At 33.2% G+C, this 129,539-nt stretch overlaps 10 protein-coding genes and 1 long non-coding RNA gene across 21 annotated transcripts; 2 read left to right on the plus strand and 9 right to left on the minus strand.

Annotated features, from left to right (window-relative positions):
• Nucleotides 1-8,899: 8,899 nt before the first annotated feature.
• LOC141716658 (uncharacterized) lies at nt 8,900-17,416 on the minus strand. 2 transcript variants are annotated; one of them, XM_074518854.1, is made up of 4 exons: nt 17,318-17,416; nt 10,586-10,706; nt 9,790-9,955; nt 8,900-9,611 (listed from the first exon to the last, which is right to left on the minus strand). In XM_074518854.1, the coding sequence occupies exons 2-4, from the start codon at nt 10,687-10,689 to the stop codon at nt 9,081-9,083; spliced, it is 801 nt and encodes a 266-aa protein (XP_074374955.1). In that variant the 5' UTR covers nt 10,690-10,706; nt 17,318-17,416; the 3' UTR covers nt 8,900-9,080. The 2 variants fall into 2 exon arrangements, with proteins under 2 accessions (XP_074374955.1, XP_074374956.1); XM_074518855.1 differs by lacking the exon at nt 17,318-17,416 and adding an exon at nt 12,345-12,577.
• A 1,788-nt stretch (nt 17,417-19,204) lies between these two features.
• On the plus strand, nt 19,205-19,669 carry LOC141718320 (secreted RxLR effector protein 161-like). The gene has a single exon (XM_074520704.1). The coding sequence runs from the start codon at nt 19,205-19,207 to the stop codon at nt 19,667-19,669; it is 465 nt and encodes a 154-aa protein (XP_074376805.1).
• A 2,655-nt stretch (nt 19,670-22,324) lies between these two features.
• On the minus strand, nt 22,325-31,886 carry LOC141716659 (uncharacterized). Of its 4 annotated transcripts, XM_074518858.1 has the most exons (5): nt 31,682-31,886; nt 25,317-25,438; nt 23,147-23,312; nt 22,896-22,977; nt 22,325-22,735 (listed from the first exon to the last, which is right to left on the minus strand). In XM_074518858.1, the coding sequence occupies exons 1-5, from the start codon at nt 31,727-31,729 to the stop codon at nt 22,599-22,601; spliced, it is 555 nt and encodes a 184-aa protein (XP_074374959.1). In that variant the 5' UTR covers nt 31,730-31,886; the 3' UTR covers nt 22,325-22,598. The 4 variants fall into 4 exon arrangements, 3 of the variants coding, with proteins under 3 accessions (XP_074374959.1, XP_074374957.1, XP_074374958.1); XM_074518856.1 differs by having other exon boundaries at nt 22,325-22,977; XM_074518857.1 differs by lacking the exon at nt 31,682-31,886 and adding an exon at nt 27,314-27,407 and having other exon boundaries at nt 22,325-22,977.
• A 371-nt stretch (nt 31,887-32,257) lies between these two features.
• Nucleotides 32,258-40,180, minus strand: LOC141716660 (uncharacterized). Of its 3 annotated transcripts, XM_074518859.1 has the most exons (5): nt 40,007-40,180; nt 39,636-39,728; nt 34,226-34,332; nt 33,610-33,775; nt 32,259-33,442 (listed from the first exon to the last, which is right to left on the minus strand). In XM_074518859.1, exons 2-5 carry the CDS (start codon nt 39,696-39,698, stop codon nt 32,732-32,734), a joined length of 1,047 nt encoding a protein of 348 aa, XP_074374960.1. In that variant the 5' UTR covers nt 39,699-39,728; nt 40,007-40,180; the 3' UTR covers nt 32,259-32,731. The 3 variants fall into 3 exon arrangements, with proteins under 3 accessions (XP_074374961.1, XP_074374962.1, XP_074374960.1); XM_074518860.1 differs by lacking the exons at nt 39,636-39,728; nt 40,007-40,180 and adding an exon at nt 36,222-36,392 and having other exon boundaries at nt 32,258-33,442; XM_074518861.1 differs by lacking the exons at nt 39,636-39,728; nt 40,007-40,180 and adding an exon at nt 34,565-35,682 and having other exon boundaries at nt 32,258-33,442.
• A 262-nt stretch (nt 40,181-40,442) lies between these two features.
• Nucleotides 40,443-47,571, minus strand: LOC141717749 (uncharacterized). 2 transcript variants are annotated; one of them, XR_012573747.1, is made up of 5 exons: nt 47,281-47,571; nt 42,631-42,757; nt 41,954-42,106; nt 41,532-41,698; nt 40,443-41,365 (listed from the first exon to the last, which is right to left on the minus strand). XR_012573747.1 is itself a non-coding variant. In XM_074519938.1 (4 exons), the coding sequence occupies exons 1-4, from the start codon at nt 47,358-47,360 to the stop codon at nt 41,362-41,364; spliced, it is 378 nt and encodes a 125-aa protein (XP_074376039.1). In that variant the 5' UTR covers nt 47,361-47,512; the 3' UTR covers nt 40,443-41,361. The 2 variants fall into 2 exon arrangements, 1 of the variants encoding a protein (XP_074376039.1); XM_074519938.1 differs by lacking the exon at nt 41,954-42,106 and having other exon boundaries at nt 47,281-47,512.
• A 3,059-nt stretch (nt 47,572-50,630) lies between these two features.
• Nucleotides 50,631-51,440, plus strand: LOC141718321 (uncharacterized). Its single transcript, XM_074520705.1, has one exon. The coding sequence runs from the start codon at nt 50,631-50,633 to the stop codon at nt 51,438-51,440; it is 810 nt and encodes a 269-aa protein (XP_074376806.1).
• Nucleotides 51,441-56,134: 4,694 nt separating this feature from the next.
• Nucleotides 56,135-67,826, minus strand: LOC141716661 (uncharacterized). The gene is made up of 4 exons (XM_074518862.1): nt 67,714-67,826; nt 57,824-57,930; nt 57,086-57,251; nt 56,135-56,964 (listed from the first exon to the last, which is right to left on the minus strand). The coding sequence occupies exons 2-4, from the start codon at nt 57,925-57,927 to the stop codon at nt 56,242-56,244; spliced, it is 993 nt and encodes a 330-aa protein (XP_074374963.1). The 5' UTR covers nt 57,928-57,930; nt 67,714-67,826; the 3' UTR covers nt 56,135-56,241.
• A 3,456-nt stretch (nt 67,827-71,282) lies between these two features.
• LOC141717748 (uncharacterized) lies at nt 71,283-82,179 on the minus strand. The gene is made up of 4 exons (XM_074519937.1): nt 82,071-82,179; nt 73,206-73,312; nt 72,258-72,423; nt 71,283-72,096 (listed from the first exon to the last, which is right to left on the minus strand). The coding sequence occupies exons 2-4, from the start codon at nt 73,307-73,309 to the stop codon at nt 71,389-71,391; spliced, it is 978 nt and encodes a 325-aa protein (XP_074376038.1). The 5' UTR covers nt 73,310-73,312; nt 82,071-82,179; the 3' UTR covers nt 71,283-71,388.
• Nucleotides 82,180-83,525: 1,346 nt separating this feature from the next.
• Nucleotides 83,526-93,760, minus strand: LOC141717750 (uncharacterized). 4 transcript variants are annotated; one of them, XM_074519941.1, is made up of 4 exons: nt 93,641-93,760; nt 86,175-86,281; nt 84,630-84,795; nt 83,526-84,465 (listed from the first exon to the last, which is right to left on the minus strand). In XM_074519941.1, the coding sequence occupies exons 2-4, from the start codon at nt 86,276-86,278 to the stop codon at nt 83,758-83,760; spliced, it is 978 nt and encodes a 325-aa protein (XP_074376042.1). In that variant the 5' UTR covers nt 86,279-86,281; nt 93,641-93,760; the 3' UTR covers nt 83,526-83,757. The 4 variants fall into 4 exon arrangements, with proteins under 4 accessions (XP_074376042.1, XP_074376043.1, XP_074376040.1 ...); XM_074519942.1 differs by lacking the exon at nt 93,641-93,760 and adding an exon at nt 92,332-92,812; XM_074519939.1 differs by lacking the exon at nt 93,641-93,760 and adding an exon at nt 91,517-92,003.
• A 2,131-nt stretch (nt 93,761-95,891) lies between these two features.
• On the minus strand, nt 95,892-97,847 carry LOC141716715 (uncharacterized). Its single transcript, XR_012573308.1, has 3 exons — nt 97,745-97,847; nt 96,202-96,367; nt 95,892-96,036 (listed from the first exon to the last, which is right to left on the minus strand). It is a non-coding gene; the product is annotated as an uncharacterized LOC141716715 (long non-coding RNA).
• A 9,075-nt stretch (nt 97,848-106,922) lies between these two features.
• LOC141718323 (uncharacterized) lies at nt 106,923-115,416 on the minus strand. The gene is made up of 5 exons (XM_074520706.1): nt 114,688-115,416; nt 109,336-109,442; nt 107,796-107,961; nt 107,283-107,632; nt 106,923-107,193 (listed from the first exon to the last, which is right to left on the minus strand). The coding sequence occupies exons 1-5, from the start codon at nt 114,817-114,819 to the stop codon at nt 106,923-106,925; spliced, it is 1,026 nt and encodes a 341-aa protein (XP_074376807.1). The 5' UTR covers nt 114,820-115,416.
• Between the last annotated feature and the right edge of the window lie 14,123 nt (nt 115,417-129,539).

A 129,539-nucleotide genomic window follows, 5' to 3' on the forward strand; every position in this document is an offset into this window, starting at 1 on the left:
GATCTTCTGGTAGGGTTCCATGCCTCAAATAGGCTATGTAGGGCGTCATCCAGTTATCCGGGCTACTGATACACATGACTTCTGCTCTATCGATGCTAGGCGCCCTGAGTTCTTCAAAGTAGACCAAACTACTTAAGTCTGAAGAGTTCTGCACGAGCATGGATAGCTCGTCTTCCTTAGAGTTATCTTCTCTCTTTATCTGCAGGACGGTGGTATCCAGGATGGTTTCCGGGATACTGTGCACCATGGCCTGATATTGTGCTAGTTTGTGGTCTTTCGTAATGTACTCCCCATGGGTTTATTTGACCACAATCTGGGAATCACTATCGATGACCAACTTTGTTAAACCGAGTGACTTTGCCAGTATGAGCCCGGAGATAAGTGCTTCGTATTCAGCTTGATTGTTCGTTACTTTGAAGGCAAAGGTTATAGCCTGTTGAATTGTAAAACCATCCGGGATAGAGAGGATTAGGCCTGCTCCAGACCTTTCGACTGTCGCCAAGCCATCAACATACAATGTCCATGCATTATCGTTATTGTTCTCATTTTCATCTTCGGGTTGGCTAACTGGTGCCTCGGGGGCTTCGGGGAAAGTACATTCCATAACGAATTTGGCCAAGGCTTGGGCTTTTATGGTCGTTCTTGGAACAAACTTTATATTGAATTGGCTTAGTTCAATTGCCCAATTTACCAGTCTTCCGGATGCATCTGGCTTGTGAATGATTTTTCGGAGTGGCTAATCGGTAATTACCTTGATCTCCCGACCTTGGAAATATTGCCTCAGCTTTCTACTTGATTGTACAAGAGCTAATGCAAATTTTTCTAAGTTTGGGTACCGGGTTTCAGCATCTTTGAGGACTTGACTTACATAGTAGACCGGGCTATGTATCCCACTTTCTTCGCGTATGAGGGCCGAAGAGACCGCTCTTGCCCCAGCTGCAATGTAGAGATAAAGAGGCTCTCCGGGCTTGGCTTTCGAAAGTATAGGCGGATTAGTCAAGTGTTGTTTGACTTCTTCGAAGGCCGTGTGGCATTCCAGAGTCCAGTTGATTAGCTTTTTGTTCCGGGCTCCTTTCAATAGCTCGAAGAAAGGCAGACATCTTTCTGCTAGTTTTGGGATAAACCTATGAAGGGTTGCCAAGCATCCTGCTAATTTCTGAATGTCTGTTTTGAGTCCGGGGTATTGTTATTTCCACTATAGCTTTGATTTTCTCAGGGTTGGCTTCGATTCCCCGTTCACTAACCAAAAAACTGAAAAATTTTCCTGATGGTACTCCGAAGGCACATTTTTCCGGGTTCAATTTCATGTTGTACTTCCTTAAATTGTCGAACAATTCTTTGAGGTCTTGGATATGATCCGGGATTGTAATTGACTTGGAAATCATGTCATCGATATAGGACTCTATATTCCTCCCCAATTGGTTTTTGAAAATGGTGTTCATCATTTTCTGATATGTTGTTCCGGCGTTGATTAGTTTGAATTGCATCATGACGAAGGCGTACACAGCCCGATGTGTGATGAATGCAGTCTTCGTGATGTCTTCCGGATTCATTGACTTGGTTGTACCCAGAAAAAGCATCCATGAAGCTTAGTATAACATGGCCCGAAGTTTTATTTATCAGCTGGTCGATGTTGGGTAGGGGGTAGGGATTCTTTAGGCATGCTGAATTGAGACTTGTATAATCAACACACATTCTCCACTTCCCGTTTGGCTTCTTGACTAGTACAACATTTGCTAGCCAATCCGGGTACTTAATCTCATAAATGATATATGCCTTCAATAATTTCTCTACTTCTAGATCGATTGCTTGCTGTCTCTCTGGGGCAAAGTTTATTCGCTTCTGCTTGATGGGTCTTTGTTTTGGATCTACGTCTAGGCTATTTTCGATCTACGTCTAGGCTGTGTATTGCAACAGATTCATCAATCCCTGGCATGTCCTCCGGGGACCAGGCGAATACATCAGCATATTCTTTCAATAAATCAATAAGCTCCTTCTGAAAAGTGGCTTCCAGGACCTTGCCGATTTTGATTTTCCGGGTGGGGTTCCCGGGTTCCAGCTCAACTTCCATTGTTTGCTGGGCAGGTTCGACTTTTATCTTCTCTTTATTTTCCACAAACTTCTGGATCCGGGCGTCAGCATTGGTTATGCCGTACCCCGAATCTTCGATCATATTCACATCTAATCTGGCCCTCATACTGAGGTGTTCACGATGCTTTTTTCTGCTTTGTCCCTTGGGTAGGGACATTATCTTCTTTCTATTTTCTGGTTCTATTTCTGCCATGATCAAGGCTTGGCCATAACACCTTCATCCCATCTCTCTGTCTCCTTTCAATTCCCCAATACCTCCCGGGGTGGGGAATTTGAGCTTTAAGTGGATTGTTGAGGGGATTTCCCTGAGTTTGGTGATCGTGGGCCTTCCAAGGATCATATTATATGATGAAATTGCGCTTATCACGTAGAACTTCATTATGTGATAGACCTATTGGGGTGCAGTTCCAAAGATAATGGGAAGATAAATGACACCCCGGATTGGAATCATTGTATTCCTGAATCCGTACAAGGGTCTCTGAGGCATGGGTCCATGCGGAGGTATCCGAGCTCCATCCTATTAAGTGTGTGGTCGAATACTATGTTAGCAGAGGAACCATTATCAACTAAAATTCTTTTTACCTCGTTATTTTCCACATCAAGGGTTACCACCAAGGCCTGGTTGTGGTCCAAATTGAGCCCTTCAAATTCAGAGTAGGAGAAGTATATTGGTTCATCCTCAAAAGGCTGGATCATCATCACATCATAATCCTGGTCCGGGCTCGGGGGTGGAGAAGCCGTGCCTCCGAAGATAACTTCTACCACATTTTTACCGCTTTCTGGGGCCCTGTCCTTATCATTCATCCTCCTTTGAAGATACAAGTTCATGTTTCCTTTTTTGATCTGATCTTCAATGAACACCTTGAGAGAGAAACATTTTTCTGTTGTATGTCCATGATCTTCATGATACCCATAATGTTTGTCTCGGGCCCTGTTATCAGGAGGCGCTAGTAAAGGTTTTGGTGGATAATAGAATGGTTTACCTTTAAATTCGCGCAAGATGTCAGCCCGGGGCCGGTTGAGAGGTGTCCACTCTGGTTCTGGTTTGGGCTCTCTCTTAGCCTTGGGTTTCCTTTCATTTTTTCTGGGTTTTGAGTATGTGTCCCATGGTGGGGTCCCCCGAGATTATTGGATGTAATTCGCTTGTCTGTCTAACTTGTATTTTTTATCTTTCCGGGAGGATGAGCGATGCTCTGGGGACTCATCGTCATCATCGATTCTCCTGTTCATCTTCATTGATTTGAGAAAATCATTTTCTTTTATGAACTTTGATGCCAAGGCATAGGCAGATGCTAAGCTCTGGGGTTCTCTGTGAATCAAATCTTTGACATATCCTCCGTAGGATATTGGATGCAGGTTCCTTCAAAAGATGTTTACAGCTTCCTTTTCTTCTAAGTTGGAGAGCTGGTTGACTGCTTCCTGGAATCTTTTGATGAATTCAGAAAGGACTCCTTATTTCTCTGCTAGATTATCTCCAAGTGGCACATTTGCAACTCATTTATTCGGTTAGCCCTGAACCTTTTTAAGATTATTTCGCGGAAATATTTCAAGGAATCTACACTCCGGGATGGAATTCGGCTGAACCATTTTTGAGCCCCCCTTGAGTGTTAATGCAAATAAACGGCATCTTCTGAGGTCACTGTAATCGTAAATATTGGAGATTTGTTCAAAGTAATTTAGATGCTCTTCGGGGTCAGCTAACCCGTTAAAGGAGTCGAAATTTAAATGTTTGAGTCGTGCTTCTCTGGGAGTTGATTCTAACTTCCTGGTAAAGGGGGTCGCCGCCACACCGACTTCCATGTCGCCATCTACCTTTCTCTTGAGATCACGAAGAGCCCGGGCCATCTGCTCTTGTTTGGACTCTTTTTCGGGCTCTGAATCCGAGGAGACATGAATTCAGTGGGATTTCTTTTTCAATTTTGCTTCTTCATCCCGGATTCTCTTCTCGATGATTTCTTTATCCTTGGCTTCATCTTTTTTCGAATCTTTTCTCGGAGGGCAGCCCTTCTGATTTCATCCCAGGCGTCTTCTGGAGGTCTCTTCAGGTTTTTTGCGATTCGATCTAGGACTGGTCCCCGGATTTCCCCTGAACGCTCCTCCTGATCCTCTGGGCGGGTCTCAGGTTTGGCATTATGCTTTTCCTTCCACAGGTTCATTACAACTTGTATCTGGTCCGGAGTCATGTCCCCCCGGAGGTTGGCCGAAGTTTCGGCATGTTTATGGGCAGCTTTCTCAATGGTTAGTCTTTGATCCCTGGTTGGATATTTTTGAGAGGGAGCCTGGGTTATGGGGGGGCCTTCATCCACATCCTCCATTTTTCCGTCCCTGGGTGGGGCGGAGGCGGTAGGAAAGCGGCGGAAACAGCTGTCTTGCTCTTTCTTGATGTCATGGTTGTTTAACAATATCGCAAATTTATAGTAATATAACCCGCAACTTCAAATACTAACACTGATATTTTTAGATCTAAACACGTTGTAATCAACTACTAAGAGCTCCAGAACTATTATAACGCAACGACTAGAGTGGCTAAACAAGATCCAGTAATGGTACTTAAAGCAAGCAAGTTCAGGGTAAAAAGTAGATCTGAGAGGTTAAGAGCTAAGTCCTTACTGGAGTGTAGTGTTCTGTTTTCCTGGGTGGAGTAACATCGACAAATATGGACACCACTGGACGGAGGTTCGACCATTCCTTCTAGCGCCAATGATAATCCCAAATCACCCCGGGGTCCTGTCCTTGTTGAGCCCGGACACAATCTCCATTTGTGCAGAAATGATGGCGGCGTGCGGTGTAGCTGTAAGGTAAGAACCTACAAAACATAACCGGAGGGGGGTGGCGTCCCCGCGGCACCTCCGGTATGAGAATGAGGAAGGATTTTGAAGGAGAAAGGGGTAAAACGGGAATTATACGTATATATGGTAGTGTGTGTATATGTGTGTATATGAGAGATGAAGTAACCCCTTATACCCCTTTTGTTCAGCCTTTTATAGGCTTCCCATTAGGGTTTAGGGGTTTGTACTTTTTGATCTGGACCGTAGGTGTATTTTTTGGACTGTAGGACGTGTGGACGCCCATGATGAGCCAGTGTACTATCGACTCCGGACCGTAGGAACATTCTGGATCCGGGGTATCTGGACGGTGGCGATATTGCCATGTGTCCTGGGGTCTTACAGGGTTATTGTTGAAAGCTCCCTGGGCCCTTCTTATTGGGCCTTGGGTTCTTACTGTTGGGCCTATGATATTATGGGCTATTAGGTAGTACATGTAATCTACTTTAATATATATTTTTTAGTTTTTTAAAATAATGAAAGATTGATGTTTAATTTACGGTCAAAGTTGGGTCAATTTGACCACAAAAAGTCAAACATGACAGATAAATTGGGACGAAGGGAGTATTTGCTATCCATTTCTATTATCGATTATTAGGTTCGATGACAATTCATAAAATTTAACTTTTCACAAATTTTCATAGAATTGAATTCTTTCGTGTTAATAATTTTTCATTAGGTTTGAGTCTACGAATCAACTGTTTATCTGATCGCGATTCGATATATTTGAATTTTGTGATCGTTCAATTGCTAGTTTGTATTCATCGAATTTCATATTTTTTGTTGGTGTTCATCAAAAAATCGGTCCGGAATAATTGTCAATATACTGTATTACTCTGTTATTAACTTTGTTATTAGATGTTCATGATGAATTTTGTTGAGTTATAATTTAACTTGATATTTTCGGGAAATTTATATCGAATTTCTGTTTGGTTCTTCGTCTGAGATGACGAATCGATGTACGTTTGTTCTTGTTGATTATAACATCGAATTACTGGAGTTTTATTGTGAGTTTTTGAATTCTCGTTAAGTTTTCTTGAACATTCTTGTCACGTTATTCAACATTCGTTTTTTGATTTGTTTAAAGCCAAGTTAATTTTCAAAATATGTTTTTGACTGTTTTACCCTCACTTAGCCAGACTTAACGACAATACAATTTATAATTAAATTTGAACCGTAGTTAGGGTTGAGCAAAAAAAAAGTCAAACTGACTGAACTGGATCAAACCGACCAAACCTCTTTTTTCGATTTTTTCGACATTTGACTCTGTTAGGTTTGGTTGAATAAAAACTGTTATATTACGGTTCAACCCGATTTTCATCTCCAAACCGACATTTAAGGCCAAACCGGAATATTTCAATATAGTAATATACTTATAATAATTATATACCACTTTCATGAAAATATGTGTATAATAATTATTAACTTTATATAGTTTAACATTAAATAAGTTTATCTTATACTTTATGGTTAATTACACTTTGTACCCTCTTATTTTGTTGCAAAAATAAATATGGATCGAGACTTTGCGTAATTCAGGTTGCAGCACTCAACTTCAACCCATCATTTCAGTGTGCACCCCTTTCGTCAAATTCATCGGTTAACGTTAAATTCTACGGGGATATAATGGGAATAAAGTTACAATGGATTCGACAGCTTTCTCAATGAATTTTCGAAGTCTTGCCAAGTTAGACCCGAGAGGGGACTTATTGATTTCAACAGGGGTTCAACTTACCTTTGATGAGAAAACACCAACCCATGATTCTATTCCCATTAATCAAGGAAGTACTATGGTGCTTACTGTAGCTAAAAGGCCAAACCTGCAATATTCTTCTCCGCCTCCTGCAAAATCAAGAAGTAACATCGATTCAAATGATATGAGTGGAGAAATTTTTCGTCGATACAATTATGGGGAACTCTCACCTGGGTTGGATGAGCTCTTGACACAGACCATCAAGGATTTGCATGCTTCTGGTGATAGTAGCCATATAGAGTCACCAAGAAACATCAAAAGTGAGCTTCCTCCAACTAGCAATCAAGGGTTTGCTCAAAATAATGTAGATGGTAAAGAATACACAAGTGGGAAATATTATTCATGATAGAAATAGTCCCACTGTTACAGTTTCCGTCGAGCAAAATATCTCCGCCATTGGCCATGGCACCCGATCTAATGTGTATACCAAACATCATGAACTGGATGGGAGTTCTCTTCCCCTGTGCAAATTCAAAAGTCATTGATAGGGAATTCTCTATTGATCCGTTTTATGAATTCTTTGTCCCCTAAGCGAAGGCAGGTAGGTGACAATAGTATTAATCTTTCCGGATCTTCCTGGCACGTGACTCCTACCCAAAAACAAGCTAATTATTTCTGGGGTAGCAATGACAGAATATATAAAGTTAATTTCTTTTACATCTGGAAAAAACTAAATTACCCATTAAAGTTAACGACAACAGAAGGACTAACGGGAGTTTGAGAAAAGGGGTGCTTGATGAAATGGATTGTTGAAGTTTAGAAATGGATTGTTGAAGTTGAGGGGTGCAACTTTAATAAGAGGGTGCTTACTGAAATGGAACAAAACAAGAGTGTACAAAGTGCAATTATCTCTATACTTTATATATTAATTTTATACTTAAATATCTTCACATTAGTATTTTATATGTAATAGTTGTATCTAAATTTTAAATTATAATAATTTTTTAAAATTTATGTGTTTATCTAGGTTTCAAATCGTTACGACAAGACAGAACCGTGTAATTGCGGTCTTAACTGGTTCAATCACAATTTTCAAACGATCTGGTCTGTTTTGGTATACTCAATAAAATTGTTATATATGGTCCAGTAGGTTTATTTGTTAAAAATCAACCAAACCATTTGTTTCACACTCATGACCGTAATATTGTAAATGTTAATTTTTAAAATATTATCATTGAAGTGGTAGATTGACCAAAATTCAGGTACACAAATACATCTTTGTCTAAAAATAAAAAGTATAAAAATAATTAGTCAAATATGAAGCACGTGTTTCACCAATATGAAAAGTATTATTTAAATTGTTATTTCTCTATTTTTGAAAATATCATTTAAATTACTTAAATATGTCTAAATATTAAAATAACTTTTATACGCAGAGGAAACAAAATGAATTATATTGATAAAAAGCCATGTGAATATTTACTATACTATCAATAAAGAAAGAGAGATATATATTAGAAATTCAAATAAATCAAGAAAAGATTATTAAAAAGATCTTATTATCGAGTAAATGTTTATGATGATGATAGTCGTTAGTTAAAAAGTAAAAACTTTGATTTTGGGAGAGTTGTTAATTGACTAAATTTGACTAAATTTTTATAAAACGTAATAAATCAATTTTATGTTTTTCTAAAATTATAAGATATATTTTAATATAGGTTAAAGATACTTTCTAATAATTCATTTTTTTAATTATTTATTAAATAATATATATAAATTTTAATTATATTTAACTAATTTGCTCAAAAAAAGTTAAACAAAACCATCAATTTGGGAGGAAAAGAAATATATTAAATAATTCCAAGAGAATAATGTAAATTCAATTCCAAACATACAAAATATTATTGATTACATGGTAAACAAATTTTATAAAAATCCGAACTTATCAATTTTTTAGTTGTTTGCAAGTAGTCAAATTTTTTATTAAAATTTTTTCACATAAATAACATTAGACGGAAGTAAATTAAAAAGGTCAAAGTTTTTACCAAAATATGATAGCTATAGATTATCAAACAGGAATATTGAGGAACATTTTCTATATAAATTTTGTAAAATTTTAGTGCTCGATCTCCGGTATAATAAGTCTGTCTTCCATTTCGATACAACATTACATTCACTAGTTTTTGTTTTTCAATTCACGAAGCAAACATAGTGCTAAATAAGAAACGAATTGGCAATAGAAATGTTATACTATTAAGAACCGTCTTTTAGAAGAAACATGATGCTTGTAAGTAAAATTTAAAAGCACTAAATAATGTATCAAATAGTCATTCAATCCAAGTAAAACTAGTTCAAACAACCTAGAACTGACTTAAATTTCTTAGGAAAATACACAATGAAAAAAACAACCGTCTAATTAATCCGGAGCCTTTTGTGACCCATAATATGTTTACAAGTTTTGCATAACATGCCTATCCCAAATTTTGTTCAAAGATGCGAACTGTCTGGGCTCTGGATACTTCGAAAAATCTTTTCATAATACCAATATTCCTATTAAGAGCATTCGATATGCATTCACAACCTGAAATACGGCGGCTGAATAACATGTACCGCTTCTCAACACGTCTGAAATTATCAGCTTCAGAAACAAGAGCTTTGATGCTTTGGAGGAGGGGGCCGTCTTCGTCGGTAACACTGGTGAAGAACTGTATATAACTCTTTAAGAAAACAGACATTTCAGCCAAGTCATGATAGCTGCCATGAATCAAGAACACCTTAACAAGCTGGTAGTGAACCAATCTTGTCTCTGAGACTTCACTATCAGATTCTTGTTCAGGTAAAAAGTACTCCATAAAAGAGCCAACTTCATGGTCCTGAGTGGGAACATTTGTGGCAAGAATACAACGAAGCTCACTTAGTGTTGCGGAATCACAAGGATGGAAATCATGTTCTACTTTCTGCCAGTCAACAAGTAATAGCTGAGAAGAGCTCACCAGTATTACCTGTGTAGGAGTAACAAAAGTCATGCTCCTAACTCCCAAGTAGGTTAGTATAAAATTTGTTTATAAGTTTCTGAGTGAAGGAACATCAAATAAAAAAGGTGTTTTAGAAATCATATTATTCCTGTTGCAGAATGATTCCCACCTAGAGAACAAAAACAAGATTAAATAAATAAGTTACCTTCCCTAGCAAAAACTGAGCAGCTACATTTCGAGCTTCAGAACATTTCACTAGAAGACTGTCTATGTGCTGATACCGTTTAAAATTCTTAAGTTCCATCTTTATATCAAAGTTGATAGCCTTAAGGATACGTTCATCTTGCGTGAACAAAATAAAGTTTCTGCAACTGCAATAAAGATTTACCAAGACGATTTAGAGACCTTGTCAAAGTTGACTGGTAGACTGTAAATGTACATGATGTTTCCATTCTAACTAGAAATATCGATAAATAACTTCTTAGAAATGTCTGCATTCAACCATTAACAAATTCACAATTACAAAAAAACCCCGTTAACCAGAGAGTACCTACCGGGAAGAAAACCCAGTAAGATACACAACAGAAGGGGCAAAAGTGAAAAGAGTCTATTTGCTTAGCTGAGCTAATATGATCCAGCAGTAAAGGGTGGTTTAATTCCCTAATCTGTATGAATTCTTATATACATATTAATCAATAAATAAGGTAAACTCTTAAATTTTTTGTTATAGCATTTCTCAAAAATTTACCAACACACAACTATTCTAATAATGTGTTTAGCATACAAATACCGAACTTTTATACCAGCTGAAAAGTACCAAACTTAAAAAACTAGATTCTTAGGCATTTTACTGAAATCTGGAAACCAATCAGAAAGGAGGAAAAAAACCCATAAAAATAATGGCATAATAAGTAGAATAAGACAATGGTGGAGCCATATAACATATTCACATCAATATACATATACTTTATATTTAGAAGGCTTAGAATTCAACGTCTTACACAGAAACGATCCTTGCAAAATCAGCCGCTCCGCCTGGCGACTGCACCAACAAAATGATAATGTAACAGAGGAGCTCATAGGGCAGCTCTGTCATTGTTGCCATTTTTGACACAGTTCAATCTGCAAGTACAATTGATCTATAAAACTACACGTCACATTAACTGATACAGGGTAGTTGTATTCAGAAACTAATCAAATATAATGGCACTTCTTCGAATATGATACAATTATCACTTCAATAAAATTAATAGCTTCTGAGAAGAATCATATATTAAGGTGTACACTTGCTAACAAAAAAATGCAAACACAGATATTGGACACCTCAAGAGAATAGGTTCAATAATACTATCAGTCTAATTGGTTTCTTTCTTCAAACCCTAGCATTACAACAACGATCACAACATAGCAAACAAAGGAATGTCTTTTTTTTTAGACTGAACCAGTGAAAATTTCATCACCTACTAAGTGATGAATAAGTATCAAGATAAAACATACTGTCACTTATAGGCGCTATATAAGCTAAGCCCAAACACTCTATATTAAAGTAAATCTACACGACTGAACTATGTAAATTTGAAACTTTTCGAAGTCATAAAATAAGATGAACCTAGAACAAGAACAGTCTTTAAAAGAATTGCTTTTCAGTTAGGTTTCCATCACAGCACACTTGCCAAAACCATGAAAGAGGCATTACGACCAAATAATCATATACTGCATGATTTAGTTTTACTTCCGCAGATTGATATACTGGGACACTAACTTGAGAAAACTTAATTCGTCAAGAGTACTGCATTTTGCAAGCACTAATTGCCTGTAAGATTGGTGGAGATCTAGATGCTAGCTTACAACAATTGATAAATGATAACATCCAAGAAATTTATCTATGTCCTAAACCACAGCAGAATCCAGATCAACATTTAAAAAGAAGAAAAATAATTAAAAGATAAATACATGACGAACTGTTGAATCTAGTTTTTCACACTCCAAATGTTCATTCAGTGATCATTCTACATGATGAATAAAGATAATTGAAACGTTCCTTTTGATTTCGACAAATCCTGCTTAGCAGGAGTCCAACGAAAATCACAAGGTAACACACTTATTCCTCTCTGCAGACCCATAAATCCTTTCATACTTGAATACCCTACATCTACAAGATACTATTTATTTTCGAATGTAGAAAATTTAGATCAGGGTTATATAAAGGGTAAAGCCTCAACGAAAATTTGGAAATTATGGGTTGTGCCTTCCTGTCCAACCCAAAAAAACCTGAAACACATGTTAATATCACAAAATGCAAAAGTATTTTTGATAGGAATATTTTTTCGACCGATGTATGGAATGCGTTCGTCGAACACCACATTCCCCTTTGAGGCACATCGATGTATTCATCACTCATAAATAACCAACAAAATCTATTGAACGACCAAAGTTGAGAGATCAAATTTAAAGACAATTTTACAATCATGATTCTAAACTTCACCCTACATAACAAACAATATAAGGAAGCAAATCTACGGATAATTACAATTAAGTTAAAAGGAAACACAAATAGCAACGGAAACTAAAGATTTTAACATTCAATTATGAAAAAGTACAAGCAAATGTTGTTAATGTATCTGTATATGGAAAAGGAGACACGGTGAGATGATTTACGGACAAACCGAAGACAATAAAGAATGGATTTATATATGAGAGACGTCTAACTAATTGAAAACTGATTGTATAAGAAAGTAATTTCAAATTTTAGCGTGTTACCAAGAGAGGACAGTGAGATTCAGCTGTCGCGAGCTTCAAATGTTGAAAGTGGAGTCGAAGAAGCTGAAAAGTTGAAAGAGTCGGAAGATAAAACAGAAAAAGGGAATGAGAGATTAGGTTGGTAGCAGCCACCTATAACTTTTGGCTTGTTTCCTAGGAAAAAATTTATTTTAAATGGAACACCCGAACGAATAAATATTACTATGAGCCCAAACATGTCCCAATTTTGCGTTGGACTATGGTAGAAAAGAGGAAAAACAAGGGATAAAACCTATATTCACACAGAATCGTTAGGGACGTATAAGTTCTTAAATTAAAATATATTCTCTAATTGAAAATAATGTGAATTGAATGATGAATCTTACAAGAGTTAATTGAAAGTGAACTACTCGTAAGCCAAGTAATGGCAATATGAAAAAGTAAAAAAAATCGATTTTCATATATAATTCTAATACCAGTCTACTATATTTAAATGAAAGAAACAACTTTCTCTTTAGTTTTACGCACTTGTGATTGTTCCAGATAATATTTTTATCAAATGTACATGAACTTCATTATATATCTTCACTAAATTTATTTTTAAAAACATAACACACGACATATACAAGCTAACATTTTAATTCCTTGCTTCACACCACGCCCATAATCGTCACAATCAAGGCTGTTGCATAGGCAAAAAGTGATAAGTTGTAGACACTGACCAACTTCAGTTTGAACGGGATACCCCTTCACCTTAGGGTGTGTAAGAAAGCCTAAAATTGGAATCGAACAAAACATAATCGAAGGTAAAATGAATCACAACCTACAATATTTAATTTCTTTTATTTTTATATAAATTAATTTATACACTAAATATAAGAACAAGTTAGTGATTTGCTGAATTTGTGTCTGCTTCGTTAATGTATATATTTCAAGGTTATGTTGTAGACACTATTTTCAAACATGTACAATACTTAAGTGTACAAAAATTATTATGCAAAGTCTATATAGCAAGAGTGTCAACTACGTTTACAATAGGTCTTCCGGTTAATGCTTTTCTTTTAGGTATTGTTTAAAAAAGAAAAAAAACAATACACAAGTGACAAACAGAATACTGAATAAAAGATACTACACTTATTGTTCGAAAACCCGCAGATGCAGCTAAGAATAGAATGAGGAATAATATTAGTTTCAGAAAAATGTTCTTAATTAGTTCCAATTTTTCTTTTGGAAGATCTGTAGAGACAATCAGTGATGTAGGCCAAAATTAAGAAACAGTTAAGAATTAAGAATATAAACCTACCTACAGAGAGAATCGGCCGAGGCACAAATAAATCTTAAGATTTATCTATCAATTACTCATCAATTCAAAAAATTCATCATCTCTCTAATCATGTGATTAAGAATAAAATTATCTAAAACTTGTTGACATTAGCACTCCTTAATTTATCCAATACTATAATTAACTTAAGGAAAAAAATCAGATATTCCTGTTAATATATATATATATCTAATATAATTAATTAATTATAAAAATTACAAATAACTTTATACCTAAATAATACTTTATCAATCCCATTTTACTAGCCTCTTTTGAAAAATAACCTACAAACTAATCTTCTAATTCTTTTATATATACTCATTAATAAGGAAAACTCTTGTTCCTCTTATTCTTCAATTCCGGTCATCTTGGTCGTCATGTCAAACACTCGAACATGAACGTGTTGGGTACTGAAACTAAAATGTAGATACTTTGACCCACTAAAATACCGCAAATGAAAAGAATTTATATGCCAAAAGAATGAAGATGAGACAAACGAAGGAAAAATAAGATGGAACGAGTAGCATAAGAAAAGAGTCTATATCTAATTTGAATTATATATTATAATTGTTCATTATCGATAAAACCTTTCCCGTGCTTATGTCTGGAAATTAAATTCTAATTTTTTAGATTTTTTGAGATCGAATCTCTTTAAAATTCAAAGTGGATGTTCCTGCGCGAATCTCAGCAATCACTTGTTCCACTCGGCATATAAGCTTGTTCTTTTGAGATACACGATTAAAATGTCTACATTAAAACTTGAAATTCAATAAATCTAGGGACCCTATAAATTAGTTAAAAATAAATAAGAAGATATGAAGCATGGAAAATGAGCATTGCAATTTTGTTTATATGATAGTCTACACATGCATATCTTGAACTAATATTTACTTTTCTGAACACAATTAAAATTGGTATATCTCGGATTTCTGAAAAGAGAAGATTTTTGCCCAACTCATAATAAGTGAACAATCATAATTTAATAATTCATCAAAGTTTGGGATGGGGTTTTTATCGAGCCACAGGTTTCGAGCTTTGGTATTTAGGGTTAGTATTTTTACGAATTAACTTGTATTGTTCTATTCACACTTTAAATATATAACTTTTTCTTGGGAACAATATTGAAACATTATTGAAACATTATTGAAACATTATTCTTAAGATACCATATAATCTATGCGCTTTAAATTTGCTATAATCTATTGCCAATCATCAAATGTTATAAAAATTTAACAAATTACAATTAACTATAAACACGCTACAATTTTTTCCCAAAATCAAAGTGGAGAGCTACTAGGAATTGACTTTTGTCTCCATATTTATCTCATTAGCATGTTATCTTTTAGTAACTCCCAAAACAATTTTACATGTTTAGGCAACAAGCTTTAAGCAAATACTTTGTATATATGTACACAAGTGATGTTAATAACTAAGGTAAATCCTACCCCGTTAATAAAAAGATAAATGTTGCTTTAATCAATGATTTTTTATTTGAGCTACTACCAAACCTATAATAATTATTAATAATCTATTCATTATATAATTAAATTTTATAATAAGGTAAAATTCACCTTATTAATATATAAAAAACATAAACATAAAATTCATAACTATTTTTATTCTTTGTTCTGCATCAGCTTTTGATTAATTTTTACTCATACCTAAACCAGAAGGATTTAATTGTTATAACTAAAATATTATGAGGTACAACTAGTGATGATTACATATGACCTAATAATAATAAAGTTAATTGGGTGCTTCAATTTCAATGGGTGCTTGTATTTCTTGAAATTTCCGCTTTCGATCAAGCCCCCAAGAATTTGTGTTCGGACATTTGCAAGATGGTCTAATAACAAGGGAGCTATTAGATGCTTACTTCTGAGAAAGTTTTTCCGGACTTCTCGATGTTGAACTTAGAATAACACCCCCATCAATCCAACCACAAATCTAGGTCATGCAACTTGTAACTCAATGTGATAATTCATCTCAAACCACAAATCTCGGTGTTCTTGTAATTCAAGAGATGTTTCGTATGATCTTTCCAATCATCTAATAAAACCACGGTCCACAAAACACAACTACATTCTACTACCCTATATTCTACTCTATACCACGTATCGGGCCGTAAGTGTGCCTAAACTCCACTAATAACATTTTTTGCTCAACATCGAACCTACGTTTTGAGCATCTCCAAATATGCTAAAAGCTTATACTAATGAAATTACTAACACATTTAATGGTTAATTATACTAAGAATAAATATTGGCGTACATACATATTCACTACAAACTCACTACCCCTATTTTAGGAGTATAATGACCCATTACTTTTTATTTTATTTTACTCGTTTATCTCCTGTGAACTTAGCATGCTGTTACAACCAATTTTAGTTTCATTTTTTCTTTTGCTTTTCTATGAGCAGTTTTTTAAAGTAAAAAGATAAAGTTAACCATGTTTATAATTTTATAATTTTTAACTATGAACTATATATAAAATATAAGAATAGATAGTGAGTATAATCAAAATTTATATATTATTGTGTGTCTATATGTAGGTTATATGATGCGTCATAAGAATAGGAACTGATGTGATGTGAAGAAAGAATTTAAATAACATTCTTAAAACTATGAAATTATAAGATATGGTTAACTTTTTTCTTTTTAATTTAATAAACTGCTCACAGAAAAGCAAGAAGAAAAAGTGAAAAAAAATTGGTTTTTACCGCATGCTGCTTAGTTCAGAGGAGATAATAAAACATAAAACAAACTGAGGAGTGGTGGCCCCCATAGGTCCTAAAATTGGGGTAGTGAGTTTGTAGTGAATATGTATGTATGCCAAGATTTATTGATTATATAAAGGTACATGACAGGGAAAAGAAGTAACCATTTTATGGTTGCAGGGCAAGATAAAAGAGAAAAAAGTTGTGGGGGTTGTGGAGTGGTTTTTCAGAACACATGACATGACTGATATCACAGTTGGTAGAAAAGGTTGTGCATTAGTTAACTATGAAGATGAGAACAAGAGGTTTACTATAGGATATATATATCAATAAAATCCACATACATATATCAGTAAAATTGTAATTATATGGTACTCCTTCCGTCTCACTCCCACCCATTTGTTTACATTTGTGTTGGGCACGGAAGTTAAGAAAATATGAAAAATAGTGGGGAAAAGTAAGAAAAGCAGTAAGAACAATCAAAATAAATATTGTATAAAGTACAGTGGAGAAAATTAGTTGATGTAGTCAATTTTATATTGTTAACTTTGCTGTTTTCGAAAAATTTAGAAATGTAAAGAAATGGTTAAGACGGAGGGAGTAATAGACTACAACGTACAAGGGTAATAAAATCCTCGTGAAGGTCAGGGTATGCCTAGAAAGGATGCTCATCTACCATTTTAATCATTCTTATGCCACTCGGGCCTTCATCTGGCTAATAATGCTAAACAAAAAATTGATTTAGTGCATAGATCATAAAAATACTACATAACTTCACCTTCATTTTCATTAATATACATAACAACAGAATTTGACAATTTCAAACACAGGGATATATGTACGAATTTGAAGCATGTGTGATGAAATAAAGATAAAAGAAGGAAGCAGTCTCAAGACTAATAAAACATGTAATTAAAGAAAAAGAACAAGAAGAATTGGAACAGAACATGGTACCTCATAATAGGTTTACTGCTTAGAACGTGAAGATTTGATGTCCATGACAAACCCATCTCTCTCTCTCTCCCTCCCTCTCTCCCTCCCTCCCTCCCTCCCCCTCTCTCCCTCTCTCCCTCTCTCTCTCTCTCGTATACTCAGACTTAGCTCCATAAATTGCAATAACAAATAAAGATATATAAAGATTAGGGTTTTGTAGAGCATGGAAGTTTCATGCGTGTGAGTGTGATGTCTGTTCGTCCGCCGTTCATCGGATTGTGAAACAATACCATTTTCTCTCTGCATCAAATTTAATTAAAAAAATTATATATTAATTTAAGAAAAATATTTAATAAATGTTATAATAATTGTCAAATCTTAGTAAGGAGATTCGCAATACTTATTAAGAAACACGATACTTATTAGGAAAGACTTAATTTAATATTGGAAACTTGTCACGAAAATCAAGATTTTGTTAACGTGAACTCTACTATAAATAGAAGTGTTGCCTAGTCATTTGTACTTAACAATCACAAAAGAAGTAATAATATTTTTGGGATCTTTCTTTCCTTCTCCATTTCTTACTTTATAGTTTATAATTTATTTAAAACACGTTATCAGCACGAGTCTCTGCCAACTGAAGTTTAATTCTCAAAAGAGCGCAAATATGGGAGACATATGTATTGCTGATTGTGCGACTACTCACACAATTCTACAAAACCAGAAGTATTTTTCTCAGTTAACTAAAACCAACTCACAAGTATGGACAATTTCGGGTACGTCTAATATAATCAAAGGTTATGAAAAGGCTAATTTTTTTCTACCGAATGAGACACACGTTCATATACCAAATGCCCTATACTTTAGCAAGTCAACTAGGAGAGAGAGAGGTTAAACCCCTGAAGTGGCAGTGACAAAACCACAAGAAGTGGTATTGTCTCTAGAAGAGGATATTGCCCCTAAAGTGGCACATGCTTTCGTAAAAGCAAAGGTGCCAGGAAAGTTATTGGATCGTGGGAGTATTGAAATTGATAATGTATATGCTTTTTCCGTGGCATGTGATATTATTATGAACTCTGATCCAGAATCACGAAATGTGAAAGAATGTCGACAAAGAGATGATTGACCAAAATGGAAAATTGCAATCGAGGAAGAATTGCAATCCTTGCGCAAGAGACATGTATTTGGACCTGCCGTCCGAACACCAGCTGGTGTGGTCCCTGTTGGGAACATATGGGTGTTTGTACGAAAACGAAATGAGAGAAATGAAATTGTAAGATATAAAGCTCGGCTCGTAGCCCAGGGATTCTCTCAAAGGCATGGATTTGATTACCAGGAAACTTACTCTACAGTGATGGATGGAGTTACTTTTCGTTTTCTTATGGTATGGCTTGTATAGAAAAATTGGAAAAACGTCTGATTGATGTTGTGACAGCCTATATATATGGATCACTTGTTAGTGATATCTATATGAAAATCCCTGAAGGATTAAAATTGGATGAGATTAAGACTCGTCATTTATACTCAGTTAAATTACAACGATCAATATATAGACTGAAACAATCTGGTTGTATGTGGTACAACAGGCTTAGTGAATACCTATTGAATGATGGGTATATTAATGATAAAGTATGTGCATGTGTGTTTATTAAAAGATCTCAAATTGGTTTCATTATTATTGTTGTATATGTGGGTGATTTGAATATTGTAGGTACTTCTGAAGATATTACTAATACTGCTAATTATTTGAAAAATGAGTTTGAGATGAAAGATCTTGGAAAGACAAAGTTATGTTTAGGTTTACAGGTGTAACACTTATCTTCAGGAATATTTGTTCATCAATCAACCTACACTGAAAAAGTTATTGATCAATTTTACATGAAAAAATCTCATCTTCTGACTACACCAATGGTGATTCAGTCAATTGAAGTTGAAAAGGATCTATTTCATCCAAGAAAAGAAGATGAAGATCCACTTGGACCAGAAGTTTCATATATCAGTGCAATTGGCGAACTTATGTACCCCGCAAACAATACACGACCTGATATTGCTTTTGCTATGAATCTGTTAGCAAGATTCAGTTCAGATCCAACTAAAAGACATTGGGATGGAATCAAGCATATATTGAGATATCTTCGCGGGACAATTGATGTTGGATTATTCTTTCCAAATAATTCGAAATCACAGCTGGTTGGATATGCAAATGCTAAATACTTGTCAGATCCTCATGTTGAACGATCACATACATGTTACTTATTCACATATTGCGGTACTGTTATCTCTTGGAAATCTACAAAACAGACCATCGTTGTAACTTCATCAAATCACGCAGAATTACTTGCAATCCATGAAGCAAGTAGGGAATGTGTCTGACTACGATCCATAATCCAACATATTCAGCTTTCATGTGGATTATCAAATGTCACAGACGGCCCTACTATTTTGTTTGAAGATAATTCAGCTTGCATTAAACAGTTAAAGGAAAGATATATCATGGGAGATTGAACAAAACACATCTTACCAAAATTCTTCTACACTCACGAATTATAAGAGAATGGAGATATTGAGGTACAACAAGTTCGATCATGTGATAATATGACGGATATACTTACAAAGTCACTACCGACATCAATATTTGAAAAGTTACGAAATAACATCGGCATGCGAAGATTAAAGAACATATTACATCAAGATGTCAATATGTGAGATATTTTATTCAGGGGGAGACTGTACTCTTTTTCCTTCATCAAGGTTTTTATCCCACCGGGTTTTTCCTTACAAGGTTTTAACGAGGCAATCAATCTTTGAGGTACTCACATTTGACAATCAAGAGGGAGTGTTATAATAATGATTGTCAAATCTTACTAATGAAGACTCGCAATACTTACTAAGGAAGACTCGCGATACTTATTAAAAAGACTTAATTTAATATTGGAATCTTGTCACGAAAATCAAGATTTTGTTAATCTGACTAAGAAAACTTACCTATTAAGTTTTCTGAGTATAGTTGATAAAACTCTACTATAAATAAAAGTTTTGCCTAGTCATTTGTACTTAAACAATCACAAAAGAAGTAATAATACTTTTGAGATCTCTCTTTCCTTTTCCATTTCTTACTCTATAGTTTATTTATAACAATAAACAACATTTTGAGTTTTTTTTAAATTTTAATATGTTCCGAAAATATTTTACAAAAATACTGTTTCGATAAAAAAACAGACAAACTACTTTCTTTTCCTCAGATTTAAAAAAAATATATAATAGAAGTCGCTTTAGACTTCTTCAAAGTTCAAAGTTACAAATGTTTTCATACAGGGATTCAATTGAATTTTGGTCATAAAACTAATTAAAAATTTTAAAAGACATATTTCGGTTTAAACATATAATATCATCTCCTGATTCTCCAAACCAGCCGCCTACCTCATTTCCTGTCCATTTTAAGTAGACCCTTTCATTTTTCATTCTCTTTTGTTTTTATAAATTTTCTTTCAATAAAATTCAATTTTTTGGTTGTTTGTATGTCTCTCCTTTTTGAATGTGTATTTTATCTCTTCTTTTAAAATGTTTTGTTATGTTTTTGTTTAGTTATGGTTGGGTTTATTTGATTTTGAATTTGTTGAGAACGAGTTTATTGATATTTATATGATCTGTAAAGTCTGCATCGAATTTGGGTCGATGGTGATTATTGTAAGAACTCACCTTTCACAATCAAATATTTTTCATCATTCACGGTTTATACTTTCGACAAGTCTATAGCTGATATCCGACATGTAGATAACTGGGATACCTTCGGCATGTTTATATTTGGTGTCCGACATGTAAATAGTTGTGATGCCACATTTTTTAATCTCAGTTTATATGATTGGTGTTTCTGTATTTGTCTAACAATGATTTTTATGTGATATGATCAACTGCGATATCTCTATTTTTGGAGATGTTGATATAATTTGAATCGCTTGTTATGTTTTTGATTTCGTTTTTAGCTTCAAAAATTTTTAATTACTATGTGTTCAACGATCATGAAACAAATTAGTTAATTATTTTTAATACGTTATTTATTTTATCACTTGGTTGTATCAACAATTGGGGTTTTGTTCAGATTGTACTATATTCAAATTAATGAACAAATTTCATATTTGTCAAAAAAATATAATATCATATCCGATGCATCACACTATTATTTTAATGTGAAATTTAATGTAAAAATTACACTAATTTTTATGTTAAACCCCAATCCACATACATCAAATCTCACACTATCAAATATCAATGCTAAGGTACAAAATAAAGTATTAAAATAATAAAGTTAACAGAATTTAAATGAAATAATATTATTTTATTTAAGGAGTATAAGGGTAATTAATGTTAGAATTAACAAAAATTTTAAAAATTTAGCATGACATCAAATTTGATTTAATTTTTAATGCAATATCAAAATTGGGTAAGACTTAAAATCGGCTTGCAAAATTTTTTTACATTAAAATGATATATATATGTACAAATTTGAAATTGGGTTAGATTTTGTTATTAAAACACATTACCTTTTTTAATTTTCTTAAACAAAACTCTTTCCTTTTTTTCTTTTTCAAAAGTAAGACCAGTTACCATGTGAACAGATTGTTGTGAATTGTGAAAACACATTGGAAATTTTTTATAAAGTTGGTGCACAATGCACTACATTGCCAATGTACAAAATGTTGTCTCATAGGCTGCTATGCACTCCTGTATGTTACTACTCTGGTGGTGTGCCATTAACAGATCATCTGGGATCCTGAAAATGTTGGATACTCTATCAAACAGTTGAAGGATCACAAGTAATAGGCAGTTCAATTTTATAAATGTTTTACTATCAAGGGAACTCCTTAACCATGTTTTCAAAGACACAATGCTAGTCAATACCACAATTTAATTTTAAAGCACAAAAGAATGTTTCAGAAAAAAAATTAAAAAACAAAAAAGAATGCATCATAAGACATTCAGTCGTCCAAGTGAAATTAACCAAGACAACCTAGAACAGACCTAATTTTTTTAGTAAGAATTTGCACAAGGATTAGTCTTTGATATGACTATGAGGCACAATAAGGGAAAAAAACACCAGTCTCAATACTAATCCAGAGCCTTTTGTGACCCTTTAAATGTTTACAATTCTTGCATAACATGTAATCCTATTCCAAATAACGTTCAAAGAAACGAACTGTCAGGGCTCGTAATAATGCGAGAGAACTGTTTCTTCGAGCAATATAGTTCTTAACAGAAATCGAACAGAGTACACAAAGGCAACTGGGTTCCATGAACAGTTTCTCTAAATTTCTGACGGTTTCAGCAGGAGGAACAAGAGTACTGATGGCTTGGAGGAGTAGATCATCTTCTTCGGTAACACTGGTGAAGAACTTGATGTAACACTTAAGGAATACCGACATTTCAGCAAAGTCCAGCAGGCTGCAGTTGAGCAAGAACAACTTAACAAGTTGGTAATGAACCAATCTTGTCCGTGAAAATTCACTAGTTGATTCTTGTTGAGGTATAAAGTAGGAAATAAAAGAGCCAACTTCATGGTTCTGAGTGGAAACATTTGTGGCCATAATACAAAAAAGCTCACCAAGTGTGAAAAAATCACAAGGATGGAAATCCGCTTTCTGCCATTCACCTAGAAATAGCTGAGACGAGCTCACTAGTATTACCTGTGTATAGGTAACAAAAGTCACTCCCCTTAGTAGGTTGGTAAAATATTTGTATTTAAGTTTCTGAGTGAAGGAACATCAAATAACAGTTGGTTTAGAAAACAAATACTACTGTTAATGAATGATCCCCATCTAGAGAACAATAACAAAGGTTAAATAAGTAAGTTACCTTCCCGAGCAAAAACTGAGCAGCTTCATTTCCAGCTTCAGAACATTTCACTAGTAGATTGTTAATGTGCTGATACTGTATAAAATTTTTAAATTCCATTTTCATGTCAAAGTTGACAAGATTGAGGATGTGCTTATCTTGTGTGAACAAACGAAATCTTCGGCAACTGCAACAAAGATTTACCAAGACAGTTTAGAGACCTTGTCTGTGTATATATGCACCTGACCACATGATGTCTCCATTTTAACTAAAAAAATCTGTAGGTAACTTCTTAGATATGCTAGAATTCAACAAATAACAGATTCACACTAAAAAAGTGCAAACAGAACATCAAAAACATTATTTTGAAGATAAATCCAAGAACTTGGCAAAAAAAAAAATCCAAGAACAAACAAAAGATCAAAAGCCTATGCAGGTACAACAGAAAGATGGAAAGTTTTACCAAGAGGGGCAGGAGCCGAGATGCTACAAGTGTGCCTTGTTGCATATTGCTAAAAAGTGTTTGAAAAATTGTAAACCCAACTTACACTCTTTAGTATGACCTGATTTACCCCTTTCACCAAGAGGGAAAGAGAGCCTCAACTGGTGATTACCCATCTCCTTTTAAAACATAATACATCTCAAAAATGCAGTACCCAACTGACCAGAGAGTACCTACTGGGAAGAACAGGCCAATATGATACAGTAGTAAAGGGTGGTTGAACTATGATGCACCAAGATGTTATGAGGCCGGTGCGGTGATAACTTATTCGAGAAAAAAATCAAAGGGCAAAAGAGTAATAGCTCCCAAAGTCAATTAAAGCCAAGTCAAAGGGAAACACAAGGCAAAAAGGGACATGCAGAGAAAGTGCAAGGGGGTACCAATAATATCGGCATGAGGGATTTAGAGTTTCTTCATCGTGGAGTAAAATAATAGTTATCTCTTTTGACTTGGAGAGTGCTGGCCTCTCAAAAACCCAGCTTTGTTTATTTCGGTTTAATCAAAGTTCATTATCATATTATTAAATCGTCAAATCTCTTGTTATCTGTGTTAATTGAGTAAAGGTGTAGTAAATCCATTACACGAACCCAATATTGTGTAATGAATTCTTATATATATATAAAACAAATAAAATAAAGTAAACCCTTTAGTTCTTTGTAAAAGAATTTCTCAAAAAAATTTCTAACACACAACTAATCCTATAATAAATAGTTAGTTATTAAGTATACAAATACCAAACTTAGTATACCACAAAAATGCAAACCTATTCCTACCAGGCATTGTTATGAAATCTGGCAACCAATCAGAAAGGAGGAAAAAAACGCTACAGAAAGAGAAAACTCAGGACATTTCCTAGGATAGCAAGGTTTTACAGAAGAACTCACATTATTTTGTAGTATAAATACAACTGAGATAGTAGTGTTCTGCAGCAGAACATTTTAACAATCTGTTAATACACTCTAACCCCCTATTTTACCTTTGATAAACATGACATACATTTTTTGTAACAGTCTAACAGATACATTCTTGCAGAACAGCACAACTGAAAATGTTCTCAAATATTACAAAACATTATGCCGGTATTTTGCATGTGCAAAATGCTATGTTCTACTGCACAACATGACACTTTTTAAAATTGTATATATGATTGCAAATTTTTCGTTAGTATCTTCAGAGCATCTCTATGAATTTAATTGATTGAAATGTCTTCTAAAGTTTCAATGCAAAAATATAATGTTCTGCTGTAGAACCCTAATATATCATCTCTATTTCTACTATAGATCAATGTGATTTAATCTGCAGAACACGTAAGAGTTTTGTTGTAGACTATGTTACTCGAACTCAGCTAGAAGTGTCCGACATGGGTATGTGTCCAAGTATCGGACTCGACAATATTTTGAAATATACATGTTTTTACCCTAAAATAAGTGTCCAAGTCCGAGTGTCCATGTCGGGCGTCAAGTATCCGACACGGATACTTGATCGTAAAATGAAGAGTCCGAGTAACATAGGTTGTAAAATCCTATTATCTCCGGTATTGAACTTGAAATTAGTCTCAGGTTCTTTATTCAGTTATTCTCTTATAAAAAATGGCATATTAACTAAAATAAGACAACAGTGGAGCCATATAACATGTTCAAAACTAAACAAATACTTCAGACTTGGAAAAACTGAAATGTAATGTCTTACACAGATACGATCCTCGCAAAATCAGCCGCTCCGCCTGGTGACTGCACCAACATTAGTATAATATAAGAAAGAAGCTCAGAGGGCAGTTCTCCCATTGTTGCCATTTCTCGAAACAGTTCAAGCTGCAAGTACAACTGATTTACAAAACTACATAACGTAAAATTAACTGGTACAGGGTAATTGTATTCAGAAACTAATGAAACATCATGCCACTTTTCGGATATGACTCATACAATCAACACTTCAATTAAACTAAAAACGGATGAAGAGAATAAACTATTAAGGTGTACACTTGCTAACCAAAAAAAAAGTAATAACATATTTTGGACAAATCAAGAGAATAAATTGAATATTTATAATTCTATCTGATTCCTTTGTTCAAATCCCGGTATTACAACAACAATCACAACATAGCAAATGGAAACATCTTTTTTTTTTTTAATGCAAAGGAACATCTTTATATTTACTATACTGAATCAATGAAAATTGTTAAGTAACCCATCGCTCTAAAACCTTAAGTGTCAGAGGAAGACCCGAACATGATCTTATATTCTTTAACACCACCCTCCCCCCCCCCCCCCCGCTTCGATTGTATGATAAATTTCGTTACGATTGACAACACCAAATAATAAATATAATCAATACCAATACACATACCAATAACAAATATTTAAATTAAATGAATGGGGGTGGGAGGACTCAAACGTGAGTCCCTCCCTAAACCGTATATCGATACCATTTTAAGTAACCAGTCGCTCTAAAACCTTAAGTTTTCAGAGGAAGACCCGAACATAGTCTTATATTCTTTAACAAAAAATCTAAAGGTTCCTTTTGATTTCGACAAATCCTGCTTACTAGGAGTTTAACGAAAATCACAAGGTGATACACTTGGTCATCTCTATCATAAATCCTTTGGATACCCTACATCTACAAGATAATATTTATTTTCAGATGGGGAAATTTAGATCATAGTAATATAAAGGGTTAAGCCTCAACTAAAATTTGGAAATTGTGGGTTGCACCTTCATGTCCAACCCAAACAAATGTGAAACACGTCAATATCACAAAATGCAACAATATATTTTGTAGGAATATTTTTTGACCAATGTATGACATGCGCACATCGAACACCATATCCACCTTTGTGGCACATCAATGTATTCATCACTCATAAATAACCATCAAAATCTATTAAAAGAACGAAGTTGAGAGATCTTATTTAAAGACAATTATACAATCATGAATCCAAACTTCACCCCGATAATAAAGGAAGCAAATGTGTGGATAAATTACATTTAATTTTAAAGGAAACAAAAAATTACATCATAAAACTAAGGATTTTGACATTCAATTGTGTTAAAAATACATCCAAACATTGTTATTGTATCTATATATATGGAAAAGGGGACACAATGAGATGATTTACGAGCAAATCCAAGATGATAAAGATAGATGTATATATGAGAGACGTCTCACGAATTGAAATCTTATTATCTAAGGATGTAATTTTAGGTTTTAGTGTGTTACCAGAGTTGAAAAGGAGATTTAGTGGTTGTGAGCTTAAAAAGTTGAAAGTAGACAAGATTATCGATTCCAAAAGACTTATTTGTTAAGGTACTGCATTTTTCGAGCAACAAATCTTTATGAATTTAGTGGAGATGTAAATGTTGGCTACCAATCTTTAATCATATCAATTTACCTAACTCGACACACAATCAAGATAAACCTAAATCAGACAATTTTTTACAAATTGTAAATCAACTAACACTAGATCATATCATGAGAATACCAAATCAAATAATTAATGATTGAATTACATATCTACAAAATATATTGGGTAATATATCAACAAATTTATATTAACAATTAACAAGTCATCAATAATTTAGAACTACCAACTAAAACGATTAGAAAACACAAAATCGAAAAGAAATGCCAATAATTAGATAGATTAGTTAATGATTAGATAGATATATAGTAAGAGACAGAGATTTCACCAATAAAAATTTTCACTCAGTGGGTGAACTAGCACCGACTGTGAGGTTTCTGGCGGCTTCAAAAAAGATATGTTGAAGTGAGGCAGATAATTAGGTTTAACTAATCTTGGGTCAAAATTTGTAAGTCAGGTCGTTTTTCAAGTTTCCCCCAAACAATGTGACCTAATTTGATTTTAAAAAATCACTATGCCTCTTAGTTTAAGAAAAATATCAAGTAAATAATAATTTACTATGTAAATCCACCTATTTATAAAAATAATAATAATATATTATTAATACTATTATTATTTTTTTCATTCTCGTTCTGATTTTGTTATTATTCTCATTATGTTAACTAACCTATGTATTAACATTCAGATGAAGTGTGGAAAATGAGAGATGCGAATAATTTTTTGATGAAAATAAAACAAAAAAGAGCTATAGGCTCCTTTAAAATAAGAATTTAAAATAAGAAATGGGAAGAGGCTCCTAATTTTAATTTTAAGGGAGACACTAATAGACTATTAAAGAACCACTTCATACCAAATTCAATGAAATAATTCAATCTTTATTTAGATAAATTAAGCCTAAAACATATGAACAAAATAAGTCAAATGTCGTATAGATGATATTTAGGCCACACCCTATGGGAGCCCATAAATCAGATTGCGCCTATTCAATTTAAATCAAGGCGGGCCCGACCCACCCATGAGTAAGCGTCTTAAGCAACCTCTTGACAACTTTGGTGCAATGTGACAAAGTATAATTGTCGGGTGCAAGTCTTTATGGATTTGCATAGCATTTTGTTATTTTCCATAATCTAGTTAGCTTGGGCTGATCTTTAGAATTTATTGGGTCGCAATATTATTTGTGAAGAAAATAAAAAGTGACTCAAGTGTTGAAAAATTTGATCCTGAATAATTTAAAATTGATTAAAACCTAATATTTAAAATCTCCTTTCACGTCAGCACATTTCTTCCAAAGACGTGACGACAACCTTATACAACTCGGTTCACTCTTTTAACTACTTTCCTAATTGCTGAGTTCTTTGGAGCGTCCGCTCCATGTATCTACTTGATCATCCACTGATTTATCTATATAAAGGAAGTTTGTATAAATTTTGTTGAAGCAATCATTATCATTGGTTGGAGTACATTATATTCATAGGTCGAGGCCGAGTCAGAGAGTTGGGAGAGTCAGACTCGCATACGACGGCCAAAATGAAGAGTCTGTGCTTCCTAGTGTGCCAATAACTCGAAGAACTATAATATTTACAACAATTCACATAATACCAATAAATATAATGTACTCCAACCAATGATAATGACTGCTTCAAAAAATCTATACAAACTTCCTTTATATAAATAAATCACAAGATGGTCAAGCAAATACATGGAGCAAACATAGAAAGGGCGAACCGAGTTGTATAAGGTTGTCACCACGTCTTTTGGAGAGATGTGCTGAAGGGAAAGGAGATTTCAAGAATTAGGTTTTAATCGTGTTTTAATTACCCAGGGTCAAATTTAATCAAAGTTGGGCCATTTCGTTTTTCCTTGCAAACAATATTGCGACCAGGAGATTCTAAAAATCTGGTCAAGCCTCTTAGATTATGGAAAATATCAAAAATTACAAACTACTATGCAAATCTTTAGAGTTTTGTAACCCAACAATTATACTTCGTCACCTTGCACCAAAGTTGTCAAGAGATTGCTTAAAACGCTAACTCATGGGCCCCACCTTGAATTATTAGAACATGCACATTCTGAATTATAGGCTCCCATAGGATGCATCAACATCAGGATGTGGCCTAAATATTACATGTAAAAGGTTGACACGGCAATTTACTTATTTTGTTCATATGTTTTAGACTTGATTCATCTAAATAAATATTAAATTATATCAGGAAATATGAGTTCAGATTAGATAGTTTGATTTCAACCTCCCCAAATAAAGTCGATAAAGCTCAAGAAATAGACAATACAAAGTCAATGAAGCTCAAGAAATAGACAATACAAAGACAACCGGAACTCCATATTCTAGTTGTCAAAGCATTAATTACTACAATATAAGAGCTTGATACATTTCATTGAATAGTAGTTAATTAACTATGAGCAAGAAAGCCTAAGGATTGATGTTGAAGATATATATGTATGCCCATCATTAAAGCTAAAACATCAATACCATCTGGAAGATTGCTATTTTTGGTGGCATTTTTCTGCACAAACTCTGCTTTTTCCTTTTGATTTGTTTTATGTTAAGAGTTCATAATTAGTGTACATAACATGCATCCCTCTACAAATAACCGAGGGGGGGGGCATTAAATTATAAAACACACACAGACACATCAATAAGACTAACCTAGGCTGTAACCCTGACAGAAACTTAGAATTGAGTAATTAGAGTATGTTTTTTAAATCCCGGATTTTAGTTAAACATCAGTACAAAAGATATTTTAAGCCCCCAAAAATTAGAGATTATTCATTTTATCCCCTGGCTATAAAAATCCTGATCCTGCCACCAATGTTAATGCACATTTGGTATTTTAGTCTTGTCTGAATAATTGCAAACAATGCAGATGCATCATTGTGTTGAGTGTTAAGATAGGTGCAAGGGTGAAAACAGAAATGAAAACATTACAGTAAATGTGTGGTCATACCATGTTACACAAAGTACCGAATAATAATGTAGTTAAGGGTCACACCTATTTAGGAGAAAGTAAAAGAGGGTAAATTATTATGATTAGAGCAACCGACTTTCGTTGGGAGAGGAAATACTTCGGTAGGAAGTTTTGTTGTTCTGCGATTAGTGATCTACGGGTTTCAGGTGTAGCCTTCAAAATTTTTATTACTCATGTCTGATTTGTTGTATGGATGTATTTCAGTTATTACTTAGTCATGATATTGCAGAATTGATATTTTCAGCTAGTCGCTTCATATATTGCTACTTGCAGGCCTAGTATCCCTCGTCCATTTTATAGCCTATTATCTTTAGTCTTGTTTTAAAATGCAATTAACTTTGTTTCTTCACACCTTCAAGTAGGGGGTTTTCACCGAAAGAACCTCACTTTTAAAGTTTAGCAAAATCTGCGTACATCTAACTGAATCGAACCATGATGTTTGAGTGTTCAAATTTATAAACTTGTACTCTTGAACCACACTCCTAACAAAAGCCATATTAAACAAACAAAGGTTAATATATCCATTTGTTTCAATCAAATAAACTAATCTTTATATTGATGTGAGTATTACTAAAACCAATCAAAATATATTTACATAATCTAATATATATGCCTATAGCAGAACCCTAAATATCCTAATCGACACCTAGGAGGGCGCCTCACAGCCTAGGCGTCCAGACAGTTCACTACTAGCTTGGTTCGTCTTTACACCTGGACAAGTATGTCTCAGATATCGGTAAACATAAATTTACTATTAGCATTCATGTACATAAACTGTTTTTATATTCCTAATTAATTAAGAGACACCCAAGCAAGACGCCTAATTTGCAAAATTCTTTATATGATTATGCCTAATTTGCGTTATACAATATACTTGTTCATTTCAGAATATATCATGTCCCGTACTTGTTTCTACAAACTAGAAAAAGGTCTCCGTGTTCTACTTTTTGGATCTTCTAAGATCAACACTCAAATATATGTCATGTCCGACACTCCATACCACAATCCAAATAATATAGGTAATATAGGGCATATATGCACATGTAACATGTTCGACACTCAAGTGAAGATCGACTATGTCAATGGATTGGTCTTAGTTTAGATTCAACTATATCTATATAAATTTAGGTCCTACCCCGCAAGGCAAACAACGTCGATAAAGGTATGCAAGCGCACTCTATTTGAAGTTGAAATATTTGGCTCAAGTAAGAATGGCATTTTAAATATATTCAATATTTAATTTCATATTTAATAACTTAAAAAGTGATTATGCATTAAAAGAATAATCAATATTAATGAAATCCGCCCCATAATGTGCATCTATAATATGCATTTTCTACCCAATAATATAAATATAATTGTCCAACTATGAAGTTCAATAGCATAAACTTAAATCTTTTGAACGGTCATGGTATGCTTGGAATGGCATGCTCATCTACTGTGTCAATAATTCGTGTGCCACTTGGACCTTCTAGCTAATAATACCGAACAAAAATAGATTCAGCACATGAATCAAAAAAGTAAAAGCACATAAGTTCCCCTTCATTTTCATTAATATACATAACAACTGAATTTGACAATTTCAAACACAAGAATATATGTACGAATTTGAAGCAACTGTAATGAAATAAAGTTAAAAGAAGGAAGCAGTTTCAAGAATCATAAAACATGTAAAAAAGAAAGACAAGTTAAAGAATTGGAACAGAATATACCTCATAATATCTGTGTACAAATATATTTGAAAAGATGGCATTGAACATCAAAATTTGATTTCCCTGACAAACCCATTGCTTCGTCCGTGGTCACTAAAAACTGCACGCGCCACACACACATCTCTCTCTCTCTCTCTCCTCTCCTTCACTCTTCCCCCTCTCTGCCTGTCTCTCTCCCTCCCCTCTGTGTCTCTCTCTCCCTCACTCTCCCTTCATTTCTCTGTCTCTCTCCCCCAACCTGTCCCCCCCTCTCTCTCTCTCTCTCCCCCTCCCTCCCCATCTCTTTCTCTCTCTCCCCCCTCCCTCTTTCCATTACCTCAAAGTCAAAACGTGTACCCTCGGACTCACTCCATAAATCGCAATAGCAAAATCAATTTTAAAATTTAAAATTCTAATAATGTATCTAAAGATATATGAAGATTAGGGTTTTGTAGCCCATGAAAGTTTCATCTCTAAAAAAAGTTATTTTTACTTTACGAATTAGATTAAAAATAAATATAAAATTAAAAAAAAAAAACAATTCAACAAATTATTTCATATTCAGACCACATTTTTAAAAATACTCATTTAACAACACAGAAGCATCATTGTAATTATCTCTAATTTAACATCTTGTTTTAGTTAATTAGTGATTTTCACCAAAAAAATCAGAAATACAAGTGCAAGCCTACAAGTACAATTTACAAAGAGTATGATGTTGGAGGCTTGGCAAGTGGCATAATGTAAATGCAAAACTTTACATCAACTCCAATATGTTTTTTCTGACTAAGAACACAAGCACAACTTAAAGGGAACTAACCAGTAGACATGGTAGCAATGTTTTCCTTCCACGCACGCCTTCTTTAACACGCAGCTAGCATTTAAATTCTTTGGTAATTTATTTAACTTACTAAGCTGGAGATTATAAAGCAATTTTTAAAGCACAAAGAGTTTGCACATGTATATCTCTATTATCTGGATACTAAACAAAGAACACCTGTCTCTCAATAACAATCCGGAGCCTTTTACGCCCCTTAAAAGTTTACAATTTAGTGCATAACATGTAAAAACCTATCCAAACAAGCGTTCAAATAGACCAAGTGTCTCAGCTCGGCGAATATTAAAATTAGGGTACGTTAAAACATCAAGTCGGTTGCTTATATCTTCTCTTACTGCCTCAACAAAATCGATGTCATTCAGGCCCACTCGCCAATTCACACCATCTGAACCACACTTCCACATGTAATGGTCTAAAACGTTACGAGTCTCTACACCCATTTCACTAGAATTTCCACTTTGAGCACTAGAAGGGTCTTGAAAACTACTATCAAGGTTTGTCATTATCACTTCCAAGTATTCCCTGACACCCCTGAAGTAGTCATTAAACGATTCTATCGTCATTTCCAGTGATCTAACACAACGAGAACGCATATAAAGTAACTTGACGGAGGCAATGAGGCAGCTGTTTTCTCTAGTAACTCCCATGAAGTACATAATACAATACTTCAAAAATACATCCATTTCAATGAAGTCATGATGGCTTCCATTAAGCAAAAACAATTTCACAAGTTGGTAGTGAACAAATCTTGTTGTTGAAAATTCACTAGTGTATACTTGCATAGGTGAAAAGTAGGTCATAAAAGACCTGACTTTATTGTTCTGAGCGGGAACATTTGTCTTAGGAATCCAACGCTTAATCATTGAACGATCACGAGAAACTAGACTAGATCTTACTTGCTGCCGTTCACTAAGGAACAAATGAGTAGAGCTCAGCATTATTACCTGTGTAGGAGTAACAAACATCACACCCCTTAGCAGGTTAGTACACAATTTTTTTCTAAGATTTTTATACTTAAAAAACATTAAATACCAGTCTGGTAATCAGATTGTTCTTGTTCATGAATGATCCCACCCATATAACAAAAAACTAGATTAAGTGATTAATTTACCTTCCCAAGCACATGCTGAGCAGCTTCATTACCCGCTTCAGAACATTTGACAAGAAGGCCTTTTACATTTTGGAACAGGTAAAATTTCACAGGTTCCATCTTAATATCAAATTTGATAACCCGTAAGATTGATTTATCTTCTACATACAAAACAAAATCTCTGCAACTGCAACAAAAAAATTGATAAAGAAATGTTATATACCCTGTGCATGTAAATATGTTTAATATCTTTCCTTTCACTGAGAAAATACAATAAACTATATTGTGCAAACGGCTATATTCATTTATCAATAAGTTTATACTTGAAATAGTTGCTAAACAAAATTTTAAAAAAAAATTGTACTAAAGACCAAAGCTTTATAACAAGTACAACGAAAGGCTGAAAAAAGAGTTTCACCAAGAGGGCGGGAGAGACCACAACTGTGGAAAAAAGCCCAGAAAGCTACACAAAATAGGGGAAAATAGTGGATACAGTCTATTTGTTTAGCTGCACTTCGATAATAGTATAATACAGCAGAAAAGGGGTGGTGCAACTCCCTAATTTTACATACACATTATAATCTATATATATACTTAACGTTTTCTTATAAGTTAACAAGTGGATGTAATGTCTTACACAGCTATTATTCGGGCAAATTCCTCAGCTCCACCTACTGACTGCACCAACATAATGATTATATGATAAAGAAGCTCACGCGGCAGGTCTTTGATTGTCGCCATTTCCTACACAGTTCAAGTTGCAAGTTCAACTGATTAATATAACTACAAACATCACATTTACTGATGTAGGGCACTTGTAGTTGCAAAGTAATAAACTATCTTGGCACTTTTTTAATATCATTCATACAATCTTTAATCAATAAATCAATAAATAATATTAAAAGCATAAAAGATGAATCATGTATTAATGTGTATATTTTTGAACAATAAAACTGCCACTAAATATTTTAGACACCTCAAAACAATCCGTTCGATAACATCACACCTCAAAACAATCGGTTCGATGACAACATCACTCCGCCCATAGTCTTTCTTTGAAACCTGGAATTACAACAATCACAGCCAGGGACGGAACTAGAAATTCAAATAAGGGGGGCTTGACAAGTCACTAGTCAAGTTTCACCAGTAAAATATCAGCAACACAAGCAGTAACAAGAAGTAGTATGGTATAGTATGGTATTTAGCCATTTGATTATAATTACTTAATCCCTAGATATCAAACAGAAGTTGGGCTTATACATGGCTGGGCTATGAAATATGTAAACAGAAGTTGATTTTTTCTTAAAATCAACCTGGGCTTAAGGCCAGTAGAGCCCTTCTATAGCTCCGTCTCTGATCACAGCATAGCAAACACTTGAACTATTGTTTTTATTATACCCCCACACGACAGAATTTGGTCATCTACAAAGTGATAAATATGTACCAAGATAAATACTTATGCCACTTAAAGTTACTTCCAAAGCTATCCCAAACACTCTAAATTTGATTATATCTACACAACCTTTCAAGTGCTCTAAAAGTTAATCAAACACTCTAAATTAGATTAAATCTAAACAACCAACCTAAGGTGCCATCAGGAAACATGGTTTCATTTCAAATCCAGGATTTCATTTCCAAATTCATTGTTTGGTAAACATGAGAATTATAGAATCTGGATCCCAGAATTTAAATTTCTAATACATTGTTTGAGAATTCATGTAACGTCAAACAATATATATTGGTAAGTATACATAGAAAATAAAAATACACAAACTATATATATTGGTAAGTATATAGATGTTAACAATTTTGAGAGATAAACATGAAAATATAGAGAGATTTTTACCTTATTTATCAATCTGATATTAAAGTAAGAGCAAGGAGATACTTATTAATAAATATATGCATACGTGCATATATATGAGGTGAGAGAGAGGTGACTGGTACTACAATGATACTACCTAAAATTATCGATAGTTTATTCTATTGTTTTTGGCATTTAAAATGAGATGGGCTACAAATAAAATTTGAAATTCTAACATTTCGGTTATCACTTAGGGAATTGGGCCAATTTCAAATCCAAATTCTATCAACTCCCTGGGGAGCTAATTTTTCCAAATTCATCATTTTTCCTCAAATGCTCCCAAATAGGCCATAGTGAAATCACGAAATTTTTTAGTGTCATAAACTTTGATGAAACCTAGAACAAGAACACTCTTTTCAAAACATGTTAATTATTAAATAATATCAACGCAAACTTACCTAAACCATAAAAGAAGCATTAAGACCAATGTGCTGCAAGATTAGGTTGTACTTTAGAGATTAAAGTGGACAAGATTATGGACTCCAAAAGACTTATTTTCTAAGGCTACTGCATTTTTCGAGCAACAAATCTTTATAAATTTAGTGGAGATGTAAATGTTGGATACCAACATCACATCAATGAAACAATATATCTACAAATATACTCGGCAATAAATCAACAAATTTATATTAATAGTTAACAAGTCATCAATAATATACAACTACAACTATAACGATTACTTAAAAAACACAAAATCGAAAGAAATGCCAATATATAGATAGATTAGTTCATGAATAAACATATATATAGTAAGAGACAGAGATCTCACCAATAAAAATTGTCACTCGGTGGGTGAACCGACTATTACGTTGTTTCGGCGGCTTTAGAAAAGATGTGTTGAATTGAAGCAAATAATTAGGTTTAACTTAAATGGGTCAAATTTTTTAAGTTGGGCCGTTTTTCAAGTTTTCCCCGAACAATGTGACCCAATTTGATTTCAAAAAATCAGCCCGGGCCTCTTAGTTTAAGAAAAATATCAAGTAAATATTAATATACTATGTAAATTTTCTTATTTATAATAACAATAATACTAATATTATTATTATTTTTATTATTATTATTATTATTAGTAGTAGTAGGAGTATTAGTATTAAAATTAGTATTATTAGTATTACTATTATTATTCTTGTCCGTTCTCATTATGTTTTTGTTCTCGTTATGTTATTGTTTGTTGGGTTTGTTAAACAGACCTTAAGTCCACATTAGTATAATATTGTCAGGTCTAGGCCGAGCCCGCACGGATTTGTTTTTGGACACATACCAAAAGACCTCATACTAATGGGGTTATCTGGCTGCTTATATATACTAGCAATATGCCCCTCCCACAAACGATATGGGACAACTCCCAACAATATCCCTTTCACACATCGGGCTCAACACATGTCAGATCTGCTTCCTAATTGTGTGATCCAGTTCTCCCTGTACCTGTACTGGAAGTCCCCTGGCCCTAGCTCCCCTTAGGCCCATACTAGAAAGCCCACCTGTCTTTTCCTTGAGTCCATCTCGGGTAGCTCGCATGCCACTTCCTAGTCCATTCCAGGAGACCATAGAGAATGTAATGGAAGTTACAACCTAAAGACCACTTGTTAGGATGGCTAAGTAGGCCTTACCTCCATATTAGTATGATATTGTCCACTCCGGGCCAATCCCGCACGAGTTTGTTTTTGGGCACATACGGAGTTTTATGGTTGCTTATATTATAAAAATCTGCGCCTACTACAAATGATGCGGAAGAACTCCCAACAATCCCCCTTCGTACATCGGGCTCAACACATGTCGGAATTGCCTCCAGATTTTGTGATCCGCACCCCTTAACCTAAACTGGAATCTATATGGCTATCATCCTTCCCCTAGGCCCATAATGGAAGGCATGTATGCCTCCCCCTTAAGCCCATAGTGGCATAGTCCAGCTTCCGCTTACTAGGCCCATTCTGGGAGCCCATTTGAGATTGTTATGAACCGCTATAACCATAACTCTAATACCACTTGTTGGGCTTGTTAAGCAGGTCTTAACTCCATATTTGTATGATATTGTCCGTTTTGGGCAGAACCCGCACGGATTTGTTTTTGGGCACATCCGAAAAGGCTTCATCATACCAATGGAGTTACCTGACTGCTTATATACTAGCTTTTTGCCCCTCCCACAAACAATGTTGGACAACTCCTAACAATCTCCTCCTACACACATCAGGCTCGACACATGTCAGATATGCCTCCCGATTGTGTGATCCGGCTCTCCCTTGGCCATATAGGAAGTCCACCTGGCCTTAGCTCCCCTAGGGCCATACTAGAAGGCCCATCTCATTATGGGATCCCATCTGGTTTCTATGGACCGCTGCAACCTGAAACTTTAATACCAATTGTTGGTCTTACTACGCAGGCCTTAACTCCACATTAGTGTGATGTTGTCCGCTCTGGACGAGCCCCCACGGGTATATTTTTGAGCACATCCCAAAAGGCCTCATCATACTAATGGAGTTATAAGAATTCTTAAATACTAGCAATCTACCCCTCCCACGCTCCCACAAACGATGTGCCCAACTCCCAACAATCTCCCATACACACATTTCCCATACACACATTGTGCTTGACACCTGGCGGATCTGCGTCCCGATTGTGTGATCCGACTTTCACTTAACCCATACAGAGGAAGTCCACCTGGCCCTGGCTACCCCTAGGCCCATAATGGAAGGCCCACTTCATTATGGGAGCCCATTTGGTTGCTATGGACCGTTGCAACCTGAAACTCTAATACCACTTGTTGGTCTTCCTACGCATGCCTTAACTCCACATTAGTTTGATATTGTCCGCTCTACGCCGAGCCCCCACGTGTTTGTTTTTGGGCACATCCCAAAAGGCCTCATACTAATAGAGTTATTCGGCTGCTTATATACTCGCAATCTGCCCCTCCACGTGTTTCTTTATCAAATTTCTTAGTTGTTGGGAGATCTTGGAATTTATAATTAAAAAAAGTTTTCAATATTCATTGCCTAAAACATTGTTCATCGCCAAAAAACATTATTTACGGACGGAGTATTCTCCACATGTCTGCGGTGCATCATGTGTATAGGAAATCAAATTCGAGAAGAATTTTGAAGGAGAAGAAAAGGCAAGGCTGAAGGCAGAAAGAAAAAGAGAAAGAAGAGATATGGGAAGAAAAAAGAAGCAGCTAGTGGCCGTTGTTGTGGTAGAAAGAGATGAGGGAATCCTACTTTCTTTCTGAAAATTAACTTTTTTATGAAAGCAGTATTTGGTGTTCGAGAATTTTCAATCTAATCCCTCCTAGTTCTTGAAATCACAATCTAGTCGTTCAGATTCTAGGAAATAAAAAAACAGACCCGGGAATTCTCGACTTTATTTTTATCGATCCTTGGACTTTAGGAATTTTGACAATTCAACCCCTACTTTTTCTTTTTTTTTTCACATTCCAGCCCTTGCAAGTTCTGCATTTTAGAAAACATTCCTTATTAGCGTCATTTAAATATTGTCTAAACAGATAAAGTTGCAATTGAGGGAGTAAAATATAATATTTTCTCTAAACGCATAAGGTGTTTTAATAACCACGATTCCCACAAATATTCAACAACAAGAATTTACTTGGATCTTAACTCATAAAAATAGAATAAACTTAATTCATCAATTTATTAAAGTCTAAAATTAATAAAAGCTTACAGGTCCCTATACAAGGATTCTACAACTTAAAGAAAATAAATTCTTTTATTAATCTAGTACACAACCTAAGATATTTGAAATATATTAATCTAACAAAATAAATAAATAAATAAATAATTTTATTCCTATATAAAAAACATTTTTTTCTTGCTTTATATCAATTATATTTGAATTTAACTCATAAGGACGTAATTGTAATGGCTCAAATAGAAGAAGGTAGATATTGAACACGTTTAAGATGCCCAAATGAAATTCTGAAATTCACTAAATATAGAGGGAACAGTAGATCATTTACAATATATTTATAAAGATACAGAGTATGAATTATAATGAAAATTTTGCACTTCAGCTTCATGTGAATAGTATTAGTAAGCATAGGCATATGTTCACATATTACTTTTCTGTCACAATTAGTGGCACCAACTACAAGAAATGAGGGGGGAAATTAATATTACAACCTAAGATGTATATATCCTTCTGAAAAACTATAAGCATATGGTAATAGCATTACCAGGGTCAAAAGAATCCCGTCTCGTCCAGGTTTCCAGAAAGGGGCCAAGTGCTCATCTAGCATTTCAATTTTTCCAGCCTCCTAGATACTCGTCTCTAGGCAACAATGCCAAACAAAAAGTTGAAAAATAAAGATAAAATTGTAATAGAGAAGTATTTTAATCCGACAATATTCGACAACAGAGTAAATCATATAAATAATTAGATAAGGTTAGCATCATGCTTATTGATATACTACAAGAACTCAGTTTTACTAGTTGAAGAATTATGAAGTTAGAGCATGTGTTTATAATATGCAAGTACTAAAAAAAGCAGTCTCAGGGAATTGTAATCAAACATGTAAAGAACAAGAACAAGAACAGAACATAATACCTGATTATAAAACATGTGTTTATGTATGTATATTTTTAAGTTTTGTAATTGCATAACCTTCAACCTGTTCCTCTATCGCAGGTCATCGGAAATCTTTAGTTACAAAATACGGCCGTCATCCTCTACCGTATCTTTTCCCTTGTAATGATGAGCTCGCAATGTAAACAACATCTAGATAGTTATTGTTAAATATCGTCATATTGAATTATAATCATCTTTTTATTTTGTTTAAAAATTAGGATATTAATAATACACATAAAATTAGTAACTATTTATTGAGGTTGTATCTCATAATCCTTATTCTCATACAAAAATATTAAAATTATATTTCAATAATAATTCTATTTATAAGCTCAAATTCAAAATTAGTCCATCCTGAATTTTGAAATAGCTGAATTTCAGTCAAGTTAGGTACATACTGGACTCGACTCTCAAATAAAACTAAATGAGTTGGAACTTTTATTCGGGTAAAAAGCTGGAACGGACTTCATATCACAAACCCTCTCAATGCACTACAAAATCTATACTAATACAAGCACAAAAGAGTTTGCACGTGCATATCATGTCTAAGGTCTGAATACATTGAGCAAAGAACAAGAGTCTCTCAATAATAATCCAGACTTTTGGGATCCCTTCAAAGTTTACATTTTCAGTATAACATGCTGTATGAACAAATCAAATATATAAAGGATCTCAGCTCGAATTTTGTTATAATTACAGTATGCTTCATCAAGTCGGTTGTTCACATCGTCCCCACCGTTCCTCTAGATAATCCAAGTCAGTCGATGCCTTTCGCCAACTCACACCAACGTTATCACACTCCTGTTTGTGCAGATTCAAAAGCAAAATAACCTCATCGGCAATGTCTTCAAAATACTTTCCACTTGTAGCATTAGAAGAGTTACAGTAGTTTGAAGGGGTTTTCAGAAATTCACTTCAAACCCCTATTGGAGTCGATAAACGACTCTTTTTTCTTGGCAAGTTTTTCCACTGCTCTAATACGACGAGCACGTGAAACAACTAATCCGATAAAGTTCATAAGGATGGTATTATTTCCGCTAAATCTACCATGGTACTTGATATAACTCCTTAGGAATACAACCATTTCAACGAAGTCATAAGGGCTGCCGTTAAGCAAGAACCACTTCACAAGTTGGTGGTGAACCAGTCTTCTCTGTGAAAATTCACTAGTAAACTGTTTTGGTGTGAAGTAGTCCATAAAAGGACCAACTTTATGCTCCTGAGTGGAAACATTTGTGGCAAGAATACAACTAATGTCACCGAGTTTTGAAAAATCACAAGGATGGGAATCACATTTCCACCGTTCACCAACAGCTGAGAAGAGATCACGAGTATTACCTGTGTAGGAGTAATAACATGCTTCTTAGTAGGTTGGTATACACAGTTGTTATCAAGTTTCTAAGTGAAGAAACATCAAATAAAAGATGGTTTGGAAAGCAGATTACAACAGCTGATGAATGATCCCCATCTAGAGAACAAAAACAATATTAAATGATGAAGTTACCTTCCCAAGAAAAACTGAGCAGCAACATTTCCAGCTTCAGAACATTTCACTAGTAGACTGTTGACGTTTTGATACCGGTAAAAATTCTTAAATTCCATCCTAATGTCAAAGTTGACAAGTTTGAGAATGAATTTCAATTTCCCGCGAACAAAAGAAAAATTTTGGAACTGCAACAAAAGATTTACCGTGGAAAATCAGAGACCTTGCGAATGAAAATATTTCACAATGTTAAATATCTATTAACTATAAGATTTCAATTGATATCTTCTTGGAAATTCTTGCATTATATAAATTAACATATACACACTTAAAAGAACTACACACAACATCAAAAAAAATTGAATTAAAGGTATAACTAAGAACAGCAAACAAAAGAGTAGAAGCTAAATTACAGGTACAACTAAAGGCTGAAAACGTTTTACCAAGAGGGCAGGAGTTGCCACAAGTGTCTTGTTACATATTACTCAAGATAAGTTTGAACAAATGTGAACCCAACCAGCACTTTTTGTGTAAACATAAGTGTGGCCTGCTCAGTTACACTACCTACATGAGCATTTCCTCAGCTGTTGATTGACCTATCACCCACAAAAACATGATACAAATTTAATTTACCAGAGAGTACCTACTGGGAAGAAGGCCCAGTAAGATACACAACAGAAGGGGCAAAAAGAGAAAAGAGTCTAGTTGCTTAGCAGTAAAGGGTGATCCAACCCCCTAATTTATATAAAGTTTTCTTTTTGCTAAATTAATTTGTATGAATTTCAATATACATGTAAATTGTAAAGTAAATAAATAAAGTGAACCCCAAAATACTTTGTTAATTTTTTTATTCAAAAATATGCTCACTGCCTCCCTAACATATAGAAAATGAAGCAAAGACAACAACTAGCTATAATATATGTCTAGCAAGGAATTCTTGAAGAACTCTATTCGACCATCACACAACAAAAAAGACATGAAATCAGGAAAGCAATGAGAAAGGAGGGAAAAGAATTTAAAAAATGGCATGATAAGTAAAAATAAGACAATGGTGAGGCCAACAAATTCACATAATATACAGGCAGTTCAGACTTGGAAGGCTTAGAAAGTAATGTCTTACACAGATAAGATCCTTCGAAATCAGCCGCTCCGATTGGAGACTGCACCAGCAAAAGTATAATTTGATACAGTAGTTCACAGGGCAGCTCTGCCATTGTCGCCATTTCAGACAAAGTTCAAGCTGCAAACTGATTCGAAAAACTACACAACGTCACATTTACCAACAGAGGGACTTGTACTCAGAAATTAGTAAACCATTCTCCTACTTCTTCGAATATCATTTATACAAGCATTGATTTTAAATAGATTTAAAAGCATGGGAGATGAATCATGTATTAAGGTGTACACTTGCTTTAAAAAAAATGCCACCAACAATTTTAGACACCTCAAGAAAAAAGTTTTAGCAACAACATCAGTTTAACTGATTTGTTTCTTTAAACCCTGGCATTACGAAAAAAACAAAACATAGCATACAAGTGAATATCATAGTTTTCCTGTACTCAATCAATGGAAATTTAATCACCTACTAAGTGATGAATAATTAACAAGATAAATACTTAGTGCCGTATATTTGGGCTTTAAAATTCAGCACAAAAACTCTAAATGATATTAAAACTACACAAGCAACCTATGTGAAATCAGGAATTGTTTGAAGTCAAATTTAGATGAACCTGGAAATTAGCATCAATGCAGGCTTGCTAAAACATAAAAGAGACATTAAGAACAGATATATTGCAGGACTAGGTTTTACTTCTAAAGATTGATATAGACAAGGACGTTGACAAGGGAAAACTTAATTTGCGAAAGCTACTACATTTTGCAAGCTTTAAAAACCTTTGAAATTGGTGGGGAACTAGGTTCTGGCTTAACACATTTAATAACATCCAAGAAATTTATCAATGCTGGTTTATGACATATAATAATTTCTTAGAAATTTATTTCTCTCCTGGTCAACAAATCAAATAATCAATATTAAACTATAGCCGCCAAATCCAAACAAATTAAATATTATACAACAGAGGATCATATTATCAAAATCATAAATCATAAATTATATAACCGAACCACATATCCACATTGTATACTCGACAAAAACCCAATAAACCGCAATCTTTCGGTTATACACATGTAAGCAAAAATAAAGTAATACGGATGATAAAATTACTTGAACAATGTAAAATTGTTAAAAAGTGGCCAATATACAGATAGATGTCCCCTCGGGGGTTTTGGCATTCAATTAGATATTAAAAGGAAATGTGGTCCAAGCTCATGGAAGCGAATGTGTAACTATTTTACGATTAATTAAAAAGAAAACACTCATCGCAACAAAAACGGAGGGTTTTGGCATTCAATTGTACATAAAAAGATTGTTATGTATCTATAAATATTTATGGCAAAGCGAAGACAATGAGACAAGCTACGAGCAAATCGTAGATATATATAGTATATTCATTAGCAAGAGACATATCAATCATTGCAAATTAGTAAATGCAAACTAATTAAAAAGAAGACAATAAAGCGTTCAGTGGGTTACCAAGACACGACAAAAAGATTAAGGGGTCCGAGCTCAGGCAGTTGAAAGTTGAAAGTGAAGCCCCAAGATAAAAGATAACAAAAGGGACCAAGAGATTAGGGCTGAGGATGAAAATAAGCAGCTGAGTAATAAGTAAAAAGTGCAAATGTAGGCGGAAACTACTAATCACTTCCGGCCCATCTCTTCATTAAAGTTCACTTTGAATGGATTACCAAAACGAACATAGTTTTACTAGAAGCCCAAGGCTAAAAGCCCAAACAAGTAAATAAGCTCATGACGCCAATTTTTGTGTACGATTAATTTACCAAGGTGGGAAAAGCAAAGAATGAACTTTATCTCCGCAGGGAGTCTGGTAGGGACACATAAATCATTTATTTTATGATATGTTCTTTGATTATAGATCATCACAATTATTCAATAATGATTTTCATTTTACAAGAGTTTAATAAAAAGTCTATCACTCACAAGCCTATAAATTTCATAATGGAAAAATAAATAATCCTTTTTCATATATATGAACTTCATAATAAATAATAAGTAACTTTATCTCTGAAAAATTACACAAACCAAAATGCAAATTAACATTTCAATTTTTAGCTTCGCATAACACATAGTCATCATGTTAGCAAAAAGCGATAAGTTATGGGTAAACATCTGACCCGCCAGGGGTAAGCCATCGCTTTCAGGTGAACGCGATAAAATCAAAAAATCAAAATCGAGTGTACAGTTTATGTCTTTTTTTTTAAATGTACTATAAGTCAGCCTGTGAAAAAAAATACTATTTTAAGTTTTGATACTAAGTACCTGCACCCTTGTCCAAATTCAAATCTATATCCAAAAATCCTAAAATTTTAAAATTAAGAATTTGACTTTTGGATCTATACTATTAAGCGAGGCCGGGCAACATAGACGCATAGAGTAAGTTTAAAAACTTTGTTAAAATGAAAAGATATAGACAACTCTACGACAACTTATAACTCTTATCTTGTATGCAGGTATAGATCAGATATATATATATGTGATATAGGCAGCAGTGTATATAAAAGCAGAGATATGGGAGAGTATCAGTAAACTGGATAGGTTATATACTTGTTGTAATATCAGTTGTGTTACAAATGAGAAGACTGCTGCATCTCTTATAGAAAGCAAAACTTGGTCCCTAAGTTGTTAACAGCACACCATAATGATGACATCATGATTGTGATATTATGAAACATATATGCTTACAAGTTACATCTTCACAATAGGAGTGTCAACTATGCTGACAATATATAAGTCTTCCATGTGCAGCAATTCTTTTAGTTACCTTTCTGTTGTAGTTTACAAATGAAAAGAAAAAAAAACAATGCCAAAAAATGGCTAATAGAACCAAAAAAAATGTTTGAAATATATTGGTTGAACCTTATTGTACATAGTCATAAACGCAGTGCGAACCCTAAAGCCCCATAGGCGTCCATACACAACATGAATTTCATCCATAAAATGCTAAATGCAATTTTGGACTTATTTTGTCCATATATTTTAGACTTCATTCATCTTGGTGAATAACATTCATATAATCCAAAGTGAAAATTGGGTGGTGCTTAAAAGTTCTAGGCCTAGTGCACGAAATGTTTTTGGTCCTTCATAACATAAACATTGTATTGTCAAACTAATACTTGCTTACATCTACTTTCACTATTAATCCACTACTATAATTGACCAAAGGAAAATAAATATTCCTTATAATATACTTATCCAATGTAATTAAGTATTATAATAATAACATTTAACTTTTTTCCAAAAATCTACATAATACTAACCCATTAATTAATCATGTAATTATTTTCTCTGCATCAATAAGCACATACCCTATGTTCCTTCAACTCTTCGGTTTTGGCTGTAGTTCCGTATCGGACACTCAGACACGTGAGATATTTGGTGTCAGATCCCTTAACTTAAATGTGAAAAAAAAATGAACAATTAAAAGATCACATACAAGAACCTATGAAGCAAAAGATAATACGAAAGGATGAAGGAAAATCATAAAGAAAAGAATAACAAGAGAAAAAAAGAAGCCTAATGTGCAAATTCCTTTACAAGTCTTGTGTAAATTTTATACAATATAGTTTGTTCATTAAAGACTATGTCATGTCCCCGTTCTTATGTCTATAAATTGGACACGGACCTTGTGTCTCCAATTTTGATATCTTCTTAGACCGACACTTATCACGTCCGACTCCATACCCAAGTAAGAGTAACATAGCACACATAACACATGGCATGTCGCATGGGTACTACAAATAAGATTTTTGACAGAAGACTCCACATTGATCTTTTTTTTTTTTTGCTAAATCTCCACATTGATCTTTATTCGCAAGTACACTGGTCTCTACTCACTATCTCCTAATGCGCGAGTTCAGTGAGGGCCTCCACACACCACAAATGCAATCAGCTACTCTAGATTTGACTACGCAATATAATTTATTCGACTGCAACCTTAACTCCACATTATTTTGACACCATCAGCTTTAAACTAAGCTCAGACAAATATGTCTTTTAGCATCTCTTAAGGTCTGATAATAATATTTCTAAAGGAATACCAATGGAATTAACTAATTGCTTATATTCAAGAGAATTTTATATCCAAAAGAAATACTACAATGAGATGGACATGAGGGAAATTTGGTACTTGATTTTCGTGTGGATAGTAGAAAGATATTGCATATCTTTTTATAAGGGCAATCAGTTTCAACGTCCATAGAAATTGAGGAAAACTGAACATTTTTTGAAACCTAAAATCTGAATATCCTTACGAAAGATAAGGTAATAGACTTAGACTACATAAAACTAAGGTAATTAGAATCAAGGTAACTGAAACCATCACCAAGGTCAGGGTATGCGTAAAAAGGCGTGCTCAGCTAACGTGTCGATTATACTTTGGCTACTTGAACCTAATTTGTTTGGCTAATAATATAACAAAAAATTAATCCAGTGCAATCGGACACTACTAGATAACTTTACTTTCATTTCATTTAGCAACAAAGAAAAGCTTTACCTTGATTTGTATTAACAAACATTACAACTCCTCAAACACGTGGGGATATAAGTATGCTAGTTGAAAAAACAAACACAAACAATTCAAGAAGAATAAAAACATGATCAACTTAAGACAAAGAATTCAAACAGAACAGGTACCTCGTATTAGGTATATGAAGATGAGGGCTTGGTATGCATACTATGGGTTTTGGTGAATAACCCATTTCTTCGCCGATCATCGGACTGTAAAACACTGCCGCGCCCTCCTTTTTCTCCGTAACAGGGACGGCAATCGGGTCGGATGGGGTCGGGTACTGCAGAATCCATATACAAATCCGAAAATTTTATTCATACCTGAATCCGACCCGAATCCAAAAAATACCCGAACCTGATCCATCGGATTTCGGATCGGATTCGGGTATACCCGAAACCCAAATTTTTTTGGAATTGAATATTCATACCCGAACCCGAACCCGAAATCTGAAAATTTGTATAATTATTGATATTGCAATTAGCAAGTGTTTGGGATCGAATACGCAACTTGAAGAGAAAGAGTTTTAACGTGTAATCTTCAGCCACCCCACCGCATCATTAGTTGTGTTATTATATGTATAACTAATATTTAAAAAATAAATAATACCCAATTTTTTAAATTTATTATTAAAACATATTTTGTTAACCTTATAAACCTTATCACCCGTTTAAATGATTGAATAATTATATTTCATTAAACTTTATAATTAATTAATTTTTAACATAAATATAAAAATATATGTTCTAAAAATTATATAATAATAAGTATAATGTATATTATAGAATATATATTGTATAATATTATAATGTGTAATATATAAAATTATAATATTATATATATACATTTAATATATATATATATATAATAATTCGGATTTTTTCGGATTTCGGGTTCAGATCGGGTTCAGATAGAGTCTCGGATTTCGGATCGAGTTTCGGATCGGTATACCTAATATCCAAATTCAAATCCTGAAGTACAATCATAAATTCTTCTCACGTAGTTAACCCGCAGCCGCTAAGCCTGCAAACCACGTGAACCAAGTTAAACCACATTAAGCGACAGGCTCTGCTCATGAGGCACAATCATATAAATTCTCCTCACGTAGGATTCGAACTTGTGACCAAGAGGATAGTTATCCCCTCTTTAATCAACTGAGCCAACCCTTACTCTTTTGAGTTTAAAAAATAATTTAAATATTTTTTTAGTATTTTAGGATTTAAATTTTTTTTATTTGAGCTTAAAAGTATATTTTTAAAATATATATATATATATATATATATATATATATGTTAAAACCGCCAGATAAAGTAGTCTAAAATGTTACATGATGTAACGTTTGAAATCAAAACTTTACTTCATCTAGTGTTTGGGCAGTTTTCCTTCACGATATACCATCTTGAAATAACATTTTGGGCCATAATTTTCAGAATTGACATTTTGGACTTTTTTCATCTCAAAATGAGATTTAAGGCCACCACTCTAAGGGGTCGTTTGGTTAAAGACGTGATATCTGGTTGAAATCAGAAATCGGGTTAGAAGTGATATGAGGTTAAGATATCATATCTGATATCATGTGTTTGGTTGAGTGTTGGATTGAACATCTTTAATTTAAAATATATTAATTTAATTAAATATATTTTTTATTACTATTTTAATATATTTTTGGTTAATATATTTATTTTGGTATTAAATAATTACATTTAAATGCTTAAATAGAAATTAAAATAGTGGTTATAAAATTGATTCTCATACCGCTCTCTCATATCCATCTCCCCATTTGGATATTAAAAACTCATATTTTGGGAGTTTCAGGAATGAGTATTAAACCTATTTTTTTGAATTAAATATCGGGTATGGGGTCGTAATGACGGAAACTATACCTAATTTCAGAATTTGACGAACCAAATAATCATCTATAAAAGTTGAGCACGAATAACAAAATTGATAATAAGGTATTGACAAAATTTAATTCTAAAAATAATTAGATCTCGATTTTATTGAAAAAACTAATAATAAAAGAGAATGTGGAAAAGCGAAATGGAAAGGGAGGGGGAGAAATGATCGAAAAGTGCAGGGACGACTAGAATCCTGAATAAGAGAGTTAACTCTCAAAACCCTAAATCCCAGATACAACTCCCCTAATTTTTAATGAAGAACAACTTCAAAAATATATTTTTTTCTTCATCTTGTGAGAGTTTTTGAGTTTCTCTCCGTCTTATAATCTTTTTAAGATTTAAGAATTGTGGGAGTTGTGTCTTGTATTTAGTTTCTTCTGTATTATGACGAACACGGAAGAGATTGGTAGGCAAATGGCGAGCTTGGATATTGTTGATGAAGAGAATGAGGAATTGGTTTTTGATGAGATTGTGGAGGAAGTCAATAAGTATGAATTGTGTCTTGTGGGGAGATTTCTGTCGGAGAAGACGATCAATGACAGAGCCATGAAGAGTAAGTTAGCAGATATATGGAAACCTGCGAGGGGGATAACCATTAAGGAGATTGATCCTGGTATATATCTGTTTCAATTTTATCATATTGAAGATCTCAAATGGGTCATGAATGGTGGCCCGTGGTCTTTCGACAATATTATGTTGGCATTGGCAACGATACCTACTGGTGAGAATCCTCTGAATGTACCGCTTTTGTCTGTTAATATATGGATTCAAATCCATGATCTGCCGTCGGGGTTCATGACTGAAACAGTAGGTAAGCTTCTGGGCAATTTCTTTGGTGAATTTTTATTATATGATCAGAAAAATGACAGCAGCTTATGGAGGGATTGTATGCGACTTAAAATAAAGCTGGATGTTAGTAAGCCGTTGAAGCGTAAGAAGAAGATAACAAACAGGAATGGAAAGGAGTTTGTTGTTCAGTGCAAATATGAACGACTGGGCGAATTCTGTTTTGTTTGTGGTATGGTTACTCACACAGACAGGTTTTGTCGGAAATTCCTAGAAAATGGAGGCGAAAGCATAATAAAGGAATGGGGAGCCTGGTTACGTGCTCCTCCGAAGAAGATCGCTAGCCAGACCAAGAGCAGGTGGCTGAGGGAGGATGGAGACGATGACTGGGATTTCAAATTTGGAAGGAGTAACAGTAACGTGAAATCAGGGGGGGTGGTTGTAACAGCTAGGGTGGAGGATATCAATCAAGGGCGAGATTTTAGGGGAAAAGATAAGGTGAGTACGGTATTGGCTCCAATCTCAAATTCGAATTCTAAGGAAATGAGCGGGGTGGAGTTATATAGTATTGGGCCGAATACGGAGGAATTAAATGGGCTAGCTATCTTAGAAAAGAAAAGACGTAGAGAAAATAACCCAATGCAGGATGGGAATTATCATGACACCAGCCCACATGTTCAAGTTCAGAATAATTTGGTTTTATATCACCCAGAGGCATCTCTTTCTGAAATGGATTGTGCTGCTTCTTCTCAAATTGATTTGGCTAAGCTTGCTAAGCAAGCTAGCCATTTGCAATGAATTACATAAGTTGGAACTGCCGGGGGTTGGGGAATCCTCGAGCAGTTAGAGTGCTGCGGGATCTTGTCAAGTCCCGTAAACCTGATTTTCTTTTTCTTTCTGAGACTCTTTCTTTTAGTAGTAGAATAAATGAACTCTGCTCAAGTCTGGGGTTTATGCATAGTTTTGCAGTTGATCGTGTAGGGAGGGGAGGTGGTTTAGCAATTATGTGGAGGAGTACTGTAAGTTGTACTATTAGCAGCTCCTCTACGAATCATATTGATGTGGAGATTTTACATGGCTCGTCTCCACAATGGCGTCTTACTTGTTTTTATGGATACCCAGAGAGAGAACGCAGACGTGATTCATGGGACTTAATTAGACATCTTTCATCTACATCAACGTTACCATGGTGCATAGTTGGTGACTTTAACGATATGTGTTTTCAAAGTGATAAGGAGGGAGAGCATGACCACCCTCAGTTTTTGCTAGACGGTTTCAATGAGGTCATTTCTGATTGTGACTTAAGGGAACTTGATCTTAAAGGAGGACGTTTTACCTGGGAGAAGGGCAAAGGAACATCTAGTTGGGTCAGAGAGCGACTGGATCGAGCATTTACAACAGACCAGTGGTGGCAATTATTTCCATTGTGCAATCTATGTGTGAGTCATGTTGTGTATTCAGATCATGACCCTATTCATTTAGATTTGTGTAATACGAAGCTGACCAAGAAACAATTCCGTTTCAAATTTGAAAATACGTGGCTCAGAGAGCCAAGTTTTCGTGGTGATGTTAAGAAACACTGGGATGAGCTTCCTCGGTTGTAACTTTTGCCTAAATTGGTTGCTATTTCGTCCTATATGGCCAAGTGGGGACGGAATTTTTTTCATAAATTCAGGGACAAATTGTGTAAGCAGAAAGAGGTCGTGAATGCTCTAGCAAGTAGAACAGATGAAGATAGTGTCAAACAGTACTTTGTGGAAAAGAATAAAATGCATGAGCTCTTGTTACATGAAGAAACATACTGGAAACAGCGAGCAAAAACCTTTTGGTTGGCTGAAGGGGATGCGAATTCGAAGTTTTTTCACGCGTATGCTTCTGCCAGGAAGAAAACTAATTTTGTAACGAAGCTGCGTAATGAAGAGGGAGACATGTTGACAAGCAAAAGTGATATGCATAGGGTGGTTTTGGAGTACTTTCATAGAGTCTTTGGGGAGCAGAGAAGTAGCATGGTTCTGGAGGAGCAGGTTTCTAGAGTGATCACAGACGAGCAAAATAATGCACTAATAGCGGATATATCGTTCGATGAGTTTACTAAGGCTGTCAAACAAATGCATCCTGATAAAGCTTCAGGGCCCGACAGATTGAATCCCGCTTTTTTTCAGCAATTTTGGCCAAGTCTGGGTCGTGATATTTTTGAGAGTTGTAAAGATTGGCTTCAGCAGTGCAAGTTTCCTTCTGAATTGAATGATTCAGATGTTGTACTAATACCAAAGAAGGAGAATGCGGATCGTATGACGGATCTTCGTCCCATAGCACTTTGCAATGTACTGTACAAGATTCTTGCGAAGGTGCTGGCTAATAGACTCAAGGTAATTCTTTCTGGTATTATTTCTGAAAATCAATCCGCTTTCGTTCCAGGGAGAAATATCTCTGATAATGTTTTAGTAGCTTTTGAAATAATTCATCATATGAAAAGAAAGCATTCTGGAAATGTGGGAGAAGTGGCATTGAAGTTAGATATTAGTAAGGCGTATGATAGGGTGGATTGGAGTTATTTGAGTACAAGGATGCATCGAATGGGGTTTTGTGATAAATGGGTAGATTGGATTATGTTGTGTGTGCAGATAGTGAAATATACGATCTGTTTTAATGGTGATCAGTTGGGTCCAATTCAACCAAGAAGGGGGTTGCGCCAAGGCGATCCATTGTCGCCATATCTGTTTTTATTATGCGTGGAAGGTCTATCACGAGCTATCTCTCAAGCTTCGGAAGCTAATCTTATTCATGGGTGTAAAGTGAGTCGTTCTGCTCCAGCTGTCACCCATCTTTTGTTTGCGGACGACAGTTTTTTGTTCTTTAGGGTTGATAATGAGGAGGTTATGAAAGTTAAGGAGATTCTTGATAACTATGCAAGCTTATCTGGCCAATCTATAAACTATCAGAAGTCAGGAATTTTTTTCTCTGCAAATGTTCGTAGGGATAAACAGGTCGAGATTTCTAATGTTCTTGGAGTGTCGACTGATCTCTCTAAAGGAAATTACCTGGGGCTTCCTTCGTTAGTAGGCAGGTCGAAGAATGGTGTATTCAAGTTTCTGAAGGATAAGATTTGGAAGAGACTGCAGGGGTGGAATGTGAAGGTGTTGTCTAAGGCTGGCAAGGCTGTTCTTTTAAAGAATGTTGCAACTGCAATTCCATCATACAGTATGTCTTGTTTTTTAATTCCAAAGAAGTTGTGTCAGGAAATTGAACGGATGCTAAACAGTTTCTGGTGGAGTTCATCTTCGAGTAATAGCAGAGGAATTCGATGGTTGTCGTGGGATAATATGAGTGGCACAAAGGACATAGGTGGTCTCGGGTTCCGTAATTTATATGGTTACAATTTGGCCATGCTAGGGAAACATGTATGGAACTTTGCTCATAATCCTAGTTCACTAGCTGCTCGAGTCTTTAAAGCCAAATACTTTCCTAAGACAAATGTTTTCAAGGCAGAGAGAAGTGGAGGGGCTAGTTTCATTTGGTCTGGGATTTTTGCAGCCAAAGAGGAATTAAAACGTGGATTCAAATGGGTGCTTGGGGATGGTCAGAGTATTTGTGTGAAATCAGAGCCATGGCTTAACGGTAAGAATGATTATATGATTGATTCTGGCTACGATATTGCAGGTGACATGAAGGTGGCTCAACTGTTTTCTCAGGATACAGGTGGGTGGGACGTGGAAAAAGTGACTGGTATGTTTAGTGATGCTGATGCTCGAGCGATCTTGAATATGAAAATTCCCCGTTCACTGGTGTCAGACAGAGTTTCTTGGTTACATAGTAGGGATGGTTACTATACTGTTAAAACAGGTTATAAGTTGTGGCAAGACGGGAACAGACAACAGATAAACAACGATTCTTCTAATGGCTGGAAGAAGATATGGAAATTGCCGGTTCCTCAGAAAGTGAAGTTTTTCTTATGGCGGTTTTGCAGGAATAATGTCCCTGTTCGTTCAGTCCTTCAAAAAAGACGTATTGAAGTTCCTGTTGTATGTCCGATGTGTAACACGGGGGAGGAAAATTTAGCCCATCTATTTTTCAACTGTGCGTTTGCTAAGCAGTGTTGGCAGGCTTTGGGCGTAACAGTAAGTGTTGCTGAATCTGAGGATGTCTCAGGGTGGCTTCTTCATAAGCTTGGGGAGGAGGGTTATGATAGTCTTAGCAGGATCGCAATGACTATGTGGGCTATATGGTTTTTCAGGAACAAACGCATCTGGGAGAATAGGTCTGTTTCATCTCAATTTGCAGTTGATTGGGGTATGAGGCAGTTGCATGACTGGAAGTTTGCAGTCTCACAAGTTCAGTGTAGGCCTACGACTACTGCAATAAGAACCAGTGAAGAAAATCTGAAATGGGTTAGGCCAATTGCAGGCAAGCTGAAGGTTAATGTTGATGCGGCTGTTACTCAAGGATCATCATATTTTAAAGTAGGAATGCTTCTCAGAGACGGCACAGGGGAATTCAGGGAAGCATCAGTCTTGGAGGCTGAAACGGTGGCCATAGAGGAGGCTTTGGTTTGGATAGGAGCAAAAGGATTCAAAGATGTCTGTGTGGAATCCGATTCTCTCTTAGCAGTCCAAGCGATAAATGGAGGCAAGATCTATCAGCAAGAAGTTGGACATAGTATCGATTTTTGCAGGGCATTTTTAGTTGCTAGACAAGATGTTGGTGTTAGGCATGTTAGAAGACTAGCTAATAGGGCAGCCCATAATATGGCTCGTATCCCTTGTGAGCTAAATTCTTCTGTGAGTTTTTTGATTCCTCCACGTAATGTGTTGGATTCTGTGGTGTATGATGCAATTTAAGTAATAAAGATTTTATTATTCTTCAAAAAAAAAAACAATAATGAAAATCAACTTAAACGTCCCTTAAGTTTAAATTTATATGGTATTGTATGAGTCCTAAAATTATTTTTAAAAATATTAAATCCCTAAATATTTTAAGATTCCTAATTCTTGAATTATTTAATATTTTAACATATAAATATAAAATTAGACGTGAATATATATCAATATAAATACATATCATCACATTCACCAAAAAAATTAATTTGATTTTATCAAAATTTGAGCTTACCAAAATTTGTTAAAACTCGAGTTCACGAGAATTTAAACATACTCATCTATACCACAAAGTTCTATATATAAATAGAATTGTTTGAAAACAAAACTTGTAATTACCGAATTTGATTAGATTCGGTTCATTTTATATTACAAGCCTTTTAACCATGAAAACATGGTCGATTAGTAAAATAATGGTATAACGGTACCATTGCTTTCCAAATGTGGACAGTTCAAACAATGTTAAATGGGGATCAACAATAGAACCCCAAATTTGGGGACTCACTTTCAAGTCTGTTTCCCTAAAATGGGGAACCAAATGTAGACCCCCTTTTCATGTAAAAGTGTTAATTTCCCCAAAATATAGGGATGAGTAGAGGAATGTCAAACCCAATGTGATTGCTTTTACAACATTGTCAAACATTTTGTCTCTTTCGAAAATCGTCAAATCCCTGACCTCCTTGTGAATTACGGCATTGAAATGTCTCTTACTTAATTCAAATCTTTTAAAAAATAATTAAGAATGTGCAAATTTTCATTATTTACTTTTCTCCATTTTCAAAAATTGCAAGAATCAAGTAGAAAATATTATCTCTAATTTCAATAGTGACAAATATTTTAATTTGTTTTAGCAAGAAGAAGATAAAATAAATTTATTTAGAATACAATTTCTTTTATTTATCTACGCAAATAGTTATACTTGCTACACACATTTTTAATTAATATTTAATACATTTAAACTAAAACAAATTTCTTATAATTTTAATGGACAACGTCATATTCCCGTATATTGTTGAATTTTTGTTTAATATCATGTTTTAGTTAATTATAAGTAACATGTATCACAAAACCACAAAATTTTGGCATGAACAAAATAAATTATAAACAATTTTTTTTAAAGAAATACGAAAGTATGTTTCCCCTTTGCAATTCACATAATATAAGTGTTATTTACTAGATAAACAATAAACTAGAACTTATTCTCTCTATTTTAAAAAGCCTACAACTACATACCACCAACACATGACAAAAGACTGCAGAAAATAACTTCCCATTAGCTAGCAATTATAGCTATGTTTTACTTCCAGCTGTGGAACAACCACGCCTGCTTAACATAATGCTAGCAATTATATTTCTTGGTAATTTATTTAACTTGGACTAAGCTGGAAACTATAAAGCAATTTTGAATTACAAAACAATTGGCACATGTATATCTCTATTATCCAAATACAGAACAAATAAAACAGGTCTCTCGATAATAATCTGGAGCCTTTTTTAAGACCCCTTAGAAAGTTTACAAACATGTAAAAGCCTATCCAAACTTGCGTTCAAATTGATCTAGTGTCATAGCTCGGGTTATACCAAAACCAGTGTACGCTTCATCAAGTCGGTTGCCCATATCTTCTCTCAGTGCCTCCACAAAATTCATGTCATTCAGCGCTTCTTGCCAATTTACACCAACTGTAACACACTTCTGCATGTATTGTGTTAAAAGGACACGATTCTCTACAGCCATTTCATTAGAATTTTCCATTAGATCCCAATAAAGGTTTTCAAAATTTCTATCAAGGTTTTTGGCTTTCACTTCCAAGAATTCCCTGACACCCCTGAAGTAGTCATTAAACGATTCTTTCGTCTTATCCAGTTTTTCCAGTGATGTAACACAAAGAGCACGTATATAAAGTAACTTGATGGAGGCAATGAGGCGTCTGTCTTCTCTAGTAACTCCCATGGCCATGAAGTACTTAATACAATACTTTAAGAATACATACATTTCAATGAAGTCATAATGGCTGCCATTAAGCAAAAACAATTTCACAAGATGGCGGTGAACCAATCTTGTCGATGAAAATTTACTTCTGTATACATGTATAGGTGAAAAGTAGGTCATAAAAGACCTCACTCTATTGTTCTGAGCGGGAATATTTGTGTCAGGAATCCAACAATCAAGCATTGAACGATCAAGAGGAGCTAAACTAGATCTTACCGGCTGCCATTTTCTAAGAAACAAATGAGTAGAGCTCAGCATTATTACCTGCGTAGGAGTAACAAATATCATGCACCTTTGTATAGGTTAATAAACATTTTTTTTCTAAGTTCTTTGATGAAAAAACATTAAATATCATAATTACCCAAAGGAAAAAAAAACTAATTACCTTCCCAAGCACATGCTGAGCAGATTCATTACCCGCTTCAGAACATTTGACGAGTAGGCCTTTGATATTTTGGAACCGGTGAAAGTTCACAGGTTCCATCTTAACATCAAAATTGACAACTCTCAAAATTGATTTATCTTCTGCATACAAAAGAAAATCTCTGCAACTGCAACACAAAAGTTGATAAAGACATCTTAGATACGCTGTGCATGTAAACGTATAAGATCTTTCCTTTCACTAAGAAAATACAATAAATTATTTCGTGGAAACACTTATATTCATTTATCAATAATTTTATATTTGGAATAGCTGCTCAACAAAACATTAAAAAAAGCTTTATACTAAAGATCAAAACTTCATAACAGGTACAATGAAAGGCTGCAAAAAAAAAAGGTTTCGCCCAGAGGGTAGCAGACATCACAACTGTGGGTTGCAAGAAAATAGTAGAAGATGAACTTTAATACAGCAGAAAAGGGGTAATTTGTAAGAATTTTACATACATATCAAAATCTTTATATGACAAGGCCAAGTGGGATCTTATCCAAGTACTAGTTCAATTCTCTTCAACAACATTTAACTTTTATTTACCGTAAAGATGTAGGGACCTTGGCAACTACAAAAAGTTACATACTACATTCATTTCGTAGTAAAAATTTATACGGATATAATATATAAATATTTTTATTTATTTATTTAACATTGTCTTATAGGTTAACAAGATAGAATGTAATGTCTTACACAGTTATTATTCGGGCAAATTCTTCTGCTCCACCTGATGACTGCACCAACAGGAAGATGATATGGAAAAGCAGTTCACCGAGCAGGTCTTTCATTGTCACCATTGCCTACACAGTTCAAGTTACAACTACAACTGATTAAAATAACTATACAACATCACATTTGGGCACTTGTAGTTGCAGAATAATAAACTACCATGGCACTTTTTTGTTAATATCATTCATACAATCATCATTTCATCAAATAAATAATATTGAAAAGGCATAAAAGACGAATCATGTATTATCATAAATGATAATAAATAAAAAAACTGCCTTTATAGATTTTAGAGTTTAGACACCTTAAAACAATTTGTTTGATAACAACACTCTTACAGGAGTCTTTCTTCGAAACCTGGAATTACAATCACAACATAGCAAACACTTGAACTATCATTTTTACTATACCCAAATGACAAAAATTTAGTCACCTACAATGTAATAAATAAGTACCAAGATAAATACTTATACCACTTAAAGTTAAAAGCTATCCCAAACACTCTAAACTTGATTATATCTACACAACCGTTCAAATGCTCTAAAAGTTATTCCAAACACTCTTATATTAGATTAAATCTACACAACCGACCTAAGGTGCAATCAGGAAACAGGGATTTCATTTACAAATTCTTTGTTTGGGAAATACGAGTAGTACTCGTATTTCCAGAATTCATATTTTTAATATACTGTTTATAAATTTATATAACGCCAAATTCATCGCTATTTAGAAAAAATTGAAATCATAACATTTGGAATTCAATATGAACTTTCTTTAAAATTATTTTGAAGTACACAATAATGAAAAGAATGTCTAATCCCTACTAACATTACAAATAATCCAAAATACAAAAGTTAAGTAGTCATCAATGTGCAACAAAACCTAATCTAATTTATCATCATCTAATGTACACTTGAGCATGTTGAGCATTTCAGATGTGCCATTATAACACTTTTCACACCCTTCAGGACTTAGAATCAAAATATAGCTAGGGATTCACATACATAACATTGGTTTATACACTATTAATATCAGAAGATAAAATAAAAAACTTAGATTCATATAGCTCCGTCCGTGCATGCTATCTATTTTACAAACATCATTTTTGCAAGACCATCTCTAAACTCATTCCGTTTCTTTGTTGATCGAGCGGTTGAAATGAAATCTACTTCAATTTCTACATCAATTGCTTACATATTCATTTGGCTTATTCTACTTGTTTCATATAAAAAATTTATGTCTTCGATGTTTTTGTTGAATAAATATGATCATTTATGACCTTCATCTAACACCTTTAGGTTTTAGATGAGTTAGTTACTTGACATGGTATAAAGGTGGTGTCTGTTTGGGTTGTTTTGTTCAGTGTGCTGTATGTCTGTTCAATCGTACAATTAATCATGGCTGCTAAGGGAAGGGTCTCCATTTCGAGTCCTCCGGCTCCCAAATTTGTTTAATATAATTGTTTGTATGTCTATTTTGGTTTTTTGTTGTATATTTTCAATCGTACGATTGAAGGGGAATGATAATATATACCCGTAAGCCTTCTTCTAACACCAAGGTTTCGGATAAGTTGGTTACTTAATATTTTCTTCTCCTAAAATAATTATGAAGGCTAAAGAAAGTACTAATGATTCTACTCTCAAACTTCTTTTGAAAAAGACTAGCATCTCCAAGTATACTCCAATGCTTATTTCAAAAACCTAAATACCCTTACAATAATATTTAATAAAACAAAAACGAGTACCTTTACAAGTAGGCTCGGAAACCTTCACCATTAGTGTATCCTTACTATTAGAATATCCCAAACCCACAAGAAAATACTAATCTACGTCACATAATTTTTAGCTTTATACTTCTTGAATTTTTTAAATTAAATATAAAATGACAGATGATACATGAACTCTTATCCCAATTCCTATTTCGATATCGTGAGCGATCCTTGATAGGGATTGTCATTTTGATGTGTATCTTATCAAGAGCCCCCACAACAACCCATACATATACTTCACCCCAGACATATACTTTTATATCAATAACAATGACCTTAAGAATCCTGATTTAAGTATTTAGTTTGAAACAAAAAATGTCTTAGATAGTTATGGATTATCTTAACCCATTTCTATTTTGACATGATTTACATAAATACTGGTATGATCCACTAATTTGACATAATACATTCCAAGCTTAAGCACATATTTAAATACTACATTAAATTGATGGCACATTGTCTGTGATGAAGACGTAAAGTGCGTTTGCATACTTTAATTGTTCATTAATGCCGATGAAATATGGAAATTTGTACCAAAACTTTGTCATTGTTAATACCAACTAATCCCCTGGATTACACAACTTCGCAAAATGGCATATGTCAAGACGTAGTTTTCTGCAACATATCCTATCAATAGTTTATGTTATTTGTTTTGGTAATAAAAATGAGAAATTTTAACATATCAGTTATCACTTAACTATCTTGGATTTGGGTCAATTCTAATCCAAATTCTATTAACCCGAGATAATTTTACCAAATACATCATTTTCCTCGAATGCTCGCAAATAGGCCATAAATGAAATCATGAAATTTTTTTAAGTCATACATTTTGATAAACTCTAGAACAAGAACACTCTTTGTTAAAGAAAATACATGTTAATTATTAATTAATATCATTGCAAACTTACCTAAACCATGAAAGAAACATTAAGACCAGTGCTGAAAGATTAGGTTGTACTTTTAGAAATTAAAGTAGACAAAAAAAGACTTCAAAACACGTATTTATTGTGGACCTTTTTATAAGTAACAAATCTTTATGAGTTTAGTGGAGATCTAAATGTTGGCTATCAACATTTCATAACATCAATGAAACTTATTTTCCATAACTCTGACAAACAATCAAGATAAACCTAAATCAGTCAAATTTTAACAAATTATAAATCACTAACACTTGCTCATATCGTGGGAATCCCAAATCAAATATTATTCATTGGATTACATATCTACAAAATATAGTCAGCAATAAATCAACTAATTTATATTAACAATTAACAAATCATCAATATTTTATAACCACAAACTATAACAATTACTTAAAAACACAAAATCGAAAAGGAATGCCCATAAACAGATATATTTAACGATTAAATAAATATAGGGAGGGAGATAGAGATCTCACAGATAAAAAATGTCACTCGATGGGTGAACCGAATATAAGATTGTTTTCAGCGACTTCAAGAAAGATGTGTTGAAGTGAAGCACATAATTAGGTGTTACTTATACAGGGTCAAAGTTTTTAAGTCGGATTGTTTTTCATGTTTCTCCCAAACAATACGACCCGATTTGATTTAAAAAAATCAACCCAGGTCTCTTAGTTTAAGAAACGTATCAAACAAATCACAATTTACTATGTAAATCCCCTCCTCCTAATAAAAATAATAATAATAATATTAATAATAACTATAGTATTATTATTATTATTATTATTCGTTCGTTCTCGTTATTCTCATTCTCGTTCTCATTCTCGTACGGTTATGTTTTTTTTCAGTTAATGTTCTCATTATGTTTTTGTTACGGTAATTGTTATTGTTATAATAATTGCTATTGTTATCTTTATTGTTACTATCATTTTTAAATAGCATATAACTTAACCATAAAATTTAAATAACGCATCAACTTAAGTCTTCAATTATAATGTCCAAATCATTTAAAAAAAATTATAATGTCCAAATCATTTAAAAAAAATTCAAACAAAAACAATCTATAGAAACACTATACATAGAAAAAATATATATATAAAAACTATGTATTGGTAGAGTAAATAGATGTTAATTGATCTAAATGTATCCGAGATTAAAGAAAGAGGAAGGTGATACTTATTTATAAATATATGTATCTTTGATATATATATATATTGGGTGAGAGTGAGGTGACTAGTACCAAGAGTGAGACAACCTGTAATAAACTATTTATGTGATAATCAACTAGCTTATTACAATACTTGAATTCAAAAGATAATCAGTAGCACGAATCACAACTGTTCGAGACTTAATACAATCGACGGATTTTCGAGAGGTCCTCTCTCTCCCAAAGCTATACTACGACTACTAAATTCTCCAATTGCATAACCCTAACTTTCACATCGGTTGCCTCTCTTATCCGTCCCTCCTCCAAAGACAATTTTACCCCTTACTTTTCTGTGCGCTTCCTTCTTTGCCCTTCTGTCCAGAAATTACCTCCTTGCCCCTGTCTTTTTTCCTGGTATAAGTAATTAATTGTTTTTCATTTGGTTTGTTCATTAAATTACCGGGGCCCCAAAGTTTCACCTTGTCCGCAAGGTGGAAGTCTGGAAACCGTGTATCCAAGTCGCTAGCTACCTCCCAAGTAGCTTCAAAAAGTGGATATCCATACCATTTAATTAAGACTTCCAATGTAGACTGGGAACCATGTTGTACTTTACGCACGTCTACTACTGACTCAGGTGTGGCTACCTGCTCTGGTTCGTGTGCTAGCTGTGCTGGAATTGTAGTAGATGCACTGGCTGATCCAATTGCTCGTTTTAGTTGGGAGATATGAAACACCGGATGAATCTTGCTTTCATCTGGTAGCTTCAAACGGTATGCCACCTGCCCAATTCGCTGCAATACTTCAAACGGGCCATAGAATTTTGGAGCCAGCTTTTCATAAGGCCGGTATACTGTGGAGCGTTGCCTATACGGCTGAAGCTTAACATACACACATTCTCCCACCTGGAAAGCATCATCCCTCCTCTTTTTATCTGCATTGTCTTTCATGGTCTGCTGAGAACGCAATAAATTATAATACAACTCATCTAGTACCGCATCACGTTCTTGGAGGATTGTTTCAACACTATCAATTGGAGAATGTCCCCTGCCCAGCCGAGTAACTAATGGTGGATCCCTCCCATACAAGACCTTAAATGGTGTTAATTTTGTCGATAGATGGGGCGAAGTATTATAAGAAAATTCAGCCCAGTGTAACCATTTCGACCAAGACTTAGGATGTTCTCCTGCAAAGCATCTGAGATAGGTTTCCAGCATTTTGTTTACGATTTCTGTCTGACCATCCGTTTGAGGATGGTAAGATGTGCTTCTTTTCAAGTCAGTTCCTTGTAAACGGAACATCTCTTTCCAAAAATTGCTCAAAAACACTCTATCGCGATCAGAGACTATTGATGCTGGAAAACCATGTAATTTCACCACTTCTTTAACAAACAGAGAAGCTACCGTCATTGCAGTAAAAGGGTGTTTCAAGGCTAAGAAATGACCGTATTTAGAAAAACGGTCTACTACCACCACAGATACGTTTTTACATCCCCGGAGTGTCCCCCCACCACCGAACTATGATACATCTGTAGTAATATAGGCACAAGGAATGATTTGCGAGGGATGACAAATCGATTCTTGTAGAGTAACTTACCTCCTTGTAAACTGAATCTGGTGTGTGCTTTCAAACCAGAAATTAAATCCTGTTTTATTTTCTGCAACATAGTATCCTCTTGAATTTCCTGGTCCAGTTTCGACCAATCGATGTTTGTAACTGTCAATAAGGATCCCAGTTCTATGTCACCCCCAACTTTCCTCGATAAAGCGTCTGCTACTCGATTTGCACACCCTGGTTTGTACCGAATATCAAAAGAAAATCCCAATAACTTACTAACCCATTTCTGGTAGTCACTCCCAATTTCTCGCTGCTGCATAATATAGCGTAAACTTTGTTGGTCCGTTTTCACGACAAAATGCCTCCCTAATAAATAATGTCGCCATTTTTGAACCGACAAGCAAATCGCCATCAACTCTTTCTCATATATGGACTTTAGTTGGGCCTTGGGACCGAGTAACTTACTAAAAAACGCAACCGGACGCTGGTCCTGCATTAGCACTGCTCCTAAACCCCCTCCTGAAGCGTCCGTTTCAATTGTGAACAGTTTGTTAAAATCAGGTAAAATTAGGACCGGTGGGTTTACCATTGCCTCCTTAAGTTGGTTGAAAGCTATTGTAGCAGCTGTTGTCCATCCGTAGGCATCTTTCTTTAATTGCTCCGTCAAAGGCTGTGCTATATGAGCGTATCTTGCCACAAATTTCCGATAGTAACCGGTTAATCCTAAAAAACCCCGTAACTCCTTCAAATTGGTTGGTTGTTTCCAGTCTAACATTGCTTTCACTTTCTCATTATCCACAACGACTCCTTTTCCCGAAATCACGTGCCCCAAATAAGATATTTCCTGTTTTCCAAATTCGCATTTCTTTCTGTTTACTACCAGGCTGTTCCGAACCAGTGTGTCAAGTACCAGCTTCATATGTTCAATGTGTTCCTCCATGGTATGGCTGTAGACGAGAATATCATCAAAAAAGACCAAAACAAATCTCCGTAAATAAGGCCTGAATACATCATTCATGAGCGACTGAAACGTTGCCGGACCATTCATCAACCCAAAAGGAAGTACCAAGAACTCATAATGGCCGTTGTGCGTTCGGAAAGCAGTTTTATGAGTATCTTGTGGTCGAACCAGAATTTGGTGATACCCCGCTTTCAAGTCCAGTTTCGAGAAAATGGTTGCACCATGAAGCTCATCGAGTAACTCCTCTATAACTGGTATGGGGTACTTATCAGGGATTGTTTCTTTATTTAGGGCTCGATAGTCCACGCAAAATCGCCACGACCCATCACGTTTCTTGACCAACAGTACTGGGCTTGAGTATGGACTATTTGATGGTTTAATTACTCCAGCGGCTAACATCTCCTTAATCAATTTCTCAATCTCATCTTTTTGGCACTGCGGGTATCGATACGGTCGAACCCCTACTGGGTTTGAACCCTCTTTCAAAACAATGGCGTGCTCATGTCCCCTTACTGGTGGTAAACCTTTGGGTACGTCAAAAACTGACTCATACTGTTTAATCACCTCTTGTAACAGCTCTGGAAGCTCTTCCCCCTTACTATTCCCTTCTACACCTCTTGTTTCCCTCCTCTCGACCTCATTTAACTCCACATAATAGCCTGTTTTCTCTTTTCGTAATGTCCTGATCATCGCTTTCAATGAAATTCGTGAACGAACCAGCGAGGCGTCTCCAACCAGTGTAATTATTTTACCTTCCGACTCAAATTGCATGACCTGTGTTTTCCAATTATTGACCACAGTCCCGAGTGTCTCCAACCACTGTACCCCGAGTATAATATCTGAATTACCCAACTCGAGGGGTAACATGTCTACTGTGATAGATATTCTCCCATCAATTATCAATTCCACATTCCTACACAGCCCCTTCCCTTTGATAGCATCCTCATTTCCTAAAGACACACCAAAATACCCGGCATTCTCCACAATTATTCCCAGTTCCTCCACAACTGCCAACGAGATAAAATTATGCGTCGCTCCCGGGTCTATCATGACCACTAGTTCTCTGCCTTGCACCATGCCACGTAACTTCATCGTTTTTGGATTGGATAAACCGATAACTGAATTTAGAGAAACTTCATGTTGGTTATTTACATCCGTGTTTGGTACATTAACTGGTGACCTGGATGGCTCGCTCCCACTATAATCTGTTCCCTCTTCCTCCTCTTCTTCAATTAACAACACACTCAGTTCCCGTTTTTTACATCGATGCCCCATTGACCACTTCTCATCACACCGAAAGCACAAGCCCTTCGCCCGTTTTTCTTGCAGCTCCTTATCTGTTAAACGACGCATTTCACCTCCTGACTTCACTGTACTAGTAATAAACTATTTATGTGATAATCAACTAGCTTATTACAATACTTGAATTCAAAAGATAATCAGTAGCACGAATCACAACTGTTCGAGACTTAATACAATCGACGGACTTTCGAGAGGTCCTCTCTCTCCCAAAGCTATACTACGACTACTAAATTCTCCAATTGCATAACCCTAACTTTCACATCTGTTGCCTCTCTTATCCGTCCCTCCTCCAAAGACAATTTTACCCCTTACTTTTCTGTGCGCTTCCTTCTTTGCCCTTCTGTCCAGAAATTACCTCCTTGCCCCTGTCTTTTTTCCTGGTATAAGTAATTAATTGTTTTTCATTTGGTTTGTTCATTACACAACCTAATATTATCGATACTTTACGAAGTACTTGCCTAAACCTCCGCTTGCTTGTTAGTTTTTAGTTCTTTGAACCTCTTGTTTGAACCTCAACCGTTTTTCAAGAAGAGCAAAAAGTTCATCTTAGTTCCATCTCATCCTTGTGTGGTTCTTGACTTATACCAAACTCGTGGTCGAGTTCTCCTACAAGGGGAGAATGATGAGAAACGAAAATAAAGAACTAATATATATGTTATTAAGTAGTGTATGATCGTTTCGTTTGGCGATAAATAATGTATTTATCTATATATTTTTATAAATTTAGAGGATAAACTCTTTTGTGTATATGATAGGAGATTAAGACGTTAAATAGGCATATACAGCTTAGTTAGTTATTCTGAGGTAGTACAGCTAAGAATAATCCCTCTGAATTAGCTAAGATCAGGGAACATAATCTCTAAACTAGGAAACAAACGTTACAACTACTGTACAATAACTAAATAGTTTTAAAAGCACAGTAGATGAATCATGTATTAAGGTGTACACTTGCTAACAAAAAAATGCCACCAACGATTTAGACACCTCAAGAAAATTGTTCCGACAGCAACATCATTCTTACTGATAAATTTCTAAATGGCTTAATACTAATGGAGTTAATTGGGTGTTTATATTGAAGAAAAGTTTTCATTGACCACTTTCGATGTGTGGGATTTCGGTTGACACCCAAACAAATTGTTGTCTTTAACTCAAGTAGTAATTCATCCGATATAGCAATTATCTTACACGTTATTCCCCTGCTAAACAGGTCGCATGGGTAGTACAAGCAAGACTCCACATTAATCTTTTTCGCAACTACACTGATATCTACTCACTATCTCCACATGCGTGAGAGTTCAGTGAGGGCCTCCACACAACACAACTACAGTCAACTACCCCTGATTCGACTAGGTAATAGTACCATTTATTCGACTGCAAGCGCACGTTGACTCCATATTATTATGACATCTTTAAAGTTTAAACTAAGCTAAACATCTATCAAAAGGTCTCATACTAATAATATTTCTAATGGAATAGTAATGGACTTTACTAGTTGCTTATATTTAAGAGAACTCTTTATTTCTCAGTATAGGACTTAGTTTGACACTGCAACGACAATATCCAAGTTAAAATTTTATTTTCGATAGATCTAGAGGGAGATGGACATGATGAAAATTTGGTACTTAACTTTTGTGTGGATAGAAGAAATATATGCATATCTTTTTATAGAGCAATTAGTGGCAACATCCATAAAAATCTAGGAAAACGAACATCTTCAAACCTAAAATCTGAATATCCTTGTGAAAGATAATAAACATATGGCAATAGACTACATAGTACTAAGAGCAAGTCCAACGGTCTTTTAATAGATTTCTTATAAATATTATAAATATTAACTCTTAGTAATTTAAAACATAATTTTGAATTTAGATTCCAACAATGATCCTTAATTTGATTTTTTTTATTATTATTATAATAATAAATTTAAATGAGATATGAAAGGAAAAGAAAGAGAGAGAAATCAATTTTTTATCGGTAAAAATGAAATAAGGGACGACTAGTGGTTCATAAGATATGAGAGACGTGTTTTAGTGATATAAAAAACCACACCATATTTGGAGTTAAAAGCATGTTTAACGGAGTTGTTGGACTTGCTCTAAGGTAATTAGAATCAAGCAGGGGGGTGTAAGTTGAAAACAAACAATTCAGGAACAATAAAAACATGATCAACTTAAAGAATTAAAACAGAACAGAACAAGTTACCTCATACTACGTATATGAAGATGAGGGTTTTGTAAGAATATAATGGGTTTTGGTGACAAACCCATTTCTTCGCCGATCATCGGACTGTAAAACACTGCCGCGCCCTCTTCCTCTTTTCTCCGTAAATTTAAAACGAAACATAGCAGTGGTAAAGGCTGAAGGACAAAAATAGACTATTTTCAAACCAAATTAACAAAAATAGCCGAGTCTCGTCGAGTTGGCCAATTTTGGCGGATTCACATTAGGGTAAGCAGAATACGCATTCACCACCAGTGTAATAATAGGGATACGAGGGATACGCAATTCTCGGTGGAGTATTCTATATAATTTACGCAATTCAGATGGGAGTATTCATTGAATACGCAATTGGCACGAGGGTAAGCAATATAAAAAAAAAAAGAAATACGCAAATGTTGAATGCACATCATATAAAATAATTGAGTATGCTTTACAGGGAAGAGTAATTGGACACAGCACATTAGCATAATATTAAATATATAATTGGTAGAATACGCATTTCTAGATGGTAGATCCAAACGGTCATAGTTGGCCAAAATATGCAAACCTGCTATTTCAGTGCAACTTCTTAGAAAACCGGTTAAATTTGTCATTTTTTCGTTAAAAAATCGATCCAGGCCTCCGATAAAATAAAATAGTACTAATTTTTAATTTTAATATTTATTATAAAACTTAAAACTTTTGATATTTCAATTGTTAATTTTAGTACGAGACTAAAATCCCCTGCGATACTTTTTAATATTATATAATTTTTAAATTTATGAAGTGAAAATTTTAAGTTCTGAAATTTATTTATTAAATTTTTTTGATAATATTATTTTATAATTATTTTAAATATGTATGTGTATAATTTAGTGAAATTCTAATTTTAAATAAATATCAAGGATTGGAATATTTAATTTTGTTCAAATTGATAGGTGTATTTACAAAAGATAACTATGTTTTAACTAAAAGATAAATTTTAGCTCACATGATAAATGAATTATCTTTACTTTGGTATACCGAACAAATCTAATTAATTATATTCAAATTTATTTTGGTTTAATTTTTTTAAACCCGATCAATGATAAAAAGTTTATTTATCAATTATAAAAAATTTATGTTAACCCGAACAAAAGTATATATTATTTTATTTTAGCTGGTATAGTTATTTTTTTATTTTAATTTTGATTTATCATGAATCAATTGTATTATTGTTTTTAGCCCCGGATAAATAACATGTATTGATTTATTTTAGTCTGACTCAATTATACTGACTAATGAATCATCTCTAATTTCATTTTATAAAAATAGTTTTGGATATTATAGAAATTGAAAAAACTCCGTAATTATATAAATCTAATCGTTTTACACACAGTTCCGTAATCAAATTTTTAATATTTCAGCTATTAGGGTTAAATATCAATTATCGCAGAATCATTATACCTAACAACGAATTACGTAAACTTTAATTTTATCTTAACACGAATTAATAATATAAAAATTATCTTTATTTTGAATTCAATTTTAGTTTTAGCGTAGATCAATAATATACATTATTTTGTTTTAGTCTTAGCCTATTATATTAATCATCTAATTATATTTAGTTTATTTTTAATTTTATTTTATCTGTAGTTAAATATTATTTTGTTTTAAAGCGAGTAGATAACATATTTTATTTTATTCTCATAACATTACATCGACCAACACATAATGTTGTAGCCCTATTTGATAAAATACTTTTTAGCAATTTATTATATTGTTTTACCCTAAGATAGCAAATCTTTGTTTTAATTTCAGACACGCTATGTCAATCAAATTAATCTAATTATATTTAGTTTTTTGTTTAATTTCATTTTAGCCCGGAATGAATATAATTATGTTTTAGACCGAATTGATAATATGTATGTTTTATTTTAATCCGATATCATTATATCTTCCAAATGAATTTACTTTTAATTTATTATATTTTAACTCGTTTATTTTTTTGTTTTAGTCTCATGACACTATATCGACCAAACAAATTTGCTTTCAATTTTTTATCGGTCTTTATTACTTTATTTTAATCTAAGGGTGCAAATTCAAGTAACTGTACTTAATTTATTATTTATTATTTATAATTGGATCAATAGTATAATTTTATTTAATATAGTATATATTTTTGTTTAAATCAAAACCATTAGATATATTACAATTCTATTTGTATTTATATAATTATATTGTGAATAATAATCTATTTATAAGAGTGTTTTATTTTAATATTACTATAATTACGATGACCATACCGACTACCAACCAAACTTTCATTATTTCATCTTTAATATAGATTGTTTTGTTTATCCTAGTTCAGTAGCATAATTTTTAAGGCGGATCAATAGTATTTATTTTTTTTTCTCTTAACCCGAGTCACATTATATCAACTAAATTCAACTAATTAAATTTAGTTTGCTTAAAATGATTTTAGTCTGAAATATCAATAAGAATAATATAAAACTAGATATGAATCAAAATTTAAAATAATTTTTTTTTAGCTTGGATAATTAATATATAGGATTTTATTTTATATTTTAATTATAATTTTGTGTTAGTTTGGATTAATTGTATAATATTATTTTTTTAACTTGGATGACTAATATATATATATATATATTTTTATCGTACTTCAATGATATATTTTTTTCCCGTATAAGTATTATTTATTATTTTTTCTTCATCCGAAGCACATTATATCAAACTAAATTCAACTAATTATATTTAGTTTGCTTAAATTGATTTTAGTCCGAAATATCAATAAGAGTGATATAAAACTAGATATGAATCAGAATTTAAAATTGGCAGCAGAAGTTGACTTTAATATCAATTAATAATTATATAGAATTAGATATGAAATAGAATTTAAATTAGTGGAGGAAAATGACTCCAATATCAATTAAAATTGGAATTAACTGATAGACCAACAGACCAATTATAATTAGAATAATAATTACGAGTAAAAAAGAACCTTGAGTATGACCGAGTATACCAAAACCGAATCAGGAATAGGTCCAGGTCCGAGTACTCTCCCGAGTAATATGAGTTTTAGAACACCGACTTTTATTAAAAAAAAATCTACTAAATAGGAGAAATTACACCATTGGGATACTTCGAATAAACTGGAGTACACGAAAAAAGCGTTACTGCTTAATACCTTTTTACTTCGATAAAGAAAATGGATGATGGATGAGTAGACTTCTCCTTTGGATTTAGGAAATAGTGGCAAAAGCCTATAAATGTGATATGGGACACGATGTAGGAAAGATCGGTGAAGGCTTATGTTTCAGTAAAAAAAAGTATGTTGAGGCTACGAAATCACTTGGTCAAAATTATTAGTGCATTTTTTTATTTTAGCGTTGGTATGCTTCTCTATAAACGCTGCAGAGTATAAGCTAAATTTAAAAGTCCCTAAATTTTATGTTTTTTTATTGTAAGATAATAACACATAAAAAAGGCTGCAGAGTATAAGCTAGATTCGACTACAGACAAGATTCGAAATACTACAAGAACATAACTTCATATTAAAGAGTTTGCACATGGATATCTCTATGATCGCAATACATAACAAATAAAACAGGTCTCTCAATAATAATCTGGAGCCTTATAAGCCCCCTTAAAAGTTTACAAACATGTATAAAAAAAAACCTATCCAAACTTGCTTTCAAAGTCACCAAGTGTCTCCGCTCGCATCATAATAAAATCATTGTACTCTTCATTAAATAGGCTGCCCATATCTTCTCCCAGTGCCTCAACAAAATTCATGTCACTTAGTGCCTCTCGCCAATTCACACCAACTGTATCACACTTCCACAAGTATTCTCTTAAAAGGACACGATATTCTTCAGCCATTACACTAGAATCTTCATTAAGAGGACAAACAGAATCGTCCAAATCTATATCAAGGTTTTTGGCTTTCACTTCCACGAATTTCCTGACACCCCTGAAATAGTCATTAAATGCTTCTTTCGTCTTGGCCAGTTTTTCCAGTGATGCAACAGAAACAGCACGTACATACAGTAACAGGATGGAGCAATTGAGGCGTATGTCTTCTGGAGTAACACCCGGGAAGTACTTAATATAATACTTTAAGAATACATACATTTCAATGAAGTCATCATGGCTGACATTAAGCAAAAACAATTTCACAAGTTGGTGGTGAACCAATCTTGTCGATGGAAATTTCACATGAGTAGGTGAAAAGTAGGTCATAAAAGACCTCATTTTATTGTTCTGAGCGGAAACATTTGTGTCAGGAATCCAACAATCAAGTATTAAACGATCAGAATGAGCTAAACTAGATCTTACTGGCTGAAATTTACTAAGAAACAAATGAGTACAGCTCAGCATTATTACCTGCGTAGGAGTAACAAATATCACGCTCCTTAGTATAGGTTAGTAAACATTTTTTTCCCAAGTTTTTTGATGAAAAAACATTAAATACAAGGCAGTTTGGTAAGCAGATTGTTACTGTTAATGAATGATCACCCCCCCCCCCAAATACAAAAACTAGTTACCTTCCCAAGCACATGCTGAGCAGCTTCATTACCCGCTTCAGAGCATTTGACGAGCAGGCCTTTGACATTTTGGAACCGGTAAATGTTCACAGGTTCCATCTTAACATCAAACTTGACAACCCTTAAAACTGATTTATCTTTCGCATACAAAAGAAAATCTCGACACCTGCAACAGAAAAAATGACAGAGACATGTCAGATATCCTGTCAGTGGCGGATCCAGAAGGTAAACCTCGTGGGGGCACCGTACAAGCATCCGGTTGTAATTTCTAAATTAATTATATAGTTAAATGTAACAGTTATAATTTTTTTGTAGTACTTACTCATGATGTCTACGAATAACATATATTTAGTTTAGAATGTTACAGTTTTATATTATGTATTCAGGTCCCACATAAAAAATATTTAAAAAAATAAATTGTGGGGGCACGTGACCCCAAGGGTCCAACTAGCATCCGCCCCTGCCTGTGTATGTAAATATGTATAAGATCTTTCCTTTCACTAAGAAAATGTGGCTATATTCATTTATCAATAATTTTATACTTGAAATAGCAGTTAAACAAAACATTATAAAAACTTTATACTAAAAATCAAAGCTTCATAACAGGTCAACCAAAGGCTGAAAAAAGGAAGTTTCATCGAGAGGGAGATTGACCAATGACCATTAAAAATGATACATCTCACAAGATATAGTACTCAATTGACCAGAGAGTACCCAGTGTGAATAAATCCCAGAAAGCTACACAAAATAGCGGAAAACAGTGGAGCAGTCTATTTGTTTAGCTGAACTCTAATAATAGTATAATACAGCAGAAAATGGTGGTGCGTGAATTTTACATAAATATCAAAATTTGTAAATGATAAGGCCAGCAGGGATCTTATATCCAAAGTACTAGCTCAATTCTCTACAACATATTATAAGTTAACAAGTTAGAATGTAATGTCTTACACAGCTATTATTTGGGCAAATTCTTCTGCTCCACCTGATGACTGCACCAACAGAAAGATGATATGAAAAAGCAGCTCACAGGGCAGGTCTTTCATTGTCGCCATTGCCTACACAGTTCAAGTTACAAATGATTAATATAACTACACAACATCACATTTACTGTTGTAGGGAACTTGTAGTTGCAGAGTAATAAACTATCATAGCACTTTTTTATTAATATCATTAATACAATCATCATTTAATCAAATAAATAATATTGTAAGGGATAAAAGACGAACCATGTATTATCATAAATAATAATAATAAATAAATAAATAAAACTGCCTATAAAGATTTTAGACACCTTAAAACAATTTGTTTGATAACAACACTCTTACCGGAGTCTTTCTTTGAAACCTGGAATTACAACAATCACAGCATAGCACACACTTGAACTACTGTTTTTACTGTACCCAAATGACAAAAATTTGGTCACCTACAACGTAATAAATAAGCACCAAGATAAATACTCAAACCACTTAAAGTTAAAAGCTATCCCAAACACTCTAAATTTGATTATATCTACACAACCGTTTCAAATGCTCTTAAATTTATTCCAAATCCTCTAAATTAGATTAAATATACACAACCGACCTAAGGTGCACTCAGGAAACATGGATCTCATTTCCACATTATTTGTTTGGGATACACGAGTACTATAAAATCTCCATTCCAGAATTCATATTTATAATATACTGTTTAAGTATTCATGTAACACCAAATTCAATTGCTATTTAAAAAAAATGGAATCATAACATTTGGAATTCAATCTGAACTTTCTTTAAGAATTAGTTTGAAGTATACAATGTCAAATCTATGCTAACATAACAAATACTCCAAAATACAAAAGTACAGGTAGTCATCAATGTATAACAAAACCTTATCTAATTATCATGATCTACAGACACTTGAGCATGTTGAACATTTCGGATGTGCCATTCATAACTTTTCACACCCTTCAGGACTTAGAATCAAAATATAGCTAGGGATTCACATACATAACATTGATTTGTACACTAATAATCAGAAAATAAAATAAAAAACTTAAATTCATATAGCTCCATCTGTGCATGCTATCTATTCTACAAACATCGTTTGGGCAGGACCTCTAAACTCATTCCGTTACTTTGTTGATCGAGTGGTTGAAATTTAATCACTATAACTGCCATCTACATGAGTAAAACTCAATATCTTCAATCCATCGTAGAAAAACTCAAGCTAAATAGCATAAGAAATAATCATTCACAAATTAACCATAGAAATTTGAATAACGCATCAACATAAGTCTTCAACTATAATATCCAAATTACTAATTTTAAAAATTTATTTAAATAACACAAATCTGTCGAAATACTATACGTAGAAAATAAATATATACAAACTATATACATTGGTAGAGTAAATATTTGATAATAGATTTTGAGAGATAAACATGAAGATCGAGAGAGATATTGACCTATTTATCAATCTGAGAAAGAAAGAGCAGGCTGATACTTGCTTATCGCTTATAAATATATGTATATGTGTATATAAAGTCAGAGAGAGGCCACCGGTATCAGAGTGAAATGTTATTTGTTATTAATAGTTTATATTATTTGTTTTGGTAACTAAAATGAGAAATTTTATCACTTAACTATCTTGGATATGGGCCAATTCCAAATCCAAATTCTATTAACTCCCCCGTAGAGCTAATTTTACCAAATACATTATTTCCCTGGAATGCTCGCAAAAAGTCATAAATTTTGATGAACCCTAGAACAAGAACACTGTTTATTAAAGAAATTACATGTTAATTATTAATTAATATCAATGAAAACTTAATTAAACCATGAATGAAGCATTTAGGCCAATGTGCTGCAAGATTAGGTTGTACTTTTAGAAATTAAAGTAGACAAAGAAAGACTTCAAAACCCATATTTATTGTGGTTACTGCATTTTACAAGCAACAAATCTTTCTGAGTTTACTGGAGATCTAAATGTTGGCAATCAACATTTAATAACATCAATGAAACTTATTTACCCTATATCGACAAACAATCAAGATAAGCCCAAGTCAGTCAAATTTTAACAAATTAGAAATCAATAACACTTGCTCATATCATGGGAATCCCAAATCAAATATTAATGATTGAATTACATATCTGCAACATATACTCCGCAATAAATCAACAAATTTATATTAAACGAAGAAATCATTAATATTTTATAACCACAAGCTGTAACAATCACTTAAAAAACACAAAATCGATAAGAAATATCTATAAATAGATTTATTAGTTAACAATATAGATATAGAGGGGGGGGGACAGAGATCTCACAGATAAAAAATACTCGATGGGTGAACCGACTATAAGATTGTTATCGGCAACTTCGGGAAAGATGTGTTGAAGTGAAACAGATAATTAGGTGTAACTTATATAGGGTCAAAGTTTTTAAGCCGGGTCGTTTCTCAAGTTTCTCCCAAACAATGTGACCCGGTTTGATTTCAAAAAATTACACCCAGGTCTCTTAATTTAAGAAAAATATCAAACAAATAACAATTTACTATGTAAATCCTCCTTCTACTAATAATAATAATAACAACAACATTATTATTATTATTACTATTATTTTGTTGTTGTTGTTATTATTATTATTATTATTCTCGTACAGTTGTGTTCTCGTTCTGTTAATGTTCACATTATGTTATTGTTATGGTAATTGTATTGTTATTATTATTGTTATTGTTATTGTTATCTTATTGTTACTGTCATTGTTAAATAGCATAAAAATTAACCATAAAAATTTGAATAACGCATCAACTTAAGTCTTCAATTATAATATCCAAATCACAAATTTCTAAAAAATTCAAAAAACACAAATCTATAGAAACACTACAGGTAGAAAATTAATAGATACAAACTATATATATTGGTAGATTAAATAGATGTTAATAAATCTAGAAAGATAAACATGAAGATAGAGAAAAGATTTTTATCTTATTTATCAATACGAGATTAAAGAAAGAGCAAGGTGATACTTATTTAAAAATATATGTATCTTTGCATATATTGGGTGAGCCGTGAGAGCGAGGCGACTAGTACAAGAATTAAAGAGTGTCCTAAGAGATGCCTTAAAAATATTAAAAAATATGATGTTCTAGTAATTTTAGGATAATATTCTCATGTATGCACTCCAACAACAATGCCTTATAGTTGTGTCTTATCATTAAAAGAATATTATATTTGAATTATATTTGGAGGGAATGAAAAAGATGAGAGAGAAGATATGTGTAAAAAAATGAGGGAAGTAAATTTTTTATTAAACAAATTGAAATAAGGCATGTCTAGTGTAGCCTTAAAAATGAGGCATGTGATTGATGTCCTAGTGTTTTAAGGCACCACTAGGACATTGTTGGAGTACCTAGTTATTCAAAATGCCTCAAACTATATTTTAAGACAACAATTTAAGGCACTATTGGACTTGCTCTTAGAAAGCCTAATATTATCGATAGTTTATGGAGTACTTGCCTAAACCTCAGATTGCTTGTCAGTTTTCAGTTCTTTGAACGTGTTCTTGGAACCTCAATCGTTTTTCAAGAAAAGGAAAAGATTCATCTTGGTTCCATCTCATACTTGGGCGGTTTTACAAAACTCGTGGTCGAGTTCTCCTACAAGGAGAGAATGATAAGGAACGAAAATAAAGAACTAATATATATGTTATGGGTGGCCATCGGAGGGCTCCCTTATATAAAGCTCCGTAAATATTCATTTTTCATTATATATAGTTACTCTCTCCGTTCCATCCAATTGTATACAGTTTTTTTTCAATGTTTGACCCGCATTTTAAGGTGAATATAAAGTATACATACATAATTTATTTCTGAATTTTTTTTGTATTAAACTTTAAACAACAAATTTTTATTCAAAAGAAAAAAAATTAAAAACTATTTAAAGAACTATACTTTGAAGGAGTCTTAGTTGTCGAGCCCCCGTCCCCCAATTTATACTACCTAGAGTGACAGAGGGAGTACAAAGTTTAATTACCAAATAAAAAACGAAGTTGCACAATTTTTTTATTTAAAATATTATTGAAATTTGATAAAATAGTTTAAAATTTAAAGTGGTTCTGTTGTAGAATCACAGTAAATTCACACTTATCCAAAATTATTCCACAGTAGAATCAAATTTAAAATCAATTTTTCTTTTCAAATTTCAACCTGTTAAACTTTTTATTATATTTTAATATAATTATTATCCTACACTAGCAACGAATTTGATGAAATTCTATAATAGAATCAAGGGTTCTCTACGGTTCTCTATATAAGAGGGTTCTCTCTTGAAGAAAGGCCTACATGTTATTAAGTAGTTTATAATATTTTAATTTGGAGATAAATAAAGTATTTATCTATATGTTTTTATAAACTTAGAGGATAAACTCTTTCGTATACTATGATAGGAGATGAAGCCGTTAAATAGGCATATAAACCCTTTGTTAGTTATTCTGAGTTAATACAACTAAGAATAATATCTATGAATTAGCTAAGAATCAAAGAACGTAATCTCTAAACTAGGAAACAAACATTACAGCTACTGTACAATAACTTCCCAAATAATTTCTAACTCGATTCCTATTTTTCTACACCCCATCAAGTCGGACAGAAGATATCTTTCATGGACAGCTTTTCAATTAAGTTCTCAAATTTCTTTGTTGGTAACGCGTTGGTGATAATATGTGCAATCTGGTCTCCGGTGGGAACATAAGGCACACAAACTAGTCCGTTCTCCAATTTTTCTTTTATAAAATGCTTATCACTTTCTAAGTATTTGGATCTCTCGTGAAGGACTGGATTATGAGCTATCAAAATAGCCGATTTTTTGTCACAATATGCCTTCATTGGTAATTTTATTCTCATCCTTGGCTTTTCCAAAAGTCTTTTAATCCACAATATCTCACAAATTCCAAGTACAACTGCTTCAAATTCAGCTTCAACCTATTTCGTGCTACCACACTCTGCTTCTTGTTGCGCCAAGTTGTTAAGTTTCCTCTTACGTAGGTGGAATAACCTGAAGTTGATCTTTTATCAATAACACTTCCTGCCCAGCATCGGTGTAAACTTCTACTCCGACAAACTCGTTTTCTAAACAATAGTCTCTTTCTTGGTGTACCTTTTGAGTAGGGCTGCAAATGAAAAGATCGGTTTGTGAACAAAACTCGGGATCAGCTCGTTTAAGTGAACTCGACTCGGTTTGTTTCCTTAAACGAGCTGAGCTTGTACATGAAAATGAGCTCGGATGATTAAATGAGCCGAGCTGAGCTTATTGTCTATTCGGCTCGTTTAGCTCGGACTCGGCTCAAACTCGATAACTCGACTCGGCTTGGATAAAGTTTATATATATTACACATATTAAATTATTATTAACCACCTAAATATTTTATTAGTACATTTTTTCATCATTTATTAATAATTTAATTGTTTTAAAAATTTTGTTTATTTTTCTATATTTAAAACTTAGTTTTTTCGTAACGAAACTAGCAAACATAATTATCATGATATATTGATCCCCGGTTCTTTGTATTTTCATAAACACTATTAAATAATTTGTAATTTACAAAAATCAAATTTAAGTAAAATATCAAGGGGTCCGGTCCTGACAACGGGGCTCGTTCAATCTTTAATCCAACGGCGTACAAACTGTTTGTTGTCTAAAATCTCCCGAGCAAGGTTGGCTCCCAAACAACAAAACATAATAAAATTTCGACATCGACAGTTTAAAAAGTAATATACGATTTCTAAAGTTACAAATGTCTTAATAATTTAGAATAAAATTGTATGTATTCGTAAAACTCGTCTTCAAAAATAAAATGATATAGATCCAGAAACAAGTGTAGAGTGTGCGTATATTATTGTAAGATAAGACTAGTATTTGATCTCGATACAACTTGTAAAATTATAATATACTTTAAGGTTGGTCGATTGAAAAATTTATGCAACCTATTAATGGATAACTCGACTCGACTCGAGTTCGGCTCATCTCGGTTGTTCATGAACAAACTCGTGTTTGGCTCGGGCTCGGCTCCTTCCGAGCTTGAACATCACTTTCGGCTCGGTTATTAAACTTGGCTCGGCTTATTTTAAAAAAAATAAAGCCCGGCTCGACTCGGCTCGAACAGAACTCAGCTCAGTCTGTTCGTTTGCAGCTCTACTTTTGAGTACCATAGCACCCACTTGAATATATCAAAATGTTGAACTCCATGATAATGCATAAATTGACTTACACCACTTACTGCAAATGCAACATCCGGCCGAGTGTGTAACAAATATATTAGTTTTCCCAGAAGTTGTTGATACTGCTCTTTGTTCACTTGTTATTCCAAGGTTGCAGGCTGAAGCTTTATATTGGCTCCCATAGGTGTTTTCAACACGTTTACATCCGAGTAGACCATTTTCATGTCACAGATCCAAAACAAACTTGTGCCGTGAGAAAACATTTCACTAGTAGATCGTTAACGTGTTGATTCCAGATTATCCGTAAAAATTCTTAAATTCCATCCTAATGTCGAAGTTGACAAGTTTGAGAATGATTCCATTTCCCAGAGTAAAAAAAAAATTGCAACAGAAACAAAAGATTTGCCGCCACAAATTAAAGACCTTGCGAATGTAAATTCGTCTAAATGTTCCCCATTAACTAAAAACAATCGAAAACTATCTTCTTGGAAATGCCCGGATTTTATAAATAACAAATACACACTTGAAGAACTGCACACACAACATCAAAAACTTTGAATTAAAGGTAACTAACAACGGAAAACGATAGATCAGAAGCTCCAAAACAGGCACAATCAATAGCTGAAAAGAGTTTTACAAAGAGGACAGGGGATGCCCCAAGTGTCTTATTGCATATTACTTCGAACGGTGAACCCAACTAGCACTTTCTAGTATAAACATATGTGTGCCCTACTCAGTTATGCTACCTACGTGAGCATTACACCAAAAAAAATGGTATTTAATTTACCAGAGAGTACCTACTGGGAAGAAAGCCTAGTAAGATACACAAAAGAAGGGGCAAAAAGTGAAATGAGTTTATTTACTCAGCACCAAAGGGTGATTGAACCCCCTAAATTGTATGAATTTTCATATGTAAACTAAATAAATAAAGTGAAACCCTTAAATACTTTTTTTAAATCTTTTTTTTCTTAAAATATGCTTACTGCCTCCCTAACCAACATAAAATCAGGCAAAGATGACAACTAGCAATAAGTTTAGCAAAAAATATTTGAAGAACTCTATTTGACCAGCACACAACTATTTTAGTAATGAATATTTAATTCTTAAGCATTCAAATACGTAACTTTGTGTACGAGAAAATTACCAACTTATTCTTTGTAAGCCTTGTTATGAAATCAGGAAAGCAATGACAAAGGAAGAAAAAAAATGGCATGATGAGTAAAATAAGACAATGGTGAGGCCGTACAACAAATTCACATAATATACAGGCAGTACAGACTTGGAAGGCTTAGAATGTAATGTCTTACACAGATAAGATCCTTGCAAAATCAGCCGCTCCGACTGGCGACTGCACCAACAAAAGTATAATTTGATACAGTGGTTCATAGGGCAGCTCTGCCATTGTTGCCATTTTAAAAAAAGTTCAAGCTGCAAGTACAGCTGATTCAAAAGACTAAACATCACATTTACTGACACATGGACTTGTATTCAGAGACTAGTAAAACATTCTTGCACTTCTTCGGATATCATTCGTACAAGCATTGTTTAAATAGTTTTAAAAGCACAGGAGATGAATCATGTATTAAGGTGTATACTTGCTAACGAAAAAATGCCACCAACGATTTTAGACACCTCAAGAAAATAGTTTCAACAGTAACATCATTCTTACCGATTGATTTCTACATGGCTTAATACTAATGGAGTTAATTGGGTGTTTATATTGAAGAAAACTTTTCATTGACCACTCTCGATGTGTGGGATTTCGGTTGACACCCTAACAAATTGTTTGTCTTTAACTCAAGTGGTAATTTATCTGATATAGCAATTATCTTACACGTTATTACCCTGCTGAACAGGTCGCAAGGGTAGTACAAGTAAGACTTTCAACACGAGACTCCACATTGATCTTTATTTGCAAGTACACTGATCTCTACTCACTATCTCCACATACGCGAGTTCAGTGAGGGCTTCTACACAATACAGTTGCAGTCAACTACCCTTGATTCGACTGCATGCACCTTGACTCCATATTATTATGACATCGTTAAACTAAGCTCAGACTAAAATGTCTTTGAACATCTATCAAAAGGTCTCATACTAATAATATTTCTAATGGAATAGTAATGGAGATTACTAGTTTCTTATATTTAAGAGAACTCTTTGATTTTTTAGTGTAGGACTTGGGTTGACACTGCAACGAGAATATCCAAGTTGAGACTTTATTTACGATAAATCTAGAAGGGGAGTAAATCATTAAAGAAACATTACCAAGAGATGGATAGAAGAAACATATGCATATGCTAGACCTTGATTACAGCTACCTAGACATAATGCCTAACAAAAAATTGATTCAGTGCAATCATCATTACCCAACTGGTCTACTGCATAACTTCACTTCACTTTTTTTTTATTTAACAAAAGAAAAAAACAAACTTTGCCTTGATTTACATTAATATACAATTTTCATTAATGTACATTATTGGTACTAGTTCAAAGACAGGGGGGGATGTAAGTATGAAACTGAAGCATGTGTAATAAAATAAAGATAAAAACAAACAATTGAAGAATAATAAAAACATGATGAACATAAGACAAAGAATTGGAACAGAACAAGTTACCTCGTAATATGTATGCGCATATATAGATACATGAAGAACAGGGTTTTGGTGACATTGCCGATCATCGGACCGTATAACACTGCCGTACCCTCCTCTTTTCCAATTGCAATTTCATTATTATAATTTTGTCGAATTTATTGCAAATATACTATTTTAATTATTTAATAATTATACTATGTTGAATGTGCTGACTATATGCTGACTGTACCAATAGTGACAGTGACGTGGCAGCTAACGTGGAAAGTGGGTGCCAGTCAATGCTGACGTGACAGCTGACGTTGCTATTGGGTCCCCAGTGCTGACATGTCAGCTGACGTGGAAGTTGACTGGGCGGTCTGTGTGGCTGCTGATGTGACATTGGGCCCGCAGGCAACAAAAACAAACTTAAAAAAGTATTTTTGCAATTTTTTTAAAAAAGTGACAGTATTTTTACAAAAATATTTTTACTCTTGTGTATTTTTCAAAAAAGCCCTAAAATTTATATTAGAGTAATGTTAAAGGCACAAAAATAGTTCAAAAATAATTACAAAAATTTGTTATAATATGACATGTAATGGGTGATGTTGTAATATAAAATAATTTAATTGATGCTATTATTTTGAATGCATGCGGTCCATTTATATTTAACCAATAAACATCTAACACGTGACATTTGTAACTATTTTAAAAACTAATTTTTTACCCCTAACATTTTCCCTTATATTAAGATCGGAAAAAATTCGATTTGGATATATTGGGGTCATAACTCGTTTATTTTTTCAATTTATGAGACTTTAAAAAATATCTTATTATCAAATTTAGTATTTTTAAATAATATAATGTATTTTTTCATAAAATTATAATCAAAAAATTATGTTATTATAAAAAAATAAACTGTTTTACATATGCATTTTACTTATAAATAGGAAATTTTGTTTAACAATTACTCCCCCGTCCAATTTTATGTGAGTCATTTCCTTTTTAGAACGTTCTAAAAGTAATGAAACTCCATTTTTAGCATTTTTTTAACTTTTTATAACCACGCGTTCATATAACAAACTTATTTTAGTATTCACTATCTTATTTTGATCTTATTTTATGTGGTTCATATTGAAATCAACCATTAATTTTTTTAAAAATGTGCTAGTTAAATCGGCTCATACATTACGAGACAAACAGAGTAATATATATTGACAATAAGTTATGAACAGTGTAAAATCGTGTACTTTCATATTTTTGTGTCAAAAATTTTAAATACAAACCCGATTCAGATTTGTATCGTGTACCAATTTTGTGATACTAACCCGTAATTAATATATTGATGGCTAACCGTTTATTTCACGAAAGTACACGAATTATTTATGAAAAATAAATAATATTAACTATTAAAAAATGCAGTAGATAATTAATTAGTCTAGGACAGTAAATAACAGCAAGAAACTCATTTGATATCACTGACATTCCAGCTTACCGGAATTCACATTATACTAGCATTTTCAGTATTCTAGCGTGCCCAATGCCTTCAAACTTCACAATTCACATTATATATTGTGGAGTACATCTTTCATTTCATACGCACCAAGTGCATTACCATTACAAAAGGTTAAGCTGGAAATTATAAAGCAGTTTGTAAAGCAGAAAACAGGTCTCTCTGGTAATAATCCGGAGCCTTTTAACACCCCTTCAAAGTTTACAAACATGTAAAAGCCTATCCAAATTTGCGTTCAAATTTACCAAGTGTCTCGGCTCGGGTCATACTAAAATCAGCATACGCTTCATTAAGTCGGTTGCTTATGTCTTCTCTCAGTGCCTCAACAAAATTCATGTCATTCATTGCTTCATGCCAATCCACACCACCTCTAGCACACTTCACAATGTATTCTTTTAAAAGGAATATTGTCTCTGCACCCATTCCACTAGAATTTCCACTTCGAGCACTAGAATGGTCTTCCAAATTTCCATCAAGGTTTTCGGCTTTCCCTTCCAAGAATTCTCTGACACCCCTGAAGCAGTCACTAAATGATTCTTTCATCTTTTCCAGTGTTCTAACACAAAAAGCACGTGTTACAAGTAACTCGATAGAGGCAATGAGCCGGCTGTTTTCTCTGGTAACTCCCATGAAGTACTTTATACAATACTTTAAGAATACACCCATTTCAATGAAGTCGTGATGGCTGCCATTAAGCAAAAACAACTTCACAAGTTGGTAGTGAACCAATCTTGTTGTTGACAATTCACTAGTGCACACTTGTATAGGTGTAAAGTACGTCATAAAAGAACTGACTTTATTGTTCTGAGCGGGAACATTTGTGTCAACAATCCAACGATTAAGCATTGAACGATCAGAAGGGCGGACACTAGAACTTACTTGCTGCCGTTCACTGAGGAACAAATGAGCAGAGCTCAGCAATATTACCTGCATAGGAGTAACCAACATCATGCTCCTTAGTAGGTTAGTATACCTTTTTTAAAGTATTTTAATAAAAAAAATCAAGTACGAGGCAGCTTGGTAAGCGGATTGTCACTGCTGATGAATGAAACCACCCAGAGAACAAAACCTAGATTAAAAGATTAAGTTACCTTCCCAAGCACATGCTGAGCAGCTTCATTACCCGCTTCAGAACATTTGACGAGTAGGCCTTTGACATTTTGGAACTGGTAAAATTTGAAAGGTTCCATCTTGATATCAAACTTGACAACCCTTAAAACTGATTTAGCTTCCGCACACAAAAGAAAATCTCGACAACTGCAACACAAAAATTGACAAAGACGTGTTAGATACCCCATGTATGTAAATATGTACAAGATCTTTCCTTTCACTAAGAAATTACAGGCTATATTCGTTTATAAATAATTTTATACTTGAAATAGCTTCAAAACGAAACATAAAAAAAAACTTTATACTAAAGATCAAAGCTTCATAACAGGTCAACCAAAGGCTAAAAACAAGAAGTTTAATCGAGAGGGAGATTGACCAATCACCCATATAAAAATGATACATACTCGCAAGATGTAGTGCTCAATAGACAAGAGAGTACCTGAAGAAATCCTAGAAAGCTACACAAAATAGGGGAAAATAGTGGAGACAGTCTATTTGTTTAGCTGAACCTTAATAATAGTATAATACAGCAGAACAGAGAGATGCAAAAGGGTGGTGCAACTCCCTAATATAAAAGAATTTTACATACATATCAAAATCTATATATGACAAGGCCAAGAGGGATCTTATCCAAAGTACTACCGGACACTGGCTCAATTCTCGTCAAAAACATATTATAATTTAAACATATACTTCTATTTACCGTAAAGATCTAGAGTTAATACCTAGGCAACTACAAAAAATTACATACTGTTAATTTCTTAGTAAAAATTGAACACATCTATAGTTTAAGGCACGCTTTAGCCTTATATTTCAAATTCATGAGAAGGTGTACACATAAAATCAAATGACAACATGTGACATTGTAAAAATATATAATTTTTTTGTAGTACTTACTCATGATGTCTACGAATAATATATATATTTAGTTTAGAATGTTACAGTTTTTTAGTATGTATTCAGGTCCCACATAAAAAAAAAATTAAAAAAAATATTGTGGGGGCACGTGACCCCAAGGGTCCCCAACTTGCATCCGCCCCTGCCTGTGTATGTAAATATTTATAAGATCTTTCCTTTCACTAAGAAAATGTGGCTATATTCATTTATCAATAATTTTATACTTGAAATAGCTATTAAACAAAACATTAAAAAAACTTTATACTAAAAATCAAAGCTTCATAACAGGTCAACCAAAGGCTGAAAAAATGAAGTTTCATCGAGAGGGAGATTGACCAATGACCATTAAAAATGATACATCTCACAAGATGTATTACTCAATTGACCAGAGAGTACCCAGTGTGATGAAATCCCAGAAAGCTACACAAAATAGCGGAAAACAGTGGAGCAGTCTATTTGTTTAGCTGAACTCTAATATAGTATAATACAACAGAAAATGGTGGTGCGAGAATTTTACATACATATCAAAATCTGTAAATGATAAGGCCAAGAGGGATCTTATATCCAAAGTACTAGCTCAATTCTCTTCAACATATTATAAGTTAACAAGTTAGAATGTAATGTCTTACACAGCTATTATTCGGGCAAATGCTTCTGCTCCACCTGATGACTGCACCAACAGAAAGATGATATGAAAAAGCAGCTCACAGGGCAGGTCTTTCATTGTCGCCATTGCCTACACAGTTTAAGTTACAACTGATTAAAATAACTACACAACATCACATTTACTGTTGTAGGGAACTTGTAGTTGCAGAGTAATAAACTATCATAGCACTTTTTTATTAATATCATTCATACAATCATCATTTAATCAAATAAATAATATTGTAAGGGATAAAAGACGAATCATGTATTATCATAAATAATAATAAAAAAATAAAACTGCCTATAAAGATTTTAGACACCTTAAAACAATTTGTTTGACAACACTCCTCTTACCGGAGACTTTCTTTGAAACCTGGAATTACAACAATCACAGCATAGCAAACACTTGAACTACTGTTTTTACTGTACCCAAATGACAAAAATTTGGTCACCTACAACGTAATAAATAAGCACCAAGATAAATACTCATACCACTTAAAGTTAAAAGCTATCCCAAACACTCTAAATTTGATTATATCTACACAACCGTTTCAAATGCGCTTAAATTTATTCCAAATCCTCTAAATTAGATTAAATATACACAACCGACCTAAGGTGCACTCAGGAAACATGGATTTCATTTCCACATTATTTGTTTGGGATACACGAGTACTATAAAATCTCAATTCCAGAATTCATATTAATAATATACTGTTTAAGTATTCATGTAACACCAAATTCAATTGCTATTTAGAAAAAAAATGGAATCATAACATTTGGAATTCAATCTGAACTTTCTTTAAAAATTAGTTTGAAGTATACAATGTCAAATCTATGCTAACATAACAAATACTCCGAAATACAAAAGTACAGGTAGTCATCAATGTGTAACAAAACCTAATCTAATTATCATGATCTATAGACACTTGAGCATGTTGAACATTTCGGATGTGCCATTCATAACTTTTCACACCCTTCAGAACTTAGAATCAAAATATACCTAGGGATTCACATACATAACATTGATTTGTACACTAATAATCAGAAGATAAAATAAAAAAACTTAAATTCATATAGCTCCATCCGTGCATGCTATCTATTCTACAAACATCATTTGGGCAGGACCATCTCTAAACTCATTCTGTTTCTTTGTTGATCGAGTGGTTGAAATTTAATCACTATAACTGCCATCTACATGTGTAAAACTCATTATCTTCAATCCATCGTAGAAAAACTCAAGCTAAATAGCATAAGAAATAATCATTCACAAATTAACCGTAGAAATTTGAATAACGCATCAACATATGTCTTCAACTACAATGTCCAAATTACTAATTTTAAAATTTTATTTAAACAACACAAATCTGTCGAAATACTATACGTAGAAAATAAATATATACAAACTATATATATTGGTAGAGTAAATAGATGTTAATAGATTTTGAGAGATAAACATGAAGATCGAGAGAGATATTGACCTATTTATCAATCTGAGAAAGAAAGAACAAGCTGATACTTACTTATAAATATATGTATATGTGCATATGAAGTCAGAGAGAGACCACCGGTATCAGAGTGAAATGTTATCTGTTATTAATAGTTTATATTATTTTTTTTGGTAAATAAAATGAGAAATTTTAACATATCAGTTATCAATTAACCATCTTAGATTTGGGCCAATTCCAAATCCAAATTCTATTAACTCTCCCGTAGAGCTAATTTTACCAAATACATCATTTCCCTGGAATGCTCGCAAAAAATCATAAATTTTGATGAACCCTAGAACAAGAACATTGTTTATTAAAGAAAATACATGTAAATAATTAATTAATATCAATGAAAACTTAATTAAACCATGAAAGAAGCATTTAGGCCAATGTGCTGCAAGATTAGGTTGTACTTTTAGAAATTAAAGTAGACAAAGAAAGACTTCAAAACCCATATTTATCGTGGTTACTGCATTTTACAAGCAACAAATCTTTCTGAGTTTACCGGAGATCTAAATGTTGGCAATCAACATTTAATAACATCAATGAAACTTATTTACCCTATATCGACAAACAATCAATATAAGCCTAAGTCAGTCAAATTTTAACAAAATAGAAATCAATAACACTTGCTCATATCATGGGAATCCCAAATCAAATATTAATGATTGAATTACATATCTACAACATATACTCGGCAATAAATCAACAAATTTATATTAACAATGAAGAAATCATTAATATTTTAAAACCACAAACTGTAACAATCACTTAAAAAACACAAAATCGATAAGAAATGTCTATAAACAGATTTATTAGTTAACAATATAGATATAGAGGGGGGACGGAGATCTCACAGATAAAAAATCACTCGATGGGTGAACCGATTATAAGATTGTTATCGGCGACTTCGGGAAAGGTGTGTTAAAGTGAAGCGGATAATTAGGTGTAACTTATATAGGGTCAAAGTTTTTAAGTCGGGTCATTTCTCAAGTTTTCCCCAAACAATGTGTCCCGGTTTGATTTCAAAAAATTAAACCCAGGTCTCTTAATTTAAGAAAAATATCAAACAAATAACAATTTACTATGTAAATCCTCCTTCTACTAATAATAATAACAACATTATTATTATTATTATTATTATTATTATTTTTGTTGTTATTATTATTATTAATTATTATTCTCGTACAGTTGTGTTCTCGTTCTGTTAATGTTCTCATAATGTTATTGTTATGGTAATTGTATTGTTATTGTTATCTTATTGTTACTGTCATTGTTAAATAGCATAAAATTTAACCATTAAAATTTGAATAACGCATATAATATCCAAATCACAAATTTCTAAAAAATTCAAACACAAACCTATAGAAATACTATAGGTAGAAAATTAATATATACAAACTATATATATTGGTAGAGTAAATAGATGTTAATAGATCTAGACAGATAAACATAAAGATAGAGAAAAGTTTTTTATCCTATTTATCAATACGAGATTAAAGAAAGAGCAAGGTGATACTTATTTATAAAAATATGTATAGAGTGCGGCGACTAGTACAAGAGTTAAAGTAAGTCCAAGAGTGTCCTAAGATATGTCTTAAAAATATTATAAAATATGATATCCTAGTAATTTAGGACAATATTCTCATGTATGCACTCCAACAACAATGCCTTATAGTTGTGTCTTATCATTAAAAATATATTATATTTAAATTATATTTGGAGGGAATGAAAAAATGAGAGAGAAGATATGTATAAAAAAATGAGGGAAGTAAATTTTTTCTTAAAAAAATTGAAATAAGGCATGCCTAGTGGAATTATTATCCTACATTAGCAACGAATTTGATGAAATTCTATAATAGAATCGAGGGTTCTCTACGGTTCTCTATATAATAGGGGTCTCTTGAAGAAAGGCCTATATGTTATTAAGTAGTTTATAATCTTTTAATTTGTTGATAAATAATGTATTTATCTATATGTTTTTATAAACATAGAGGATTAACTCTTTTGTGTAATATAATAGGAGATGAAGCCGTTAAATAGGCATATAAATCTTTGTTGGTTATTCTGAGTTAATACAACTAAGAATAATATTTATGAATTAGCTAAAGAATCAGAGAACGTAATCTCTAAACTAGGAAACAAACATTACAGCTACTGTACAATAACTTCCCAAATAATTTCTCACTCGATTCCTATTTTTCTACACCCCCTCAAGTCGGACAGAGAATATCTTTCATGGACAGCTTTTCAATTAAGTTTTTAAATTTCTTTGTTGGTAACGCGTTGGTGATAATATGTGCAATCTGGTGTCCGGTGGGAACATAAGGCACACAAACTAGTCTGTCATCCAATTTTTCTTTTAAAAAATGCTTATCACTTTCTATGTATTTGGATCTCTCATGAAGGACCGGATTATGAGCTATCAAAATCGCCGATTTTTTGTCACAATATGCCTTCATTGGTAATTTTATTCTCATCCGTAGCTCTTCCAAGAGTCTTTTAATCCACAATCTCACAAATTCCAAGTACAACTGCTTCAAATTCAGCTTCAACCTACTTCGTGCCACCACACTCTGCTTCTTGTTGCGCCAAGTTGTTAAGTTTCCTCTTATGTAGGTGCAATAACCTAAAGTTGATCTTTTATCAATAGCACTTCCTGCTCAACATCGGTATAAACTTCTACTTCGACAAACTCGTTTTCTAAATAATAGTCTCTTTCTTGGTGTACCTTTTGAGTAGGGCTGCAAATGAAAAGATCGGTTCATGAACAAAACTCGGGATCAGCTCGTTTAAGTGAACTCGACTCGGTTCGTTTCCTTAAACGAGCCGAGCTTGTACATGAAAATGAGCTTTTTGTCTGTTCGGCTCGTTTAGCTCGAACTCGGCTCAAACGCGATAACTCGACTCGGCTCGGATAAAGTTTATATATATTATAAATATTAAATTATTAATAATCACCTAAAAATTTTATTAGTACATTTTTTTATCATTTATTAATAATTTAATTATTTTATTTTATTTTATTTTTCTATATTTCAAACTTAGTTTTTTCGTAACGAAACTTAGTTTTTTCGTAACGAAACTAGCAAACATTGTTATCATGATATATTGATCCCCAGTTCTTTATATTTTCATAAACACTATTAAATAATTTGTAATTTACAGAAATCAAATTTAAGTAAAATAGCAAGGGGTCTGTTCCTAACAATAGGGCTCATCCAATCTTTAATCCAACGGCGTACAAACTGTTTGTTATGTAAAATCTCCCCGGCAAGACTGGCTCCCAAACAACAAAAAATAATAAAATTTCAACATCGACAGTTTAAAAAGTAATATACGATTTCTAAAGTTACGAATGTCTTAATAATTTAAAATAAAATTGTATGTATTCTTAAAACTCGTCTTCAAAAATAAAATGATATAGATCCAGAAACAAGTGTAGAGTGTGAGTGTGGTATATTATTGTAAGATGAGACTATTATTTGATCTCGATACAACTTGTAAAATTATAATTTATACTTTAAGGTTGGTCGATTAAAAAATTTCTGCGACCTATTAGTGGACAACTTAACTCAACTCGAGTTCGGCTCAGCTCGGCTGTTCGTGAACAAACTCGTGTTTGGCTCGGGCTCGGCTCCTTCCGAGCTTAAACATCACTTTCGACTCGGTTATTAAACTCGGGTCGGGTTGGCTTGTTTTAAAAAAAATAAAGCCCGGCTCGGCTCGAACAGAATTCAGCTCAGTCTGTTTGTTTGCAGCTCTACTTTTGAGTACCGTAGCACCCACTTGAATATATCAAAATGTTAAACTACATGATAATGCATAAATTGACTTACACCACTTATTGCAAATGCAACATCTGGCCGAGTGTGTGACAAATATATTAGTTTTCCCGGTAGTTGTTGATATTGCTCTTTGTTCACTTGTTCTTCCAAGGTTGCAGGCTGAAGCTTTATATTGGCTCCCATAGGTGTGAAGCTTTATATTGGCTCCCATAGGTGTGAAGCTTTATATTGGCTCCCATAGGTGTTTTCAACACGTTTACATCCGAGTAGACCAGTTTCATGTCACAGATCCAAAACAAACTTGTGCCGTGAGAAAACATTTCACTAGTAGATCGTTAACGTGTTGATGCCAGATTATCGGTAAAAATTCTTAAATTCCATCCTAATATCGAAGTTGACAAGTTTGAGAATGTTTCCATTTCCCCAGTAAAAAAAAATTGCAACTGAAACAAAAGATTCTCCGACACAAATTAAAGACCTTGCGAATGTAAATTCGTCTCAATGTTCCCCATTAATTAAAAACAATCGAAAACTATCTTCTTGGAAATGCCCGGATTTTATAAATAACAAATACACACTTGAAGAACTGCACACACAACATCAAAAACTTTGAATTAAAGGTAACTAACAACGGAAAACGAATTTAGTAATGAATATTTAATTCTTAAGCATTCAAATACGTAACTTTGTGTACGAGAAAATTACCAACTTATTCTTTGTAAGCCTTGTTATGAAATCAGGAAAGCAATGAGAAAGGAAGAAAAAAATGGCATGATTAGTAAAATAAGACAATGGTGAGGCCGTACAACAATTCACATAATATACAGGCAGTACAGACTTGGAAGGCTTAGAATGTAATGTCTTACACAGATAAGATCCTTGCAAAATCAGCCGCTCCGATTGGCGACTGTACCAACAAAAGTATAATTTGATACAGTGGTTCATAGGGCAGCTCTGCCATTGTTGCCATTTTAAAAAAAGTTCAAGCAGCAAGTACAGCCGATTCAAAAGACTACACATCACATTTACTGACACATGGACTTGTATTCAGAGACTAGTAAAACATTCATGCACTTCTTCGGATATCATTCGTACAAGCATTGTTTAAATAGTTTTAAAAGCACAGGAGATGAATCATGTATTAAGGTGTATACTTGCTAACGAAAAAATGCCACCAACGATTTTAGACACCTCAAGAAAATAGTTTCAACAGTAACATCATTCTTACCGATTGATTTCTACATGGCTTAATACTAATGGAGTTAATTGGGTGTTTATATTGAAGAAAACTTTTCATTGACCACTCTCGATGTGTGGGATTTCGGTTGACACCCTAACAAATTGTTTGTCTTTAACTCAAGTGGTAATTTATCTGATATAGCAATTATCTTACACGTTATTACCCTGCTGAACAGGTCGCAAGGGTAGTACAAGTAAGACTTTCAACACGAGACTCCACATTGATCTTTATTTGCAAGTACACTGATCTCTACTCACTATCTCCACATACGCGAGTTCAGTGAGGGCTTCTACACAATACAGTTGCAGTCAACTACCCTTGATTCGACTGCATGCACCTTGACTCCATATTATTATGACATCGTTAAACTAAGCTCAGACTAAAATGTCTTTGAACATCTATCAAAAGGTCTCATACTAATAATATTTCTAATGGAATAGTAATGGAGATTACTAGTTTCTTATATTTAAGAGAACTCTTTGATTTTTAGTGTAGGACTTGGGTTGACACTGCAACGAGAATATCCAAGTTGAGACTTTATTTACGATAAATCTAGAAGGGGAGTAAATCATTAAAGAAACATTACCAAGAGATGGATAGAAGAAACATATGCATATGCTAGACCTTGATTACAGCTACCTAGACATAATGCCTAACAAAAAATTGATTCAGTGCAATCATCATTACCCAACTGGTCTACTGCATAACTTCACTTCACTTTTTTTTATTTAACAAAAGAAAAAAACAAACTTTGCCTTGATTTACATTAATATACAATTTTCATTAATGTACATTATTGGTACTAGTTCAAAGACAGGGGGGGATGTAAGTATGAAACTGAAGCATGTGTAATAAAATAAAGATAAAAACAAACAATTGAAGAATAATAAAAACATGATGAACATAAGACAAAGAATTGGAACAGAACAAGTTACCTCGTAATATGTATGCGCATATATAGATACATGAAGAACAGGGTTTTGGTGACATTGCCGATCATCGGACCGTATAACACTGCCGTACCCTCCTCTTTTCCAATTGCAATTTCATTATTATAATTTTGTCGAATTTATTGCAAATATACTATTTTAATTATTTAATAATTATACTATGTTGAATGTGCTGACTATACGCTGACTGTACCAATAGTGACAGTGACGTGACAGCTAACGTGGAAAGTGGGTGCCAGTCAATGCTGACGTGACAGCTGACGTTGCTATTGGGTCCCCAGTGCTGACATGTCAGCTGACGTGGAAGTTGACTGGGCGGTCTGTGTGGCTGCTGATGTGACATTGGGCCCGCAGGCAACAAAAACAAACTTAAAAAAGTATTTTTGCAATTTTTTTAAAAAAGTGACAGTATTTTTACAAAAATATTTTTACTCTTGTGTATTTTTCAAAAAAGCCCTAAAATTTATATTAGAGTAATGTTAAAGGCACAAAAATAGTTCAAAAATAATTACAAAAATTTGTTATAATATGACATGTAATGGGTGATGTTGTAATATAAAATAATTTAATTGATGCTATTATTTTGAATGCATGCGGTCCATTTATATTAACCAATAAACATCTAACACGTGACATTTGTAACTATTTTAAAAACTAATTTTTTACCCCTAACATTTTCCCTTATATTAAGATCGGAAAAAATTCGATTTGGATATATTGGGGTCATAACTCGTTTATTTTTTCAATTTATGAGACTTTAAAAAATATCTTATTATCAAATTTAGTATTTTTAAATAATATAATGTATTTTTTCATAAAATTATAATCAAAAAATTATGTTATTATAAAAAATAAACTGTTTTACATATGCATTTTACTTATAAATAGGAAATTTTGTTTAACAATTACTCCCCCGTCCAATTTTATGTGAGTCATTTCCTTTTTAGAACGTTCTAAAAGTAATGAAACTCCATTTTTAGCATTTTTTTAACTTTTTATAACCACGCGTTCATATAACAAACTTACTTTAGTATTCACTATCTTATTTGATCTTATTTTATGTGGTTCATATTGAAATCAACCATTAATTTTTTTAAATATGTGCTAGTTAAATCGGCTCATACATTACGAGACAAACAGAGTAATATATATTGACAATAAGTTATGAACAGTGTAAAATCGTGTACTTTCATATTTTTGTGTCAAAAATTTTAAATACAAACCCGATTCAGATTTGTATCGTGTACCAATTTTGTGATACTAACCCGTAATTAATATATTGATGGCTAACCGTTATTTCACGAAAAGTACACGAATTATTTATGAAAAATAAATAATATTAACTATTAAAAAATGCAGTAGATAATTAATTAGTCTAGGACAGTAAATAACAGCAAGAAACTCATTTGATATCACTGACATTCCAGCTTACCGGAATTCACATTATACTAGCATTTTCAGTATTCTAGCGTGCCCAATGCCTTCAAACTTCACAATTCACATTATATATTGTGGAGTACATCTTTCATTTCATACGCACCAAGTGCATTACCATTACAAAAGGTTAAGCTGGAAATTATAAAGCAGTTTGTAAAGCAGAAAACAGGTCTCTCTGGTAATAATCCGGAGCCTTTTAACACCCCTTCAAAGTTTACAAACATGTAAAAGCCTATCCAAATTTGCGTTCAAATTTACCAAGTGTCTCGGCTCGGGTCATACTAAAATCAGCATACGCTTCATTAAGTCGGTTGCTTATGTCTTCTCTCAGTGCCCTCAACAAAATTCATGTCATTCATTGCTTCATGCCAATCCACACCACCTCTAGCACACTTCACAATGTATTCTTTTAAAAGGAATATTGTCTCTGCACCCATTCCACTAGAATTTCCACTTCGAGCACTAGAATGGTCTTCCAAATTTCCATCAGGTTTTCGGCTTTTCCCTTCCAAGAATTCTCTGACACCCCTGAAGCAGTCACTAAATGATTCTTTCATCTTTTCCAGTGTTCTAACACAAAAAGCACGTGTTACAAGTAACTCGATAGAGGCAATGAGCCGGCTGTTTTCTCTGGTAACTCCCATGAAGTACTTTATACAATACTTTAAGAATACACCCATTTCAATTGAAGTCGTGATGGCTGCCATTAAGCAAAAACAACCTTCACAAGTTGGTAGTGAACCAATCTTGTTGTTGACAATTCACTAGTGCACACTTGTATAGGTGTAAAGGTACGTCATAAAAGAACTGACTTTATTGTTCTGAGCGGGAACATTTGTGTCAACAATCCAACGATTAAGCATTGAACGATCAGAAGGGCGGACACTAGAACTTACTTGCTGCCGTTCACTGAGGAACAAATGAGCAGAGCTCAGCAATATTACCTGCATAGGAGTAACCAACATCATGCTCCTTAGTAGGTTAGTATACCTTTTTTAAAGTATTTTAATAAAAAAAATCAAGTACGAGGCAGCTTGGTAAGCGGATTGTCACTGCTGATGAATGAAAACCACCCAGAGAACAAAACCTAGATTAAAAGATTAAGTTACCTTCCCAAGCACATGCTGAGCAGCTTCATTACCCGCTTCAGAACATTTGACGAGTAGGCCTTTGACATTTTGGAACTGGTAAAATTTGAAAGGTTCCATCTTGATATCAAACTTGACAACCCTTAAAACTGATTTAGCTTCCGCACACAAAAGAAAATCTCGACAACTGCAACACAAAAATTGAACAAAGACGTGTTAGATACCCCATGTATGTAAATATGTACAAGATCTTTCCTTTCACTAAGAAATTACAGGCTATATTCGTTTATAAATAATTTTATACTTGAAATAGCTTCAAAACGAAACATAAAAAAAAACTTTATACTAAAGATCAAAGCTTCATAACAGGTCAACCAAAGGCTAAAAACAAGACAGTTTAATCGAGAGGGAGATTGACCAATCACCCATATAAAAATGATACATACTCGCAAGATGTAGTGCTCAATAGACAAGAGAGTACCTGAAGAAATCCTAGAAAGCTACACAAAATAGGGGAAAATAGTGGAGGACAGTCTATTTGTTAGCTGAACCTTAATAATAGTATAATACAGCAGAACAGAGAGATGCAAAAGGGTGGTGCAACTCCCTAATATAAAAGAATTTTACATACATATCAAAATCTATATATGACAAGGCCAAGAGGGATTCTTATCCAAGTACTACCGGACACTGGCTCAATTCTCGTCAAAAACATATTATAATTAAACATATACTTCTATTTACCGTAAAGATCTAGAGTTAATACCTAGGCAACTACAAAAAATTACATACTGTTAATTCTTAGTAAAAATTGAACACATCTATAGTTTAAGGCACGCTTTAGCCTTATATTTCAAATTCATGAGAAGGTGTACACATAAAATCAAATGACAACATGTGACATTGTAAAAATATATAATTTTTTTGTAGTACTTACTCATGATGTCTACGAATAATATATATATTTAGTTTAGAATGTTACAGTTTTTTAGTATGTATTCAGGTCCCACATAAAAAAAAATTAAAAAAATATTGTGGGGCACGTGACCCCAAGGGTCCCCAACTTGCATCGCCCCTGCCTGTGTATGTAAATATTTATAAGATCTTTCCTTTCACTAAGAAAATGTGGCTATATTCATTTATCAATAATTTTATACTTGAAATAGCTATTAAACAAAACATTAAAAAAACTTTATACTAAAAATCAAAGCTTCATAACAGGTCAACCAAAGGCTGAAAAAATGAAGTTTCATCGAGAGGGAGATTGACCAATGACCATTAAAAATGATACATCTCACAAGATGTATTACTCAATTGACCAGAGAGTACCCAGTGTGATGAAAATCCCAGAAAGCTACACAAAATAGCGGAAAACAGTGGAGCAGTCTATTTGTTTAGCTGAACTCTAATATAGTATAATACAACAGAAAAATGGTGGTGCGAGAATTTTACATACATATCAAAATCTGTAAATGATAAGGCCAAGAGGGATCTTATATCCAAAGTACTAGCTCAATTCTCTTCAACATATTATAAGTTAACAAGTTAGAATGTAATGTCTTACACAGCTATTATTCGGGCAAATGCTTCTGCTCCACCTGATGACTGCACCAACAGAAAGATGATATGAAAAGAGCAGCTCACAGGGCAGGTCTTTCATTGTCGCCATTGCCTACACAGTTTAAGTTACAACTGATTAAAATAACTACACAACATCACATTTACTGTTGTAGGGAACTTGTAGTTGCAGAGTAATAAACTATCATAGCACTTTTTTATTAATATCATTCATACAATCATCATTTAATCAAATAAATAATATTGTAAGGGGATAAAAGACGAATCATGTATTATCATAATAATAATAAAAAAATAAAACTGCCTATAAAGATTTTAGACACCTTAAAACAATTTGTTTGACAACACTCCTCTTACCGGAGACTTTCTTTGAAACCTGGAATTACAACAATCACAGCATAGCAAACACTTGAACTACTGTTTTTACTGTACCCAAATGACAAAAAATTTGGTCACCTACAACGTAATAAATAAGCACCAAGATAAATACTCATACCACTTAAAGTTAAAAGCTATCCCAAACACTCTAAATTTGATTATATCTACACAACCGTTTCAAATGCGCTTAAATTTATTCCAAATCCTCTAAATTAGATTAAATATACACAACCGACCTAAGGTTGCACTCAGGAAACATGGATTTCATTTCCACATTATTTGTTTGGGATACACGAGTACTATAAAATCTCAATTCCAGAATTCATATTAATACTATACTGTTTAAGTATTCATGTAACACCAAATTCAATTGCTATTTAGAAAAAAAATGGAATCATAACATTTGGAATTCAATCTGAACTTTCTTTAAAAATTAGTTTGAAGTATACAATGTCAAATCTATGCTAACATAACAAATACTCCGAAATACAAAAGTACAGGTAGTCATCAATGTGTAACAAAACCTAATCTAATTATCATGATCTATAGACACTTGAGCATGTTGAACATTTCGGATGTGCCATTCATAACTTTTCACACCCTTCAGAACTTAGAATCAAAATATACCTAGGGATTCACATACATAACATTGATTTGTACACTAATAATCAGAAGATAAAATAAAAAACTTAAATTCATATAGCTCCATCCGTGCATGCTACTATTCTTACTACAAAACATCATTGGGCAGGACCATCTCTAAACTCATTCTGTTTCTTTGTTGATCGAGTGGTTGAAATTTAATCACTATAACTGCCATCTACATGTGTAAAACTCATTATCTTCAATCCATCGTAGAAAAACTCAAGCTAAATAGCATAAGAAATAATCATTCACAAATTAACCGTAGAAATTTGAATAACGCATCAACATATGTCTTCCACTACAATGTCCAAATTACTAATTTTAAAATTTTATTTAAACAACACAAATCTGTCGAAATACTATACGTAGAAAATAAATATATACAACTATATATATTGGTAGAGTAAATAGATGTTAATAGATTTGAGAGATAAACATGAAGATCGAGAGAGATATTGACCTATTTATCAATCTGAGAAAGAAAGAACAAGCTGATACTTACTTATAAATATATGTATATGTGCATATGAAGTCAGAGAGAGACCACCGGTATCAGAGTGAAATGTTATCTGTTATTAATAGTTTATATTATTTTTTTTGGTAAATAAAATGAGAAATTTTAACATATCAGTTATCAATTAACCATCTTAGATTTGGGCCAATTCCAAATCCAAATTCTATTAACTCTCCCGTAGAGCTAATTTTACCAAATACATCATTTCCCTGGAATGCTCGCAAAAAATCATAAATTTTGATGAACCTAGAACAAGAACACTGTTTATTAAAGAAAATACATGTAAATAATTAATTAATATCAATGAAAACTTAATTAAACCATGAAAGAAGCATTTAGGCCAATGTGCTTGCAAGATTAGGTTGTACTTTTAGAAATTAAAGTAGACAAAGAAGACTTCAAAACCCATATTTATCGTGGTTACTGCATTTTACAAGCAACAAATCTTTCGAGTTTACCGGAGATCTAAATGTTTGGACAATCAACATTTAATAACATCAATGAAACTTATTTACCCTATAATCGACAAACAATCAATATAAGCCTAAGTCCGTCAAATTTTAACAAAATAGAAATCAATAACACTTGCTCATATCATGGGAAATCCCAAATCAAATATTAATGATTGAATTACAATATCTACAACATATACTCAGGCAATAAATCAACCAAATTTATATTACAATGAAGAAATCATTAATATTTTAAAACCACAAACTGTAACAATCACTTAAAAAACACAAAATCGATAAGAAATGTCTATAAACAGATTTATTAGTTAACAATATAGATAAGAGGGGGACGGAGATCTCACAGATAAAAATCACTCGATGGGTGAAACCGATTATAAGATTGGTTATCGGCGACTTCGGGAAAGGTGTGTTAAAGTTGAAGCGGATAATTAGGTGTAACTTATATAGGGTCAAAGTTTTTAAGTCGGGTCATTTCTCAAGTTTCCCCAAACAATGTGTCCCGGTTTGATTCAAAAAAATTAAACCCAGGTCTCTTAATTTAAGAAAAATATCAAACAAATAACAATTTACTATGTAAATCCTCCTTCTACTAATAATAATACAACAATTATTATTATTATTATTATTATTATTTTTGTTATTATTATTATTAATTATTATTCTCGTACAGTTGTGTTCTCGTTCTGTTAATGTTCTCATAATGTTATTGTTATGGTAATTGTATTGTTATTGTTATCTTATTGTTACTAGTCATTGTTAAATAGCATAAAATTTAACCCATTAAAATTTGAATAACGCATATAATATCCAAATCACAAATTTCTAAAAAATTCAAACACAAACCTATAGAAATACTATAGGTAGAAAATTAATATATACAAACTATATATATTGGTAGAGTAAATAGATGTTAATAGATCTAGACAGATAAACATAAAGATAGAGAAAAGTTTTTTATCCTATTTATCAATACGAGATTAAAGAAAGAGCAAGGTGATACTTATTTATAAAATATGTATAGAGTGCGGGCGACTAGTACAAGAGTTAAAGTAAGTCCAAGAGTGTCCTAAGATATGTCTTAAAATATTATAAAATATGATATCCTAGTAATTTAGGGACAATATTCTCATGTATGCACTCCAACAACAATGCCTTATAGTTGTGTCTTATCATTAAAAATATATTAGATTTAAATTATATTTGGAGGGGAATGAAAAAATGAGAGAGAAGATATGTATAAAAAAATGAGGGAAGTAAATTTTTTCTTAAAAAAAATTGAAATAAGGCATGCCTAGTGGAATTATTATCCTACATTAGCAACGAATTTGATGAAATTCTATACTAGAAATCGAGGGTTCTCTACGGTTCTCTATATAATAAGGGGTCTCTTGAAGAAATGGCCTATATGTTATTAAGTATGTTTATAATCTTTTAATTTGTTGATAAATAATGTATTTATCGATATGTTTTTATAAACATAGAGGATTAACTCTTTTGTGTAATATAATAGGAGATGAAGACCGTTAAATAGGCATATAAATCTTTGTTGGTTATTCTGAGTTAATACAACTAAGAATAATATTTATGAATTAGCTAAAGAATCAGAGAACGTAATCTCTAAACTAGGAAACAAACATTACAGCTACTGTACAATAACTTCCCAAATAATTTCTCACTCGATTCCTATTTTCTACACCCCCTCAAGTCGGACAGAGAATATCTTTCATGGACAGCTTTTCAATTAAGTTTTTAAATTTCTTTGTTGGTAACGCGTTGGTGATAATATGTGCAATCTGGTGTCCGGTGGGAACATAAGGCACACAAACTAGTCTGTCATCCAATTTTTCTTTTAAAAAATGCTTATCACTTTCTATGTATTTGGATCTCTCATGAAGGACCGGATTATGAGCTATCAAAATCGCCGATTTTTTGTCACAATATGCCTTCATTGGTAATTTTATTCTCATCCGTAGCTCTTCCAAGAGTCTTTTAATCCACAATCTCACAAATTCCAAGTACAACTGCTTCAAATTCAGCTTCAACCTACTTCGTGCCACCACACTCTGCTTCTTGTTGCGCCAAGTTGTTAAGTTTCCTCTTATGTAGGTGCAATAACCTAAAGTTGATCTTTTATCAATAGCACTTCCTGCTCAACATCGGTATAAACTTCTACTTCGACAAACTCGTTTTCTAAATAATAGTCTCTTTCTTGGTGTACCTTTTGAGTAGGGCTGCAAATGAAAAGATCGGTTCGTGAACAAAACTCGGGATCAGCTCGTTTAAGTGAACTCGACTCGGTTCGTTTCCTTAAACGAGCCGAGCTTGTACATGAAAATGAGCTTTTTGTCTGTTCGGCTCGTTTAGCTCGAACTCGGCTCAAACGCGATAACTCGACTCGGCTCGGATAAAGTTTATATATATTATAAATATTAAATTATTAATAATCACCTAAAAATTTTATTAGTACATTTTTTTATCATTTATTAATAATTTAATTATTTTATTTTATTTTATTTTTCTATATTTCAAACTTAGTTTTTTCGTAACGAAACTTAGTTTTTTCGTAACGAAACTAGCAAACATTGTTATCATGATATATTGATCCCCAGTTCTTTATATTTTCATAACAACACCTATTAAATAATTTGTAATTTACAGAAATCAATTTAAGCAAATAGCAAGGGGTCTGTTCCTAACAATAGGGCTCATCCAATCTTTAATCCAACGGCGTACAAACTGTTTGTTATGTAAAAGCTCCCCGGCAAGACTGGCTCCCAAACAACAAAAAATAATAAAATTTCAACATCGACAGTTTAAAAAGTAATATACGATTTCTAAAGTTACGAATGTCTTAATAATTTAAAATAAAATTGTATGTATTCTTAAAACTCGTCTTCAAAAATAAAATGATATAGATCCAGAAACAAGTGTAGAGTTGTGAGTGTGGTATATTATTGTAAGATGAGACTATTATTTGATCTCGATACAACTTGTAAAATTATAATTTATACTTAAGGTTGGTCGATTAAAAAATTTCTGCGACCTATTAGTGGACAACTTAACTCAACTCGAGTTCGGCTCAGCTCGGCTGTTCGTGAACAACTCGTGTTTGGCTCGGCTCGGCTCCTTCCGAGCTTAAACATCACTTTCGACTCGGTTATTAAACTCGGGTCGGGTTGGCTTGTTTTAAAAAAAAATAAAGCCCGGCTCGGCTCGAACAGAATTCAGCTCAGTCTGTTTGTTTGCAGCTCTACTTTTGAGTACCGTAGCACCCACTTGAATATATCAAAATGTTAAACTACAATGATAATGCATAATTGACTTACAACCACTTATTGCAAATGCAACATCTGGCCGAGTGTGTGACAAATATATTAGTTTTCCCGGTAGTTGTTGATATTGCTCTTTGTTCACTTGTTCTTCCAAGGTTGCAGGCTGAAGCTTTATATTGGCTCCCATAGGTGTGAAGCTTTATATTGGCTCCCATAGGTGTGAAGCTTTATATTGGCTCCCATAGGTGTTTTCAACACGTTTACATCCGAGTAGACCAGTTTCATGTCACAGATCCAAAACAAACTTGTGCCGTGAGAAAACATTTCACTAGTAGATCGTTAACGTGTTGATGCCAGATTATCGGTAAAAATTTCTTAAATTCCATCCTAATATCGAAGTTGACAAGTTTGAGAATGTTTTCCATTTCCCCAGTAAAAAAAAAATTGCAACTGAAACAAAAGATTCTCCGACACAAATTAAAGACCTTGCGAATGTAAATTCGTCTCAATGTTCCCCATTAATTAAAAAACAATCGAAAAACTATCTTCTTGGAAATGCCCGGATTTTATAAATAACAAATACACACTTGAAGAACTGCACACACAACATCAAAAACTTTGAATTAAAGGTAACTAACAACGGAAAACGAATTTAGTAATGAATATTTAATTCTTAAGCATTCAAATACGTAACTTTGTGTACGAGAAAATTACCAACTTATTCTTTGTAAGCCTTGTTATGAAATCAGGAAAGCAATGAGAAAGGAAGAAAAAAAATGGCATGATTAGTAAAAATAAGACAATGGTGAGGCCGTACAACAAATTCACATAATATACAGGCAGTACAGACTTGGAAGGCTTAGAATGTAATGTCTACACAGATAAGATCCTTGCAAAATCAGCCGCTCTCGATTGGCGACTGTACCAACAAAAGTATAATTTGATACAGTGGTTCATAGGGCAGCTCTGCCATTGTTGCCATTTTAAAAAAGTTCAAGCAGCAAGTACAGCCGATTCAAAAGACTACACATCACATTTACTGACACATGGACTTGTATTTCAGAGACTAGTAAAACATTCATGCACTTCTTCGGATATCATTCGTACAAGCATTGTTTAAATAGTTTTAAAAAGCACAGGAGATGAATCATGTAATTAAGGTGTATACTTGCTAACGAAAAAATGCCACCAACCGATTTTAGACACCTCAAGAAAATAGTTTTCAACAGTACATCATGTCTTACCGAATTGATTTCTACATGGGCTTAATACTAATGGAGTTAATTGGGTGTTTATATTGAAGAAAACTTTTCATTGACCACTCTCGATGTGGTGGGATTTCGGTTGACACCCTAACAAATTGTTTGTCTTTAACTCAAGTGGTAATTTATCTGATATAGCAATTATCTTACCCGTTATTACCCCTGCTGAACAGGTCGCAAGGGTAGTACAAGTAAGACTTTCAACACGAGACTCCACATTGATCTTTATTTGCAAGTACACTGATCTCTACTCACTATCTCCACATACGCGAGTTCAGTGAGGGCTTCTACACAATACAGTTGCAGTCAACTACCCTTGATTCGACTGCATGCACCTTGACTCCATATTATTATGACATCGTTAAAACTAAGCTCAGACTAAAATGTCTTTGAACATCTATCAAAAAGGTCTCATACTAATAATATTTCTAATGGAATAGTAATGGAGATTACTAGTTTCTTATATTTAAGAGGAACTCTTTGATTTTTTAGTGTATGGACTTGGGTTGACACTGCAACGAGAATATCCAAGTTGAGACTTTATTTACGATAAATCTAGAAGGGGAGTAAATCATTAAAGAAACATTACCAAGAGATGGATAGAAGAAACATATGCATATGCTAGACCTTGATTACAGCTACCTAGACATAATGCCTAACAAAAAATTGATTCAGTGCAATCATCATTACCCAACTGGTCTACTGCATAACTTCACTTCACTTTTTTTTATTTAACAAAAGAAAAAACAAACTTTGCCTTGATTTACATTAATATACAATTTTCATTAATGTACATTATTGGTACTAGTTCAAAGACAGGGGGGGATGTAAGTATGAAACTGAAGCATGTGTAATAAAATAAAGATAAAAACAAACAATTGAAGAATAATAAAAACATGATGAACATAGACAAAGAATTGGAACAGAACAAGTTACCTCGTAATATGTATGCGCATATATAGATACATGAAGAACAGGGTTTTGGTGACATTGCCGATCATCGGACCGTATAACACTGCCGTACCCTCCTCTTTTCCAATTGCAATTTCATTATTATAATTTTGTCGAATTTATTGCAAATATACTATTTTAATTATTTAATAATTATACTATGTTGAATGTGCTGACTATAGCTGACTGTACCAATAGTGACAGTGACGTGGCAGCTAACGTGGAAAGTGGGTGCCAGTCAATGCTGACGTGACAGCTGACGTTGCTATTGGGTCCCCAGTGCTGACATGTCAGCTGACGTGGAAGTTGACTGGGCGGTCTGTGTGGCTGCTGATGTGACATTGGGCCCGCAGGCAACAAAAACAAACTTAAAAAAGTATTTTTGCAATTTTTTTAAAAAAGTGACAGTATTTTTACAAAAATATTTTTACTCTTGTGTATTTTTCAAAAAAGCCCTAAAATTTATATTAGAGTAATGTTAAAGGCACAAAAATAGTTCAAAAATAATTACAAAAATTTGTTATAATATGACATGTAATGGGTGATGTTGTAATATAAAAAATTTAATTGATGCTATTATTTTGAATGCATGCGGTCCATTTATATTTAACCAATAAACATCTAACACGTGACATTTGTAACTATTTTAAAAACTAATTTTTTACCCCTAACATTTTCCCTTATATTAAGATCGGAAAAAATTCGATTTGGATATATTGGGGTCATAACTCGTTTATTTTTTCAATTTATGAGACTTTAAAAAATATTCTTATTATCAAATTAGTATTTTTAAATAATATAATGTATTTTTTCATAAAAATTATAATCAAAAAATTATGTTATTATAAAAAAATAAACTGTTTTACATATGCATTTACTTATAAATAGGACATTTGTTTAACAATTACTCCCCCGTCCAATTTTATGTGAGTCATTTCCTTTTTAGAACGTTCTAAAAGTAATGAAACTCCATTTTTAGCATTTTTTTAACTTTTATAACCACGCAGTTCATATAACAAACTTACTTTAGGTATTCACTATCTTATTTGATCTTATTTTATGTGTGTTTCATATTGAAATCAACCATTAATTTTTTTAAATATGTGCTAGTTAAATCGGCTCATACATTACGAGACAAACAGAGTAATATATATTGACAATAAGTTTATGAACAGTGTAAAATCGTGTACTTTCATATTTTGTGTCAAAAATTTTAAATACAAACCCGATTCAGATTTGTATCGTGTACCAATTTTGTGATACTAACCCGTAATTAATATATTGATGTCTAACCGTTTATTTCACGAAAGTACACGAATTATTTATGAAAAATAAATAATATTAACTATTAAAAAATGCAGTAGATAATTAAGTTAGTCTAGGACAGTAAATACAGCAAGAAACTCATTGATATCACTGACATTCCAGCTTACCGGAATTCACATTATACTAGCATTTTCAGTATTCTAGCGTGCCCATGCCTTCAAACTTCACAATTCACATTATATATTGTGGAGTACATCTTTCATTTCATACGCACAAGTGCATTACCATTACAAAAGGTAAGCTGGAAATTATAAAAGCAGTTTGTAAAGCAGGAAAACAGGTCTCTCTGGTAATAATCCGGAGCCTTTTAACACCCCTTCAAAGTTTACAAACATGTAAAAGCCTATCCAAATTTGCGTTCAAATTTACCAAGTGTCTCGGCTCGGGTCATACTAAAATCAGCATACGCTTCATTAAGTCGGTTGCTTATGTCTTCTCTCAGTGCCTCAACAAAATTCATGTCATTCAGTGCTTCATGCCAATCCACACCACCTCTAGCACACTTCACAATGTATTCTTTTAAAAGGAATATTGTCTCTGCACCCATTCCACTAGAATTTCCACTTCGAGCACTAGAATGGTCTTCCAAATTTCCATCAAGGTTTCGGCTTTCCCTTCCAAGAATTCTCTGACACCCCTGAAGCAGTCACTAAATGATTCTTTCATCTTTTCCAGTGTTCTAAACACAAAAAGCACGTGTTACCAAGTAACTCGATAGAGGCAATGAGCCGGCTGTTTTCTCTGGTAAACTCCCATGAAGTACTTTATACAATACTTTAAGAATACACCCATTTCAATGAAGTCGTGATGGCTGCCATTAAGCAAAAACAACTTCACAAGTTGGTAGTGAACCAATCTTGTTGTTGACAATTCACTAGTGCACACTTGTATAGGTGTAAAGTACGTCATAAAAGAACTGACTTTATTGTTCTGAGCGGGAACATTTGTGTCAACAATCCAACGATTAAGCATTGAACGATCAGAAGGGCGGACACTAGAACTTACTTGCTGCCGTTCACTGAGGAACAAATGAGCAGAGCTCAGCAATATTACCTGCATAGGAGTAACCAACATCATGCTCCTTAGTAGGTTAGTATACCTTTTTTAAAGTATTTTAATAAAAAAATCAAGTACGAGGCAGCTTGGTAAGCGGATTGTCACTGCTGATGAATGAAACCACCCAGAGAACAAAACCTAGATTAAAAGATTAAGTTACCTTCCCAAGCACATGCTGAGCAGCTTCATTACCCGCTTCAGAACATTTGACGAGTAGGCCTTTGACATTTTGGAACTGGTAAAATTTGAAAGGTTCCATCTTGATATCAAACTTGACAACCCTTAAAACTGATTTAGCTTCCGCACACAAAAGAAAATCTCGACAACTGCAACACAAAAATTGACAAAGACGTGTTAGATACCCCATGTATAAATATGTACAAGATCTTTCCTTTCACTAAGAAATTACAGGCTATATTCGTTTATAAATAATTTTATACTTGAAATAGCTTCAAAACGAAACATAAAAAAAAACTTTATACTAAAGATCAAAGCTTCATAACAGGTCAACCAAAGGCTAAAAACAAGAAGTTTAATCGAGAGGGAGATTGACCAATCACCCATATAAAAATGATACATACTCGCAAGATGTAGTGCTCAATAGACAAGAGAGTACCTGAAGAAATCCTAGAAAGCTACACAAAATAGGGGAAAATAGTGGAGACAGTCTATTTGTTTAGCTGAACCTTAATAATAGTATAATACAGCAGAACAGAGAGATGCAAAAGGGTGGTGCAACTCCCTAATATAAAAGAATTTTACATACATATCAAAATCTATATATGACAAGGCCAAGAGGGATCTTATCCAAAGTACTACCGGACACTGGCTCAATTCTCGTCAAAACACATATATAATTTAAACATATACTTCTATTTACCGTAAAGATCTAGAGTTAATACCTAGGCAACTACAAAAAATTACATACTGTTAATTTCTTAGTAAAAATTGAACACATCTATAGTTTAAGGCACGCTTTAGCCTTATATTTCAAATTCATGAGAAGGTGTACACATAAAATCAAATGACAACATGTGACATTGTAAAAATATATAATTTTTTTGTAGTACTTACTCATGATGTCTACGAATAATATATATATTTAGTTTAGAATGTTACAGTTTTTTAGTATGTATTCAGGTCCCACATAAAAAAAAAATTAAAAAAAATATTGTGGGGGCACGTGACCCCAAGGGTCCCCAACTTGCATCCGCCCCTGCCTGTGTATGTAAATATTTATAAGATCTTTCCTTTCACTAAGAAAATGTGGCTATATTCATTTATCAATAATTTTATACTTGAAATAGCTATTAAACAAACATTAAAAAAACTTTATACTAAAAATCAAAGCTTCATAACAGGTCAACCAAAGGCTGAAAAAATGAAGTTTCATCGAGAGGGATTGACCAATGACCATTAAAAATGATACATCTCACAAGATGTATTACTCAATTGACCAGAGAGTACCCAGTGTGATGAAATCCCAGAAAGCTACACAAAATAGCGGAAAACAGTGGAGCAGTCTATTTGTTTAGCTGAACTCTAATATAGTATAATACAACAGAAAATGGTGGTGCGAGAATTTTACATACATATCAAAATCTGTAAATGATAAGGCCAAGAGGGATCTTATATCCAAAGTACTAGCTCAATTCTCTTCAACATATTATAAGTTAACAAGTTAGAATGTAATGTCTTACACAGCTATTATTCGGGCAAATGCTTCTGCTCCACCTGATGACTGCACCAACAGAAAGATGATATGAAAAAGCAGCTCACAGGGCAGGTCTTTCATTGTCGCCATTGCCTACACAGTTTAAGTTACAACTGATTAAAATAACTACACAACATCACATTTACTGTTGTAGGGAACTTGTAGTTGCAGAGTAATAAACTATCATAGCACTTTTTTATTAATATCATTCATACAATCATCATTTAATCAAATAAATAATTTGTAAGGGATAAAAGACGATCATGTATTATCATAAATAATAATAAAAAAATAAAACTGCCTATAAAGATTTTAGACACCTTAAAACAATTTGTTTGACAACACTCCTCTTACCGGAGACTTTCTTTGAAACCTGGAATTACAACAATCACAGCATAGCAAACACTTGAACTACTGTTTTTACTGTACCCAAATGACAAAATTTGGTCACCTACAACGTAATAAATAAGCACCAAGATAAATACTCATACCACTTAAAGTTAAAAGCTATCCCAACACTCTAAATTTGATTATATCTACAAAACCGTTTCAAATGCGCTTAAATTTATTCCAAATCCTCTAAATTGATGATTAAATATACACAACCGACCTAAAGGTGCACTCAGGAACATGGATTTCATTTCCACATTATTTGTTTGGGATACACGAGTACTATAAAAATCTCAATTCCAGAATTCATATTATAATATACTGTTTAAGTATTCATGTAACACCAAATTCCAATTGCTATTTAGAAAAAAAAATGGAATCATAACATTTGGAATTCAAATCTGAACTTTCTTTAAAAAATTAGTTTGAAGTATACAATGTCAAATCATATGCTAACATAGACAAATACTCCGAAATACAAAAGTACAGGTAGGTCATCAAATTGTAACAAACCTAACTAATTATCATGATCTATAGACACTTGAGCATGTTGAACATTTCGGATGTGCCATTCATAACTTTTCACAACACCTTCAGAACTTAGAATCAAAATATACCTAGGGATTCACATACATAACATTGATTTGTACACTAATATCAGAAGATAAAATAAAAAAACTTAAATTCATATAGCTCCATCCGTGCATGCTATCTATTCTACAAACATCATTTGGGCAGGACCATCTCTAAACTCATTCTGTTTTCTTTGTTGATCGAGTGGTTGAAATTTAATCACTATAAACTAACTGCCATCTACATGTGTAAAACTCATTATCTTCAATCCATCGTAGAAAAAACTCAAGCTAAATAGCATAAGAAATAATCATTCCAACATTAACCGTAGAAATTTGAATAACGCATCAACATATGTCTTCAACTACAATGTCCAAATTACTAATTTTAAAATTTTATTTAAACCAACACAAATCTGTCGAAATACTATACGTAGAAAATAAATATATACAACTATATATAGTTGGGAAGTAAATAGATGTTAATAGATTTTGAGAGATAAACATGAAAGATCGAGAGAGATATTGACCTATTATCAATCTGAGAAAGAAAGAACAAGCTGATACTTACTTATAAATATATGTATATGTGCATATGAAGTCAGAGAGAGACCACCGGTATCAGAGTGAAATGTTATCTGTTATTAATAGTTTATATTATTTTTTTTGGTAAATAAAATGAGAAATTTTAACATATCAGTTATCAATTAACCATCTTAGATTTGGGCCAATTCCAAATCCAAATTCTATTAACTCTCCCGTAGAGCTAATTTTACCAAATACATCATTTCCCTGGAATGCTCGCAAAAATCATAAATTTTGATGAACCCTAGAACAAGAACACTGTTTATTAAAGAAAATACATGTAAATAATTAATTAATATCAATGAAAACTTAATTAAACCATGAAAGAAGCATTTAGGCCAATGTGCTGCAAGATTAGGTTGTACTTTTAGAAATTAAAGTAGACAAAGAAAGACTTCAAAACCCATATTTATCGTGGTTACTGCATTTTACAAGCAACAAATCTTTCTGAGTTTACCGGAGATCTAAATGTTGGCAATCAACATTTAATAACATCAATGAAACTTATTTACCCTATATCGACAAACAATCAATATAAGCCTAAGTCAGTCAAATTTTAACAAATAGAAATCAATAACACTTGCTCATATCATGGGGAATCCCAAATCAAATATTAATGATTGAATTACATATCTACAACATATACTCGGCAATAAATCAACAAATTTATATTAACAATGAAAGAAATCATTAATTTTTAAAACCACAAACTGTAACAATCACTTAAAAAAAACACAAAATCGATAAGAAATGTCTATAAACAGATTTATTAGTTAACATATAGATATATAGGGGGTGACGGAGATCTCACAGATAAAAAATCACTCGATGGGTGAACCGATTATAAGATTTGTTATCGGCGACTTCGGGAAAGGTGTGTTAAAGTGAAGCGGATAATTAGGTGTAACTTATATAGGGTCAAAGTTTTTAAGTCGGGTCATTTCTCAAGTTTTCCCCAAACAATGTGTCCCGGTTTGATTTCAAAAAAATTAAAACCCAGGTCTCTTAATTTAAGAAAAAATATCAACAAATAACAATTTACTATGTAATCCTCCTTCTACTAATATAAGAAACAACATTATTATTATTATTATTATTATTATGTTTTGTTATTAGGATTATTATAATTATTATTCTCGTACAGTTGTGTTCTCGTTCTTTAATGTTTCTCATAATGTTATTGTTATGGTAAATTGTAATTGTTATTGTTACTTATTGTTACTGTCATTGTTAAATAGCATAAAATTTAACCATTAAAATTTGAATAACCGCTATAATATCCAAATCACAAATTTCTAAAAAATTCAAACACAAACCTATAGAATACTATAGGTCGAAAATTAATATATACAAAACTATATATATTGGTAGAGTAAAATAGATGTTAATAGATCTAGACAGATAAACATAAAGATAGAGAAAAGGTTTTTTATCCTATTTATCATACGAGATTAAAGAAAGAGCAAGGTGATACTTATTTATAAAAATATGTATAGAGTGCGGCGACTAGTACAAGAGTTAAAGTAAGTCCAAGAGTGTCCTAGATATGTCTTAAAAATATTATAAAATATGATATCCTAGTAATTTAGGACAATATTCTCATGTATGCACTCCAACAACAATGCCTTATAGTTGTGTCTTATCATTAAAAATATATTATATTTAAATTATATTTGGAGGGAATGAAAAAATGAGAGAGAAGATATGTATAAAAAAATGAGGGAAGTAAATTTTTTCTTAAAAAAATTGAAATAAGGCATGCCTAGTGGAATTATTATCCTACATTAGCAACGAATTTGATGAAATTCTATAATAGAATCGAGGGTTCTCTACGGTTCTCTATATAATAGGGGTCTCTTGAAGAAAGGCCTATATGTTATTAAGTAGTTTATAATCTTTTAATTTGTTGATAAATAATGTATTTATCTATATGTTTTTATAAACATAGAGGATTAACTCTTTTGTGTAATATAATAGGAGATGAAGCCGTTAAATAGGCATAAATCTTTGTTGGTTATTCTGAGTAATACAACTAAGAATAATATTTATGAATTAGCTAAAGAATCAGAGAACGTAATCTCTAAACTAGGAAACAAACATTACAGCTACTGTACAATAACTTCCCAAATAATTTCTCACTCGATTCCTATTTTTCTACAACCCCCTCAAGTCGGACAGAGAATATCTTTCATGGACAGCTTTTCAATTAAGTTTTTAAATTTCTTTGTTGGGTAACGCGTTGGTGATAATATGTGCAATCTGGTGTCCGGTGGGAACATAAGGCACACAAACTAGTCTGTCATCCAATTTTTCTTTTAAAAAATGCTTATCACTTCTATGTATTTGGATTCTCTCATGAAGGACCGGATTATGAGCTATCAAAATCGCCGATTTTTTTGTCACAATATGCCTTCATTGGTAATTTATTCTCATCCGTAGCTCTTCCAAGAGTCTTTTAATCCACAATCTCACAAATTCCAAGTACAACTGCTTCAAATTCAGCTTCAACCTACTTCGTGCCACCACACTCTGCTTCTTGTTGCGCCAAGTTGTTAAGTTTCCTCTTATGTAGGTGCAATACCTAAAGTTGATCTTTTATCAATAGCACTTCCTGCTCAACATCGGTATAAACTTCTACTTCGACAAACTCGTTTTCTAAATAATAGTCTCTTTCTTGGTGTACCTTTTGAGTAGGGCTGCAAATGAAAAGATCGGTTCAGTGAACAAAACTCGGGATCAGCTCGTTTAAGTGAACTCGACTCGGTTCGTTTCCTTAAACGAGCCGAGCTTGTACATGAAAATGAGCTTTTTGTCTGTTCGGCTCGTTTAGCTCGAACTCGGCTCAAACGCGATAACTCGACTCGGCTCGGATAAAGTTTATATATATTATAAATATTAAATTATTAATAATCACCTAAAATTTTATTAGTACATTTTTTTATCATTTATTAATAATTTAATTATTTTATTTTATTTTATTTTTCTATATTTCAAACTTAGTTTTTTCGTAACGAAACTTAGTTTTTTCGTAACGAAACTAGCAAACATTGTTATCATGATATATTGATCCCCAGTTCTTTATATTTTCATAAACACTATTAAATAATTTGTAATTTACAGAAATCAAATTTAAGTAAAATAGCAAGGGGTCTGTTCCTAACAATAGGGCTCATCCAATCTTTAATCCAACGGCGTACAAACTGTTTGTTATGTAAAATCTCCCCGGCAAGACTGGCTCCCAAACAACAAAAAATAATAAAATTTCAACATCGACAGTTTAAAAAGTAATATACGATTTCTAAAGTTACGAATGTCTTAATAATTTAAAATAAAATTGTATGTATTCTTAAAACTCGTCTTCAAAAATAAAATGATATAGATCCAGAAACAAGTGTAGAGTGTGAGTGTGGTATATTATTGTAAGATGAGACTATTATTTGATCTCGATACAACTTGTAAAATTATAATTTATACTTTAAGGTTGGTCGATTAAAAAATTTCTGCGACCTATTAGTGGACAACTTAACTCAACTCGAGTTCGGCTCAGCTCGGCTGTTCGTGAACAAACTCGTGTTTGGCTCGGGCTCGGCTCCTTCCGAGCTTAAACATCACTTTCGACTCGGTTATTAAACTCGGGTCGGGTTGGCTTGTTTTAAAAAAAATAAAGCCCGGCTCGGCTCGAACAGAATTCAGCTCAGTCTGTTTGTTTGCAGCTCTACTTTTGAGTACCGTAGCACCCACTTGAATATATCAAAATGTTAAACTACATGATAATGCATAAATTGACTTACACCACTTATTGCAAATGCAACATCTGGCCGAGTGTGTGACAAATATATTAGTTTTCCCGGTAGTTGTTGATATTGCTCTTTGTTCACTTGTTCTTCCAAGGTTGCAGGCTGAAGCTTTATATTGGCTCCCATAGGTGTGAAGCTTTATATTGGCTCCCATAGGTGTGAAGCTTTATATTGGCTCCCATAGGTGTTTTCAACACGTTTACATCCGAGTAGACCAGTTTCATGTCACAGATCCAAAACAAACTTGTGCCGTGAGAAAACATTTCACTAGTAGATCGTTAACGTGTTGATGCCAGATTATCGGTAAAAATTCTTAAATTCCATCCTAATATCGAAGTTGACAAGTTTGAGAATGTTTCCATTTCCCCAGTAAAAAAAAATTGCAACTGAAACAAAAGATTCTCCGACACAAATTAAAGACCTTGCGAATGTAAATTCGTCTCAATGTTCCCCATTAATTAAAAACAATCGAAAACTATCTTCTTGGAAATGCCCGGATTTTATAAATAACAAATACACACTTGAAGAACTGCACACACAACATCAAAAACTTTGAATTAAAGGTAACTAACAACGGAAAACGAATTTAGTAATGAATATTTAATTCTTAAGCATTCAAATACGTAACTTTGTGTACGAGAAAATTACCAACTTATTCTTTGTAAGCCTTGTTATGAAATCAGGAAAGCAATGAGAAAGGAAGAAAAAAATGGCATGATTAGTAAAATAAGACAATGGTGAGGCCGTACAACAAATTCACATAATATACAGGCAGTACAGACTTGGAAGGCTTAGAATGTAATGTCTTACACAGATAAGATCCTTGCAAAATCAGCCGCTCCGATTGGCGACTGTACCAACAAAAGTATAATTTGATACAGTGGTTCATAGGGCAGCTCTGCCATTGTTGCCATTTTAAAAAAAGTTCAAGCAGCAAGTACAGCCGATTCAAAAGACTACACATCACATTTACTGACACATGGACTTGTATTCAGAGACTAGTAAAACATTCATGCACTTCTTCGGATATCATTCGTACAAGCATTGTTTAAATAGTTTTAAAAGCACAGGAGATGAATCATGTATTAAGGTGTATACTTGCTAACGAAAAAATGCCACCAACGATTTTAGACACCTCAAGAAAATAGTTTCAACAGTAACATCATTCTTACCGATTGATTTCTACATGGCTTAATACTAATGGAGTTAATTGGGTGTTTATATTGAAGAAAACTTTTCATTGACCACTCTCGATGTGTGGGATTTCGGTTGACACCCTAACAAATTGTTTGTCTTTAACTCAAGTGGTAATTTATCTGATATAGCAATTATCTTACACGTTATTACCCTGCTGAACAGGTCGCAAGGGTAGTACAAGTAAGACTTTCAACACGAGACTCCACATTGATCTTTATTTGCAAGTACACTGATCTCTACTCACTATCTCCACATACGCGAGTTCAGTGAGGGCTTCTACACAATACAGTTGCAGTCAACTACCCTTGATTCGACTGCATGCACCTTGACTCCATATTATTATGACATCGTTAAACTAAGCTCAGACTAAAATGTCTTTGAACATCTATCAAAAGGTCTCATACTAATAATATTTCTAATGGAATAGTAATGGAGATTACTAGTTTCTTATATTTAAGAGAACTCTTTGATTTTTTAGTGTAGGACTTGGGTTGACACTGCAACGAGAATATCCAAGTTGAGACTTTATTTACGATAAATCTAGAAGGGGAGTAAATCATTAAAGAAACATTACCAAGAGATGGATAGAAGAAACATATGCATATGCTAGACCTTGATTACAGCTACCTAGACATAATGCCTAACAAAAAATTGATTCAGTGCAATCATCATTACCCAACTGGTCTACTGCATAACTTCACTTCACTTTTTTTTTATTTAACAAAAGAAAAAAACAAACTTTGCCTTGATTTACATTAATATACAATTTTCATTAATGTACATTATTGGTACTAGTTCAAAGACAGGGGGGGATGTAAGTATGAAACTGAAGCATGTGTAATAAAATAAAGATAAAACAAACAATTGAAGAATAATAAAAACATGATGAACATAAGACAAAGAATTGGAACAGAACAAGTTACCTCGTAATATGTATGCGCATATATAGATACATGAAGAACAGGGTTTTGGTGACATTGCCGATCATCGGACCGTATAACACTGCCGTACCCTCCTCTTTTCCAATTGCAATTTCATTATTATAATTTTGTCGAATTTATTGCAAATATACTATTTTAATTATTTAATAATTATACTATGTTGAATGTGCTGACTATACGCTGACTGTACCAATAGTGACAGTGACGTGACAGCTAACGTGGAAAGTGGGTGCCAGTCAATGCTGACGTGACAGCTGACGTTGCTATTGGGTCCCCAGTGCTGACATGTCAGCTGACGTGGAAGTTGACTGGGCGGTCTGTGTGGCTGCTGATGTGACATTGGGCCCGCAGGCAACAAAAACAAACTTAAAAAAGTATTTTTGCAATTTTTTTTAAAAAAGTGACAGTATTTTTACAAAAATATTTTTACTCTTGTGTATTTTTCAAAAAAGCCCTAAAATTTATATTAGAGTAATGTTAAAGGCACAAAAATAGTTCAAAAATAATTACAAAAATTTGTTATAATATGACATGTAATGGGTGATGTTGTAATATAAAATAATTTAATTGATGCTATTATTTTGAATGCATGCGGTCCATTTATATTTAACCAATAAACATCTAACACGTGACATTTGTAACTATTTTAAAAACTAATTTTTTACCCCTAACATTTTCCCTTATATTAAGATCGGAAAAAATTCGATTTGGATATATTGGGGTCATAACTCGTTTATTTTTTCAATTTATGAGACTTTAAAAAATATCTTATTATCAAATTTAGTATTTTTAAATAATATAATGTATTTTTTCATAAAATTATAATCAAAAAATTATGTTATTATAAAAAAATAAACTGTTTTACATATGCATTTTACTTATAAATAGGAAATTTTGTTTAACAATTACTCCCCCGTCCAATTTTATGTGAGTCATTTCCTTTTTAGAACGTTCTAAAAGTAATGAAACTCCATTTTTAGCATTTTTTTAACTTTTTATAACCACGCGTTCATATAACAAACTTACTTTAGTATTCACTATCTTATTTTGATCTTATTTTATGTGGTTCATATTGAAATCAACCATTAATTTTTTTAAATATGTGCTAGTTAAATCGGCTCATACATTACGAGACAAACAGAGTAATATATATTGACAATAAGTTATGAACAGTGTAAAATCGTGTACTTTCATATTTTTGTGTCAAAAATTTTAAATACAAACCCGATTCAGATTTGTATCGTGTACCAATTTTGTGATACTAACCCGTAATTAATATATTGATGGCTAACCGTTTATTTCACGAAAGTACACGAATTATTTATGAAAAATAAATAATATTAACTATTAAAAAATGCAGTAGATAATTAATTAGTCTAGGACAGTAAATAACAGCAAGAAACTCATTTGATATCACTGACATTCCAGCTTACCGGAATTCACATTATACTAGCATTTTCAGTATTCTAGCGTGCCCAATGCCTTCAAACTTCACAATTCACATTATATATTGTGGAGTACATCTTTCATTTCATACGCACCAAGTGCATTACCATTACAAAAGGTTAAGCTGGAAATTATAAAGCAGTTTGTAAAGCAGAAAACAGGTCTCTCTGGTAATAATCCGGAGCCTTTTAACACCCCTTCAAAGTTTACAAACATGTAAAAGCCTATCCAAATTTGCGTTCAAATTTACCAAGTGTCTCGGCTCGGGTCATACTAAAATCAGCATACGCTTCATTAAGTCGGTTGCTTATGTCTTCTCTCAGTGCCTCAACAAAATTCATGTCATTCATTGCTTCATGCCAATCCACACCACCTCTAGCACACTTCACAATGTATTCTTTTAAAAGGAATATTGTCTCTGCACCCATTCCACTAGAATTTCCACTTCGAGCACTAGAATGGTCTTCCAAATTTCCATCAAGGTTTTCGGCTTTCCCTTCCAAGAATTCTCTGACACCCCTGAAGCAGTCACTAATGATTCTTTCATCTTTTCCAGTGTTCTAACACAAAAAGCACGTGTTACAAGTAACTCGATAGAGGCAATGAGCCGGCTGTTTTCTCTGGTAACTCCCATGAAGTACTTTATACAATACTTTAAGAATACACCCATTTCAATGAAGTCGTGATGGCTGCCATTAAGCAAAAACAACTTCACAAGTTGGTAGTGAACCAATCTTGTTGTTGACAATTCACTAGTGCACACTTGTATAGGTGTAAAGTACGTCATAAAAGAACTGACTTTATTGTTCTGAGCGGGAACATTTGTGTCAACAATCCAACGATTAAGCATTGAACGATCAGAAGGGCGGACACTAGAACTTACTTGCTGCCGTTCACTGAGGAACAAATGAGCAGAGCTCAGCAATATTACCTGCATAGGAGTAACCAACATCATGCTCCTTAGTAGGTTAGTATACCTTTTTTAAAGTATTTTAATAAAAAAAATCAAGTACGAGGCAGCTTGGTAAGCGGATTGTCACTGCTGATGAATGAAACCACCCAGAGAACAAAACCTAGATTAAAAGATTAAGTTACCTTCCCAAGCACATGCTGAGCAGCTTCATTACCCGCTTCAGAACATTGACGAGTAGGCCTTTGACATTTTGGAACTGGTAAAATTTGAAAGGTTCCATCTTGATATCAAACTTGACAACCCTTAAAACTGATTTAGCTTCCGCACACAAAAGAAAATCTCGACAACTGCAACACAAAAATTGACAAAGACGTGTTAGATACCCCATGTATGTAAATATGTACAAGATCTTTCCTTTCACTAAGAAATTACAGGCTATATTCGTTTATAAATAATTTTATACTTGAAATAGCTTCAAAACGAAACATAAAAAAAAACTTTATACTAAAGATCAAAGCTTCATAACAGGTCAACCAAAGGCTAAAAACAAGAAGTTTAATCGAGAGGGAGATTGACCAATCACCCATATAAAAATGATACATACTCGCAAGATGTAGTGCTCAATAGACAAGAGAGTACCTGAAGAAATCCTAGAAAGCTACACAAAATAGGGGAAAATAGTGGAGACAGTCTATTTGTTTAGCTGAACCTTAATAATAGTATAATACAGCAGAACAGAGAGATGCAAAAGGGTGGTGCAACTCCCTAATATAAAAGAATTTTACATACATATCAAAATCTATATATGACAAGGCCAAGAGGGATCTTATCCAAAGTACTACCGGACACTGGCTCAATTCTCGTCAAAAACATATTATAATTTAAACATATACTTCTATTTACCGTAAAGATCTAGAGTTAATACCTAGGCAACTACAAAAAATTACATACTGTTAATTTCTTAGTAAAAATTGAACACATCTATAGTTTAAGGCACGCTTTAGCCTTATATTTCAAATTCATGAGAAGGTGTACACATAAAATCAAATGACAACATGTGACATTGTAAAAATATATAATTTTTTTGTAGTACTTACTCATGATGTCTACGAATAATATATATATTTAGTTTAGAATGTTACAGTTTTTTAGTATGTATTCAGGTCCCACATAAAAAAAAAATTAAAAAAAATATTGTGGGGGCACGTGACCCCAAGGGTCCCCAACTTGCATCCGCCCCTGCCTGTGTATGTAAATATTTATAAGATCTTTCCTTTCACTAAGAAAATGTGGCTATATTCATTTATCAATAATTTTATACTTGAAATAGCTATTAAACAAAACATTAAAAAAACTTTATACTAAAAATCAAAGCTTCATAACAGGTCAACCAAAGGCTGAAAAAATGAAGTTTCATCGAGAGGGAGATTGACCAATGACCATTAAAAATGATACATCTCACAAGATGTATTACTCAATTGACCAGAGAGTACCCAGTGTGATGAAATCCCAGAAAGCTACACAAAATAGCGGAAAACAGTGGAGCAGTCTATTTGTTTAGCTGAACTCTAATATAGTATAATACAACAGAAAATGGTGGTGCGAGAATTTTACATACATATCAAAATCTGTAAATGATAAGGCCAAGAGGGATCTTATATCCAAAGTACTAGCTCAATTCTCTTCAACATATTATAAGTTAACAAGTTAGAATGTAATGTCTTACACAGCTATTATTCGGGCAAATGCTTCTGCTCCACCTGATGACTGCACCAACAGAAAGATGATATGAAAAAGCAGCTCACAGGGCAGGTCTTTCATTGTCGCCATTGCCTACACAGTTTAAGTTACAACTGATTAAAATAACTACACAACATCACATTTACTGTTGTAGGGAACTTGTAGTTGCAGAGTAATAAACTATCATAGCACTTTTTTATTAATATCATTCATACAATCATCATTTAATCAAATAAATAATATTGTAAGGGATAAAAGACGAATCATGTATTATCATAAATAATAATAAAAAAATAAAACTGCCTATAAAGATTTTAGACACCTTAAAACAATTTGTTTGACAACACTCCTCTTACCGGAGACTTTCTTTGAAACCTGGAATTACAACAATCACAGCATAGCAAACACTTGAACTACTGTTTTTACTGTACCCAAATGACAAAAATTTGGTCACCTACAACGTAATAAATAAGCACCAAGATAAATACTCATACCACTTAAAGTTAAAAGCTATCCCAAACACTCTAAATTTGATTATATCTACACAACCGTTTCAAATGCGCTTAAATTTATTCCAAATCCTCTAAATTAGATTAAATATACACAACCGACCTAAGGTGCACTCAGGAAACATGGATTTCATTTCCACATTATTTGTTTGGGATACACGAGTACTATAAAATCTCAATTCCAGAATTCATATTAATAATATACTGTTTAAGTATTCATGTAACACCAAATTCAATTGCTATTTAGAAAAAAAATGGAATCATAACATTTGGAATTCAATCTGAACTTTCTTTAAAAATTAGTTTGAAGTATACAATGTCAAATCTATGCTAACATAACAAATACTCCGAAATACAAAAGTACAGGTAGTCATCAATGTGTAACAAAACCTAATCTAATTATCATGATCTATAGACACTTGAGCATGTTGAACATTTCGGATGTGCCATTCATAACTTTTCACACCCTTCAGAACTTAGAATCAAAATATACCTAGGGATTCACATACATAACATTGATTTGTACACTAATAATCAGAAGATAAAATAAAAAAACTTAAATTCATATAGCTCCATCCGTGCATGCTATCTATTCTACAAACATCATTTGGGCAGGACCATCTCTAAACTCATTCTGTTTCTTTGTTGATCGAGTGGTTGAAATTTAATCACTATAACTGCCATCTACATGTGTAAAACTCATTATCTTCAATCCATCGTAGAAAAACTCAAGCTAAATAGCATAAGAAATAATCATTCACAAATTAACCGTAGAAATTTGAATAACGCATCAACATATGTCTTCAACTACAATGTCCAAATTACTAATTTTAAAATTTTATTTAAACAACACAAATCTGTCGAAATACTATACGTAGAAAATAAATATATACAAACTATATATATTGGTAGAGTAAATAGATGTTAATAGATTTTGAGAGATAAACATGAAGATCGAGAGAGATATTGACCTATTTATCAATCTGAGAAAGAAAGAACAAGCTGATACTTACTTATAAATATATGTATATGTGCATATGAAGTCAGAGAGAGACCACCGGTATCAGAGTGAAATGTTATCTGTTATTAATAGTTTATATTATTTTTTTTGGTAAATAAAATGAGAAATTTTAACATATCAGTTATCAATTAACCATCTTAGATTTGGGCCAATTCCAAATCCAAATTCTATTAACTCTCCCGTAGAGCTAATTTTACCAAATACATCATTTCCCTGGAATGCTCGCAAAAAATCATAAATTTTGATGAACCCTAGAACAAGAACACTGTTTATTAAAGAAAATACATGTAAATAATTAATTAATATCAATGAAAACTTAATTAAACCATGAAAGAAGCATTTAGGCCAATGTGCTGCAAGATTAGGTTGTACTTTTAGAAATTAAAGTAGACAAAGAAAGACTTCAAAACCCATATTTATCGTGGTTACTGCATTTTACAAGCAACAAATCTTTCTGAGTTTACCGGAGATCTAAATGTTGGCAATCAACATTTAATAACATCAATGAAACTTATTTACCCTATATCGACAAACAATCAATATAAGCCTAAGTCAGTCAAATTTTAACAAAATAGAAATCAATAACACTTGCTCATATCATGGGAATCCCAAATCAAATATTAATGATTGAATTACATATCTACAACATATACTCGGCAATAAATCAACAAATTTATATTAACAATGAAGAAATCATTAATATTTTAAAACCACAAACTGTAACAATCACTTAAAAAACACAAAATCGATAAGAAATGTCTATAAACAGATTTATTAGTTAACAATATAGATATAGAGGGGGGACGGAGATCTCACAGATAAAAAATCACTCGATGGGTGAACCGATTATAAGATTGTTATCGGCGACTTCGGGAAAGGTGTGTTAAAGTGAAGCGGATAATTAGGTGTAACTTATATAGGGTCAAAGTTTTTAAGTCGGGTCATTTCTCAAGTTTTCCCCAAACAATGTGTCCCGGTTTGATTTCAAAAAATTAAACCCAGGTCTCTTAATTTAAGAAAAATATCAAACAAATAACAATTTACTATGTAAATCCTCCTTCTACTAATAATAATAACAACATTATTATTATTATTATTATTATTATTTTTGTTATTATTATTATTAATTATTATTCTCGTACAGTTGTGTTCTCGTTCTGTTAATGTTCTCATAATGTTATTGTTATGGTAATTGTATTGTTATTGTTATCTTATTGTTACTGTCATTGTTAAATAGCATAAAATTTAACCATTAAAATTTGAATAACGCATATAATATCCAAATCACAAATTTCTAAAAAATTCAAACACAAACCTATAGAAATACTATAGGTAGAAAATTAATATATACAAACTATATATATTGGTAGAGTAAATAGATGTTAATAGATCTAGACAGATAAACATAAAGATAGAGAAAAGTTTTTTATCCTATTTATCAATACGAGATTAAAGAAAGAGCAAGGTGATACTTATTTATAAAAATATGTATAGAGTGCGGCGACTAGTACAAGAGTTAAAGTAAGTCCAAGAGTGTCCTAAGATATGTCTTAAAAATATTATAAAATATGATATCCTAGTAATTTAGGACAATATTCTCATGTATGCACTCCAACAACAATGCCTTATAGTTGTGTCTTATCATTAAAAATATATTATATTTAAATTATATTTGGAGGGAATGAAAAAATGAGAGAGAAGATATGTATAAAAAAATGAGGGAAGTAAATTTTTTCTTAAAAAAATTGAAATAAGGCATGCCTAGTGGAATTATTATCCTACATTAGCAACGAATTTGATGAAATTCTATAATAGAATCGAGGGTTCTCTACGGTTCTCTATATAATAGGGGTCTCTTGAAGAAAGGCCTATATGTTATTAAGTAGTTTATAATCTTTTAATTTGTTGATAAATAATGTATTTATCTATATGTTTTTATAAACATAGAGGATTAACTCTTTTGTGTAATATAATAGGAGATGAAGCCGTTAAATAGGCATATAAATCTTTGTTGGTTATTCTGAGTTAATACAACTAAGAATAATATTTATGAATTAGCTAAAGAATCAGAGAACGTAATCTCTAAACTAGGAAACAAACATTACAGCTACTGTACAATAACTTCCCAAATAATTTCTCACTCGATTCCTATTTTTCTACACCCCCTCAAGTCGGACAGAGAATATCTTTCATGGACAGCTTTTCAATTAAGTTTTTAAATTTCTTTGTTGGTAACGCGTTGGTGATAATATGTGCAATCTGGTGTCCGGTGGGAACATAAGGCACACAAACTAGTCTGTCATCCAATTTTTCTTTTAAAAAATGCTTATCACTTTCTATGTATTTGGATCTCTCATGAAGGACCGGATTATGAGCTATCAAAATCGCCGATTTTTTGTCACAATATGCCTTCATTGGTAATTTTATTCTCATCCGTAGCTCTTCCAAGAGTCTTTTAATCCACAATCTCACAAATTCCAAGTACAACTGCTTCAAATTCAGCTTCAACCTACTTCGTGCCACCACACTCTGCTTCTTGTTGCGCCAAGTTGTTAAGTTTCCTCTTATGTAGGTGCAATAACCTAAAGTTGATCTTTTATCAATAGCACTTCCTGCTCAACATCGGTATAAACTTCTACTTCGACAAACTCGTTTTCTAAATAATAGTCTCTTTCTTGGTGTACCTTTTGAGTAGGGCTGCAAATGAAAAGATCGGTTCGTGAACAAAACTCGGGATCAGCTCGTTTAAGTGAACTCGACTCGGTTCGTTTCCTTAAACGAGCCGAGCTTGTACATGAAAATGAGCTTTTTGTCTGTTCGGCTCGTTTAGCTCGAACTCGGCTCAAACGCGATAACTCGACTCGGCTCGGATAAAGTTTATATATATTATAAATATTAAATTATTAATAATCACCTAAAAATTTTATTAGTACATTTTTTTATCATTTATTAATAATTTAATTATTTTATTTTATTTTATTTTTCTATATTTCAAACTTAGTTTTTTCGTAACGAAACTTAGTTTTTTCGTAACGAAACTAGCAAACATTGTTATCATGATATATTGATCCCCAGTTCTTTATATTTTCATAAACACTATTAAATAATTTGTAATTTACAGAAATCAAATTTAAGTAAAATAGCAAGGGGTCTGTTCCTAACAATAGGGCTCATCCAATCTTTAATCCAACGGCGTACAAACTGTTTGTTATGTAAAATCTCCCCGGCAAGACTGGCTCCCAAACAACAAAAAATAATAAAATTTCAACATCGACAGTTTAAAAAGTAATATACGATTTCTAAAGTTACGAATGTCTTAATAATTTAAAATAAAATTGTATGTATTCTTAAAACTCGTCTTCAAAAATAAAATGATATAGATCCAGAAACAAGTGTAGAGTGTGAGTGTGGTATATTATTGTAAGATGAGACTATTATTTGATCTCGATACAACTTGTAAAATTATAATTTATACTTTAAGGTTGGTCGATTAAAAAATTTCTGCGACCTATTAGTGGACAACTTAACTCAACTCGAGTTCGGCTCAGCTCGGCTGTTCGTGAACAAACTCGTGTTTGGCTCGGGCTCGGCTCCTTCCGAGCTTAAACATCACTTTCGACTCGGTTATTAAACTCGGGTCGGGTTGGCTTGTTTTAAAAAAAATAAAGCCCGGCTCGGCTCGAACAGAATTCAGCTCAGTCTGTTTGTTTGCAGCTCTACTTTTGAGTACCGTAGCACCCACTTGAATATATCAAAATGTTAAACTACATGATAATGCATAAATTGACTTACACCACTTATTGCAAATGCAACATCTGGCCGAGTGTGTGACAAATATATTAGTTTTCCCGGTAGTTGTTGATATTGCTCTTTGTTCACTTGTTCTTCCAAGGTTGCAGGCTGAAGCTTTATATTGGCTCCCATAGGTGTGAAGCTTTATATTGGCTCCCATAGGTGTGAAGCTTTATATTGGCTCCCATAGGTGTTTTCAACACGTTTACATCCGAGTAGACCAGTTTCATGTCACAGATCCAAAACAAACTTGTGCCGTGAGAAAACATTTCACTAGTAGATCGTTAACGTGTTGATGCCAGATTATCGGTAAAAATTCTTAAATTCCATCCTAATATCGAAGTTGACAAGTTTGAGAATGTTTCCATTTCCCCAGTAAAAAAAAATTGCAACTGAAACAAAAGATTCTCCGACACAAATTAAAGACCTTGCGAATGTAAATTCGTCTCAATGTTCCCCATTAATTAAAAACAATCGAAAACTATCTTCTTGGAAATGCCCGGATTTTATAAATAACAAATACACACTTGAAGAACTGCACACACAACATCAAAAACTTTGAATTAAAGGTAACTAACAACGGAAAACGAATTTAGTAATGAATATTTAATTCTTAAGCATTCAAATACGTAACTTTGTGTACGAGAAAATTACCAACTTATTCTTTGTAAGCCTTGTTATGAAATCAGGAAAGCAATGAGAAAGGAAGAAAAAAATGGCATGATTAGTAAAATAAGACAATGGTGAGGCCGTACAACAAATTCACATAATATACAGGCAGTACAGACTTGGAAGGCTTAGAATGTAATGTCTTACACAGATAAGATCCTTGCAAAATCAGCCGCTCCGATTGGCGACTGTACCAACAAAAGTATAATTTGATACAGTGGTTCATAGGGCAGCTCTGCCATTGTTGCCATTTTAAAAAAAGTTCAAGCAGCAAGTACAGCCGATTCAAAAGACTACACATCACATTTACTGACACATGGACTTGTATTCAGAGACTAGTAAAACATTCATGCACTTCTTCGGATATCATTCGTACAAGCATTGTTTAAATAGTTTTAAAAGCACAGGAGATGAATCATGTATTAAGGTGTATACTTGCTAACGAAAAAATGCCACCAACGATTTTAGACACCTCAAGAAAATAGTTTCAACAGTAACATCATTCTTACCGATTGATTTCTACATGGCTTAATACTAATGGAGTTAATTGGGTGTTTATATTGAAGAAAACTTTTCATTGACCACTCTCGATGTGTGGGATTTCGGTTGACACCCTAACAAATTGTTTGTCTTTAACTCAAGTGGTAATTTATCTGATATAGCAATTATCTTACACGTTATTACCCTGCTGAACAGGTCGCAAGGGTAGTACAAGTAAGACTTTCAACACGAGACTCCACATTGATCTTTATTTGCAAGTACACTGATCTCTACTCACTATCTCCACATACGCGAGTTCAGTGAGGGCTTCTACACAATACAGTTGCAGTCAACTACCCTTGATTCGACTGCATGCACCTTGACTCCATATTATTATGACATCGTTAAACTAAGCTCAGACTAAAATGTCTTTGAACATCTATCAAAAGGTCTCATACTAATAATATTTCTAATGGAATAGTAATGGAGATTACTAGTTTCTTATATTTAAGAGAACTCTTTGATTTTTTAGTGTAGGACTTGGGTTGACACTGCAACGAGAATATCCAAGTTGAGACTTTATTTACGATAAATCTAGAAGGGGAGTAAATCATTAAAGAAACATTACCAAGAGATGGATAGAAGAAACATATGCATATGCTAGACCTTGATTACAGCTACCTAGACATAATGCCTAACAAAAAATTGATTCAGTGCAATCATCATTACCCAACTGGTCTACTGCATAACTTCACTTCACTTTTTTTTTATTTAACAAAAGAAAAAAACAAACTTTGCCTTGATTTACATTAATATACAATTTTCATTAATGTACATTATTGGTACTAGTTCAAAGACAGGGGGGGATGTAAGTATGAAACTGAAGCATGTGTAATAAAATAAAGATAAAAACAAACAATTGAAGAATAATAAAAACATGATGAACATAAGACAAAGAATTGGAACAGAACAAGTTACCTCGTAATATGTATGCGCATATATAGATACATGAAGAACAGGGTTTTGGTGACATTGCCGATCATCGGACCGTATAACACTGCCGTACCCTCCTCTTTTCCAATTGCAATTTCATTATTATAATTTTGTCGAATTTATTGCAAATATACTATTTTAATTATTTAATAATTATACTATGTTGAATGTGCTGACTATATGCTGACTGTACCAATAGTGACAGTGACGTGGCAGCTAACGTGGAAAGTGGGTGCCAGTCAATGCTGACGTGACAGCTGACGTTGCTATTGGGTCCCCAGTGCTGACATGTCAGCTGACGTGGAAGTTGACTGGGCGGTCTGTGTGGCTGCTGATGTGACATTGGGCCCGCAGGCAACAAAAACAAACTTAAAAAAGTATTTTTGCAATTTTTTTAAAAAAGTGACAGTATTTTTACAAAAATATTTTTACTCTTGTGTATTTTTCAAAAAAGCCCTAAAATTTATATTAGAGTAATGTTAAAGGCACAAAAATAGTTCAAAAATAATTACAAAAATTTGTTATAATATGACATGTAATGGGTGATGTTGTAATATAAAATAATTTAATTGATGCTATTATTTTGAATGCATGCGGTCCATTTATATTTAACCAATAAACATCTAACACGTGACATTTGTAACTATTTTAAAAACTAATTTTTTACCCCTAACATTTTCCCTTATATTAAGATCGGAAAAAATTCGATTTGGATATATTGGGGTCATAACTCGTTTATTTTTTCAATTTATGAGACTTTAAAAAATATCTTATTATCAAATTTAGTATTTTTAAATAATATAATGTATTTTTTCATAAAATTATAATCAAAAAATTATGTTATTATAAAAAAATAAACTGTTTTACATATGCATTTTACTTATAAATAGGAAATTTTGTTTAACAATTACTCCCCCGTCCAATTTTATGTGAGTCATTTCCTTTTTAGAACGTTCTAAAAGTAATGAAACTCCATTTTTAGCATTTTTTTAACTTTTTATAACCACGCATTCATATAACAAACTTACTTTAGTATTCACTATCTTATTTTGATCTTATTTTATGTGGTTCATATTGAAATCAACCATTAATTTTTTTAAATATGTGCTAGTTAAATCGGCTCATACATTACGAGACAAACAGAG

The sequence above is a fragment of the Apium graveolens genome, chromosome 4, assembly GCF_009905375.1.
Source record: "Apium graveolens cultivar Ventura chromosome 4, ASM990537v1, whole genome shotgun sequence".
Taxonomy (NCBI): Eukaryota; Viridiplantae; Streptophyta; class Magnoliopsida; order Apiales; family Apiaceae; genus Apium; species Apium graveolens.

Coding starts and splice junctions, on each gene's coding strand:
- LOC141716658 (XM_074518854.1), bottom strand. CDS start 10,689: ATGGCAACAATGACAGAGCTGCCCTATGAGCTCCTCTGTTACATTATC. Junction 9,956..10,585: donor TTTGCAAGGATCGTTTCTGT/GTAAGACGTTGA, acceptor TCTTTATTGCAG/TTGCAGAAACTTTATTTTGT. Junction 9,612..9,789: donor CTCAGTTTTTGCTAGGGAAG/GTAACTTATTTA, acceptor ACTCCTACACAG/GTAATACTGGTGAGCTCTTC.
- LOC141718320 (XM_074520704.1), top strand. CDS start 19,205: ATGGTGATTCAGTCAATTGAAGTTGAAAAGGATCTATTTCATCCAAGA.
- LOC141716659 (XM_074518856.1), bottom strand. CDS start 31,729: ATGTTCAATGCCATCTTTTCAAATATATTTGTACACAGATATTATGAG. Junction 23,313..25,316: donor TTTGCGAGGATCGTATCTGT/GTAAGACATTAC, acceptor TCTTTGTTGCAG/TTGCCGAAGATTTCGTTTGT. Junction 22,978..23,146: donor CTCAGTTTTTGCTCGGGAAG/GTAACTTACTTA, acceptor ACCTATACACAG/GTAATACTAGTGAGCTCGTC.
- LOC141716660 (XM_074518859.1), bottom strand. CDS start 39,698: ATGCTAGATGAGCACTTGGCCCCTTTCTGGAAACCTGGACGAGACGGG. Junction 34,333..39,635: donor ACGGGATTCTTTTGACCCTG/GTAATGCTATTA, acceptor TGAACTGTGTAG/GAAATGGCGACAATCAAAGA. Junction 33,443..33,609: donor CTCAGCATGTGCTTGGGAAG/GTAAATTAATCA, acceptor ACTCCTACACAG/GTAATAATGCTGAGCTCTAC.
- LOC141717749 (XM_074519938.1), bottom strand. CDS start 47,360: ATGATCGGCGAAGAAATGGGTTATTCACCAAAACCCATAGTATGCATA. Junction 42,758..47,280: donor CTTCATATACCTAATACGAG/GTACCTGTTCTG, acceptor TTTTCGAATCAG/TTTGCAGCTTGAACTTTGTC. Junction 41,699..42,630: donor TTTCGAAGGATCTTATCTGT/GTAAGACATTAC, acceptor CTTTTGTTGCAG/TTCCAAAATTTTTCTTTTGT.
- LOC141718321 (XM_074520705.1), top strand. CDS start 50,631: ATGAATTACATAAGTTGGAACTGCCGGGGGTTGGGGAATCCTCGAGCA.
- LOC141716661 (XM_074518862.1), bottom strand. CDS start 57,927: ATGGTGACAATGAAAGACCTGCTCGGTGAACTGCTTTTCCATATCATC. Junction 57,252..57,823: donor TTTGCCCGAATAATAACTGT/GTAAGACATTAC, acceptor TTTGTGTTGCAG/TTGCAGAGATTTTCTTTTGT. Junction 56,965..57,085: donor CTCAGCATGTGCTTGGGAAG/GTAATTAGTTTT, acceptor ACTCCTACGCAG/GTAATAATGCTGAGCTCTAC.
- LOC141717748 (XM_074519937.1), bottom strand. CDS start 73,309: ATGGCGACAATGAAAGACCTGCCCTGTGAGCTGCTTTTTCATATCATC. Junction 72,424..73,205: donor TTTGCCCAAATAATAGCTGT/GTAAGACATTAC, acceptor TTTCTGTTGCAG/GTGTCGAGATTTTCTTTTGT. Junction 72,097..72,257: donor CTCAGCATGTGCTTGGGAAG/GTAACTAGTTTT, acceptor ACTCCTACGCAG/GTAATAATGCTGAGCTGTAC.
- LOC141717750 (XM_074519939.1), bottom strand. CDS start 91,648: ATGGGAGCCAATATAAAGCTTCAGCCTGCAACCTTGGAAGAACAAGTG. Junction 86,282..91,516: donor TTGCATTTGCAATAAGTGGT/GTAAGTCAATTT, acceptor TAAACTGTGTAG/GCAATGGCGACAATGAAAGA. Junction 84,796..86,174: donor TTTGCCCGAATAATAGCTGT/GTAAGACATTAC, acceptor TTTGTGTTGCAG/TTGTCGAGATTTTCTTTTGT.
- LOC141718323 (XM_074520706.1), bottom strand. CDS start 114,819: ATGGGAGCCAATATAAAGCTTCAGCCTGCAACCTTGGAAGAACAAGTG. Junction 107,962..109,335: donor TTTGCCCGAATAATAGCTGT/GTAAGACATTAC, acceptor TTTGTGTTGCAG/TTGTCGAGATTTTCTTTTGT. Junction 107,194..107,282: donor TGCCTCTATCGAGTTACTTG/GTAACACGTGCT, acceptor AATTCTTGGAAG/GGAAAGCCGAAACCTTGATG.